Source organism: Lygodium microphyllum, chromosome 9, assembly GCF_053477565.2.
Source record: "Lygodium microphyllum isolate KBCC chromosome 9, Lygodium_microphyllum_v1.1.10, whole genome shotgun sequence".
NCBI classification, from domain to species: Eukaryota; Viridiplantae; Streptophyta; class Polypodiopsida; order Schizaeales; family Lygodiaceae; genus Lygodium; species Lygodium microphyllum.
Window position 1 is genome coordinate 115,643,551 of NC_141143.1, and position 144,179 is coordinate 115,787,729.

Consider the following 144,179-nt stretch of genomic DNA (forward strand, 5'->3'; position numbering starts at 1 on the left):
AGGACCTTTCAATTTTTGGAATGAGACAAAAGGGTTTGACCTTTCCTTTTCCTAGCAATATTTTATAGTGTGTCTCTTTTGGACTACACATTTTACATTGCTTCATATTTGAAATTTTACAAAGGGGTACGAAAGCAAAGTGTTAGTTTGCAAAGGATGTTTCCATGTTTAGCACATTTTGGTGCCTTTATTTGCACTGATTTGCCGGTCATCATTAGGTTCTAGAGGTTGCTCAATGTTCTTTCATTTAGAGATCCAATGCTATAGAGTTGTGATTGTAAGTAGAACTCCATCTACTGCAATATAATGAAGATAAGATTTTCCTCATTCTTAGTATCTTTTACAAATTCTAGGGTGTTGAGAAACATGGATCTTGAGCATGGTTTAGTTATGGAGGATATAATACATAGATATGAACCATGATGACATAGACAAGAGACAATGACTGTTACTCAAGTGAATTAAGTTTTGAGATTAAGTGCTTAGACTCATAAACACAATCTTGAGTAGGACATGACAAGGACATAGATTGGAAGTACAAAGTACAATAGCATTGCATTGAAATAAGAACCAAGTATATGCTTATATAGCCTTTGGGTTGTTGCACTCTCCTCACTGTGTGCTTATGGGATACAAAGCATCTCTTCCTAGAGCATACATCATTTGTTATATCTGTCAGCACCCCCCCTCAAATAATGAGTTCCTACACTTGTTGGCTTTTGCCTCCCCTACATGATGACATGGCCCAGGAGACTAACTCATAGCCAACCTAGTCAAGTTAAAGCTGTACATCTTTGGCAAGGGATTTTTTTACAAAGAAAATCCACTAAAGGAAACTAAATCCACTATGGGAAAACACAAGATCCACTATGGGAAAGATACATGAAAATTTCTTCAAAACAATCTATCAGAGTTGTTGTTGATAGTGAAAGCATCTTCATCATCATCTTCATTCATGAACTAATTTTGATGGTTAACATTCTACACTTGTTGTGCTCTTTTCCTATGGAAACATTCAATGGACATGTGCCTAGTCTTACCACAATAATGACATGTGACCCAATCCTTGTTGTTGGTGCTAAATTCTCATCCACGTCCTTTTGCTCCATGAGTTCCCTTGGTGTACAAGTGATTGTCCTTTGAGATAATTTCTTTTGCATCCTTGTTTTTAAGTTTACTTTCTCTATCCAGTAGAGAATGCTCAATGTCTTTAAGTGAGAGATTAGGAACATTACTTAGGGTAGACACAAGGTTCTCATATGGTTCTTGACTTACACTTTCTACTAGCACTGCTATGGCTTCATTCTCATCTATGTTCTTCTTTAAAGTTGCAAGTTGAGTTTTAGACTCTTAAACTTGTTAATGTGCATGGTCATAGAAGAACTATCCTTTACATTGAACTTATAGAACTGCATGAGTAATTCTACTTTTGAGTTTTTAGCTTGAGTTCCAAAGATCCTGTCAAGCTCATCCCATGCCTTTTTACAATTTTTTATGCTAGAGATACAGTGCAATACATCATCAGATAGTCCCCAAGCAATGATGCCTAAAGCCTTGTTGTTCATCTTTTTTTACTCTTTTGTCTTGAGCTAGACTTCTTCAATGAACACGTCTTCATCCTCTTCCTTATTGCCATCTGCATCTCTTGTATCAACCTCAAATAGATCCCAGAGGTCTTTCCTCATGAGATGGTACATTGTCTTTTCTTTCCAAGCGTGAAAGCCTTCATAATTGAATTTGGCTATTTGCTCAAGTTCAGACATTTTGAAGGAGGTCTTACCGTGAGTATACTCGGGCAGTGTTTATCCTTTTACAATGAGATTGAGGCTTACAAGGGATTTAATCAATTGGGCATTCCACATTAAAAATCTTCATGTTTGTCATTGCAAGAACCGAAGGAAAACCATCAAATGAATTGTTCTTGGATGTGTCAAGAAACTAAGCACTATATAAGTATCAAGAGATACTATCTTGATGTCAGTCTTGATGATGCTTGATCTTCGGGTAGGTTGCTTGGTCTTTAGGTGGGTCACTTAAAATCTTCTTCTTGAAATTTGCACTTGCTGGAACTGATCAGATTTGAATGACAGGAACTCTAGTTGACTGAGAATGATGAGAAATTGAGGTGGGAGAAGAGCTTGAGCTTGGTGGCTATAGATGCTTGATCTTCTCTTGAATCTTTTTCTTGCCAACTTGGAGGGCAAATCTTGCTAGGAACTTCAATGACTCATTGAATTAGAGTAGCATGGACTTCTTTGAGCTAAGAGAGGTGAGAAAGTGAACAAATTTTTGAGCTTGAAGCTCAAGGCTATGGTGGACTAGGGTTTTAGGAACAGGCAATTGGTTTTTCATCTGCTGTAGCTCGTATGATAGATCATTCAGTGAAATATTGGATGACAAGTGAGCTATAGGGTGGGCTTTAAAAGTCCTATGGTCACAGGTTGAATCATGCCTCATATTAGGATCTGGGGGCGTACGACTGCAAGGACAATGATGATCGATTTATGCAATCTTGGAGTTATAAATCACCAATGTTAGACTACAATGTGACATAGGGGAGCAACTTGAGGTGAGGAAAAAATCTCCAGAAGGAAGCTTGAAAAGATTTGGCTTATATGAAGAGATATGAGAGCTCCAAGCAGGATAGGTGCATGCTGGCTATGGCTACCATGAAGGAAAGAGTGGAGTTGGAGTGAGAAATGAGCTCATGAGTTGACAATGAGCTAACTAGAGATGAAGAGGAGCTGAAGGAAGAGTTTGATGAGCTTGGCCATGCTCACCATGGCTCTGATACCATGTTGAGAAACACAGAACTTAAGCATGGTTTAGCTATGGAGGATATGATACATAGACATGAACCATGATGACATAGACAAGAGACAATGACTATTACTCAAGTGAATTAGTTTCCAAGATCAAGTGATTGGACTCATAAACACAAACTTGAGTAGGACATGACAAGGACATAGATTGGAAGTACGAAGTACAATACCATTGCATTGAAATAAGAACCAAGTACATGCTTATACAGCCTTTGGGGGCGACTGACACTAGTCACCTATCATATCCCAACTAATAAATTGGAACTCCATAAAATCCTCGAGTATCTATCAAGTGAGCTAACTAGCAACCTGAATGCAAATCTAAAGCCCCTCAAGGATCTCATGGAGAGTAAGGACTGGTGATGGACTAAGATGCATGACTTAAACCTATTATACAATTGGGCTCTCATTATAAGTGAGAAAAAACTTGGGGAGAAGAACCATGAAAACAATACACAATCTGAGTATGAGGATTCTGATGATGAGTACAAAGATTATTATTCCATCAATGAGGAAAGTGAAGAGGAAGTGGAGGCCATAGAGTATGACATGGATGGAAATGTGATAGAGCAAATCAAAGCAGACTCTAAACCCCAAGAGGTCAATGCTTTTAGTGAACAAAGGAGTTGTCAAGGTAGATTGTAACCAAACTTGGCTAGAATACCTAGAGATAGTAGATTATGAGCAAACAAGATTAGTCCAGCATGGCACCACATCATTATTTGGAGTGGAGTTAGCCCCAGAGCTATGACCACTAGGGGAGATAGCCTCTTCCAGTGAGGATTGTGATTATAACTCCAAGTCGGAGGTAAGCTCTGATAGCGACCCCAAAATGCCTCGACCACCTAGGACCAATACATCAAGGGGGACCTCCTACTCCACCTAAGGCATAAGAGGCTAAAGGAAGACAAAATAAAATAGTCAAAGACTTTAGAAGCTAACCGATTGAAAAAACCCCAAGAATTACCCAAGTACTTCACGAAGTTTAAGAAGGGTGATCAAATAGTGGTGTTAGTAGGAGCCAAGTAGAAAGGGCGAACGAATGATCTCATTGAAGGACTAGCCAAAGTTAAGGAAGTCAACTTGGCAAGGGAAGGGAACAAGCATTGACCTGTGTACATAGTGAATGACCTAACTAAGGAGGAGGAGAATAATCTCATAAATCTCTTAAGGGAATTATCCAACATGTTTGCATGGTCCTTAAAAATGAGTTGAAAAGAATAGATCTAAGTATCTTGACGACTCATAATATTCCCATGACCCTCGATGTAGTACCAATTAAGCAAAGACCATACATAATGAATCCTAAGCATGCACATGTAATAAAGGAAGAGATTGATAAGTTTCTAAATGCAGGATTCATTTATGAGATAGAGCACATGGACCGGGTATCACCCATAGTAATAGTCATGAAAGAGAATGGAAATATTCAAGTATGCATGGACTATAAGAAAAGTCAACATAGCTACAAAGAGAGACAACTACCCATTACCATACACTATGCACATGCTAGAGAGAGTGGCAGGAAAGGAAGCCTATAGTTTCATGGATGGCTTCTTAGAGCTATAACCAAGTACAAGTCCATGAAGAGGCACAAGATGACATTCGCCATCGAATGGGAGGTGTTTGCCTACATAGTCATGCCATTTGGCATGACCAATGCCCCTGCTACCTTCCAACACCTCATGTGTGCCATCTTCAAGGACATGCTCAAAAAATGGTTGGAGGTATTTATTGAGGACTTTTGTGTCCACACCAACTGGGAAGAGCACTTAGAAAGCTACGAATAGTCTTTGAAAGGTGTAGCCAACACAATCTCTCATTGAACCCCTTAAAGTGCTAGTTTCGAGTGAAGCATGGTTGTATTTTAGGGTAGTTGTGTCGAGGAATGGAATAGACATAGATTTCTCAAAAGTCATGGTAATTGTAGAATTTCCTCCTCTGACCAACTTCAAGGGAGTTCAATGCTTCTTAGGCCACATAGGGTACTAGTACCGATAGTTTGTGTTGAACTATGCATTGATTGCTAGACCTTTGTATAAGCTATTGATAGTATTCGAGTGGACTGAAGAATATGGAGCCCAAAGAGGAACACCAAGGAAAAGGGGATTCTACCGCAAGAAAATCTATCTTGTAACATCAACAAGCTTTTATTTCATTCTTTTGATGACCAAAACAAAGAAAACAACAAATCTTCATGCAGCATCATAGTAGATATCTCCCACGGATTTGATAGAATCAACCATAATCTTCAACATCTTCATAGAATCCATCAATAGAACAAGGAACATAAAATAATATACCATTTTTCAATGGAATTCAATCACATAGTATTTATCTTCAATGTCTTCATAGTTTCCTCTCTTGATCTCTCATATACAGATACACTGTTTTGATAGAATTGGCTATCTCTAACTCTCTCTCTCTCTCTCTCAATAGTACATCATCTCCTCACTACAATACTCTATAATGACTCTCAATAATCTTTCTTAGATCGTGGATGCACCTCCCAAGAGGTATGTTTGATGTGAAGAGGCACCAGAGCCACTATAGTGTCTCTTCATTGCTCACTACTGTCATTGTCACTCTAGTCTTCTCTTAAGTCTTCAGCAGTTGCTTCTTCCATTTGTTTTAGCCCTTTTGAACTTAAAATCATCATTTTTAAAGGTTAGAAAACTTTTCCAAAGTCACACATACATTCTACAGAACACTTACAGAAAATCTACACGAGCTGTCAATCTCATTGAAGGATCTAGAGATTGTAAATATTGGTGAGAAACATGGAGATAATTCTAGTATGCTTGACTAGTAGTTGTCTAGTCGCTTGGAATTAATGGCCAATTAATCTGTGGCCCCGTGAGAGAATCAGTTGAGCTCCATCCTCTTCTTCTTGGAATCTGCTGATCAAATCCTTCGTATCCACTAACCAGCTGAGGGGGTTGAGAAATAGAAGTGGCAGGAGATGGAAGTGGAATAAGTAAAAGAGGATGAAGAGATGGATAGGAAAAATCATAAAAGGAGGAATAATTTAAAGAAGGAGTGGCTAAAAATTTAAGCGAATCAGTTAGGAAAGGTGTCAATTGATAAGCAAGAAAAGTAGAAGGTATATGGATAGATGGAGAAGGACATGGTGGAGAAGGGGAAAAAACTCGATCTTCAATGAAAGAACAATAGGTAAAGATTAGAATTTGAGGAAAACCCTGAGGTTGGAAAAGGAGAGGTAAGATAGCTGCTGAGTTGGATTGATAAAGGGAAAAATAAGTATCATAGCGATGGGCCATTTGTTGGTAGTACAATAGGCTAGGAACAGAGGGACCTAAAATAGATCGTCTATGGTAGGCATCAAAGAAAGATGAATCAAATGGATGGTTCTTGGAAAGATAAGCTAGGAGATCCACCCTCAGTTGGTTAGTGCTCTGCATATAAGTAGAAGCTGTATTCTGACGTTGGTTCAGGACCACAGAATCAATCATTGAATGCCATGAAGTGTCCGGGGACAAGTAGCCACTTTAGAAGAATAACACTGGAGCATGTCATCTATCCTCAACTCCAAATAGTTGACATATAAGGTAGCTTGCAAAACCACATCCCCCACATACCAAGCCAAATCTACATCATCTGAAATCAACAGATCACCTCGTAGATACATGTAAGACAACAACATGGTATCCGTCGTCATAGAATCTTCAAAGACCATACTGACAACTTCTGTCAACAAATTAGAAGACCAAGCCCCACTCTAACCATCCTTTGGCAGAGGGAGATCCATCTTTGAAAGCTTCATATAGAAGACCAACTTCTGTAACTGATAGTGGACAAAAAAGAAATGGTCCGGAGGAACATACTCCTGAAAGTGCTCAAATGTAGACCATAACAAGTCCATCTTGGACTGCAATCTTTCCACTTTATCTTGAAACAAGGGACATAATGTGGCCTGTCTCTGGAGAACTGCCAAGTCCTGCTGAGATATAGAAGGAATCATAGGAACATTGGGGCTTGGAGGAATGTCAGTTGGTCCTGCAACTGCTTAATCTGGGAAGCTTGTGATTCCAACGTATTATGAGCAGTCTGCAAAGCTGACAAGTTCGTATCTAAAAGAGTCTTAAACTCTTGAGCTTCTTTGGACATTTTCTCTTTCTCTTCCGAGACTCTAGGGACCTCTGACTGAGTTTTTGTTAACTGAATCTTCAAAGAAGATATTTCTTCTCTCTAGGTCTCAATCATTTGGGTCTACTGCTCCATCTGCTTAAATAGATCGGCAAGAGTGTCTTTAGAAGAGGCTAACTTTGAGGTTGCCTTATGCAGCTGGTCTTTGGATTGCATCAATTCTTCATAGAAAGAAGCATATAATTGTTGAACACAAGCTGTCACTGAGAGTTCAATAGAACTCTAGATGTCATTACAAAGGAATGGAATGGCATCTCCTAACACTACACTGTTCAACAAAGGAACTGATATTTCCAAAGAACCCTCTCGATGTGCCCTGAATAAATTGTTACATGTGAGGTAGGTAGGGAGGTCACTTCCAGAGGTAGCAAGAATTGTGACTGAAGGAATGACTGAGGGAGTTTTTTCTGCTACACGCTTCAGGTGCTTTCGTTGAATGACCAACGGAGGAGGGGAATCAAGATCCTCTATGTCAATAGGTTTTGAATCCTCTGAAGTAGAGGGGGAGGAACTGGATCAGATGGAGGAGGTGGTAGCACACCATTATTAAGGCCGGAATATGTCAAGAAAGTATATAAATATGAACCATAGGTGACATTTGTGGCATTCCCTCTGGTCACTTTGACAAAATGTTGGTCCATCTTTGTAAGCAGGTAAGTACTCCAATCAATGGCAACCCCTTTTAACACCATCCTGGAAGCTGTGAAGAGTTCCTTGGACAAATAGTGAGATGGTGTTTTGGCAGGCATAAACCTGTCTTGGAGAAATTAACAGACTAACTTCTAGAGAGGATCAGTGATCATGGAAAAAGACACTCCTGAAGTGTTAATCACCTTCTTGACATCCAGAACCTCTTTGGTCTGCTTCTGTAACAGCTTGAGAATCTCATCATTGGAGAATAATTGTCTGGCTGTAACAAAGGGATCTCCTTTGTAGGGAAGAGACAAAGCCTTCCCTAACCCTCTAGGTGTCAATACCATGGAAGTTCCACGGACCAAGCTCGATTTCTTACTATATGATACAAGAAACTCATCACACAGGGATGGATCGTTTGGAATCAAAGGGAGTGAAGCAGCCACGAAAGTTGCAAGTCCTGCTTTCGCTATAGGCTCAAAAGCTAGTAGGAAAGAATAATCCCTACTAATCAACGGAACATACTAGATAGGAGGAGGAGCGTGAGGCGCCATTCAGATGGAAAACACACACACCACAAACACAGACAATCACAAAGAATGCCTGCAAAACAACAAAATAGCTATAAAAAAGAAATCGATCAAAAGAAGTACACACACAGACGTAACTAACCAATTGACCACCCCAAACAACCCACATCCTAGAAAAAATTCGGCATGACCTCTACACATATGTGACCGAAAACTTCATGCGATGCAACAAACAGTCACCCAAGACCCCGTATCAGGCAAAAAAAAAGAAAAACTACAAACCGCACCTGTAATCGTATCACACAAGCAAACCATTATACCTTAAAAACATAATCAAGACCTAACCATAACTTTGACCAACAATGTCAACTTAAAGGACTTTACGTGCCCATCCCACGAAGCGTGTTTATTAAAAAGGGGAAAAAAAGTGCAATGAGGGGAATGGTTTTAATGAAGGGTTCATTTTAATAAATTATTAACAATGGTTGAAATTTTATTAGGTTATAAACCTTAATAAGAAAACGACAGTTCCTTCTTAAAATTTTAATTATAATTTATTAGGGTGACACGGTACTTAAACGAAACCCGGATTGCAATACCCAAACTGGGGTCTCTAAATGCAAATTCATTAATTAGAAATTAATGGTGATGTGGAGCGCTTATTTGCCAGTACGTGCTTTTTTATGACGGTTGGTTCGTTTTTATTAAAAATTAAAGTGCCTCTGAAGCGCACGTAGCGCGTGCAAAGTGAATGGCGGGTTGATTTTTAATTATTAGAAAAATGTGTGTTTAGCGCGAGCGCGCGTGGAAAAGTGGGTGAATATAGTTTATTTTAACAATTAATCGTGGTTAAGGGATGACCAAAATAAATAAAGCACAAAAAATAGATACCTAGTAGGGGTGTGTATGCAAGAGACTGAAGACGCACTGAGAGTAGTCCCAAAATGCAAGGAATCCAGTCAAAAAAGCAAAAACCACTGATTGGAAAAAATAGAGCACCTTAGTGTTATTTATTTATTTATTATTTTTAATTTTGGCAAATAAATATCAAAGCAAGATTAAGGGAATCACATGTGGTACAATTACTGTTGATTAGTGTTTGGGTGAAATTGTTATTTTATTTTTGTTTTATTTTATTTATTTTTAATTGTAATTTAGGTGTGTTTATATTTTGTACATTGTGTGTTTTTCTTCTTCGTTCTTTTTCTTCCTTTAAAAAAAAAGATTAAAACGGGATATAGGACACATGAATATGTTGTGAAGTGTAATGGTGGGATTTCAGCAATCAAACAAGTGTCAACAATGTATTTGAATTTATCCATGATTTTTCAGTTGATTTTTGAATTTAAAATGAATTTTTATGAGGTAAGGTATTAAAATTAGAGTTTTGGCTTCAAATAATACTTTGGCCATTTATGAAAGCAATTTCAATTGAGAAATTATTGGCAGAAGGGGAAAGGGGATTTGTGAAATTTTTTTGAAATTTTTCTGGAAGTATTTCTGAATTCTTACTAATGTTTAAAGAATTTTGCTCATTTTACATGTATTTTTGAAAGAATTTGAAAGTTTTAAATTTTTTGCGATTTATTTTCTTGAATTCCCACTTTAGAAAATATTGCAAATGATTTTAGCAATATTGGAAATTTTTTAAGTTTTTTTTGCAATTATTTGGATTTTAAATGAATTTTAATATATTTTTAAAGTTTTTTGGTGTTTTATGTTTGTTTTTATGTGTTTTTATATGTTTTTAGGGTTTTCGGGTTTTGAAATTAAAAGTGGGTACTCGAACTGCGTTTGAACAACTGAGGATGACTGCTTGTGAACGGCTGACCGCAACACATCACCGCACGGACAAGTTGGAGGCGCATCCTCGCGCGTAAACGCCTGCTAGTAGCTCACGCACTCATGCATGCGCGGCGTGTGAACAAGGGAGGTAGAGGGGAAAAGGGCAGGAACGGGGGCTAACAGAAAACAGGGGTTAGGGGAAGATAGGGGATGAAGGGATCGAAGTTAGGTTAGGTAAGGAACTGAGGTTAAGTAAGTTAATTAAGGTGATTAAGTAAATTAGGTTGATTAGGTGAATTAAGTTGATTAGGTTAATTAAGTTGATTAAGTTAGTTAAGTTGATTAAGGAAAATTAAGTTAATTAAGGAAATTAAGATGATTAAGGAAATTAATAAAGTAAATTAATTAAATGAATGTACTAGGACTAACCAGGGGATGGACGTTCGGCGGCGGCATGGGGGGGAGGAGTAGGAGAGGAGAGGAGGATGCTGGCGGGGCGGGCTGGCGAGAGGCGACGAGAGGGAAGGGAGGGCCTATGGAACAGAGGGCGAGGAGGAGCACGAGGCGTGGAGGAGGGAGGAGTGGGAAGGAGCGTGGAGGAAGGAGAGTGGAGGCGCCGCGGGCGGAGGACAAGGGAGGGAGTAGGAGGCACGAAGGCGGAGGACGAGGAAGGGAGTAAGAGGCACGAAGGCGCTGCGGAAGGTCATGGAGGAGGGAGGCTCGTGGAGGACCTGTGGAGAAGGAGGCACACGGAAGGAGAAACGGTCAGGTACGGTTTGTTTTTGGTTTTATATTTCTTTTTCTTTTTTCTTTTTTTTTTTCTTTTTTTCTTTTTCTTTTTGTTCGTTTTGTCTTTGTGTTTGCTTTTTTTGTTTTTGGTTGTTTTTTTGGTTTCTTTTTTGAAATGTTTTGTTTTTAAATGTTTTTGTTGTTCTTTTTTCTGTGTTTTCCTTTTCTTTTGTTTGTGGTTTGTTTTTGTTTGGTTTTTTGTTTGTTTTGTTTTTTTATTTTTTAAAAGAAATAGGATTGTGTTTTTTTTTGTGTTTTTTTTGTGTTGTTTTTTTTGTGTTTGTTTGTTTTTTTTTTTAATTTGATATGGTTGGTAAAAATGAGCGCACACCCGTCCCGCGCGCATACGCGGGCCGGGAGTAAAAAAAATTGCATTGGCAGGATCAGACGAGGCAGAGACGGCGACACGCGAGCCACAGACGCCACGGGCGCATGCCAATGCGCGTAAAACTAAAAACAGGCGTGTTTACGTGCGACACGAGAAACACAGCCACATGGCAAAAATGAAGAAAATTTAATAAAACTCAAACCGCACGTCGGATTGAAAACTATAAAAAGGAAAAATGTGCCGGGAGACGAGTGGAAGATGATAGAACAATGCGACACTGGTTCCGAGGCAAAATCAGGATGTTCACATGGGAAAAACACAAAAAACAGGCCCAAAAACACATACGTGTATTAATATCGAAAAATCCGCTCATCGGAATGAAGTACAAAAAGAAGAAAAAATGTGTGCAACAACCCTATCATAGCAAAACATAGTTCGGATCGAGATAGGATGCGTTCACATGGAAAAAACCCAAAATTCGTACCCGAAAATGAACTCGAAAATTAATACAGGAAGAACCAATTGTCGGAACGAAGTGTGATGAATAGGAAAAATGTCTTGGGGAAAGGGATTCATAGGGTTGGTGCATCAAACTTAGTTTGGGGGGAAATTAGGAGGGGTTCACATGGAAAAAACACAAAAAACACATCCGAAAATATTTGGAAAAATTAATAACTAAAAATATAGCAGTCAGAAGAGGGGGGAGGAAAAAGGAGGCTGGCAGGACATGGGTGTCAAATGAAACTGGAATTCCGATGAAAATAGGGCATGTTCACATGAAAAAATGTAAAAAATAGGCACGAAAAGGACCCGAAAACCCACAAAAATTAATAGCGGATGAACCGTGCATCGGAATGATAGGGAATAGAAAGGAAAAATGTCAAGAGGAATGGGTAGGGCAGGGCTGGCACATCAGATCAGTGTTTCGAGGTAATAAAGATGTGTTCACATGGAAAACCGTCCAATTTATGGGAATTGCTTAAAAAATTAATAACTTTAGAACCCTCTGTCGGAACAGGGGTTTGTAAAAATGAAAAATGGAAAGTTCAAAGGGACGAACATGGCTATAAGGTTGGATGTGAGTCTCAATGAACGTAAGGTGCATTCACATGGAAAAACCGCAAAACAAGGAATAAGGGCAAACAGTCAAGGAGCAGCTTCGAGGACAGAGTGAAATAGAACGGAGGAGTGGGGAAGGGACCCCATCAAGGTAAAATGAGTTCATGGCATAGATGCATGATCATAGCAAGGTATATGCATAGGGGTATGCAACTGAACAACAAGGACCTAGTACCACACATCAAACCAACCACGAACGTCCCCGCACTTAAGACATGACCGTCACTGAGAAACAGAAGGTGTAGGGTTAGAAAACTTGGCCCAATTATCGAGGAGTAATGTCAATTATCGAGGTTTCGTCTTGTATCGTTGTCGGCTGCAGGAGGTACCCAGATGTCTGTACAACACACGTTCTTCGTGGCAGGGACCACACGGCAACACCCAGGGAGGTAGCTGGTTGAAGGAATCGCAGGAAATTCGTCGATGACGAGGAATATTACACTCAACTCACGATCACTCAAATGGAATGAAAGAACAGTCACTCGCCCCATTACTAACATCACTCGAAGAAATAATGATGAAACCCAGAGCTCACACCCAGTTTAGGAATCGACAAGGGGGTGGTGTAGAGGGAGTATGCCAGGGTGCACAGTTAATGGTGCATCAGTGCATCCAACCCCTTTGGCATAGGTGCAAGCAGGAAGGCTAGGGAGCCTCATGGTGCAATGTACCGAATAGAGTGACGTGTCCTGTGTTGATGGCAGAGACCTAGCCCGTGGATGCATAGGGAAACAGAAACGTACCTTACTCCAATGGTCATAACGTCCCTCAATCCTCACCTCACGATAATTGATTGAAGACCAATCACACTCAGCCCACCCTCTATCTCACGCTCTGTTGAAAGATACAGAGGGCAGCCCATTCTTGAAACCCATTGATGTAATCCTCACTGTCACTTGTGCAGAGCTTGTATGCCTTGTGAGCAATTGATGGTGCAACTCTACATTCCGCCCTATGCCGGCATACAGTGCAAGAAGGAAGGCCGGGAGCCTTATGGTGCAGTGCATAGGAACAGATCGTGCCTTGTGCATTGAGAGGCCCATCTCGTACGTGCAATACTCCGTTCACACATCACACCTCTCATTTGATTTGAAGGGAAGGACTAATCACTCACCCCACTCTCTGTCTCACGCTCTGATAGGTACAGAGGGCAGCCCATACTCACGTCCCCATCATGTTAGGATGAAAGCTCACATCACTCAAGGGATTGGTAATGAAGATCGTGTCGGCTGTTGTTGTCATCAGGATCTTGAAGATGAGGTGTACCCAGGGAGGTAGCCAACAAGTCTCATACTTCAATGATTTGTAAGAAAGGTTGTTTGTTAGAAGGGCAGACGAATTGATATTGCAGAGACAGCATGCCAAGGGTGGTGGCTTCAAATTACTTGCTGAAAAGGTTCGCTGCTGGTGAGTCAGCTATCCTGAAAGAGGCCTGTTATGACATGAAATTTCTTCCTTTTCTCCCATAACAGTTTTGTCTGTTTTTTTTCTCTCTTTTTTCTATTTTCCTTTTTTTTTCCGTTAAGAAAGAGAATGATAGAAATACCATGTGTCAGGACCAACCTCGCCACCGTTGTTGGATCAAACAAGAAGAGAACAAGGTCGGGTTAAGATGTATCTGCGAGGAGTTAGCAGAACGAGACCGCCTCATGAGGAGAATGATAAGGGCTATCAGAAGCACGAAGAAAATGACGGTGTGACGCCCAAAAGGAGAAGGGTAGGTCAACTGTGATTGTCAAGTTCCCCAGAGAGGAAAGTACTTCTTTAGACGATAGCCATTGATCAGGAAAGGATCATCAGAGGCATCAACGGTCTATACCTAAACAGAGCCATTAGGATTGACAGCAAGTACCTTGTATGGGCCCATCCACCGTTGTTGAAGCTTTCCAGGAAACTTGCCAAATCTCGAATCATAGGCTAGGACAAGATCACCTTCTTTGAACTCCTTGTGCTTGATGAAACTGTCATGATAGGCTTTGCGTCGCACTTGAGTGGTTTCCATACACTATAGGGCCATTCGTCGTATCTCATCCAAGCATTCCAAGTGCAGGAGGTAGCGTTGCAGTGACTCATCATCTCCCAAGCATTCTTTAACTGCCACTTGCAAAGAGGGCAATTCCAGCTCAACAGGGAAGATGGAAAGGGGTCTGTCCTGTAGCTGCCTTATGGAAGGTTCTATATGCCGAGAGGGCCTCTGTAAGTCAATCGTCCCAGTCGCGACAATGTGCGGCAATCTTTCTTGTCAGGATCGAGCAAAGGATGTGATTGGTGACTTCACCTTGGCCATTGGCTCTAGGTAGTAGGGAGTGGACTTGCGATGGCGAATTTTATGCAGCTCTGTCAACTCCTCCATAATTTTGTTAAGGAAATGAGTACCTCTATCACTTACTAGCTCGAGGGGACTACCAAAACAGGTGATAATATTCTCGTACATGAACAAAGCTATGCTGTTACCATCATCCCGCTTCAGAGCTTTAGCTTCACACCACTTTGTGACATAATCCGTATATACTAAGATGTATATGTTCTACTTTCGTGTGGTGGGTGGATCAATGGGACCCAAAAAATCAATCCCCCACTTCTCGAACGGCTTTAGGGGAAGAATGGGTTGCAATGGCATGGCACTTGTTTTGGTGGGATTTTCCATTCGCTGACAAGCATCACATCTCTTACAGTAGTCATATGCATCCTTGTGGAGGGTCGGCCACCAGTATCCTGCTAACAGAGCCTTCTTGCCTGTCGCTTCTCCTGCGAAGTATCCACCACATGGTTTGTCATAGCATACTTTCAATACTATGCCGATTTCATCCCTTGCAACACATCTTCGCAACACTTCATCTTTGTCTCTCTTGTATAGTACACCGCCGCCTAGCAAAGTGTAGGGGGCTAATTCTAATAGAAGCTTTTTCTTCTCATGGCTTGAGATGCCAAGAGGATACTATTGAGTTGCCAAGAGGTTGGCTATGTCTGCATACCAGGGAGTAACTGTTTCAACTAGAAAAAGGAAGCATCAGGAAGGTCTAGATCATCCTGTTCCTCTTTTGCAGTTTGAGGGATCCGTGATAGATGATCAGCTAGGACATGCTAGGACATGGGAATGGCCAGGCTTAGTGATCACTTCGAAGTCAAACTTTTGGAATAGGAGTGTTAACCCCAAGTCGAGATGGCAGAAAAAGGGAGAAAAAAGCAGAAAAAACATGGAAAAAGAGCAAAGACACGCATGCGACCTCCAAAACTAAGCCGGGGCAAAAAAACACAATTATGAAAGGCACCTCGAAAAACTTGGAAAACTCTTGTAAAAGAGTGCCAGGCTCCCTCCTGTGCCAATTGTAAAATACTAGACGGGTGTAGGCTAGAGGCATAAGGCTAGGAGAGGGAAATGGAAAAAGGACCTTGCCACAATGGCCGGTCATGTAAAAAAGGGATGGGTGCCCATGGGATTTTAGGGTTTGTATATATAAAGTTCAAAAAGTGAATAAGAGCTCATTCTGGGGTGTGTGGCTAACAAGAGCTCTCTTCTTCTTCTCTTCCCCTCATCTTCTTTCTTGTGTATGCTATTGAGAGAGGGAGTGTGAGAGTGTGAGGGAGTGAGTGTGTGGGAGTGAGGGATCAAGAGGGTGAAGCTCTTCACCATCTCCTCTTCTCTTCTTCTCTTCTCTTCCCTTTTTTCGTGCATGCGGCTATGGAGGATGGAGCTTGGAGATGGAGGAGGCTTGAGGATGCTTGAGCTCGCATCTAGGATCGTGGAGCTACCAGAGTGTATGAGAGAGGAGGCAACTCGTATCGGCATCAAGGTAAGCTCGCTACACTCATAGGATCGATGGCGCGTCGGCTAGGTGAGAGATAGCCATTAGAGCTTTCTTAAAACGCTTGAAGCAATAAGCGGTCCGTGGGTCTTGCGGTTGAGCATGAGCTCCCACTACATTTTGGTTCCATTGCCGGGACCAACGGATTTAAGCTTGAGCACTTGCACACCTCATATCGAGTATCGAAGTAAGGGATTCATCCCCGAAACGGAGCTTGAGATAGGTAGGAATTTTGGGTGTTTTTAATCTTCACAACAAGTAAGTATTTTGGGATATTTTGTTTGTTTTATGATTGGGAAACATGGAGAAATTATTTCATTATTTTGCTTTCAATTTTTGTTGCATTTAGCGTGGGTTAGGATTAGGAAATCGCACGGAAGAAGGGTAGGGTTTACTGTTGCAAAACAGGGCAAAAATCGTGCAAAAAATGGTAAAAAGCTTGCTTGTGTTGCCTAAGATCGGCAAATGAGTGATTGGGGGCATCAACTCTATACCCGAAAAGGGATATAAGAGCCAAGAGGCCAAGGTAGAGCTCATTTTTGACCATTTCAGTGAGAGAGAGAGAGAGAGAGAGAGAGAGAGAGAGAGCCATCGCACGATTCGATCCGATCACATCATCAACGAGCCTACCGCTTTATTTAGGTATACGAATCCCTTCCCCTATTCCCCTAGATAGGACCTAGAGGTTTATGCTTGCTATGATTGATTGAATCGCAAGAATCGAGCGAAATCGAACCCTCGCTGTCGACGTCGCGCCACGATCGGCCCGTTCAAGAGGTCGCTTCTGGGCCGAGTCCCAGAATCGGCCCTTGGCCCACTCGGCCCAAACCTACTCGGCTCGTCCGAGTCGACCATTCGGACCAATGACTAATTCGGCCCTCGGCTCATCCGAGCCATAGGATTCGGCCCTCGGTCACGTGCCATATTCGGCCCTCGGTCCAAGTGCCTCGGCCCGTCCGAGTGACCTCGTCCGAATTGACCACTCGGCCCATCCGAGCCAACCTACCCAAGTCCCGAATTCAGCCCTCGGCCCATCCAAGTGACCCACTCAGACCCTGCAATTCCGGCCAGCTGGGCCGAGTGAAAAATTTTATCAAATTCTCAGAAATTTGACCTGACTCGGCTAGAGCTCAGCAGTGCAAATTGTTGAAAGCCCTTCTGACACTCAAAATTTGATTCTGGCTTACGGAATAGATGAAATCGTAGGGAGCATCCGCTTAGCAGCTTGAAGTAGGCAGCAGCGAGACCCAGAGACCTAGATGCAAAAGTGCACAGCAGTTAAAACCAGATTGGCAAAAAACAAACGAGGCAACATATTAGAAAAACCCTAAACCCTGTCAAGGCGGCCAGGAAATTGACCAACAAGCCTATCAGGCCCGAAACAAAGCAAGAATGCATAAGACGCTTCGAGATTGTTTGCTACACTCACCTTGAATTTTCGCACATGAATGCGCTTAAGGAAATTGAAAGCCCGATTGAGCACAAGTGCATGAGAAGCGACATGCACACTGAGTGACCATAAATTGAGGATTGTATTCAATAACTGAAGGAACTCACTCAGATAAACCACTCAAGGAACCCACCAGTAGGAGAGGACCCAAGACGTAGACAAACCATCAACGCGTGAAGAAGGACCAAGCAGGTGACGTCAATGACGTGGATTTGACAAATCTACTCAACCTAATCGACAGCTTGGCGGAGTACGACAACACGACTATGGCAGAAGAAGGCTTAGACCATAGGTCTAATGAGGAACTCGACATGAAAGTCCTCCCAGAGGCTATTCAGCAGCTACGATGCACACGCCCGGTATGAGCACCGCGGCAGGACGGCAGACGCTATCATCACAGACCTTGAGAAAGAGAGGAAACTAGCCCACAAGGCTTTGCAAAGCATAGTCAAATACAATAGGGACCAGCAGGCTAGGAGCCAAAGGCAAAGCACGGAGTTGCGTGAGGTACAGCGAGTGCTGAACTTAGCATGTAGAAATCGAACAAATCATGAGAGAGCCCTAGAAGGAAACTTGACGTTGAGCGAGCTTCTCATGAAGCGGCTGCTAGATAACACAGCAGCAGAGCAAAGTGTTGCAGCACTAGCGACATCGCTGCTCGCAGGATTAGGAGCGAACCAAGGCTCTTTGAGCCAGTCTAAAATCCCTATTGTTGCCAAGCAACTCGACAAATACCAACCCCACGACGATCCATACAGCTTTGTAGAGCAGTTCGAGCAAGTCTGTGAAGCCACGGCCTCAACAATCTGACTCAACACTCTCAAGCGTTTGGGCTCTGCTTAGGTGACAAGGGAAGGACTTGGTATACAAGCCTAGATGCCGCAGAACGAGCCAACTTCAGTGGCCTCAAGGATCTCTTCATTAAGAGATTTGCCGAGCCTGGATACTCCGACAATCTGCTAGTACACTTGATGAACGTCAAGCAGAAAGAGAAGGAGGATATTCGCGACTACATAATCGACTGAAAGAGCAGTTTCGACTGTATTCATCATCGGAATTCGAGACGAGTTATATAAGGCTTTGGTAGGCAATTCGAGCTTGCAGCAAGATGCGCTAGCTAGAGTGTTTGAGAAAGCCATCAGAGTCGATGATCAGCTAAAGGAGCGGAGCTCCAACAGCTCGAACCTAGAAGAGACCAACTCGCGAAGCTCAGAGAGAGCGTCGGCCTTTAGTGAGCAATCAGTCCCATCATCCCAAGATAAAGGAAAGGCCACCGAGATGAACCAAGACTTGGCTGATGTAAAGATGGAGTTAGCCAGGTTGCAAGACATATTGAGACGACCAACACGCCCACACGTCCAATGCGTGTACTGTGGCAGAAACCACTTGCCAGCTGAGTGTCAAGACCCTAGGTCAAGATTTTGTACTAACTGCGGTAGGTTCAGTCATGACATCACGCATTGTAGATTACCAAGAAGACTTCCATACTCGTAACCCTACGGCTAGCCTTACCTAACGAACAGGCCGCAGCCATTTGTTAGAAGGGGAGCCCCATTGGCCCTCCCTGCGCCTAACGACATTAAGCCAGCTGTTCCTAGGATGGACATAAACCCTAATGGCATACCCAGACCACCTGGTCCTTATGTGAACCATCCACCGAGCGATGCTCCAGTCCACTACGTGGAAGAACCAAATGAGGAAGAAACTTACATATGCCCTTACGTCTCGCATGACGATGAGGGCAATGCTGTCCTCATGGATTATCGCCCTGTGCCGGTGATGGCATTAGGAAGAGGACGAGGTAGAGGCCTAGGAGGGTAGATGCAAGATCCAATCACCTGTTGGACTTGTGGTCACCCAGGTCATGTCTCATCACGCTGCCCTGAAAGGAAGCAGCAAAACAGAGACAAGGCTGACCAAAGGTGTGTTGAGTGCGGAATCACTCATCTCTTCATCGATTGCCCAAAGCGAAAGCCGTCTTCTAGCTCAGCCAACGTACCATCTGTCCCATTGGGGTTGTTTGGTGTCGAGAACCTTGATGGGGAGGCGACACCTATCCCATTACGGGTCATGACCCGTGCCCAGACAAAGCAGGCCGGCATATCACTGTCAGGACCTAGCAACCTTGACGCAGCTTCGATAGGGAAGAAAAGTCGTAGGCGAAAGAAGAAGAGGTCGGAAGCTAAAATCGCACTAAAAACGGAGAGCGCTACAACTCTGCCTGTTGGAAAGAAGGTCCCTGACGCAAAGGTAGAGACTTCAGTCCCTAAGACAACCGAAGAGGGAAGTGCTAATGTAGGGGAATACTCGCATCCGAAGCGACAGTTAGAGGCCATATCAAAAGTGAAGGAATGGGTGAAGGAGGCTCAAGAGCATCTAAAAGACGTTGAGCCCATCATAGAGGACGAAATCGATGACCTCTCCAGCATAAGCACGCCAACCTCACCTCCTCAACCAAGATCGACCAAACCCGATGAGAATCCCAAAGTAGAAACACCATGTACCAATTTGTCCAGTCCAATTAAACCAAAGCCACCATTAGGCCTTAAGCCATTGTACTAATGACAATCTATTCTTGAATTGGCTTCCAACATGGCCATGGACATAGGAGATGACTTGCTATCATCCACCTGATGATTGGACTCAACTTCCACATTGTTTGCTAGAAGTTACAAATGCTTAGACCTATGCCTACTTGACGAATACATAGAAAATGAGGTATGTTCCTTGCCGTGTTCTTGGGAAGCATACAAAATCATCTTCGCAAATGTCTCCACCATTGCAAAAGAGTTGATTGCCAACAAAATTTCAAGAGAACATGCCTTAAGCCAATGCTTAGTCACATCCTTCAAGAAGAGAAAAATTTCCATGCCACCACACAGAAACTTGCTGAGCTCCAACGATTAGTTGAATCTGAGTCTGATTTCTTACACAAGTGGTATACTCTGTGCATTCAATGGGCACAAGAGGGTTATCAAATCATGAACAATGTAGAGACACTCCCTAGATCATCCACTAACTCCTTTGTGATGTATCAACATACTTGTTGAGATCCTCTCGCCCTCGTTCTCTATCGCCAAGGAAGAGGACTCATATGGAGCAACCTACAAAGTCCAACTTGCTATGATCTCTTATGTGTGTGTTATATCTAATGTGAAGCTCTACTTCTAGATCTCTTTCTAGGGATTTCTTATTTTTCTCTAAGTTTGCATCTTGAGTTGTCATGTTTAAAGAGTTAAGATCCTTTCCTATTTTTTCTAACAAAGAATTGGGTTTGAAAAGGAAAGGAAGGATGACCTCCACAACACCCAAGGAGTCAACTAAAGGAAAGGAAAGCCTTGTTCTTGATGTAATTTTAGAAACTTCTCCATGTTCCACATGAAGTGTAGGGATGTCAAGAGGACCCCTAGTAGAGGAAAATCTCCCTTGAGGACCTTATGCCTTGCCCAACTTACAAATATCACACTCTCTGAGAGGCTTCTAGATTTTCTTATCTCAGAGCAGTATTGAATTGTCAACATATTCAACTTTGAACTTTGGAACGAGGAATATGTAGAGTTTGAACATCTAGTAGGCCCAATTTTTCACACACCTATTGGAAATTCACCCGTAGAGAAAACATTATCACAAAAAAGTGTGGATATCATTCTTTGGACAAATTTTATGCATTAGATGTTGTACGCTCGCTTCACCCAACGAAATATTGGCTTATGTTGAAGTCTATTGCATTCATTCTGTATGCTCTTGTGAAGTATCCAATTAGATTTTATGAGCAATAGATGGAGGCAATGAAATCCTCCAACTATTTCTTGCTTAAGGAGATAGTGGATGATAAGGATATAGAGGACTAGGTTGACCCTTAAATGAAAGCATTTGTTGCAAAGAATTTGGACATTGCTCAACTTAAAGCCAAGACTATTATTGAAGAAAGAAATGTGGAGATCCATGAAGTATTTAACTCATCCTTGAGCTTGTACCTTCTCTATTGCCGACATTTCCAATCAAAGATGAGTACTTACTAATGTTTGATATCCAAAGGCTCTTCAATTTGAGAGAGGATTATTTTTTGGCAATTATTTCAGAGGCTTCTACATATGCTGATGACATAATGAACATAAGTCCAAAGATGAATTTCTCTTACTGGATACGTAAATGCAAGATAACAAGTTTATCAATGCACATGAGGCCTTATCTCTCTATGCATCAATATCAATAATTTTAGTAAATTTGTAAAGAAAAAAATATCATTTGATAAAAAATATACTAATTTTTTAAATATAAAACATTATTAATGTTACATCCTTCAACATCAACAATATTGCCTTGCTATTTGCTTTTCCCCTTTTTCCATGATCAAAGATTTTTTAGTTTATTCTAGGGCTTTAAAAAGTGAAATCTATTCCTCAAGGTTTTGTCAAATTGTTTGAAGGACACACACACACACACGATGTGTATGTGTAGGTAAAGAGACGATATGTCCTTTCAAATCATTATCCTTTGGTCTTAGAAATGATATATCAATGGGTGATGCTTTCACAACCCTATTTGATGGTTTGTGCTTGGAGTTCAATCAATCTCATTTGTTGCATGATCAATTCTCAGAGTATATGTAGCAATTGAGTGCTTTGTTTGGCAAACAAATCCTATCTAAGGGCACGGATGCGTGGGATCCAATATGCACTTGCCTTTAGAGCTGAATTAGTGTACCATTTTCAATCTTTGTTGGAGCATTCCATGATCTTGCAATAGGCTAGGGATAATTCTAATGAATGTTTCACTTATTTTGAGTGCTTAAAATGTAGAGTCCACTCTTCAAGATGAGAAATACACAAAATATAACCTATTGGTTTGATTGGATATGTTTGGAATTATATTTTCATGGTATTTTACCAAAATTAAATGTGAAAATAAGTTAATTTTGTTTTACTTGTTGTGGATTTTGTTTATTTGGTACATGATCCGTAACTTATCTTACAAGTTGCATGTGTAATACTAATCGCATTATGCCTGGCAGATAGACAAAATGATGCTAGTGTGTTTTGTGTTGTGGTGAGTAGATTATTAGATTGAATTATGTGAAATTATTATTTTTGGATGTGCATCTTAATGTGTGAAAATTATATACTTTATATCTTGGAAATATTATTGAAAAGTATTCACTACACAACATGGAAATATTATATTTTTATAGGTGCTCATAAGCGCAAGAACTTTGCATACACATATGTGCAATTGATTTATTTAGGATGCATTTATTAGAAGGATTAACATATTATTTTTGGATTTAAAGCTACTTAGAATAGGTTGTGTTAGATTTATTTTTTCAAAAGCAAGTTGTCTAAGAAAAGAAAAAGCAAGAATATAAAAATATGCCTTCAATGTATTTTGAGTACCAAAGTTTAATACAATTTCTAAATACATGCATAGGGGAGGTGCTCACTCAAACACGGGGGGATATTGTATCCAATCTAGTAACTTGCAAGCTTTGTGGATTTTCTCTTCTCTCTTGCAATTTGTCTATCTTCTATTTTCTTGCAAATTTTTCTCATTTTATGATGACAGCTAGCAACATTGGTATAAGAGTGTAGTGATTGGTGGATGTGTCAACATTGAAGAGAAGGCATACATCCATCTTGAAGGCTCCAACATCATCATGAATGCATGCTTTACTATCTACTAGTCGTAAGGTTTGCATAGAGGATTCTAAACAAAAGGGTATTCTTCAATATTAATTAGCTCTACTCTTCCAACTTTTGGGAGAAAAGTGCTTAACCAAATGTCATTTTCTTTCTTCTATTCAAGAAAACCACATGGACTCTTCTTTCAACCACCCTATATAGTGGTTTTTCTTAAGATGGTGGTTTTTTATTATAAGCGGATAAATTAGATTTGGCTTCGCTTAACTCAAACTTTCAAAGCCACCATCCATATATAATAATTCATCCATCTTCGCCACCCTTTTGATCAATGGGCACCTTGATCTATTGCACTTTGTTTTACTCTCTACCATTTGTCACAACTAGCTTCAAAAGATTTTAATTCTGAAAGCTTTATTATTAAAGCTTAATATTTTTCATTGGGTGGCACACCCAACTTTTTATTTTGGAGGAGGGTGGGGAGAAATTTCTAATAAACCCCTTTTTCCACTCTATTTACTTCTACGCCACTTCCTATTGTTGCAGCAATAGTTTTTGTACAAAGGAGTTAAGTTTTATACTTTGAATTCAAGAAGACAATGATAGCCCAGTTTCTACATAGGGTATTTATTGCTTATATTTCAACTCAAGACCTTATTCACATATAAGGAATTTATTTCTAGGGGATTTCCAAAGGGATGTTTCTATGTACTATATCTATTTTACCATGTCAGGGGACTATTGAAGACAAATGAAGAAAATATGGAAAATATGGATTGGTCTCTTCCTAAAATGACTTTGCACAACAACAGATCTTCTTCAACATAATTCAAACAAAGTTACAAAGGTTCTTCAAGAGCATGGTCGATAACGAAATTCTACTGTTCTAGATAAAGATGATCATATTGCTTGAATTTTGAAGGTTCAATTAGACACAACAATTAACCAAGGATAAGAAAATAAGCCATGAGTATTTTCAAATTTCTAAAATTAATGGAAAAAATGATGAAAATTTGGTTTTGTCTTAGTTGACCAATTTGATGATTATTTTGATAAATAAGTCTTTTTCGAGAAGGATAAAATCAAGTGCACAACCAATTATTTGATGGTTGGATAAGTATCACTTTGATGGAACGTTTTTTGCAATGGCACCAATCAATTGAAGACATGGTCCAAATTTTAAGAAAAGGTTAAAGAATCTTTTCTTTCACCTCAGTTTCATCTTCAAGCAAGGTGTAATTGGTCTAATCTATCATGGTAGGAAGGTGATAATGCGGCTATCCACATGGAAAGATTATAGCAAAGGCTATTACTATCGTCGTACATGCTTAAGGAAGCTTTTGAGAGAACTTGTAATGCAAATATGAAGATGGTCTTCAATCTGGCATCGAAGCTGAATTGAATTCTCTTAAACCCACTTTCATTTATGAAGCTATTTCTTATACCTATGATGTTGAAATAGAGTTTCGATCCATTGCTCAAATGCTTCACAGACAAAAATTTCATACACCCTATCCTTTCAACAACAACCATAATCAAAAGAAATCTTTTATGCCTTATCATCCTCATGCTTTTCCACCTAACACGTCTTCCAACTTCCAACCATGAAGTAGCAATGTGCAAAGGTATGCATATAACAATCTAGACAATAATGTAAAACCATAAACTACGAATCTTCATGTTGAAAATAAAAGGCCTAAATTTACTTATCATTGTAAAAACTTGGAAATTATCAAATTTTCAAGTTCAACTTCCACCCAATTACAATCAAAACACCATCCAATTGCACAACATCAAGGAGGTACTTGACTATACTCGTGATTGAACTATGGATACATTACAACAAGAAGCAAAGATTGAAGAAAAGCTAGGCATACTTATGTTTCAACATGCTTTATTGAAGATAAAAGGTTATGCTAATGTTTTGGATATTACTATTTTACATGATGATGGTAGTTCTCATGATTTTATTTTTGAAAATTTTGGCTAGGAGATTGCAACTAGAGGCTAGTCCTTCATTGTACAATGTTAAATTTACATTGCAAGGCATTAGATAAAATAGAACAAGGGAAATCAAAGGGTTAGAAATTCCTATGGGTACATACAAAGAGAAACATGACTTCCTAGTTACAATTCTTCAATCATTAGGCCTTATCCTTGGTATGACATTTAGACATCAATTTAATCCTACCATTGATTATCATACTCACACATTAATTTTTGAATTCCAAGGACAAACAATTTATTTGACTAATGACCTTGAGATTGACTTGTTTTCACTAATTAGTCACACGCAAGCTAAGAGAGCACTTAAAAAGCAACATAAATGTATATGATTTTTGTGATTGAACTAGACAATTCTAAATCTTATACATTGACATCTATTTAGAAAAAGTTTTTAGATTCATAGAAGCATTGGTTTGTGGATGATTACTTACTTGAATTGCCACTATCTCGAGGAGAATTAGATCAAAGAGTTGAACTTTTCCCTTAGGGTTTCTCCATCGCACAAAGCTCCATATAGACATAGTATTTTGCATTCAAAAGAAATCCAAAGACAAGTAATTGAATTGTTAAACAATAGTTTAATACATCCTAGTTCCCCTTTTAATATGCCTATCTTATTGGTTGAAAAGAAAAATATAACATATCGAATATGTATTGATTATAAAGCTTCAAACAAAGTGACTAACCAAAATTGGTACACTGTTCCAAGAGTTGACAACTTGTTTGATAAACTTAGGAGAGCGATAGATCTCAAATCAGGATATTATCAAATTTTCATGAATTCAAGTGATGTATTTAAGATCAAATTTAGGACACAATTTGGACATTATGAATTTATTGTCATGCCTTTTGGTCTCACTAATGTAGCACCTATATTTGCACATGATGAATATATTTTTTTTCCAAATTATCAAGGTTTTGTATTTGTTTTCTTTAACAATATACTTGTTTTTAGTAAAGCGAAAGATGAGTATAAGAAAAATCTTATTACTTTTTTAAATTTATTGCGCAAAAATAATTTGTATGTCAACCTTGGTAAGAGTTTTTTCTTTCAACACAAGATTGAATATTTGGGAAACATGGTTTCTACTAAAGGTATCATAGTTGACCTTAAGAAAATTCAAACCATAAAAGATTGTCCTAATCTTGAGAGTGTGCCATGAATTTTGATATTTTCTTAGATTAGTATGTTTTTATAGAAACTTTGTTTTAAATTTTTCATTGATTGCTTTACCTTTGACCATGCTGTTGCGTAAGAATATTGTTTTTCCTTGGGGCTCTAGTTAATAAAAATCCTTTGATACTTTGAAGTATCTTTTGACACATACCCCTATCCTTCGTCATTCATGCTAGTGCTCAATTTTTTGCAACCTTTCTTTCTCGTTGTTAATGATGCTAGTGATTTAGGTATAGACACAGTTTAATGCAAAACGATTATCTTATCATCTATAAGAGTTGTAAATTGAGACCAAAACTACATTACTTATGATTAAAAGTTATTGGTTGTAGTTCATGCTTTGAATATTTGAAAACACTACCTTATGGGATTTTAGATTCTCATGAAAATTGATTAACACGTCATAAAATATTACTTGAACTAATCTCTATTTTCTTACCAATAAATTAAATGGGCTTCTTTCATTCAAATTTTTTATCTAATGATTCAATATCAACCCGATCATATTAATGTAGTTGCATATGCATTGAGTCATATGCCAATGGAAAATATTACATCACATGGTTTGCTTGGTTTTGATGAACTTACAACTATGTATTTGAATCATATTTTCACCATTGAAGTTCAAACTTTTGGTGCAATGATTTCTACTTATGTTTTAGATCCTAAATTTTCCTTTATTTGGCAAGGATTTCAAAGAACTAATATAAAGAAAAACTATAATTACTCTTACATGAATGAATTTTTGTATTATAAAAATTGTGTGTTACTATATCCTTTAGAAATATTGCAATGACTCAAATTCATGCACTTTCTTATATGGGATATATATGTATTCAATCAATCATAGCTACATGCAAATAATATTTTTATTGGCTTGCAATAAAGCATGATATAGCAAATTTTGTGTCTAAATGCATTGTGTGTCAATGCATAAAACATTATCATGGAAAATCATATGGTATACTTATCTCCTAGTTGTACCTAATGGATCTTAGAAACAAATTTCTATGGATTTTATTATTGATCTACCCACAACATCCGCACACCATGACATGCTTTCAACAATTGTGGATAGATTCAATAAACATGCATATTCTATTCCTTGTAAAAAAGACTTTGTTTGTCCCAAAAGTTGCTAAATTTTTCATTAACACTATCTTTCCTCATCACAATTTCCTAAAGTCATACTTTCTGATTATGATGGTTGATTTTGTAATCATTTCTAGATAGCACTATTTAAAAACATAGGTTCTAAGATTTCCACTGTGCCTTCCACCTTTGGAGTGATGAACAAATTGAAGTAACTAATAGTACTATCCTTGACCTTCTTAGATCCTACACCATCAATAGACCTAATGATTGAGATCAACACTTATCTATCCTCCATTTTACTTATAGTAGCACCTCACATTTTGCTACCAATAGAGATCTTTTTGAAATTGTTTATGGAAAGAAGTTACCTATCCCTACGACCATAATAGTATCTAATGTTCTATAGTGCTGACACTTTGGCTAGTGACCATAGAAAAATTTAAGAGAATGTTACTAAAAAGATTAAGCAATCTCAATTGAGGTGTAAAGCTTGAGTGAACAAGAAGTCTAAGGCTATTAAATTTTAAGAAAATAATTTAGTGTGGTTGAGAATTAAAAAGACAAGGTTCAAATCCATCGAAAGGCATCCAAAAATTAAATTAGCATCACAACATTTTGGCTTGTTCTATATTGTTTATAAGATTAATGAAAATGCATTTGGATTGGACATTCCTTCTCATTGGAAGATACATAATTCTTTTCATATTAATTTGTTGAAACCATTTAAGGGAACTCCTCTAATTACTCATGTTGTAGATGACCCTCCTTTATTAGAAAAAGATACATAAATTTTAGTCCTTGAAGTAAGTCTCGACCATGACTAGAGAAGACCACCACTGGAATCGAATATCAATGTAATAGGTATCTAGTGAAGTACATAAATCATTATGTGGAAGAATCAATAACAACTCTAACCTATAATAGTGGATTCAAAATCAGCACTAACTTCAACCTATGACAATCAATGGATTCAAAAATCAATGCTAACTTTGACCTATAACAATCTAATAAATATCTACCACTCACAGTTACATTAAATATCCCATAAGCATAGATTCACCACATGAGGCATTGTCTCGTATAGAATCCATAAAACATTATTCCATTGGAAGATATAGATTCATGGCATGAGGCAATACTAGCATGAGGGTGGCCAACTTTGCAGTTTTCTTTATTTTATAAATTGGAGATCATTGCTTTTTAACCCCCAAAAAATGTTATGAAACTATATTTATCATGTTGTTTTTTTGAAAGTCAATATGGAAATAAGTTGATTTTATTTTATTTATTATAGATTTTATTTATTTGTTATATGATTAATGACTTGTCACACAAGATACACATGTGATACTAATTGCATTATACCTCATAGATAGATGAAAGGATACTAATATGTTTTGTATTGTGGTGGAATGTTCAAGTATAGGAATAGATGATGCCAAAGCCTTTGGTCGACAAAGTAGTTATGATTTAGCTGGATATTTAAAAAGCTTTTGATCATGTTAGTTCCTTTCTTCAATAGTTAATGCCTACTATGGGTTTTGGTCTTGAATGACTCCTTCTATTGATACAATCAGTTGTGACAAAGTGGCATGCATAGTACTTAATGGGGGGATAATTGAAGAGATCTCTCCCCATACATTTCATTCAACAATGCTATCTCCTTAGTGCTTTGTTTTTTTTCATTGGTGATTCATTCAATGCTCTCCTTGTTGGATAAGTTGGTCATTGATGGTGATATAATTGGTTTGACTCTTCCAAGTGAAGCTAAACTTATGGGGTAGTCTCTTGAAAATGACTCATTTATGTTTCTTGCAGCTCAGAAGTTTATTTTGGATAGAGCAATGACCATTTGAAGATTGTTTAGTCTAGCTTTCAGCTTATACATCAATGCATAGAAATTAACTCTAATCAATCTTACAAAGAGAAATTTTCATGCTATGGGTTGGTAGGGAGGGAGATCACTAGACACTTTGGTTATCCAAGCGAGTCGATGTGGCCTCTCATGCTTTGCTTGATTGGATGTCTTATTGTATTCATGATAAGTTTATGTATTGAAAACACCAAGATTGGATGTCTTATTGTATTCATGATAACTTTATTGTATTGAAAACACCAAGATTGGCCATTATATACATGAGAAAAGTTGCAAACATTGTGATAAGTTTGATTCCCTACTTCTTGCCTTTGCTTTCTTAGAGATAGAAATCATTGCAAAAGTTGGTGCATCCCACTCTTTTTATGATATGAAAAAAGAAAGAAAATTGCTTGAGTTAGGTATAAGTCTCTTGGCAACAAATGCCAAAATGTTTGGCTAGTTTTGCCTTGTTGAATACCAAACATTCATATGACAACCTTATGGTTGGCCCTATAATAGTTTTTATATGCACAACATCATCCTTTGATGAACAATACTATGGCTTCTATTAAGAAAATTGGCACCTCACATAGTTGCACTTGAATTTAGATCTCATGGTGGAATATTTTGAATTGCCACCCTCTTGACTCTAGAAAGGAGGTTGATTCCTTGCAAGCTAAGATTTTAACCACATCTAAATTACTTGATTGGTTTGATAAGCACATAACACATGATAAGTTTAATAAGATGGCACGATTGGGTTTTAGGACTTTACAAGTTGTCATTTCTAGTCAGTATTAAATTTATTCTTTCTACCTTGTTTATCCATACTATCAAGAGTCTTAATATTGGAAGTTGATTGGATCAAACTTGGAGGAACCACTTCCACGACACGGCCCTTTATCTACATTATAGCCTTTATCCCCATGGTTAAACTTAGCTTCTGTAAATCCATATGATTTATTGCAACATTTACCCTATAAGATTGAGAGATAGTAAAGTTATCGAAAATAGGCTCCTCAACTAGGCTCATAGGATTGCTTTCTTATTTGCTGGAAAATGAATATGTATTGGAACTATGAGAGTGGATATTATTTCACCCATGTGAGGACACTCGTGTAATCTTGGCAAAAGTAATGATGATGCCAACAAAGCAACTTGTATCAACCTATTTAAAAGGATTTTTCTCTTTGTATCATGACACACTGAATCTAATGAAGATCATTCTCTTTGATCAACACATCATTAGTACCTTGAGGTATCATCCTCCATAGCTAGGATTTGAGCTCATGAGTAGTGAATATCGTGTTTTTAACATAGTATCAGAGCTCGAGCTATCCTTAGGCAAGTCTTCTTCATTAATTTAAGTTTACATGTAGCTTGATTTATTCTTCCTTAAAATTCAACTCACTAAGATAGGATTTATGCATCTAAAAATGATCACTTACACACCCTACTAAGTCCACTTGCATTCTATATCAAGTCTAAGTTTAGTAGTTAGGTCAAAGTTACCACACTATCCTCATTTATAGTCTCTTCTCTTTCATCACTATTTTTGGTCTATATACCTACTCAACTCGGAGAGCCTATATCTCGAGATACAAATCGAATTAGCTAGAGATCTAAACTGAGGAAAAGTTCATAAGTTCTAGCCACAAGTTCTTCGTATATCAATCAACTAGATTGCGCTCTCTGTGACTCAACATTAAAGGCTTTTCTAGATCTAGTGTAAATTTCGTTGCTTCAAAAGAAAGACATTAATACTCTTTATAATGAGCTTTATTGATGATGCCTTCATAGGGCTTTTTAAAGTCTCATAGTAGGCTAACTCCACACAGGAGGACTTTGCAAAATTTTGTCTCTACAACTCATAGTGAGCAAAATACATAGAGAAGGTGTTGTGACAATCAACCAAAACTCTTCACATCTTACTATCATTTTTATTTCTCAATCTTTTCATACTTTCATTAAACTCTTCTTCTCAATTATTCAGTATGCCAAGCTCCATGGAGTCTACCAATATGGGATACATTCAACATAAGAAGATAAGAAGCACAATCAAAAGGTCCACAAGGGAGTTCACAAAAATTTTGAAAAAGTCCTAAACTTTGTAAGTCCTAAAAGTATTTTGATTTCTTAGTAATTCTAGGCTTCGAGTACTAAAAGTTACTATTTTTGCAATCTTAAGTAGCATTGCCAAATATTTCTGAAATGTAAGCCTAGACTTTATTAATTAAAAGTTTTAGATGTCTATCTTGTAATAATCCTAGATATTGTTCCAAATGTTCTATCTTATTTTGTAATCTTGGACATTATTCTAGATTTTTTCTTCTCTTTATCTAGGGAGTGAGTATCATCTCGTCAATCTTTTGCATCTTTCCTAGCTAATCTATCTTCATGATCTTTTGTGAAGCCAATTTTAAGACAAGGAGGATGCCAAAAATAGAATTTTCTGTTAGGTTCGTATGAATGCTTCCGTATTTGGTGAAGAGAAATGTATCGAATCCATGAAATATGATATTATTTCACCAATGTGACATTGGCATCATTGTGGTGATGTCAACAAAGTAACTTATATTGGCCTATATGAAAGGTTTCTAGTCTTTGCATCATTACAATATGAATCTAATGAAGATCATTCTCTTTTGCATCTAGCTTGTCTCCATATATATCTCTCTTTTCTCTCTATACTCATTTTCTCTATGATCCACAAATTATAAGTACTTGAGGTATCATCCTCCATAGTTAAGATTTGAGCTCATGAGTAGTAGACATCATGTTTTCTAACATAAATGGCATAATCGATTACTTCAATTAAGAAATTGTAAGCTTCCTTACCAAGATAGAGTTTTTTTTTTTTAACAATTCACTAATCAAGGATCTTTCCACAAGGGATATATTACATTATTGCAAGATCTCTAGTAGATGTATGTATTCTACCTTACGTAATGATATCACTATTAGTATTATAAAAATTGTTATGAAAGTAAGATTATTTGCTATTATTATTTTTATAGATTTTTTAATATCTTGCATGAAATATTATAAAAATTACAATGCAAATAAAATGATTTACATTTATTTTTTATGGATTATCTTTGTGATATATGTAAGAAAACATGTATGATATTAATCACAATATGTTTGATAGATAAATAACAAGAAACTATTATGTTTTTTGACTTCATGAAAAGTTTATTAAGAGTTATATGGATTACATATTTTGAGAGCATATTTAATGTGTAAAAATAATTTATGATTGAATACTTCATAACATGAAATCATTGTATTTTTGAATGCTCCTTACCAAAAAGATATTATATGCACATACGTATATTTTATTAATTTGATTTACCTATTGTACAAGGCCTAGAGGACTTGGTTATTATTTTCTAAAACCTTAGAATACATTTATTAAAATGAAAATTAGAAAGTATCCAAACAAAAGCAAGAATCCAAAAAGGAAATAGTTTTCATATGATAACTTTGAGTATGAAAGCTTAATACAGACCCATAAATACATACATGGAAGATGTACTCACCCATGCATAAGGAGAGATTATACCCAATCTTGTGTCATGCATACTTTTATAATCTCTCTTTTCTCTTGCAAACTATGCTACCTTTAATTTGGAGTTCATTTGTACAATTCTAGAATAAAAAACCTCAATATTTCACATATTTCTCTCTTTCCAAATCGTATAAAAATTTGGGATTTCATTTTTTGAAAATGAATAGCTACCTATCCTTAGGTTTTAGAAAACATACTATCCATGTTCACTTTACAATCACAACATCCCTATCATTTTCATTTATGCAATGAATTGGCCTTTTAACACATCTAATGACCTCACAATGCTTTTAATTTCTATTCAACATTAGGTATATGTGGTTATGCGAACTGTGCTTGAGAGTTGCTATAATGGCAACTTATTTCTATGGTTTCAATCAATATCAAACTTCAAGGCGTGCTTACTCCATGAATGGATATAATCTATACCACCCCTATTATACTCACTTCATGATTTCCACCTATCCTTACAATCTTTTGGCTTTATAAGTGCTTTTTGCATATATTGGATTGTACTTTGCTAGCCAAAAGGCTTGATGTATATATTCCAAATAAATCAAACTTGTCCGCCGTGTGTGTGTGTGTGTGTGTGTGTGTGTGTGTGTGTGTGAAAGAGTTTGTGTGTGTAAATATATAAACTCATCTTGATTATTTAGATCTTCAATGAAAACTAAGCACCATCAAGAACATGGGTCTTCTTGCCAAAGATGACCAACCTTTCTATGGTATGATCTCTTAAGTCACCCTGTCAAATGCTAGGTCTAGATGAAGATAGCATAAATGCGAACTATGACCAACCTTCCACCTCTTTTGTGAAATGTAAAATTGGAGTAAGTATACAAGGTAAGAGAATTTTTTCCTTAGTGCCAAGGCTCTTTCGAGGGGGTTGAAAGAGCATGGGTTTGGAGAAAAGAGAAATGTCTTAGTGACTTGGAGCATGCCACCTCAAGAGTAAGCCCCTTTTTTTAAATATCTTTGCCATTGCTCGTCTAAAACCAACCTAATATCCAAGAGTAATGTGACATACTCTCCAATTACACATACACACAGCTTTCATGGTCTATTACCATTTTGTGGTCCAATAATATTTTTTAGGAGGATAAAGGGGCCAATAGAATATAATCTAACAATCCTCCCTTATATAACTTTTTTTCCCGAGTGAGCTTTATAAATATTTTTAATAGTCAAACTATTTATATCATATAGAGCTCCAAGAAACTATTTATATCATCAAGTAGCCCTAGTTGGAAATGAAGGGTTCGTTAAAAAGTGATGACCAATAGAGTGATGATCAAGGTCTTAGCAACTTGGAGCATGCCCTCTTTTTTTGTATCTCTACTTGAACCCAACCTAATATCCAAGAGTAATGTGACATGCTCTCCAATTAATGCAATTACACACACACACACACACACACAGCTTTCATTGTTTTTTACCATTTTTTGGTCCAACAATATTTTTAGTAGGGTAAAGAAACCAATAATGTCATCTAATAATCCTCTTATAACCTTTTTTTCCTAAGTGAGTTTTCTAAATATTTTTTAATAGTCAAGCTATTTATATATAGAGCTCAAAGAAACAACACTGGGGCATTTTGATATTTTTATCCAATAGCCCTGGTTATAAATGAAAGATTCATAAAAGAGTGACGAGGAGCCAATAGAGTGACACTTTAGTATTACTCATGGATTGATTGCTTTAATGTTTTACAAGAAAAAATTTACATGGCTCAATTATTTGACTTACACTAAGCTCATCTATAGTTTTAAAAATTTTGTATCATAATATTAACTAGCTTAGAAAACCACAACTTTTTGCCAAAATTGTCACTCAATTGGGATGGCATGTGTTTCCTTTTAGGGGGGGGTGTCACTTTATTGGCCCCTTTACCCTAGTGGTGTCGCTCCTTACTAATTAGGTCATATGTTAAGTTAATAAAAACATATAACTTTGTGACACTATGCTAGAGGATTGTGTATATAACTATAAACTCCTTTAAGACTTAACAACTTCCCACTCAACCTATCCCCTTGTCCCCATACCTACCACTCTCTATCCATCTGTCCCTGGCCTGTACCCTGTCACAGTTATCCCAATTATCCCAGCCTGACCCCTGCCCACTCTTCATGCCCACTCTTCCCTAACCACTTGGATCCTCCTGCCATTGCTGCCTCTATCTACCTAAAAGTCCTTGTTTACAACAGCTATTGCTTTACGTAAAGGGGAAGGCATCTAGAAATCAAATGGAAAGCAAAGAAATACTTACACCACAATCCAAGAGAGCAAGGCACCTTCTGACCAACCAACATTTTGGTTACAAGAGCGTTTCGGTAACAGCAGAGTGCTTTTTATTTAACATAAACAGATCAAATCCTTTGAGTATCATTTCACATCTCTCTCTCTCTCTCTGCCCACCTAAAGAGTAATTATACTAATTACAGCAAAAGTACGAGGGTACAAGAGTCACAAAAAGCTCTCTCTCTCTCTCTCTCTCTCTCTCTCTCTCTCTCTCTCTCGCGCCCATACATTATCAGGGACACCCCTTCCACCAGCTCTCCCTTACTGTAGACAAGGGTTGATGCCCAAGAGGAGAATTCTTGGAAGATGGTACTTGTAATTGATTGACCAAAAAGCTGGCCATGTGGAGCGTACTATGTTGGCAATACAAAGCCTCCAGTTAACCTGACAGATTTTCAAAATCAGTACATTTGAGTCCAATTACCTCTGCACACTAAATAGTAATCTCATAAGAAAGCAAGACAGATTTACCTGACTATGTAACACTTTTGAGTCTCTGTATATGAGTCACACACTCTCATCCTCAACTAGGGCATACACAACTGCAGTTCTACATGGTGTATAGACCATGAAAGAATACGGCCTATCATCATACCAACCTTCCTGCAGAACACCACAAAAATAAATTACAGCACAGCAAACCTAATAAGTCTGTACAAATCCCAATATAACAATATAAGAATCACATAGCTGGATCAATCTGCTGATGATGAGAGTGGTGTAAAATTCAATATAGATCAGTGGACAACTCACACTAGCAATGTATGATGCACTTGGGTCAAGTCTGTCATATCCCCCAAACCTCTTTTCATCTGAGTTCAGAACAACCTGCAGATAATAATGCCATGAACATGACAAAATTATTAAGCTGCTGACATTCATCAACAATCAGCTCTGGACTCCAATCCGAGGAGAGGCACAAAAACAGATCTACACTCCTTTTGAATTTAGTCACATTGACAGACACAGTAACTATTTTCCACTACAGCTTTGAATTGTTATGCCTGCATACAGCATATTGGTACCTTTGAAAACATCCTCTTTCAATATCAAGGCATATCCCAAATTACAGCTCCTCTCCCTCCATGAAACATAGCACATTACAGGCATTTACTTTCAAGCTATCTTCCTCCCAAACAAATGTATTGTCCCCTTGAAAGATACAGTGGCAAATGGAGTTTCCCTAAAGCATTCCCAAACCGCAATCCCTGTTGATATACCTTGGTTGTATCTGTTTGAATGTTATCTCAACCATCATCAGCTTTTCTGTGCACATTCAGCTGCCTGGCTTGTGTCCTTGGCTTAACCATCCAAAAGAAAGAAGAAAAAGAAGTAGACTAGAGGAGAGAGGTCCCTCTGGAAGAATCAATTGTTTTAGAATAGAAAGCATGTTAGGAACAGGACTACTTGAAGCGCTCCCATAAATTTGAAAAGAAAATGAAATCTCTGTGACATGCCAACTTACAGTTTTGCAATGATGCTCCACCTTGACAAAGTATAGACTGCTTGCCATTCTTATGTCTCTCTTACCTGCTCTGAGCTACTTGCACACTCCCCACCCTCCTCTAATCCTCACCTAGGTAACCTGCTTTTCTCCTGCTTGCTATGGCTACTCTCTGCGGTCAGAAAGAAAGTCCAGTAATCTCTCTCCTTTTGCTTTGAAGGTTGCTGAATTAAAGAATAATCAGATGTAAAGAGGCTGTGTCACATCCTTGGAGATCCAGGATGGGGCACGAACAGCATATACATAGCAACCTTGGGTCAATGACTAGGTGTGAATGCACCCTTAGGCTAGGGTGGCTAAGGAGTCCAGACACTGGCTCAGTTGTGCCATGTTGAGTGTCATCACCACACTTTGACTCTAGGCCCAATGAACCTCAATCTGCTCATTGTGTGTGTGTGTATGTGTGTGTGTGTGTGTGTGTGTGTGTGTGAGAGAGAGAGAAAACGGCTCCTCTTTCTTCATATTCTATCATTGTGCTTATTATTCTGTTAAAATGTTGATTAAGTTGGCTAGTTTATTTACTTTCAGTGCTATTATTATGAGGTTTATGAACAGTGGCATAAGCATGAATAATCAAACAATCAGATGCTAATAATACCTTCCGTATTTCATTCAGATCGCTTTCAACAACAAGACACATTCTATTGTGAACAAAGGTCACCTCACCCATCCAGATTGTCGTGAAATGGTGGGTCATGTAAAGTATGTGTTATGTACAAGCTAACATTATTAGATAGCAGTTTGCTATGTGCTTCCAAGGGTTCATTACTGATTGTTGAAAAACACCCGTGGTAAAACACAAATAATATGTCTATCATACAGTTGCCAGAAGTTTCAGAAACAGAAACAAAATTTTCGTATGTTCGAAACAGCAAAACAGGAACCTGAATAATGCAAATATGGAATATGGATATGCATAAACAAATAAATATAAATGTGTGTGTGTGAGAGAGAGTGAGAGAAACTGTATAGTTGTACAGGTTGCAACTTTAGCCTTTACACTATAGATGCTTACACTGCCAAACATACAGATGACAATCCCTATCTAGTAGCTATAGAATTTGAAGGCTAGAAATGAAAACTGACTAAAACACATTACATGTTGGTCAAAAACAGAAAGACAGATTGGTTAAGTTCAAGGTCTACCCCCCTAACCAACACAATTATTTTTTGGGAAAGAAAATGGCGATGCTGCAACAAGTTCCAGAGTTCCCAAATCATTTCCATTTCAGGAGTTACGATAGCTGTTTCAGGAAATACACTACCATAAGACGGATTTATTCAGAAGTAGCATTTAACGCCATCTACACATGCCACCGTGCCCAACATGTTTCCAGATCCTACCAAGAATTTCCGCATACTTCCATGTTGCAAAATTTCAGTAATTTGAACTACAGAAACCACAGAGATTGCAGGAGTCACACAAGGCCAGTAAGACTTCTGATTCTCTAGGTCACTAGTCATACAGAGCACCACGACTATGGCAGTTACTGTCAAAGGATTCTAAAGTCACAGAAGACTGTCTTTGCTATCCAAGTCAGAAGAGAAATCTAATCATGCAGAAGTGAAGCTTGCCCTCCAACAGAGAAGTGACTAAATATCCATGTGACAGCAATGAGTTTTTCACATGCAGAAATGTACAACAGAAGTCTGCCAGCATGAGACAACACTGATGGGAAGAGGGCATGAGACTTGGCTCCTGTCTTTCCTGCAAAATCTGCTAGAACTAGGTACAGAGTATGTCTCCAGTGGTGAAAAGGCATTCACATAACAGGTTCTAGTTTCACAGAACCTGCCAAACAGCTTTTCCTTCACATGTATGTGTATTCACACATTCAAATTTTAAAGTGGGGAATGGCCTTGTGTTCCACTAAAACAGGAAAAGAATCTGTCATGTTTATGACACAACAAGCTATGTGGTCAAAAGACTACAAACAGAGTTATATGTTAAAAATCTAACCAATCAAGATCACCACTGCTTCTATCTAAATTTTATCATTACGTTCTGAATGCTTAAAATGAAATGCAAGCACTTCACATCAAAGAACACAGAAAACCTTGACATTTTAGGAGCCACAAAGATGATATACCTTGTACTTGCCAGGTTTTACGCAACCCACTCTATAATCTGGAAAACTCTTTTGCCAGTGAAAATTGAAAACAAACACCAAATTTCCTCTCTCAAAGACTATAACTTTATCTCCTTCATCTTTGCGTGACACATACTGATGCTCAGAGACCATAAACTGGAAGGAAATACAGAAAGTATAAAAGCTGTCATCAAACACTGATTTAAAAGAATTCGCAAGACTGACAGATTTTGAAAAGGACAACTCAGAAAAGGTTTCTTGAATACCCCATATGTTTCTTCCAACTGCTGCATTGCACAATCAAACTCCTGCAACCAATGATACCTCAAGTAATCTGCATCACCCTGTGACATATAATGCCAAGATTTTCACCACTCAGGACTCTGCTTAAAAGCCTGTTCCAAAACTTTATGACAAATCCTAAAGAAAGCACTCCAACTTAGTGAATAATATCTCTGATTCTTGTATGTCTGTATGTCTGTGACATTAAGTAGGCAAGGCCAACCAAGAAGAATAATTAACCCCTTCTGAGTTTCTATAAAGCCACACAAGATTGAGGTTCATAAAAGAAGTGATGACATTTTTCTCTCTGAAAACCAAGTTATTTGGTTAAAAACTTTTAAGTTACAGTGTACAAACAAAAAGCAATGTTGCTCTTAAAAAAGAGAGAACTACGCCCCTTGGGATGAAGACTCTAGGGGAAAGTCACAAAGTGCCATGTTTGGAAATCAGTTAGTTGACATTGGAATTAAAACGGATATTTCTTCTTACCAAGTCAAATCTTCGTCTACATTTGTCAAAACTATTGTTGTTCCCCGGTACAAATTTTCCATTGGGAAGATGTTGATCTCCCCTGGGAAAGTCAATCCATTCTGCAACATGAGAAAAACAAATAGTGAGTCTTTATTGAAAAGTGCAACATGCATGACCATGTATACAATTTCATCAACAACAAAGTATATCACACAAAGAAGAGGACGCTATCTATTCAGAAATTCTACCAACATACCAGGGTGACCAAATTCATTTCCCATAAAGTTTAGATAACCTTCTCCACCCAAGCTCATTGTAATCAATCGTATCATCTTATGCAGAGCAATACCACGATCAATGGTTGGTGTGGTCGGGCCATCAATGGCCATAAAATCATACATGTCCTATATCACCACAAACCAATTATTAGACTGAGAACACAGCAATCACTCAGACAAGCAAATGATGTTCTTTGTTCCTAATTGATAAACTTTTCTGTTACCATCGTCCATGGGATATTTACAATATTTTTGAGCTTAGCAAACAAAAGATTATCAGCACATAGGCACAATGCTTGCTACTGTAATAAGGTGACAATCTATTTTGTTTTATATTTAGTTTCTGGCAATAAAAAGAGTTGCTAATTCTTTTGGGGGAAAAAAGCGGCTAATTATGTTACTGCGAGGAAAATAACGAAGTTACAAAGGCTCAACAGCATCACTGAAGTAAAAACTCTCTCTCAAGAGGTGAGCTGGAGCCACACCGAGTCAGTGCAAGGCCCCTCAGTAGAGGAGTATTAATCCAATATGGGGTGCCATCTTGCAGTGTGAAGAACAGGCCATGTCTTTTCATTGAGAAATGGAAGAGATACTTGAGCTGCTTCCAGTGCTATGAACTACCCCGACACAGATCCAAAAATGTCCATTGAGATTGCGAATAATTTAACTACAAATCTCAGTCACGCTGGTGAACACTCAGATTTGAACTCTGCTGAAAATGAGTTGACATTGCATCTTCGACATGTCCCACACTGTGCTCCTGAGAATTTCCCCAACCATGGTGCATGACTCTCAATGATGTATCTTGCATACATCTCATACAGCAGGCGATGACCTGAGTGGAGAAGCTGAAAATAAAGATCCTCCCCCACGTGAAGTGCACCTTCACTTGGAAAAGAACCCTACAAGCACCTCACCACACCACGTGTGCCTGGTCACATGCCCAAAGGCAGTGCTTCTGGGTCTCAAAGCATTGCTTGATAAATTGGACAGAGACCCCTTCTTGTATTTGCGCTAACTTGCCCTCAACCAGAGTAAACCAGAAAGACATCAGTCTCAGCTGCAAAAAGACTCTCCAAAAAGCACGCTTGGACTTTGCAATATTGTGCTTAGCCGAATGCTTGCTAATGGCAGTGCTCATGCTAGATCTCTGATTTTGATCAACCTCCATCAAGTTATGCCTACCAGTGTTAGCTGTTTTTGAGAACAATCACACTCATGATTGAGAATGAGGACCGCTACTTGTGACTATCCTGATGGCTCCGACCATTCTGAAGGGATAGTCTTCTGTTCTACCACTGCCCTTGTGAGACTTGACATTGGAGGAATGTTTGAGCATTATTGATGGTAGTCTCGGAGTCAAGCCCTTTCTGGCAATGCTTGCAGTCAGAAGAGGTGCAGGAATGTGACCAAATTTGTTCCTTACACCCTCCTTGAGCACAAAGGTAGTGAGGTACTTAGTGTTCATTGATGGTAGTATCAGAGTCAAGTCCTCTCGGCCGAAGCTTGGAGTAAGAAGAGGCGCAGGGATCTTACTGAATTGGCTCCTTAACTCCTCCTTAAGCACAAAGGTCATGAGGTATGTAGTGTTCGGTTTGTGTTCAGTTCATTAGGTGTATTACTTGGTATGGTCCGAGATTTAAGAAATTTAAACAAGGTGCCACATGCAACTCATTGTCCTTGCTACACATCCAAAAAGTGTAGCAAGTCATGTGGGAGGTTGGGAGGGGTGGTTTATTTTGTTGTTGCTGTTGAGTGGGGGGGATTTTCTGGGTTTTTTGGTTTGGGGGTGGGTTTTGTAGTGGTGGAATAATACTACTTTGTATGGGGGACTTGAGTATTATGATGGGGTGCAAGAGAGTGGATTTCGAGAGATGCATTCCTTGTAGCCTTCTTTCATTATAACATCGGGCTAGGGAAGAGAATTCAGATAAGCAAGATCAGAGCAAAGCAAGCAGCCACTCACCGCTCACAAAATCACATCAACATGGTGCTGCGCTAAAAAATGCATTATAATCTGATTAGCTATGCTTATAGTCCCTTTTTTATTTCAATTTTGGGCCTAAGAGGGAGTGTTAAGCTAAAAAAGGAGCATTTTTTACTAAACCATAATTAGCTCATTAAAACAGCATGAAAACTCAAAATTACCAAAGTTTCTGTGTTCCATAAGTAAACACCCAACCTTTTGGAGGTTCCATATCTATAAATAGGAGGTCCTCAGACCTCAACGAATTGCTCTATCCCTTGTGTTGCAGATTATGCAAGTTCTTTCTAGCCTCCATCTATTAGGCACCTCATCCAGTTGCTGCCATGGTGTATCTGCAGCTGCACCCATCTGTCCGGTGACTCCACTGGCTTGCTTTTCACTCTTATTTTCTGCCCCCATCACCTCCAGTCCCTATAGTGGTCATCCACAGCTGTCACTTTCATACTAGTGACTTCTTTAGGTTGCCAATTTCTGTCCTTTCCATTGAGCCTGCTACCCTGGTCATCTTTAGTTGTCACACTTCAGCTTGGTGACTCCAATGGGCTGGGTTTTGCCCCAACTTGCTGATATCATCATCATCTATAAAGTAGGTCATTTGTTGCATTTTCAACACTTTTCTTCATCAGCCTTTACTTGGACTAGTGATTACTGCACTTAGGATTCGTCTCCAATGGATGACACATATGGACACCTCCGTTAACCTCCCATGTGAGCCACTTGTTGTACAACTCTGCCCTTGAGCATTTTGTAGATGTCTATTCATTATTCTATATATTTTCATTCAAAAATTCATTCATTACTCGGTTATCTTCTTTTTTTTTTTTTTGCATTTTTGCATGTTTGTTTTGCTTCTTTACATTAGTCTTTGAGTTCTTTATGTTTGAGTTGGGGTCGTATGCTCTATGTTTTCTTTTGCGAGGTGTAACCATGCCATAGTCTCTAGGACGTTTCCTTTGTAGAAGCTCTCTCAAGGATGTGGACAGAGATCATCCATACTTCTTGTGGGAGATGGGAAATGTTGTAGTGTGGCTTTGAGAGGATGAGGAAGAGGAGAGATGCCTTCTTGCAATCTCACGACTTTGGCAACTGCACACCTCTTTGGCTCTAGGACATGAACATGGCCGACGGTGTTTTCTATCTCTCCACATAAGCCATAGGAAAGATAGAGTGATTTTTTGGGTCTAAAGCTATCATTTAATATCCTCCTTAAATCTATCAAGAAGTAGAGATGGCATGTGTAAAGAAATACTCGTCTAGAGATAAAAGACACAATCATACGACAAAGTTAGGGTGGGTTAGGCTAACTTAGAGACAATGAACACTAAAGAAGGTAATGAATGAATGAATACTGAATATATACGGTGCTCAATGCAGCAAACACACTATGCAAAGGTGAAATACTGACCCAAGGATCGGGGTAGAAAGTGTGAGTTGGGGAGTGTGTCGTACCTTGATGGATCCCGAAACATAGCAGGCAGCCTTCATAAGTGTAGGGCAGCAGCAAATGTAGATTTGGAGAGTTTGGATCAGTGCTGAACAAGACTTGGCAGCTCAAAAAGTGGGCAGCAGGCTGTAAAATGTTTGGAACAGGTAGATGACAACTATCAACTGCAGAACAAAGCAGTATGCTGCCCCTATGGATGAGGAACTCAGCAGCAATGCAGCAAATGCAGGCAGGGAACCACCCGGCAACAGCAAATGCAAAGTGCAGCAGCTCCTTTGGCACGTGGCAATGGCTGGAAACTGCAACTAGCGGGCTGTAGACTGTCACCAGCTGCAAACACACCGTTTGGAGGCTGAGGACCGATTGCGAGGTGATGGAGAAGGCTGGTCAATGCCATGAACTAAGGTATCCGCCATGGAAGGGTGTAAACAGCAGTGGAGAAGTTAGCGTCAATAGATAGAGGACCTAAAAATATGAGATAAGGATAAGTAATGGGAAGCCTCTCTATTTATACTAGTGTGGATCCTCGCAAATTAGGGTTTGGCTTATGGGGCACAGACATACTCTAGGAACACACATTGTTTAGTGAAAATTCGAGTTTTGGGGCTGTAATAAAATTTACTCGGATGAGCAAAATTCCAACAAATTTGGCAAAATCCCCAATTTAACCAAGGTTAACATGCACAATGTCTGCAATTTCTGACACAAATGTCACTGTCAAGCATAAACAACATCAAATCTGGGAAAGCCTCGAATTTCCAGGCTCAAATTTGCACAAATCTAAAAACTGTGTTTCCGCACGCGGACCCCCATCAAAGAAGGAGCCTACTTGCATGATTTTTTTTTAAATGACGAAAAAAAGCCTAGAAAGTGATGAATTTGCTCCCGTTGACCAACCACCTACTGTCGTGACCTATCGCCTTGCAAAAAACTACTGCCTGATGCCACCGAGGGTACTCATCTGCTGCCCATTGGCCTATCAAGACCTACAAAGATGATGTTAAACCATTTTGAACTTTTTTTTTTAAATGGAGTAACTATGCCCATCAAGAAAATAAAGGGATAGTCAAATCCAAGTTTCCAACACCACTGAAAAAAAGATTATCCCAACCACCTATCAAGGGTGTCAATGATAAAATAAAGGGGTAAAGAGGTAGGGAGGGATGATGGTAACAGAACCTATAGCTCAAGATCCACTTAGAGGTGCTTTGCTCAATAAGATACATAGATGAATGCTACATGATGAGAATGCACATGCAAAAAGGTGCCACTTGGACAATGTCCCTCGTGGGAGAAATTGTTCACTTGCCCAAGCGACCTTTTAGAAAGATAATGAAGATCATGCAATGCAAAGGATAGGTACAATAGGAAAGGGAGACTGATGTTGAAGACAATACCAAAACATGTAAATACCAATGAAAGGTGGAAACCTCCTCTCCATGGATCCATGCCATAGGAGGAGAATCTAATGTTGGACTTTATGTGGTGCTAAAAACCAAGATGAAATGTAGTCTAATAATGAAGGTAGAGACCTGACACCCCTTAAACATAAGAGCCAAAGGAGAATCAACTAATTGGTACACAAAACATGCCTCTACTGGAGCTCAGGAGAGGGCTTCAATGCTAACCAAGCGGTGTCGTAGACAAGCTTGAATCTCAACCTTAGGAAATGGCTCCAATGCTAGTCAAGAATCGCCAATATAGTAGTCCACCATCCAAATGGACCTAGAGGATGGAGAAGGAAGACCAAGCACTTCCCAACAGGAAGAGTGAGGGAAGAGGCAGCTATGAATGCATTGGGGATGGGCCCATATTTGATCTCAAGATATGGTTCCAATTTTGACCAACTATCATAGGCACAACCACCAAAGTAGCAATCTACCTAACATGAAAAATAAATAAAATAATGGACAAATAAATGACATTAAATTATAAAAAACACCTCAACTTAGAGGAAAGAAAGAGCGAGGCCCAAGATAAGGAAAAATGATATTTGATCTCAAGAGAAAGGATACTATCTATATCTCCACGTTGATGGAGGTAATACTCCCCAAGGCAAGGGCTAAAACAATCAATCTTCAACCTAGTGAGAACCAATAAATACGTGCAATGTTAGTCCTAAACTGAAAAGAAAGATTACCAGATGAAGTGTCGTCCTCCAAATCAAGACCATAATGTTTGAATAGAGCCTCTATAGACAGAGTAGCTTGAGAAATCTAGGATCTCAAGATGAAGTGGTTTGAGCCATGGTGAATCAGCACACGACATATAGTGTAATCAAGAACAAACCAACCACTACCACGATAGCCTCTAGTAACTCTTTAGAAGAGCATCCGCTCTAATACCGTGTGGAGATACATTGAGGGTCTGCAAAAGAAAACACGAGTATACGACCACAACCAAAACACTCTGAACTCAAACACTAAGACAAAAATGCAAAGGGCACAAAAAAGCAAAGCGCAAAATGAATATAACTAAATAATGAATGAATAACTAAATGAACCAGTACAAAATGGAGAATGAATGTGTACAAAAAGGTTAGAGCTTCCAACAGCTAATGGTTCATATGGGAGTGGATTGACGAAGGTGTCAATCTATGTCATCCACCGCAGACAGATCCCAAGTCCAATAACTACTAGTTGGAGCAAAGCTAATGAAGAAAAGTATTGAAAATACAAAAACCACCTACTCCAAATAATGATGATGTCAACAGGCTCAAATAAAACACAACCTGCACAACTTGCCAAGCTAAAGGGCAATAGCTGGAGATGACCATGGCAACAAGCCGAATGGAGAGGACAGCAACTGCGGCAAAACGCACCCTAAAAAAGTCACCAAGATGAAATGATTAAACATGAAGAGTCTGTTACTAGAGCTTTGTAAGAAGTTATTGGAGAGATGAAGAAGTTTGATGGCAGAAAATTTCCAAGTTTCTTTGCTTCTACATAGAGAAGCAAGAGCTTACTAGTGTATCGATAGATGATAAGCTGAGATATTTTACTAGGGCTGTTTCTTATCACATTTGAAGTCACATAGAGTCCATCTAAACAAAATATGAAAATGCATGGGACAGTTTCAAGAGAGACCTAGAAGATAAGCATTTCATAGAGGATGCAAATAGAGTAACCAAGTAGACTTTCCTAGAGTGAGTTTAAAAACCTACAAATGTCCTTTTTGGTCAATACTTATTTCTATCAGATGTATTGCAATACTTGGAAATGAAGGAAGAAGAGTTGTTTTCTATCCTAGTCAGGGATTCAATGGAAGACCTAATCGATTATGATTACATGGATGTGCATCCAACAATGGCAGAGATTGGAAGATATGATGGCACAAGCTTAGATACTGTGAGTGCGATCATAGCAGCACAGGAGCATATTACCTCGGTTGAAGATGCCATTGTGACCTTGCCATACTCGAGCCATGTACCAACTACTAAGCTCGTGCCAGCCATAGAAAGAGGGATATCTTCCTAGGCTTGAAGCTGTCATCGAGCCTCCCCCAAAAGTATCTTTTGATCTCTCTTTCACAACGTGCCAGAAACCCCTTCCTAGTGATCTTCATGGATATGATTGCTTGTGAAGAAAGAGCCTAGACTGTTACTTCTAATTTTCAAATCATTAATCTATCCATTACATCAAGACACCCAGGCTGGAAATACTGCAGAAAAGTCCTTGTTCTTCTTCTCCAAATAAATCTATGATGCATGGCAGTTAACATTCACAACGTGCCAAAAACCCCTTCCTAGTGATCTTCATGGATATGATTGCTTGTGAAGAAAGAGCCTGGACTGTTACTTCTAATTTTCCAATCATTAATCTATCCATTACATCAAGAAGACGCCCAGGCTGGAAATACTGCAGAAAAGTCCTTGTTCTTCTTCTCCGAATAAATCTATGATGCATGACAGTTAACATATTCCACATGCACATGGAAAGAAAAGCATATACCCATCGTCAGCCACATTATAATTATATCTAGCAACCAATTCCAAAGATCATAAGCTTTGACAAGTTCCTAAACTTCCGAGGCTTTCCAACAACTACACTCTACAAGGGTGGTCTGCAAGTCCATTGAATGTGGGATAGCACCCTCTATAAGTTTTGTATCATTACAGTTGAACATGGGCAGCCAACAGTTTTACCTTCAAGGTACACAAATCCACTCTCCAATGATCTATTAGATGATTCCCATATGCATCCATACTCATATTGACACAGGCAGACAATATGATTGTCCGGGGTTGCTTTTACTCAAAGAAAACAACCAGTAAGGTGGCCTTCCTTGCCAACCCAAAATATAGCACAAAATAATTCATTTGAAACTCCGATATATCCCTTGAGCAATGTCAAAGCCTTTCGATTTGTTTAGTCTTCCATTAAAGCTCTGTTGCTCTGAATATAAATGCACAAAATGGCACAATTGATTGCCACAATTACAGAAGTCAAAGATCCCATATCAGGGGAGAGTTCTTAATGGAGGCCTCCCTACTGGTGATATGTGCAGCAATGCAAGATTCATGGTGGCCATTCTGTATTCTGCACTACATGTGTGGAAATTGCATCTCATCTTTTTGTTTCCTGCCCCATTGCTCGACAGGATTAGGGATTTTATTTCCAGGATCTGGACTTCCATGACACCCCAACGAACTACTAATCACACATGGATCTTGGGAAGATAAGACCAAATTGGCATGTTGCAGCCGCAACGTTCTCAATGGCACATATGGCATACTAAAAATACCTTTATCTTTGACTTTGTTTCTAAAATTCATGATCATATTGGTCACATTAGAGGCTTATTGTTGTGGCAAGTGCCTTCTACGATAAAAACAGGGGTTTCCATCTGCAATGTGGCTGTTCCATGATTAGAGAATGTTCACACAACTTCGATCACCACTCCTGTGTGATGGTGCAAGATATTCATTCAAGGGTTTCAACAAATTTCCTCTTTCCTAGTTTCACACTATTGACTTTTTCGAGTTTTGTTCTTCCCATTTGCAAATATGGCTTTCACATGCTGGCCAAATGGCCTCCTCTACATTTGATTATTCTTTAATGTCAGCAACCTCTACAAAAAAAAAGAGACAAACAGTATTGCACATAGGCCATCATAATCTATTGGACTATGCCAGGTCTAAGATTTATCAGTGTAAACAGACAGATAATCTTCATAGTTGCTTCTATCAACACTGAAAAGCCACTGTAAGTCTCATCTTCCCTTTGTTTAAACTTTTCGTGGGTAAAAATGTGTTTCAGTTTATGAAATGTTTCTTACATTTCCTACTTTAGGAAACCCATCTCTGTGTGGTTAGACCCTACAAAAAAAGTTGACATGAATGTGAGACATTGAGATATTGCATTTGAAACTTGCCCTCTAGCATGTCACATCTGGTACAGAGAGATGCTAGTCACATGGGCAGTGTTACTCAAATTCTTCTCCGTCCAGGGCAGCCTTAGCCTACAAAGATGATCTGAGCAGTGTGGCTAGCTTATCAAAGCCCAAATAGTCTATTACCTTTAAGCCCAACTCCAGATATATCAGAGAGTGGCAGATCAAGCCAGAGTGAAAGATGGGATATCATCAGCCGTATTGCTGCTTAAGCAGCAAAGGACAACTCCAATAAAGACTTCTTCATAGTAGGATTTCCTAGTCTTTCATATATTTATAAAGAAAGAACTTAGTGATGATTGTCACTGAGGGTTTTTAATGGAATACTATTTTCTTGGGGAAAACTCAAGGGAGCTTCAGGGCAGTTTTTTAAAGGATGTGGAGGTCTGAAGCCTTCATGTACATGATGCAACTATGGCTTCCCTCCCTCCAACCTCTTAGATGAACTACCCGTAAGGGTAACAACCTGGACAGACATCTTCCATTGCTAAAGTCATTGAGCATCAGTAGCAAATGATGTCATCTCAATCTCAGTAATTTTAACTCAGAAGGAGCGCAGTGCCTTGCTGAAGCTGCTGAAATGAATGTAGAAAGTACCTTGTCCATCAGCCAGAATGCAATTGTCTTATCTCCAACAAGAGCTTGATCGTGGCTTTCCGCATAGGCAACACAGTTCTCTTTCCACCGCCTGTTTGTAAGTGTATACACAATGTCACCCATTTGCCAGTCTTCATCCTTTTTCCTGAAATCAATGAAATAGTCTCTTAGTCTTAGTTTGGAAAGTCTGTAAATTTCAAGTTATGGCAAACAAAATTCCAATAACAGACTTTGATAGAAGTTCAATCCATTTATCTGGAACAGCCATATGGAGCCTGTAATCGAAACCTATGCCACCATCTGCAACTGGGATGGAAAAGACTGGCATTCCACTCACCTGAAAGCAGAATAAGGAACAAGTCAATTGAGCAATACAGTGTCTATTTGAGCTTTTAAAAGTAAAACAACAAAGAAAGAACGCTGAAACACGGGATTGTACATCTTCTCCAACTGTTATAGCATTAGGATAAAGGGCATGAATCATGTCATTGGCAAGCATCAAATAATTGACTGCATCCACATCAGTTGCTAGCCCAAAATACTCGTTGTAGTTACCACTGAAAGCAACCTGATATATGCAACAGAAACAACTTATAAGCAATTTGGGAAAAGCAAAAGAAGAGAACACTTTTCAAACACCTGCATAATTTGACAAAATACTCCTAGAATATTCTGAATTTTTAATTTGCAGAAAAGTACATAACTTTGCAAGTTAATCATTCACATGCTGCACCCCCCACGCCCCCCCCCCAATACAACTACATAGATGGGAGTGGATACATCATACATGAATGATCATATAAATAAGAGAAGTGTGCTTGAGAGAGAGAAGGTTGAGAGAGAGGGAGAGGCTAGAGAGAGAGAAGGTTGTGTGTGTGTGTGAGAGAGATGAGAGGCTTGAGAGAAACAGGGTGTGAGAAGCAAGAGAGAGAGAGAGAGAGAGAGAGAGAGAGAGAGAGGCTTGGGGGAGAGAGAAATAAGAAAGAAAGAAGAAAAGAAAAAGAAAGGAGGAAAAAGAAAGTTGTAGGCTTGAAGGAGAGTTGTACGCATATACACTACTGCTGAAGGGTCACCAAGAACTTTACATAACTGGCTTGGTACAGATGCAGTACTACTAAGGCATACTAGGCTTTCTACATCTTTCATCCTGTTACAATTTCAAAGATGGTCATCCAGTATTCCATTGCTAAACTATAATCCAACTGAAAGCCTGAATCTTGCCTGCAGTCCATGGTGGGTGTACATCATTGATGTTACACCATCATATCTGAAGCCATCAAACCTATATTCTTCAAGCCACCACCTTGCATTCGAGAGAAGAAATCGCAAAACCTGCAGATATGCCATAATAAAATTATGTTTTCAGATATTTGACATCAACAGTTTCTGTCAATGATCTCTGTTTTTCTTATAAAAGAATCCTACATCAGAAATTTAATAGAATAGGGAATTAATAGCGAGTAGCCAAAACCTTGACATTAACACTTGTATATTTTTGCCCGTTGGTTCCCCAAAACTTAAGCATTTTAGCGTTTTAGCCATTACCATAGCCTCAATCATTAACAAAGTGGAGGCTTGTAAACAAACACGTGCAAGCAGTCCAATTTGGCTAACAACAGTGTTGCAGATACTCAATGACATATGCCTATTTCAAATATCATTTTCTTAATCCATCTCTATTTCAGTGTTCTTCGGGCCATCTTACTGAAAAACTGTTGTTCCTAATACCTGGGGAATCAACAAAACTGAGGTGTATTGTAAAACAGTGTCATGTCTCTCCTGAACAAGAATTTAGCATGGCATCTATGAAGATTATGTTCTGGTGGTATCAGAAAATAAACTTGTTATCTTAGGTATCAAAGTGCATCACATTGTGGTATCGACAAGCTCGACTCACCTACATGACTATGGTCATGAATTCAAGGTGTTCCTTAACTAAGGTCTCGTAAATAGCAGTTGAACTAGGCATAGGTCCTCAAGTATCTGCAACCCAATTGCAAACAACTTCAGCCTCAGTCGTGGAAGCATACAACTTGTCCAGAAACAGTGATTTTCAAAATTCATTGTGTAAAATTACATACCTACTACTACTCCCTGCACTTAATACACAGATAACAGACTCATCAGACTCCCATTTCCATCCCCTTACACTACATTGGACCTGATTTGTATAGACGTTTTTGACAAGTTCTGCCAGAAATGAAGTAGGATGCACTCACTTTGTACACATAAAGACCTAACACCACTCAAAAGTTTGTAGATATAGTATCAATATACTTCAGATCCAGGTTGTAAATAGTAAACTAAATGCCTGCATGGAGTGTTATAATGTGTACTGACATAGCTTGAATGCTGTAGAGCAACACAGCAAATTGTCTTTTCAAACCTCTGCTCAATAAGATTTTAGGCAATCTTTCCATCGAAATATTCACTCTATGCTATTAGCACCAAGAAGTTCTTAAGGAGCTAAGACTTACGCTTGAAATCTAAATTCAACATTCTAATGCTTTGCAAATCTCTTAAAATGACTTATGCAAGTGGATCACAATGGAACAGGTCTTAAACTAACCTCCCATTCTCCATAATTAAAGAGCCTAGAGTCCCACATCCAATGATACCCACGAGCACCAGAATGGAAGTAGTGGGAATCTGTTCCATCAAACATGTTCAAACCATCCAATACATTGTTTGATGCATGGCTGCACAACCAAACATCCATAAGTTCGTGTTTACCTATCAAAATAAGGAAAACACGTCTAGAAGCATCCCACTAAGATATGCAACACTACCAACCTGATCATATTTGAAGACAGTATAGAAGTACCTGTGAACAATATCCATAAGGACCACAATTCCAAGCTCATGAGCCTTGTCAATAAGACTCTTTAAGTCATCTGGAGTTCCACACCGGCTACTTACAGCAAAAAAATTAGTGACATGGTACCTGATTCAGAGAAGAATGTGTATGTCAGGCTTAGACACCTAATAAAACCGGTAGCAAAAGCTAAAATACAACGAGTGCATTCATAAGGACATTGGAAAGAAAAGGATTGACCCACAACCAAGATGGTTCCAAGGTCCAAAAGACTAAACAAGAAAGATCACTGCCCTAGGCAAAATGTGTAGAAGACACAAAGATAGGGTGTGTCAAAAGACCCTGGTATTCCCAAAACGGGGTGTAATTCCTTATAGGTAATACGCGTGCAAGGCACAATTATAGGGTGCATCCAAACCCTGGGTACTCCTAAACCCTCTTGTCAATGCCAACCTTGAGTAGAGCTGCCTCAAGCCTCACTAGCACACGTACTGTCTACAGGTCCTCCCCCCTCCCTCTCCTTGCTTCCAATTCCTCCGACCGTGGCACCTACAAACTCTCATCTCAAGGTATTCCAGCTCTACATCTTGTCAATCTCAACCTTGAGTAGAGTTCCCTCAAGCCTCACTACCACTTGTTGTCTATAGGTCCTTTCCCTCCCTCTCCTTGTTTCCTCTTCCTCCAACTGTGGCACCTACAAATTCTCATTTGCAATGTGTGCCTCCTCCATGCAGCTTCTTCCTTTGGCACACTTCAGCATGCTGCCTATCCTTCTCCTGTGTGCCTATCCTTTCCCTCCCTCTCCTTGTTTCCTCTTACTCCAACTGTGGCACCTACAAACTCTCATTTGCAATGTGTGCCTCCTCCATGCAGCTTCTTCCTTTGGCACACTTCAGCATGCTGCCTAAACTTCTCCTGTGTGCTGCCTGTAAGACTTTGCAGGTTTTCCCTGAAAAGAAGCAAATGCTTTTACAATAAATAATCAACAATGCACAATGGAAATGAAAAGATCTGGATGATAGAGACAAAGAATAGCTCTAAGGTTGAAGATCCCCACCCCATCGGCAAGAGACAACTATCTCCCCATCAAATCTCAGCTGAAGAAGAGAAAAAAACATTAGATGAAGATGATCCTCCTATAGTCAGCTCAGTTTTTCAACAGAGATCAAGTCAGTGTTGCCTTCAAAACAAGATTTAGGAACCCCTAAAAATGTGTTTAGCAATCGTGTAAAATTTTGAGACCCCTAAAAATGTGTTTAGCAATCCTGTAAAATTTTGAGACGACCAAAAATTTCTACAGCAATCCCCAGGAGCACTGGCCACTACTTCATGGATTGTCACAATGTGTCTCTTCAACTTCCACTGTTCAATATATCGCCATAACCTATGACACCATCTAGGTAAAGCTTCGGACCATGGAACACACGTGTGTGTGGTGGTCATTCAAACAACCCCTCAATCAATATCAACATCTAACATGAGAAACTTGATGAGGACGTTTGGAAATGGGAAGGACATGCTGCTGAAGCTCTTGTCAATATCAAGACACCATCTAAAGCTTGCTCCAAGCAGCCTCTAAAGGAGTGAATGTTGGACAATTAGAGCTCCACTTAGGTAACACACAAATGGTGCTTCAGGGTCTCTAGGTGGTGTTGTGGCAATGCTTGGGAATGCCATCTTATCGCATCTAAGCAAACCAAGTACCAATTGCTAGAACCCCATGGACACTTGGCCATGGGAAGTAAGTGTCCGTGGGAAGTACAAGATCCTCCTCCACCACCAACCATCCCATAGGCATCTCCAGAAAGTATGTCTAAAGGAGTCTGTGATGTTTTGCTCTGCCCAATGTTTGCTACACCTACAAGCCCCAGTCCAGATCATCCTCCATTCAATTATGCTTGTCACTCCACGCTATTTACGTGAAGAAACTCATTGCCTTCTTAGTTCTATGAAACTAATGAGGCAAGCCAGCTTCACTCTTTGGTTTCAAGTCCACCTCATCCAAAGCTCAGCCCTCCCAGATTCCACAACTCCCACTCCTTATTTTTGTCCAGGAAAGGTACTAGTTAAGTTTTCATGACTTCTCTTGGAGTCCTATTACCCAAATCCTCCTTCAAGGAAGGTCAAGAAAGGTACCAGTTAAGTTTTCATGACTTCTCTTGGAGTCCTATCACCCAAATCCTCCTTCAAGGGAGGTCAAGAAAGGCTAAGTTTTGTTGTCCTTAATCTAGTGATAACTTGCCACCCTCTTGTATGGTGAACAATGTGTCTTGAGGGGTGTCATTACCCCTAGTTGCTACGTGCACATGGATGACAAAAGGCGAAATTGGGTTGCCCAATTGATGCCCACATGGGGCCGGCGGGGGGGGGGGGGGGGGGGGGGGGGCACATGCGGCCGGGGGGGCGGCTCTTGTTCAGCCTCCAGCCCTCTAGGACCTACTCCTACTCCTCACCACCTCTTGAAGGATGCCCAAGTCTATATCTGTATAGATATCTTTACAAATTGCTACAAAATGGGTAAGTTCAGCCTCCCAAACAGCCCATAGAATATGTGTCCACACTCCCCAAGCTGCAACCTACTATCTTCGATGTATGGGTTCGACACTTTTTGGCCGCCCTCCTTCGAGCCTACAGCTTTCTTTTTTTATTTATCCTTTCTTTTTTTTTCTTCTTCCTTTCTTATTTCTCTCTCCCCCAAGCATCTCTCTCTCTCTCTCTCTCTCTCTCTCTCTCTCTCTCTCTCTCTCTCTCTCTCTCTCTACACACACACACACACAAGCCCACACTTCTCTTATTTGTATGATCATTCTTGTATGATGTATCCATGCCCATCTATATAGTTGAAAGTTGTAGATAGCCTGACAACCTAAGGGCCTTTGCTCTAACACCTTCACAGGCATTGCCAAACTCGTAACAACCTTTGAAGAAAGGATAATCTCAAGAGGCTAGCCAACACCACGGTAAAGATCCACCCCAAAGCTCTCGAGTCTCTAATGAGATGGGGACAACACGCTTGGAAGTCCTACTAAAGGAGAATCTTTCAAGTCTATCCATCTATTGTGAGCCCTCTAGCCACCAACTTGCCTAGAAGAACCTAGCATTCGTATTCTAGATCAATAATCCCAAAGCCTTCCTTTCAACAATGTCTAATGACGGTCTACCAAGCCAATTTGGCACACGAATACCTAAATTGACCACAAAAAGTTCCAAACTATGCACTGTAACTAAGAAACGAAAAGGTTTAAAGAAGCACTAATGTGAACCTATGTACTAGGCATTGCTAGAAGGACCTCGTTGACTAATAGAGCTCTACTTGCTAAACAAAGAGGGGATGCCCTTTAGTAAGCCAACTTCTACCAGATGGAATCTTGGCACAAGTACAAATTCTGGCTTTTTGTGATACGAAGTCCCACCTAGAACCCAAAATATCTAACTATCTATCTCTTGCTTACCGATCTAAAGCCCGAATAGATTGCCCAATTGCTGCTGGATTCAAGATCAAATAGGAAAGCCAACTCACTTGCACCAATTCACTTTCACATCTACAGCCATGCAAAATCCCTCTAATGCCAATCTCACTCACTCTCCATCATCGCATCATCCTCAACACATAATGCTCTATTAATGAAAACCCCTAAAAAAGGGAGCAGTCCAAGAGAGTTTCAGTGGTCTCCCAAAAACCCTAATTTTTGGGGCACCCTTCTACATCTATAAATGGACAAGCTGCCCCCATTCAGCCTTATTCTGTATGTGCAGGTTTCACACTCTCCAGTGCAGATTTCAACCATCAGCCTCCTCCCACATGGTTGTCCAGCCCTCATGACTGCTGCCACTCCATCTGTTTTGCTCCTCTTGCTGGTGCCTTCATCCATGCTGACATCAACTAGGCTGGCGACATCATCATCTGCTACGATCTGATCATCCAGTCATCGCCAGCCACACCAAACACTGTTTCAGCCTGCGTTTGCACCTGTGCAGCCTAGGCATCAGCTGTCCATCATCCTGCGGCAGTTTCAGATCTGCATTTGCTGGCTGAGACAGCCGCCAATCATCACACACTGCTAATGTTTGCATTTGCTGATTAGCAGCTGCTGTCACTTGTGTTTACAACATCTACCTCCTCAGACACTCTGACTGGTGGTCACAAACTTGGAATCCATCTCCAGAAGTCGTCACACTCCAACATTGCTCTACCCTTGAGCACACTGTACACTCTTACATTCATTTACAGCATTCATTGACTTCAAAGTTGTGTTCTCTCTCTCCCTTCTTCTGTTTGTGTTTGAGTTTCTGTGTTTGAGTTTTGAGTTTTGCTCTTTGTGTTTGTGTTTGTCTCTTTGTGTTTTTGTCCTGGTTGTACACTCTATGTTTCCTCAGTGCAAACCCTAGCAGCATGGTATCAAACCTGGTGCTCTTGTAAAGAGTATCCAGTAGATATTGTGGAGAGCTAGTCTTTGTGCGAGGCACACAATACGACTCGTAACCGAATCACAATGTCCCAAACACCTTCTTCTCCAGTTCCTATGATGTCCTATCACGCTTCTCCATCACTGGAGGCCCTGAGATGACATTATGGACTCGATGAGGAGGACGACACTCCACTTTCACCTTCACCTTCTTTTTCTACTTCTATTCCAAATTTCACTAACATGGCAGAGGACTTTGAGGAGTACTATCGCAACAAGTACGGTGATGTTTACACCTCTCTTACAAGCTTTGCTACCACATTCGGACTGGTTGGTGAGGCTGGCCACCTCTCCGATCATGGAGGACATACAGCATTCGGAACGTCTAGCGATCCATCTTCATCATCTTAGCGAGGTCCCAAGTTGTCCACATCCAACAGACAGGTGAACTTGTCAGACCCGTCCAGTCCCGTCCACCAAGTCCGGTCCTGTCCAGACCCGTCCAGTCTGTTCCCCGCTGACGAGTCGTCGGATTGCGCCATGTCTCCCGACCTCGAACTCCTGACAGTCGACTGTTACACGGATAGTAGGTCCCATACGCCTGGGCCTTGTGGCCAACAAATGGTCACTTCTTTTACCATTTTCAAGCCTCGTAACCCGCTTTTTTCTTTTCTTTGTTTTCTTTCTTACCTTTTTTTTCTTCATTTCTTTCTTGAATCTTCTCTATTCTTCTTTTCTTTCTCTCTATTCTTTTCTTTCTTTCTTATCTTTCTTTTCTTTCTCTCTATCTTTTCTTTCTCTTACACAAAGACTCAAGAGAAAAGATTAAAGATTAAAGTTTTAAACTAACAAATTTAAAAACTCGCTCTCCTTTCCTCTCTCTCTCATACACACACAATGGATTATGGCACAATGCAGCCATCCTCTCCCATGGATGATGGGCCACCATTCAAATTTCAGAATTTGATCTCTCTCTCTCTCTCTCTCTCTCTCTCTCTCTCTCTCTCTCTCTCACCCTGACCCTAAACCCCAAAGCACTCTCCCTTTCTAAAAAAATCTCCCCTCCCCCACCATCTCATTCATCCTTTCAAGTTCTCCCTTTAAAATTATATGTATTTTTTCTTTCATCGAACGTAGGTCCAAGATTTATTAGTCCGATAAGTACTATACTAGCATTGGACTGTACTAATCAGACGCCATCAACCGTGACAACCTTGGCGAGGTCCAATGTCAAGTTTGTACAATCCTTTTGAGTTGCATGAATCAAAACCCTCGCCTGTTTCTTCTTTTGCGGTACAGGATCCGGATAACTTTGCGTATGTGAACTTCAATAGAGGGGGCTCACGAAGCAGATGAAATTCAAGTACATCTACAGCTTCTATTTCATTTGAGAATGTCACACACACTTCTCACTTCCCTCCCATCCAACCCTCTTCTATATCACACCTCTCATCATCTTTCCAAACCTTGGATTACACTCCACATCTACATCACACACCCTAGGGGTTGGATCTTCCATCTCCGCTTCTAGCACCGTTTTCTTCTCCACCCCATTCTCTACCTCTTTGCACCATGGTACTTCGTTAGGGGGAATGCCACCCTTTAACACAGTGCCTCTCACCTTTCAACACATGAGCACACCCATAACTCCTGGGACGACTATGATGGGCATCCCCCTCACTATCCCCAGCTTCACATCTCACATGACCACTCAAACGCAGGGGTTTCCATCCTCAGCTTATGGTGCATCTTCACACTCTCCTTGGGTTACACCTACGCAGGGATTCCCATCTTTTTCTCCCCATGTTCCCATCCCACCTCCTTGAGTTCCTCATGTGGCTACCATGCCCATGCCTAGTCAGCCCATCCCTATCTATGGATCCACCTTGCACACTACCCGCATGCTTGGTGGGCACTCTCGGGCCCATTCCCAAGTGTACTCCACTCCCCCATCCTACCCACACTACACTTTTTCACACTATCCATCTCCGAGCACTACCACTCCTGTTGCAACGGCCAGGAATGCCTTCACGGATAAGACATGTTTTAACGGGTCAAATTTCACCAATTGGTCGAATTTCATGCAACAAGTGCTTGAGTCTTAGGGTCTTTGGGACCTCGTCATTGGTCTAGAGCCTATGTTGAACCCTCGACTAGCTCACCCTAACTATATCCGTCAATGGAGAGCCCACAATGCCACAGCCAATGTTGTACTGATGCAGGGATTACTTCCTAAGTTTCACTCTCAGTTGCAGCACTTCCTACTCGCGTCAGAGTGTTGAAGTCAGCTCCTCAGCCGCTATGCGGCTCGAGATCGTACTCGGCACATCAATCTCGACTTTGAGCTTCAAGAGTTCTCTATTAAGGAAGGGGATGATCAAAAAGTCAAGTTGGCTGAATCTAGGTGGTTACTTGCCGAGTTCGCCACTATTGGCTCTCCAAAGTCAGATGATGATCAGGTTACATTCTTCTTAAATAAGTTGCCCGAAAAGTACTTCAATTTCATTCAACACATCATCTTCCAACCTCGATTGCCAACCTTCTACGAGTTGGAATGCCAGTTCTTGCGTTACGTAAGGTTGCATGATCAAGTCCACACGAAATCCTCATCACAGCCTTATTCATAGTAGAGGGGGTTGGTTGCCTCTTCTTCACGAGGTAAAACCACCAGTGGCTCTCGCAAGATGCGAAGGCAAGCCAATCAAAGGGTGACTCCTCTTCCTCAAATGGAACCAAAGAATCTAGACCTATTTGGTAGCAACTCCCTAAGAAAAACCGGTTTTGCACACACTGCCAACGAGGAAGCCATGTGGACGAGGAGTGTCACTCCAAGGCCCAAGGTCTTCCACCTAAAAAGCCTCAACAGACCGCTACAACTGCACAGTCCAGTGGGGCTACGTCTTCTGCTCCTGCTTCATCTGCTCCTTCAACACCCGTTGTTGCTGCTGGACATGTGACTCGAGTACAGCCTCAGCAGCCCATCTCTTTCACTATCCCTGAGGAACTGGCTGATTGGTCTGCAGGTTCCAATCTCGTTGCACTTCATGCATCCATCTCACCTTCCTCTCCACCTCGTCAAGTGTTCCGTTGGTAGAGCCTTGCTACTGCACGTACGTGATGGTGGCCACCTTCTTAGACTAGTATGTCTTTAGGTCCTTTCGGATATCCTAAGTCAGTCTAGCATTCCTTTTTCACACTCTTAGAGTCGGGCCCATAGGATTCATTGTCCTTAGCTTTTCCATTCTTTTGTCATCCGCTGCATTTACTCACACACATTTATTGCATTTATTTTGAGTTAGATTTTCTTTATGTTATGTTTTGCTTTGGAGCATCTTGCCACTGACCTCTGTGTCTGCAAATTCTCATCTCTTTTGCAAGGTTTTGTCTTTCAGTGTAGGGCTAACTTGCAGATTGCTTTGATCCTACCTAGGCTAGAGACATGGAGATGCGCACCGTTCCTTTCATGGTTTCATCATCCTAGGAGTGCTTGCTCTTCTTCAAGCATGGCGGTTTCCCCTCCCAAGGCGGACCGTGCAGCATCTCTCTCGATGCTATCGTGGCGGTGACTTTTACCTTGCTCTTCCAATGGGGTACTTCATCCACTTCTTATTTCATTCCTTATGGTTCTCGGCACCATATGAAGACTGGCACCAAGCTCCTCATCCTTCTTCGCCATCTACATCCAGGTTGAGAGGGGATTCCTACTCTTCTTGGTATTCTACAGGCTTCAACACTTTGTCTTTGACATCGATTTTTTTCCCCTGTTGTACCTTACCCTTTGCATTGCATGATTTCATCATCTTTGTACTAGGGCACTTGGGCAAGTAAACAATTTTTCCATGAGGGTAACTGTCCAAGTGGCACTTGCTACATGAGCATTCTTCAGCATGTAGTATACTTTGCATCTCATTGTGCAGAGCACCACTTGAGCGGATCCTAAGCTGTTTCCACCGGCGGTTGTTGTTACCACGCTACCATTCTCCTTCATCACATGGATACCTCATCACCTATTTTTCCTCGTCATTGACACCCTGAGTGGATGGGTAAGCTTGTTCTCTTTTGTGATGTGTTGGGTGTACTCTCCCTACTCCCGTCTTCTAGGTCACTATTACTCAATCGGCCGCATCCCATAAAATTTAACTCACTTATTCAAAAATAAAAAATAAAAAAATTAAATGTGGTTCCATCTGCCTTTGTAGGGCTTGGTAGGCGACTGGGCAGCCGACGTGCACCCTTTGTCCGATATTCTGTCCTCTCTGGGGTGACTACTTGGATTCCCTTGGTAAGATAACCATCGCCTCTGTAGTCTTGGTAGGCCACTGGGCCGCCGACGTACACCCTTTGTCCGGTGCCCTGGCTGCTTTGGGGTGGGACATCTTGGCGTAAGTCAATAACCATCACAGTGGCTGGCCTAACCTTTCGGCTCAGTTTTGGCCCTAAGAGGGGGTGTTGAGCTAAAACACGCTTTTCAGCTGATTAGCATTCTTGAACAGTCCCAAAACACACTTAATTAATGAAAAAACCCTTGCGGTCCGAGAGAGTTTCAATGATCTCCCAAAAACCCTAATTTTTGGGGGATACCCTTCTACATCTATAAATGGACAGGCTGCCCCCATTCAGTCTCATTTCGTCTGTGCAGGTTTCACACTCTCCAGTGCAGATTTCAGCCATCAGCCTCCTCCCACGTGGCTGTCCAACCCTCGTGATTGCTGCCACTCCATTTGCGTTTGCTCCTGCTGCTGGCGCCTTCATCCATGCTGACATAATCTGCTGTCGACATCATCATCTACTGTGATCTGATCATCCAGTCATCGCCAGCCACAACAGACATTGTTTCAGCGTGCGTTTGCACCTATGCAGCCTAGGTGTCAACTGTCCATCATCCTGTGGCAGTTTCAGATCTGCATTTGTTGTCTGGGACAGCCGCCAACCATCACACACACTGCTACTATTTGCGGTTGCTGATCAGCATCTGCTGTCACTTACGTTTACATCATCTACCTCCTCAAACACTCTGACTAGTGGTCACAGACTTGGGATCCGTCTCCGATGAACATCACACTCCGACATTGCTCTGCCCTTGAGCACACTGTATACTCTTACATTCATTTACAGCATTCATTCACTTCAGAGTTGTGTTCTCTCTCTCCCTTCTTTTGTTTGTGTTTGAGTTTTTGTGTTTGAGCTTTGCATTTAGGGTTTGAGTTTTGCTCTCTGTGTCTGTGTGTGTATTTGTCTCTTTGTGTTTCTGTCATGGTCCTACACTCCGTGTTTCCTCAGTGCAAACCCTAGCAATTTTCTTCACACTTCCCAACTCTATTCTCCTACAAAGGTTGGTTGTAGCACCTATAAAATAATCAACTCCCTAAGACCTTGTGCTCCACTAAAGTAGAGACTATTCACCTTCTAGAATGCTAGGTGTATGCTCCCCAAGAAACTCTAGGGTTTGCTCAACAAGAACACGAGGAAGAGGAGAAATTGGGTAACATACAATGACACTTGGCGGTTGGTTTAGAAAGCGATCTCCACTCCTCCATACTAACCCATAGGCATAGCAAGGGGGTGATGTTCTCCCCCTAGCTGGGGAGTGTGCCTCCATCATCCAAGCCATCAAGAAAGCCTATGCCAAAATGGTTTGGCCCATTTGATCTAAAGCGGCATTTTAATTCTATCATCCTAAGGTGAAACACCAATTGTCCAAAGAGTTCTCGGTCTTTTTTTTCACTCTTCTCCTCTTGTGTTTGCAACATGTCCTGCTCCTCGTACAAACCCACCTACCTACAGCACTCCTCTTTCTCCTCCTCGTCCACCTCCTTACTTCTTGCTTCTTCTTCCTTTCTTCTTCTTCTTCTTCTTCGACTTCGTTCCTTTTCCTCCTCTTTTTTGTTCTTCTTCTTTTCCCGCCCTTCCTTTTCCAAATTCCTCCTTCTTCTTATTCCTTCCGTTGTCTTCTTCGTCTTCTTCTTCTTCTTCTTCTTCTTCTTCTTCTTCTTGTAAGTCCTCACACCTTCTTCATGGCGTCAAACCCATTTTGAAGGCATACCACTCCACTCTTAGCATACCAAGTATTGAGTGTATCTAAGAAATGGCAATGCAACTTTTGTGGATTGGAGAAAACGTGCAAAATAGCATGTGATAACTTGTGGGAAAGACAATCTAGCACGCATGCCCAACAAGGATATCATAACTTGCACAAATGTGCTAGCACATGTGAAGGTAAACCTTGATCTTTAGCACTGAAAGCGAACAGGGCTTGGGCTATATGGGGAAGAATCCTCTCATCCTACTAGGGATGAAACCAATGGAGCTCAAGCTAGTTAAGCAAAGGTTAGCCAAATGCAGACATTTTAAAAAAATGTATCTGCAACAATGTTTGGTTCTAGAGCAAAAACCACTCTATTGCCATCTTCTAGTAAACAAAGGAACTCATTGCAAGGTACAAGTATCCATACAAAGCTTAAAAAGCAAGCTCTGGTAGATGCAACTAGAGAGCTTACACAATATTCATTCGATGTATCATTCCTTTAAATGCAGCTACCACATAACAGTAGAAAAGGACTCTAGGCCTTCTCTATGAGTACATACATAAGATTAGGAAGGCCTTATTTTGCAATAGCTATTTGCTGCAAGACAAGTGAGTTACCTCGTCTGTGTAACATAATTGATTTATGATTTATCTATTGTTTGACTTTTATCTGTCAATAATGGCTCATTAGTCTTTTATCTATCATCCATTATCACTCTCAAGGATTGATGAGATGTATGCAGTACGGAACATACGATGGAATTGGTTTCATAAACCAATCCATGTTATTGCATATTATTCAATCCTCTTTGGCACAATGATGGTAATAAGGAGTTTGAGAAGGGCTTCATGGAGTATATATAGCGTATCACAAGGGATAACTTCGATATAATTTGGAGGATAGAGAATGATTTGCTAGCATTTCACAATCATTCTCTTCATTTTTGTCAACTCAATCCAACTTCAATTGTCCAATTAAAGGTTGATTTTTGCCTAAACTTAGTCGCTTGCCTAGCCTTTGTCCAATTTAATTGTCCAAATAAAGGTTGATTTTTACCTAACTTCGGTCTCTTGAATTTGAACAAAAACATATCATCATTCGTATCCTCTCGTAAGATTGTAGTTCATGGCTTGCCAAGAGGAACCAAGCATATGGACTCTCTTCCATACAAAGAAGAGATACAAGCTCAAAACAACCCCATTGGAGCACCTCATCTTTTGTCATTGCAACCTTCCATTTCTTACCAAAAAAGCTGTCTCTCCTAAGCCTTCACACATAATGAATTGCAAATTGTTTAAACTTGGATTGTTTTGGTCTTTTGATCATAAGCTCTTCAAGTACTCTGAAGTGTGAGTCAAAGACTTACATCTTTATTTCACTTGTAACTTCTCTCATATCTTTGTCCCATTTGACTTTAAAGGTGGATGTGGACAAAATTAATATCCCAAAGATACCACAAGGAGAGTATCACATTTATTCTATGCTTTACAAAGAGCTATCAGCACCAGTACATAAGACTTGCGGATAGAAAAGGGCTAGAGCAAGGACTACACAAGCAATAAAGCCAAAGTGAGAGCCACACTCAAAATCAAAGCATGAGACAAAGGCAAAGGCAAAGGCTACTTCACCATCCTCTTAGTAAGGTAAAACTAACCAAAACTCTATTTTTGACCATTTCTATTTTCTCCATTTTGGAACCACCACCCATCCCCTCCCTCTTTGGTACTACAACAAGCAGCCACTCAATCATGTCTTAGAGGAGGTGTCACTATTACTCAATCATGTCCAAGGGAAGATATCATTGTTTGGAGGTATACGCAAAAGATAGCTGAGATAAGATAAACCTACTCTAAGTCTTTAATTAATGCCATCATGCACCTCAGTCGATGCTCTAAAAGTAAAACAAACCTAGCAACTCCCAACCACTAAGCCACATCATTTGTCACCAACTCATGGACGACCTTCACCACCTTCTCCTTAGACCATTCACTAGAGTGCACAGTCTATAAAAAGGAGCGGTATAGGCTTCCCAAGATTGGTGCATTGCAAAGATTTTTACCTCTGGTGGAAGAGAGAACTACCAATGACCCAAAGCTCTCATATACAACCAAGGCTCCATGGCAGTAGAACTCGTATAGAAGAAGTTAGCATGGCAAGGAAATGCATGCATTACCAAGGAGGACGGAAAACCTCCCCCCAAAAGAAAGGGGCCACTCTGCTATAGTGAAGAGAAAGTCATGGGGATGTGAAACTTGTGAAGGAAACTGCTAGGGTTTGCACTAAGTACACACACAGTGTACGACCATGACAGAAACACAAAGAGATAGACACAGACACAAAGAGCAAAACTCAAATCCTAAACGCAAAACTCAAAACTCAAACACAAACAGAAGAAGGGAGAGAGAGAACACAACTCTGAAGTAAATGAATGCTGTAAATGAATGCAAGAATGTACAATGTCCTCAAGGGCAGAGCAATGTCGGAGTGTGACGTCCACCGAAGATGGATCCCAAGTCTGTGACCACCAGTCGCAGCGTAGAAGTGCTAAATAGTGAATGGCAACAGGCTGGTCACCAAAACGCAACAGTCTGGAGGCTGGAAACTAGTAAACGCAGCAGTGTACCACCAATTGGAGGCTGGAAACTGCGCACAAACTGCTGTAAACAGCAGGCTGAAACAATGTCTGAGAGTGTCAAGGCCTGCAATGCTGAAAATGCAAGCTGGCTGACCCTAGAGATGATGGACAGCAGGCTGAACAGCAATCTGGGACAGTCTGGAGCAATCGCCAGCAACTGAGAGCTATCGCCTACAGCAATGGACAGGCTGAAGAAAATGTGGCTGCAGTCAATGATGGCTGGACAGCAGATGGAGGCGGGCTGCAGGCTGGAAACTGGGCGCCAACAACGGCAGAGGGTGTGTGGGCTGGTGTAACCTGCAAACAAGGATGATAGCTGAATGGGGGCAGCCTGTCTATTTATAGATGTGGAAGGGCACCCCAAAAATTAGGGTTTCCACTAAACTCTCTCGAACCGCTCCTCATTTTAGGGTTTCCACTGAACTCTCTCGAAATGCTCCCCGTTTTAGGGTTTTACTCTAAAAGAGCATTTTTAGTGTGTTTTGGGGTTGTTTAAGAGGCTAATCAGCAAGTAATGTATATTTTAGCTCAACAAAACTTGTCACATCCTTAAGGGAAAAGGCCAAGGGCAAGAACGATAGTTGGCAAAGGCAAGGGAAGGGGTAAAAGAAAATAATATAAATGCTCATGATGATGAGGGGCTTGCCGTTGTGAGGAGAAAATTTGACCAAATGTGGTTCTTGCCTGAAGTGCCTATTCTCAACTAGGGCTAGGACAATTGGGGAGTTTATTGGCCCCTACCACAATAATGTTGGACTATTGGTGAATCCATCATCATTCATAGCGAGGTGAGACTCCATTTGACAAGCTATCTTTTGTTGGCTGGGCTTTTCTAAGATCCAGGCCACAAAGTGCAACTCTTTAGTTATTTTCTTTCCATATGTGACTACCACCTATACCTTCAATACCTTGTTACTGAATTTGCAAAGGACACATGGAGCATGGTACCAAAGAGACATCTAAATTCTTCCACTAGCTGGTGATACTCTCTTGTAAGGCCTAGAATAGGAGAGTAACAATGTGCCAATGGACCTATGGTACAACCTAAAACTAGAAACCATGAAGTTGTTGCATCTAGAATCCATGTAAAAAATAAAGTAAAAAACCCCTTTGTGGTCTCCACAAGTGAGTTATTAGCTAGCTCTTTTGCTGCACCTACGGAGGTCAAGCTGAAATCTGATACCATGTTGCAAATAAGAAAACTCAGAAGAATACTCGGAAAACAGAGTCCATATACCAAACACGAGGCGATCACGTACAACAATGAGTCACTAGCTGCGAGGGCATTGGCACCGGCTCCCTCTCTTCAATAGAACCTCAAGTGATGAATGACTGACTGAGGAGGGAGCCCGGAATAGTAGGACAAAACAATGCCATAAATGGTAGTAGGTCGGCCAACATTTAATGCTGGTCGGCCAGCAATAAATGCTCAAATAAGTATCATCAAGGCCACAATAAAATGCCTAAATACCCTAGCAATATCTAGCATGACCTAGGCACACACATGAGCTGAATAGACTACTAAACAGATCCTCATTTCAAGTGCCGTTTTCTGCTGATTACAGGTCTGCGAACTGCTCCTGCTGATCATTTCCTACCAGTTTGTCCGTTCCTGCCAGCCTGGCAACAGCTGTTTGCTGCCAGTCACCCTGTTTTCAGCCTTTTGCAGGCTGCATTTATGATCCAGCTGTTTGTGTCCACATATATTGCTGTCATTTTGGGTGATTCACTGCATTTAATGCCTCTCTAATCTACCTTTTGCTGTCCAGCTCCTGCATTCACCGCATTCAGTGCTTTTACCATGCTGGGTGACATCTTCTAGCTACTCTTCTGCAGATTTTGCGATCAGCTTGCGTCTGTTTAGTGCAGTCTATGCTGTTAGTTTGACTATACTCTCTCTTTCCTCCTCTTCTTTCCTTTATTTTTATCTCTATCCTCTCCAAATGCCTCCCCCTTGTTGTTCCACTAATGACAAATTACACGGCCCTGATTAGCTAACTTGGAGTGCTGTTATGAAAGCATGGTTTGTGCAAAAGCAGATACGATACATTGTGTCTAGAGCTTGTGAGCATCCTACTCCTCTCCCAACTAATTTTGACAAGGTCAATTATGAAGAAGTTGTGCTCACATGGGATATTGATGATGGCCGTGCATATTCTATTCTTCTTCGCTACATCTCTAAAGAAGTCCTTCCAGCAGTCACCTCCTACATGACTTCTCCAGCAATCTCGACGAAGCTTCAAATGTTGTATGTGGCTCCTTTGCCTATGCACACTGTCACTGTTTATGGACAGCTCCAACACATGCAGTTCGAGCCAAAGGTTACTATTTAGTCTTTCTTACTTCCTGTCACACAGGTACAAGACCAGCTTTGACACATGCAGACCACCCTTCCAAAGGCCCATCTTGTGGGAACTTTACTCAACAAGCTCCCTCTAAAGTTTGATGGAGTAGCCAATGCTTTGAGGGCTCAAACATCATCGATACCCATCAATTTTCCATGAATGTCCTCAATGTTGCTTGAGCATGAGTCGTCTTTGAGGTTACATGGGAGGCTTCTATCATAGTTTGACGGCTCCAATGGGACCTTTACAACTTCAAAAAGTGGTGACAGAAAGAAGAAGTCAAAGGTCCAATGTTATCAAAGTGGTAAAAAGGGACATTTGCGTAAGGATTGCAAAGAGTTAGTAGCTTCAAGGAAGAAGAAGACGAAGTCGTAGTAGGATACAGACTCCTCCGCTCAATCATCCTCTTCCTTAGCCCCTGACTTGGATCCTCCAGCCAAGGCATGGACAAGGACATCTTCTTTGGATCACAGAAAGAGATTGGCAGCCCCTCCTTTTACTTCATAGTACAGGTGATCTGGTCATCCCTCACGACTCTCCAATGCCACAAAGGGAGTGTCAAAGGGTGGTGAGATGGGGCAACTTAGCCTCAGCTATACAAGTATGAAGATGCATAGGTTCTAGAGAGGGACATCCCTAAAGCATCAATCGAAGTAGCAGATTCAAATCCTCGAGCTGGGATTCACATCCAGGTTCATGATGGGCTATTCTTAGACAAAGAACAAGATTGGCTCCTAGTCAAAGCTCACATGAGGGAACACTTTGGCGGCCTCTGGCCAAAGGCAGGAAATCCATGGTCACATATGTTAAGAGGCATTTCTGACAGGATGATCTTGTATGCTACTGCGAGACATTGTTGAAAGACATGGAGATCTGATATGATTCTTCTCTGTTTTTCAGGTTCTCGCACAATCGACATTGACACTTAGATTCTCTCCAAGGCACCTTGGTGGTGGCTTGATCACTCACTACTTGGGTATCCATGGTCCTATACTAGTCTTTGTTATATGGACTATGGTGAGTCCTTATCATTGTATCATTGTATTGTATCAAATCACTCATGATCTGAGAGAGGGTGTCAATAGTCTTGCCAGCTCATGTGTGAGTTTGGGTCATGTTGGATATTACGCATTTTATTGTGGCCTTGATCATGCTTACTTGGGCATTTATTGCTGGATGACCAGCATTAAATGCTGGCTCGCCTGCTGCCATTTATGGCACTATTTTGTCCTATTTATTCCAAGCTCCCTTCTCAATCAGCCATTCATCCCTTGAGGTTATGTTGGAGAGAGGGAGCCGGAGCCAGTGGCCACGCAGCCAATGACTCGCTCTTGTACGCGATTGTCTCATGTTTGGTATATAGGTTCCCTTTCCCAAGCATTCTTCTATGTTCTCTTCTTTGCAGTGTTCTTCTATGTTTTTCTCTTTTGTCCTTGTGTTCGGCAGCTTATTACAGTATATGTTTACGCTTCCATTTTTGCATCCACTTCTAACAAGACAAACCATGAAGATACATGATGCACAAGGTGTAGATGCGAAGGTAGAGTGGAGACAATCATGGAGTTGTGCCCATGAAGATGGCCCATGCCCTGTCCAAAGACCACCATCTCCTCCAACTCCTCTGTGAAATGCGCCATTCAGAGTTGATCATTAGAAAGAACCACACACAAGGTGTTTTGCCTGAGGTTCAACCACAGGTTGTGCCAGCTTCAGACCAGAGATTTCCATCGCATGCAGTTCTCCAAGGACCTTCCAAGCAAGCTGCTGGCCAACTGAAAGAAGGTGGAGAGCTGCTACAGAGAGGAGAGAGAGAGAACAGCAATTACACCCAACTAACAGGGGTTAGAAGGGGTGGGAGAGTGCAAAAGGAGGGGTTGGACTGACCCACACGAGGTACTGAGCTGCAGCAGCCACCAGGAGGAAGGGGGTAAAGCAGGGGGGCCCGACTGGCAGGGTATGAGCTGGGGGCAGAGGTGGGTGGATTAAAGGTGGCCGTGCCAGGTGTGGACAGGACTCCAGAAAGAGAGGCAGTGATGCAGGAGAGGAGACGGGATGGGAAAGGGGAGAAGTGACAAGGACTAAGGTGGGGGGGGGGGGGGGGGGCAACAACAGCAAGGAGCTTTGTCCTTTCTCTTTCCTTTCCTTTTTTCCTCTCTTTCTTTTTTTTTTGGGGGGTTCTGTGTGTGTGTGTGTGTGTGTGTGCAGCACATGGGCTTGGGGGTTTTTGAAGAAGGCAGTGGCAGCAGGCTTCCTGGAGGGGTTCAACACAGCTCACAGACAGCTGGCTGTTACTCCTTCCAACCTCCTACCACACTCCCGATGCAATCCCTCCAAGTGGTCTGCCACATGGCACCCTGCATCAAAAATTGGAGTCTCTGCCATTAAATGAGTAGGATTGACCTGGCTATCGTACAGAATAAATTCATCACTTGAGCCACCTTCAGTCCGAAATACACACACTGGCCAGGCTCATAAACTTACAACCAGAACAACATAAGTTTGGCAAGAAGATACATCTGGCCAATGAAAGAGCATACACCATTTTGTCTCATAAAAAAGCTTTGCAAATAATAGGCATAGCACAAACCCAAAGCTCGCATAATATGCATGCTCTTGAATGGCCATAAGCTGGACTGCATTGTATCCTAGTTTCTTGATCCGTGGAAGAACATCATCTCTAAAGGATACATAGCTGTTAATCTTGGGTTCCTGCACAAGAAATAAGCATAATAGTTAATTATGGACCATAAAGCAAGCATGGTTAGACCTGTTTGCACTGGTGAAGACTTTTTACTAAAGAAGTGCATGCAATGATGTCAAATATCAAGTATGTATGGCATTGACTGGCATTTTCAATACAAACAACTCGAGAAGAAAAAACAAACATCCACTCAGGAAGACACATTCCTAGGTACATGAAACGGTTGTCCAAGTTGCTGAAAATACTCATGACTATTATATTCAGGAGCAAAGTTCAAAAGGTGTATTCGTTCAATGAAGAGAAATTGTCCTGAAATCTGAAAATCCATAAATGTGGGCTGTCCTGGGGCCTCATTAAAGGTTCCTTGGTTAGGGGCAGGGGGCAAAGTGGGAGAGAAGAAAAAGAGGTGGAAAAACAACTTGGCAAAGAAAACAGTGGAGCAGGGCTTCTAGGAAGGGCAGACCACAGATGACATCATGGACAAGGAACGACACTCTAGCAGAGCTCCCAAAATCAGCACAAAAGAAGTGCAAAAGAAACACCATTTTGTAGTGATTAAACTGACTGACCTTGCAAAGGAGATTGGGGTAACATACACCCCCCCCCCCCAACTTTGGCCAGCCAGAAAACCCTACTCCACACCACCACGCCATGGCACAACCCTCCCCTTTCCCATGCCCCTACACCAATGATGCCATGGTATCCCCTCACCCCACCCACCCGGACCATATCATGGCACACCCCTCCCCTACTCCCCACCCACAACCACACCCCTTCCCCCCCCCCCCACCAAAAAAAGACCCCACTCCACCTTTGTAGTTTTTTTGAAGGCACTTGTAGCATCCACGCGGACTGGCTAAATATGTGGCTTTAGAGATAACTTCAACAAAGTGGAACTTCTATCTCTAAGAAAAGAAATTCTAATCAAAATGCCTCGATGATAATCACCACCTAAGTACAACTATATACAAGTTCCTCTACATAAATAAGGTAAAAACATATAGAGAAATAGCATCATCATGGCTCTCTTCTCAGGGGTAGATGTCAACATACAGACGCAAACAACCACTCTAGCTATCTGTAATGCCACACCATATGGGGGAACCCCTAAGTAAAAGAAGGTGCCACTCCCCCAAGAATGTAAGAAGGCCTCTCTTCTCCTGCTCATGCAAATGAGTCGCCCTGCAGTCTCTCTCCCCGACCTGCCTCTGAGTATGAATGATCTCTGTCCATATACAGGCGAGGTGTGAAACAGAAATATGCTGCTGCTGTACGGCTTTTCTACATCTAGAAGATGTTGCCAAAACAAAACCAAACTTCTTAAATTATAAAATGTCCAAGAGTAGCAAGATTCTGAATCCCAAGCAAATCAATCATGAAAGAAGACCAGAAATTCTAGCAATCTGTATCAGCAAAATGTCACCAGCAATGTTGATGAAAATAAAGCTTCACGGATAAGAGACTGCGCAATAGCCTCACTGCCACTTGCAAGGTCTGGCATTACAGACCACCAGATTGGTTCTTCTATTAGCCTTGTATGGACACACCTCCGCCAGCAGATAGCCATGGACTGTAAGCTGTTCTTTTCATTTTTGTGTAGTGGTATTTTGTAATTTGTACATCTAGCTGACTGGTGATGATCACTGAGGTGCCATTCAACAGAATTTTCTCTACTTGAGACAAAAAACAAATATGACAAATAAATGAGCAAACATTGACTACAAGAAATGACAAAAACTGAAAAGAACTCACAAATTATCTTTATTTGCATCTTTATCTTTTATTTTCAGGGATCGGGGCTATGCAGGCGGGAGGCGTTCACTTGGAATCTACTAGAACGAAAAAGGTAGCTCCTAACTTTGGGGTAATGTTTGATATTGCCACATTGTTATAGATCAAACACCATGGCTTCTTTTCATATCATCAAAACTAGTGAAATTAACAAAAAGAAAACTCTTATCTACTCAAGCATTTTAGATCATCAAGTTTCTAGTGAAACACAAACTACTGGTCCCCATTCCAAAGAGGCATTTCCTTCTCAGGTGGTTTTCCAACCATCAAAACAAAGCTCAAAGGGAGGACGAAAAAAACTATGAAGCCTGACATAATGTCTTTTGAAATTTTATTACTAGCTATTGTTGAGTTAAAGTTATATCTGTAAACAGTTAGACAATTTAAAAGTAATTCAGCTGAAAGCTTACCGGGCTGCTCATACCAACATGAGCCTCATAGATTCTCAATGAGGAGGGCCTTTTTGGTCGTCGATGCTTGAATTCGTATTTTTCCTGGAATTTTTTTCAAAGGTATATATATATTCTTCAGCAAACTGAGTTGTTCACTTTAAATTAATGCAATGTTTTTCGCTTAAGACCTTGAGCAGCTACATGTAAGCAAGAAATTACTGAGCAACCTCTGGGGGAGGGTCATAAAAGATCCCATTATAGGGTATCTCTCCTGGTGCTTGTACTGCAAACTTTATCCAAGCAGGAATAGAATCTTTGAAACCAGATAGAGTGTCCATATGAATCTGCACAATCACAAAACTTATTTCGTTGACACAAGTATTTGAAGCATACACTTGAGGATTTAAAAACAGCATATAATTTCTGCAGTACAGCAGCAACTTACCACAAAACCCAATCCACATAAAAGTTTTCATTTTGATTTCCAAACCAATGCAACAAACACTTGTTAAAGTCCCTTATATCCAGCTATAATGGTGGAAGCGCTTTTCCACATTGCCAACTGTACATGACCCAAAAAAGATGCTATACATCCTAGACTATATTTGAACAGGGACGTTTTGCATATACTTCACGACTTGACAGATAAAATAAAGAATGTGCCAAATCTTAGGGAAAGAGAGAAGAACACGTTATCCTCTTTCTCCTCAAATACTTTACAGTAAGTTCAGCAAGGTACCAATGCTTACCCTCACAGATTCAAACAGAGATCATCCACATCTTCAAAGGTAGATGGGATAGACACGAAGCTAGATACAATCTCTGAAAGGCTTGTCACGGTAAAATATGTTTCATCAAGACTAAATGTTCACAAACGATGCAAACTCAAACATACATGTACATAAAAACTAGAGCAAAAGTTGTCGTTGCAAGCTGATGGGCTCAGCCAATTTTCTTATGTTGTATGATGAATCCAGTACTGTGACATGGGGCCTATACCTGAGATAAAGATGATCACAACCTTTCTTTGGGATGACGTGGAGTTTCCTGAAAAGGCACCATAGGTAGAAATCCTTAGGCAGATGCTACACCAGAGAGATGTGAAGGAGTGCCACAACCAGCCTAAATCTCATGCCAATTTCCTCTTTTGGGATGCAATACATCATTTGGTGTAAAACTTGATGTATTGAACTGCAACATCTCCCTTGCAATAAGGGTTCAATGATGGAAGATATGTTGGAGATAGCAAGGGATGCTTTCCCAACAATGGGTTGACCGACACATGCTGGATGCATACATCATGTAAGCACTAAACAGATGCAAGGCTAGAGCACCACATCTTCTCCTGCTCAACTGAAATTGGTTCTGGGCTTTCTCATGTGAAAGATGGGTAGCATCCTAGATGCCAAATGCAAAAGCTTGTACGTGGTATTGTTGAAAATATAATGGGGCAACTATATTTGCAACAGCTGGCCTAAGAAAGCAATTGAGGCAGAAAGAAAAAAACCTGTGTAATTCAGAGTCCTCATCACCCTATCTACATGTAGCTCAAAGACCAGTTCCAGTAAGTATGACTTCATCCTTTGCAAGGACAATTGCAAAGATTTTGCCTCAAGCAAAGTACATATTTATTCAAAGAATGTTGTCAGACTGGAAGCTTGAGACCATCAATTCAGACACAAAATTGAGGTACAAAGAATTCAAATAGATTGCTAGAAATAAAAGCATCTTGATTGTTACATATAAATGAAACTGGCATATTCTTTACACATGATGCAGTGCAACAACTAGCTAACAAAACATCTCAAATCCCAAAGCAGACAAGGCACAAGACAAGAACCAACAAATACATACCTTAACTCTAGAACCATGAGGAATAGCTGGAGAGCCATCGACATTATTTGGCAAGAAGATCTCCCAAACTCCAAACTCATTCTACAACCATTCAAAAATTGTAAGCATCTAGGAGACAGGCTAAACCTCTAGTCATCTCATTTGAAAAACTCAACTTCACAGTTCAATAGACCCACACATCACAATGCTAATTTTTCCCATTCTTCCATTACCCCCAACCATTTACAATCTTTCAACAAAGACCTCAAAATGATCCCAAAGAATAGTAGTTATCTTAAAGATATCTTATTTGTTTCATATAGCCATTATTAGAGGGACTTTCTAAGCATTATAGGAAATCTGATAATAGTTATGAATTGTTATGCACAGTGGAAAAATATCTAGAAGCCACTTAGCAGACACAAAAACTAAAGCTTGTTTATTTTGGCAAAGATAATTGGCTCCCATCATTGGGATTTGGACTAAGACATTATCTGAATAAGAAGGTAACATTTGCACAAATCCTATTGAGCTTTTAGTCAAACGTGCACATCTATTCTAGAGAATTAACCTTTTGCATACTTGAAACACATAGTAATAAACCCTTGAAAAAATATATTTTTCATTACCATAAAACTGGAACATCAATTGCGAAAAGGACCACACAAACACCATGCCTTGGCTTCCATGTGTCTCATAGACTTATATACTGCCATAAAACTTGAGACCTACAACAACTGTGCTCCTCTAGGTAATGACAAAAACAGCCTATAAAAGCATAACTGGGTAATTTCGATGAAACTGTCAGCAAGCTTTCACTGACTTCTTTCCTTTTGGTTAACATTAACTGCTTATCATCAAAAGTCATTAGCCAGTATGAAGACACACTTACAGAAACCATAATTAAAAGAAGGAATCACCATTCATGGTTTATAGGAGGGTGGTAGATTAGAACTGTACCCTCTTCATCACATCGGCATTTGGATTCCAGTTATTAAAATCGCCTATAAGAGAGGCAGCCTGCAAGGGAAAAATGTAATTTCAGCCACATGGAGCTGTGGGCATAAAGTAATCACATAGAAATCTGGCACGTTTTTGTTTAACTTGATTGCCATCAGATTTCTTCACTTTGTTTTGCTACATTACTGTGTTGGAGTTCTTGACATCATACCATATTGAAAGCAATTTGAAAAATTCATTATTTTAGCAGTGTTTGCTTTCTAAAGCAAAAACGTACCTTGGCTCCAGGTGCCCACTCTCTGTAAGTTATACCATCGGAGCTGAAATTTTCAAAGCCAACAAAATATAAGGCTCACCACAGAATTTCAATTTCTTTGAAAGAACATGTAGACAAAGGAAATAACTTGCAGGAAAATCTTGCTACCCCCTGCCCACTCCCGCCCCCCCAAACAAACCCCCAAAAACTAATAATAACAATAATAATTTAATATTCTATATGGAGGCATTCCTAGCTAGAACCCTTTTGTTTTCCATCTAGAGAGATGTTCTTACAAATAGAATGGCCAACACTCTTGGTCCTGTCGCAATTACCTATTATTCTTTCCTTTTGGTTATGTCCTTTCATCGCTAGAGCAAGTTCACTAGGCGGAGTTTTGCTAGAGCGGCTGGACAGGTTCTATGTGGGAGAGTGGGGGTGCTCTCACAGAAGCCAGGTAGGGCAGTTGTCCGGCACCACTTTGTCTGATCACTGCCCGGTTCTCCTAACACTCGATGCCCCAATTTCAGCCCTGGACACACGATCCTGTCAGATCCCTAACTCGATCTATAGGAGGTAGAAGGTAAGGAGGCAGATTGAGCACCTCTAGACTAGGGAGTGGGACTGGAGGGACCGGATCGCAGAGGAGGTTGCATAGGTCCTAGCCGAGTCGAGCAGGATCTGCCAGGAGGCAGCCCTACAGGCCAAGAAATAGAGTTGGGAGGAGAGAGCACTCTGGGGAGACCTAGCAGCCACACATAGACTACTCCAGGAAGCACCAAGGGACCCCACTCTCCACGCACAGGAGGTGCACACACGGGCAGCCCTCGCCGGCCTCAAGGACAAGCGCTCAGAGTTTTCCTTCCGTACCTCAGCAGCTTTTTGGGCGTAGAAGGGGACACAATGTGCAGGGAGTTTTTCCAGGTGCATCAGCCTCGCACCTCAAGAGATTAGATTCGCAGCCTCCCAGATCAGTATGGGAGGATTCGCTCTAGCCCAGATGAGGTGATGGAGATTGCCACTGACTACTACAGACACCTTTTCCAGCAAGAGGCAATCTCAACCAGAGGACAGTGCTATAGACAACAGGTCTAGGACCACATCCTGTCCCTCCTAGACCCCTTCATACAGAGGAGATGGGACGCTCCCTCCTAGACCCCTTCATAGAGAAGGAATTAGAGGAGGCTTTCCATGCACAAGACAGGCAGAAATGCCTAGGAGAGGACGGTCTTTCTAAGGCCTTAGCTACCTACTGGGAGGTGGTGAAGGACCCCCTACCGATGGCCTTTCAAGAGATTTTCAGCTCAGGATGGATGCCAGGGAGTCTATCAACAGGTCTTCTCAGTCTCCTCCCCAAAGGCGGAGACCGGTTGTGGAGCTATCCCAATGGAGACCGATCACCCTGTTGTCACTGGGCTATAAGGCATTGGCCAAGATGATCAGTAGGCAACTCCGCCCCATGCTTCCAAACATCATTCATGACACACAGACAAGCTTTGTCCAGGATAGGAGCATCCTAGACAATGTCCTCACCTTCTTCAAGGCAATTGAGTGGGCCCAACACAGTGATCAGGGATTGGCTGTACTTCTCCTGGACTTCGAGAAAGCCTATGACAGGGTTGACTGGGACTTCTTAGAGGGCACCATGTTGAGGCTGGGCTTCCCCCAATCATGGATCCGCAGGGTCTCTGTACTTTATAGATCAACTACCAACAAGGTTCTCATAGGTGGCAGGAGGGGAGAGGAGTTTCGGCTAGAGAGATCAGTCCGGCAAGGCTATCCTCTAGCCCCGTATCCATTCCTACTCTTTGCAGAGGCGATATCCTATTTCCTCCAGTGAAGGAGGAGACGGAGCTGTTAGATTTAGAGGATGCAAATGATAATGCACTTTATATAGAGGTCGATGAGCTGATGCTGGAGAGAGTGAGACTAACTATGGAGGTGTTTTGCACTGCAACAAGAGCGAAAATCAACTGGCAAAAGTCGGTTGGTTTTCTTATGGACCCGGAATCTAGCACGGAGTGGGGCGTCCACTTGGGATTTAGATGGGTGTGCAGAGGGCAGACCATCTGATACCTAGGGTTTCATGTGGACTCGACATCACTCCTGCCCAACAGTTTCTTCCAATTCTCGACTCTATCAAGCGGAAGCTGACCTACTGCAGTACTGCCCCCCTTTCCTTAGCGACGCCGATATCCAAGCCCTGGTGGTCAACCAGGTCCTCCTAGAGATGGCATGGTACATCGCCTCATGTTGGTGTTTTTCCTCGTCTTGTGTAGTGCAGCTTCGCCGCCTAGTGCGGAATTTTCTCTGGGTCGGTTCAGGCGATTCCAAGGATTCTCAGGCCAAGGTGACGTGGCCATCATCGGGCATCGGTCTAAGGGAGGGCTTGGGATCATAGACCCAGAGTTCCAAAGCCTAGCCCTTTTGGGCAAGCTAGTAGTCCCCAGACTCACGCTAGGAGGACAAACCTAGAAGGTCCTGCTACAGGAGGGTTTCCAAGAGTGAAGACCAAGGCTTGGTGGTGATTGGAGGCCATCCTTGAGATGGATCTTCATGGCAGCCCAGATCACGCCCCCCCCCCCCCAGATCCTCCTTCCTCCGCAGCCTACTTTGTGTATGGCAAGGCCTCTGTAAGGCCCTAATTCAAAGCCCCCCACGATGCGAGGAGGAGATAGACCGCCAACCGGTGGTCTAGAACCCCCAAGTTAGAGATAGGGACAGGATACAGATTGGTGATCGCCCCCACATCCAGTGGGCTGGCTGGGAGGCCGGCCCTACTCACACTATCAAGACATGGCGAGAGGTGTACAGGATGGTGGACCAAGAGGTGTTGCAGCAGGCATCATGTTGTCAGAGAGGAGCGGAGCTAAGAAGAAGGGAGATTGACGTAGCAATACCTCAGAAGTGGCTTGACCCCCGATCCAAGAGCCAATAGAGCCTTGCAAGGTATGAGCCGCTAGATTTTCACCAGCACGTATCCCCCTACATGTGACAAGCAAAGTGGGTGGTGCCCCCTACAAGATTTTCTTCACCATGCAAGAGGGGGGACGTTTGGTCCTTCACAAAGGGCAGCAAGATGAGATCATTATCCTTGGAGGAGGATTCGTGTGGTTGGTCTTCAAGGGAAGACCTAGTGTCTGGACCCTTATGTGTTTTGGGAGGAGTTTCGAGAGTGGCGCCTCTTGATATGGGAGAGCAGGCCACTTGATGAGCAAGAGTGGGACCCATGAGTGGCTATGGCCGGCCATTGCGGTCGCCAAGAAGCCACTGAGGTTCTTAGAGTACACAGTTAGGATTGGCAAACATGTACTGATGCAGGAGAACATGGACTGGGGGTGCCTTGGCATAGCAGATATTGAGCGGAGCACGGCATCACAGATGCCTTCCTTCGGCTTTCTGGCGCTGCCTATGGGGGGACAGTTGGAGGCCGAGGAGGGTATCGTATTTCCTATGGCCTTTGGCACATGGAGGTCTAGCGGTGGGGAGTTGGCTAGCCCAGATGCAGCAGGATGGAGGGTGTAAACGTTGGCCACATCAGCTTTTGGAAACTCCAAAGCACCGCCTTTGGTCGTGTGAGGCAACACAACTTGTGTGGACAAGAGCATGCCGCATTTTCCTCCGTCTGGCACCCAGCCTTGGATGTATCTCATGGGAGGCTTTCTGCCGCCAAGCAATCAGCCAGGGCGATCACCTTTTGTATGAGGCCGAGATGCAGGACACAATTTTCATCATTGAGGCTGGGTCTTGCGCAATGGTCGACTTGGAGGCTTTACCCAACCGCCAGGTATTGGAGCCCACAACTGACCGCTTTGAGGTATGGGAGATCGTAGGGAGTCTTACTAGATGGCACATCTGGAAGGTACGCTGTCAAAAGGTTTTTGGCAGGGAGAGCCTTTCAGTACAAGCAACTTTGGCAAAGCTCTGGACTTCCATCATCCACTCCCTCCACGGCTGGTGGGACCAAGTGCAGGGCGAGTCTCCAACTCATCAGGAGCTCCGTTTTCACTTCTTGCACACCTGGGGCGGCCAGGACCTGTTCTTCACTATGCAGGCATGCAGCCCTAGGTGGCGATACACCCCCCCTCCATGGCTTCTTGCCCCCACCCCCCTAGACCGCCTTGAGAGGCTTGTATACATGATGTATTTGTGACTTTGCATCAACTCCAACTAGTCTGTTGAGCATGAGCACTCCGTTGTATTCAGTTTTTCTAAGTAATATAATTAGCCACACTTTACTTCCAAAAAAAAGACACAAATCAAAAGGGGTCAGGTTGAGACTTTTTGTAACACCTATTAAAGGCAGTTGTTGACAACTAGAGAGAATCATGGTTATGAGCAAGGCATCCATGGATTGTGAAGCTGAATATGTGGTGGATCATGACTCTCCATGAGATTGTGAACAATAGGCCCAATTTTTTATTGAGGTCAAGCTAATTCTAGTCTTGCCACATGTGGGTGAAAGGGGTGGACAGTGCCTTTGCCATGGTGGAGAAGTTCAATGGCAAGCGAGACAAGAAGCTTGGCATTGGGTGAAAGAGGTGGACAACGCCCTTGCATTGGTCTAAAGTTCAATGGTAAGCGAGATAGGAGGCTTTTGTTTACTTGGGTGAAAGAGGTGGAGAATACCTTTGCTTTGGTGTGCAAAACCAAGAGATTTAAGATTATTCCTGTCCAAAAGAGTCTTCGCTACTCACAAGGTGACACAATGGTTGTGAGAGGAGAACACGTGTTTCAAGTGCAAGGAAAAGGATCATAGGCGTCACAAGTGTCCTCAAAGGAGACAATTGGATGGAGTTACATTCACTTGGCATTGTACACTAGTAGCAACCGGGATAGTACAAAAGAAAGTTTTAGATCCACACATTGAAGATCTACGGTTGTCATCGTTATGATTTAGGCCAAAACTAAGAGTTCCCACAATTCAAGAACAAAAACTAGGGTGTTCAGTCCAAGATAACTTTACATACAAACCCACAGACAAAGTATCAATGACATGGGATTGGAGGTGTTGTAGCATGGCACTTCTTCAACAAAGGTTGGTCTCGAGATGGATTTCTTAGGTAGAATCAGCTTGCTAATCAGCATTATGATGTTTGCAAGGTCATAGATGTAGAACCTGCATCTCTTGCAAGTAAGTGTTTGATAAAGCTATTTAGAGGGTATACTTAGCCTTGGTGGGGGAGATAATTAAGATTTGCTTGTGCTAGCAATGAATGAGTGTGAACACGAGGACCAAGTGTGTGCCTTGGAGGTGGGCTTTTCCACGTATGCAAATTGTTAAGAAACCACTTCTTCAGTTTACACACTTCAGTTAGGGTTTCGCACTGGCAGCCCCAAAAAGGGCTGGTATCCGCATTTTGGTCATTTTGTTAGTGGGCGCCCACTCAATGGGATGCCACCCTAAACAGCTCATGCCTATAAATAGGTTGTGTTAAGAAACCCTTCACATGCAGTTTGCGTTTTGCATTTTGCATTTAGGGTTTCGTATTCTACATTTTGCGTTTAGGGTTTCGCATTTTGCATTCAGGGTTTCACAGTGGACAGCCCCAAAAAGGGGTTGTGTACCCACAATGATGAACCACCCTAGACTGTTGATGCCCTCCCTTCGGGCGCCACCCTAGACAATCTCTTGCCTATTTATAGGCTGCCTCTGTCACTCATTCTTTACGGCTGATTCATTCAATCCTTCACCTCTTCTCTCCAGCCTCTCCATTGCCCTCACACCCCTTCAAGAGAACATTGCGGTACGTGGTTCATGGCTGTCTTCATCATCTTCCTTGTGCTACGACACCCTTGTTCGCTTGTATCACATTCACTCCATGATTTAGATCTTCATCATTCCATTCATCAAAGTTTCTTCTCTCTTCTCTTCTCTTCTCAATGTTTACTGAGTTCACTCCGTGTTCCTCCCCATAAACCCTATTGTCTCGCCGGTACGTCATCTTTTGACTAGTTGTCGCTTCATTCATTCTTCACTCACTTCAGCCATTCTTCACCTCTCTTCCTTCATCATTCAGACACCCTTCCCTTCTCTCTCTAGCCCTTCCACTGCCCTCACACCCCTTATGGCGGACATTGTGGTTCATGGTTAGTGGCTGCCTACTCCACCTTCACCCTCTTGCTATCACGCACCAACCTTCACCATCTTTTGGGCTGCGTTTTGGTGGCAATCACCCTCCTCTTCAACTCGCACATCTTCCCTATATTTGGCAATATTACTCCTACCTTGGCCTCAGTCCTCCATAGCTTGTGACCTCATCCACTTGCTTCAAGCTTCCCTAGATTTGTGTTTGGCTACCTGAAGACCCCCTCCACATTTTGGCATCACCTTCCCAACTTGGCATCAATATCTTCCTACTTGGCATCACCCCACATCTGGTGTCCGTTCCTGCAGCCCCAAGTACCTACGCTTTTGGGTTGACATGCCTTCACAGGTTGTCTTTAACCTCCTGGTGGCTATCCCTTCATCCAGTGTCATCATCCATCCCTTGGCATCACCATTTGAGCTGCTCTCCCTATGTTTGACAGCTCCTACACACTCAGATTTGCATTTGCTGCCCAAGCCATCTTCTTGGCATTAGGGGATTGCACTTCGCTCCTTCAACAACACCATTTACTCTTTGGGGATGGCTATCTTTGAGTAGTCATTTTTCCTATTGATACCTAGGATCTTCAGAGACCACCTAGATCAGGGCCTTGGAGGTTCATCTGCGACTTGGTGGCGAGGCCTTCATCTTCCTTCCAACATGGAGTTACAGAGCTGGTGGCTTCTCTCCCGAGGTGGAGTCAAGTTCTACAGTTCATCCCGTCTATTGTTCCTTACTATAGGGTACCTTTCAAGTGAAAATCTTGGATCTCCGAGATCCTCTAACTCTTCTTCGTATCTCTCTTCGCTCCCCTTTCTTCATCCCTTTTTGGGTCTGAGAGCGGTGTTCAAAAACCACTTCAATTTACACAAGGGTTGTCAAGTACGAAAGGTATGATACGATACGGTACAATAAGATACATTACTAATTGGTACCTTAAGATTTTAAAAGGTACGGTATGCTATTAGTACAAAATAAAAAATCGCCTTGGTTATTTTGGACTACAGATGATAGAGCACATGTTTAGAGCTAAGATAGCAATGTCACTTAAGTTAATGAGATGAATACACAAAGGTAACGAGGCGAAACTTGATGAGCAACATGCACAATGCACTACAGGTAGACAGATTGGAATGTATACATGATACATCATACATCATATGAAAAAGTAAAGTGTAGGGTGGATGGATAGAGAAGTTCTTCATTCTTTTGTGTGTGTGTGTGTGTGTGTGTGTGTGTGTGTGTGTGTGTGTGTGAGAGAGAGAGAGAGAGGCAGTTTGTGAGGGAAGAGGAAAGAAAGACAGATAGGGAGAGAGAGAGAGAGAGAGGCTTGGAATTGCGTATTCATCTTGGAAGTTGGGAGAGAGAGTGTGAAAGAGGCTTGAAATTACAATAATAAACATAAGGCTTGGAAGTTAGAAGATATTGTATGGTCCAGTCTTCATGGGCAAAAAGTAGTCTATTTTTTGATACGAATTGGTACGGATACATACCGTACAAACCAATCTATACATAGTATGAATGCAACTATGGTTTACACACTTCGGTTAGGGTTTCACACCGATAGCCCCAAAAAGAGCTGGTGTCCACATTTTGGTCATTTCATCAATGGGCGCACCACTTACCCCTCTTCCTCTATAAGCTCCTTCCACACAAGGCATTTGAAGAATGTCCTTGCTTGACGATGTGTCCAATTGCCTAGCTCCACTTCTCTCTGTAAGCTAGCCCGAGTAACTTTGCACTCATCATCATACCAACTATTTTGGGAGCGATGGAGAGTGTGGGTCTACATCGGGGCAAGGTGTGTGGAAATGCATACATGGCTGATCTATGTATGGCTTCTGCTAAGTCCCTTGTAGGGCCTCAATACATAGGCAAAGGTGCGCACCTAAACCTTTAACTCTCATTTAGCGCTACATGGTGTAAAAGATTTTCACACCTAAACATGCACTCTTATACACAATAGCGTGTGTTCACACATGGAGGTGAATAATGACTGAAAGTGATCTCACAATCCACATTGTCCACTTTCTATGAGCTTGAGTGCCAGTTGTTCCATTATGCACAACTGTTTGATCCAGTTTACGATCCATTCTACCATCTTCAAAGGGGGACTGTACTTTCCACTTCTCAAAAGTGGAAGCAAATGAAAGGCAATAACAAGAGCACGGATAAAGATCAAGACCACATACAAGTGAGTCACAAAGGAACACCCAATTGCCATTAAGACCAAGATGGTAGACTATACCCAAGAGAAACACGTACTGCCAACTCTATCAAAAGGCTAGCCATTATGACAATGAGCATTGCTCAAAGGCCAAGGGTACAAGATCCAAAACACCCCCACACCGACTCCAACCCCACCTGCCACGGGTAAGCCCCCTCACTAGAGGCAAGGTGGTGACCAACGAAATACACACGGTCACTGGAGATATCAGGGTCATACCACTACCAGTCAGCCATCACAGTCTACTCCTTTCTCAACACCACTGTGCATGTCAGACCAGTCCACAAGCTTCGATCCTCAGGCCCACCTCGTCATTCCAGTGACTAGTATCATCAAAGGCCAAAGGTACAAGACCCAAAACACCCCCCACACAAATCCCAACCACACCTGCAACTGGTAACCCCCTCACTCGAGGCAAGGTGGTGGCCAACCAAATACACATGGTCACTGGAGACCTCAGGGTCATACTGCTACCATCAACAATCATAATTTACTCCTTTCTCAACATTGGAGGGGATGTCAGACCAGTACATTGGACCATCGATGGACTTCGGCCCTAATGCCCACATTGCAACAGAGTGAGCATTTCATGTTACTGCAGCTTCTAAGTTCTGCCTTCAAAACTACAAGAACAGAACATGCTTGAGATGAAGTTTCAGCTGTAGGGAATCACATAACCATAGTCATTCAGTAAGATTAACTACCTCATTAGATCTTGGTATGATTGAAACACTATTGAAATCCCATGAAGCAAAACTCTGAAATATGCAAACTGTTCTGTTTGTTATTATGACAGACATAAGACAAATGACCTCGGACACTTGTCAGACTGCTCTTATGTATTCAGATATGCAGAACAAGCATTGTACAATTGCAGATCAGGAAGAGCCATTCAACCTTCTGTTAAAACCCATCTTTTCATATCCTCTTGAAAATGCTTCTAGACCACCCTCGTATTGATCAATCAATTCCCTCTTTTTCCGATATTGTTCATACCTGTCAATGACACAAAAGACCATCGTCATTGCATCATCCATTCAAAATTCATAAAGGAACAGAACAAACGAAGTCCTATTAGGTTGCAGCACTGCTAGTCCCACACTAAAAAGACCAGTTAGTATTGAGATGAACAAAACACACTTGGAATGACTATAACATGAGATGGTCACATAAAAAGATCAGATTAGACAAACAAAGCGAGGTAATCTCTTTAGATAGGCTTCCTGAGAGCACATTATATGAAACATGCATATGGCCTTAGATGACACCATGAATTTGTATGACTGAGAAAACTGTGACACTACACATGCTCCTTTTTACTAGGTCGCCCTCCTCAAATTTCATAGGCTAGAACCCCAGAATGGAAAATGTCCCTGACATTGATAATCTTCTGACCAAAACCAGGCATCTTATGTATTATAGTTGACCTTTCACATCCTAAAGCCTTCACTGTCCATACTTCATCCCCCCAACGACACTGCCTATTTCATATAAATTCTCTATGTGATGTATTCTGCAAGTCTCAAGTGATTATATGCAAAGCATCCTCAAGGAAGCTTCAAATGGTCAATAGCAAGCCAACACAACCCCTTCTTCATTCTGAGCAACATAGACATACATACATTCCCTTCTGGACCAAAGTCTACAAAGCAGACTTGTCTAGGGCTCAATCTTGGCATACTTGATGGAATTTGCAGAAAAACCAAGCAATGCAACGCAGCCTATTAGAAAAGAAAAAGACTAAAGTGTTCTGGAAAAAAGTACTACTTTCACCCAATGAACTGGGTAGCAACCAGGTTCAAATCCCTAGACATGACTTTGTTCTATCGGTCTTCCTCTTCTGCTCCAGATTTCTGGCTAACTTCTGCTCTCCGTTCCTTTAAAGCATATCTTTTTGCCCTCCATCTGTTAACCAGTACTCCAGTTCACAGTATCACAATTATGCCCCTCAACAGGAAGGCAGGCATCTTCAACACCCTCCCCACCTTCACCAGGATCATCAAGATGAGGAAATGCCGCCAATAGGAGCACATATATATCAAGACCTTTCCTTGGTCATTACATGCACAATGAATTGAACAAAACAAAGAAGATCGTACAAAAAAGGAAAGAGAAGAGATAACATACATATTTAACACTCACCAAAGAACTTGCTTCCGTGCAACTGTCATCATTCTTTATCCTTAATGCAAGCTAGATGGCCAATATTATATGACACAGCTGCTTCAGATTCCAATTTCCAAACCACATAGACATCCTTACATAGGGGCCAGGCTTTAAAACAATGGACTAATCCAACATCCCAATTAAAAAATCTTATGATGAAAAATCTATTTCTCCACTGAAGAGCTTATGATTCCCAAGTTCTTGAACTACTTTCTCAAGAGGTTGGTAACATTCCTCTACCGTTTCAGAGCAGACAACCAAAGAATGATCATGTAAACACTATCTGAAATCGTGTCCATCACTCTGTGGAAAGTGAATAGCTCACCAGTGAATCCAAAGGGGAATATCACAAACCCATATAACCCAAAATATTTTCAGGTCCATCTTGTGAATATAGTCAATAACAATCCTGATCACATTCTTTCCACTCCTCAAATGAATCCTACTAGAACTGGAGCTGCTTCCCATTGATCCAAAAAGTTATGTACAGTTGGCATTTGAAATTTGTACTTGTAGAAATTGTGTTTGAAGCTCTAATTCTGTGGCATCTCATCCAATCACTTTTAAAACTTCATGAACATTTGCCACAATTTCTTGTTCTCGACTTTTGTAACTGACATACAAATTGGCCCATTTGGAGGTGCACTCAGTGGTTGTCACATCTTATAGCAGAAAATTCTCATCAAAATGCATAAGCAAAAGAAGTCATCCTTCTCCAATATCACATGCTACAGTACTTCAATCTCTTTCTACAAGCACATGTACAAACAAAGAAATTTTTTCTTCAAGTGTCATGTTTCAAGCAGATTTTTCTCTTGAAGTGTCATGTATTAAGTAGCAATTGCGAGTCCAGAATTCATTTTAAGCCTATGTTGCCTAGGAGATAAAATGAACAAAAAGGTAGCCTTCACCACAAAAAGTGTTCGTTTACCAAAGAATTCATCTTCTAATAGGTGTAGGTAAAATTACATTCCCATATGTTGTTTTAAACAATGAGAACTTAAAAAGCTCTGGACCTATCTAGAGTGGCCACAATTGATAATCCATACATTGAAAATGCACTTGTTCCTCTATATAAATAGAAAGTTTGAAACTGAAATTGTTATTAGCATTAATGACTACAAAAGACCATAATCCATATAAGACCAAAATCTACTACTGACTTATCCTCATGGATTTGGCTAATAATTCTCAAATCTATACTTTTACGAAGATGGTTAGCATCAGTTGAGCTAATAAAAATGTTGATCATAACCAAAATTCTCAATACTGGTTAAGTTGCATCCAGCAGCGCCCCCCCCCCCCCCCCCCCCCCCCACCACCACAAGCGGCCCCAAAAAATGGCAGCAATAACAGAAGATCATATGAAAAGAAGCTAGAAAATAGCCATGAAAGAAGAATCTTTTCAATGTACAATACTTTCTCAATGTATGTAGGCAGTTTGTACCACTTAGTTTTAATCTGTTCCCTGATCTATGATCATGAATCGAGATAGACAATATAGTTCACATGTTTTTTGAAATATAGCAAGTTTTACCCTTCAGGACCTTAACCTTCCTTATGCAGGAAGTATGGGACTAATCATTAAACAAAGTATTGGACCAAGCTTGAAACCACTGAGATTTAGCTCCAATCTTTAAGTGCACTGATCCAAGTACATTTACATGCAGAGTAGAGGGAAATGGCAGAGAAATAGAGAGAGCTTAGGTGGCAACTTACCGGTATTGAAGGTGATCGCGATGTCCTTTCAAGGAAGGATCGATCTCATAAATGTGTTGGCCATCTCCTGGAGGTGGGAGAATTTTGGGAGCACTCTCATCCTGCAGGATATGAGACCTTAGTCTTTCATTTTCTTCTTTTAGAGTCTGCCCAAAAAGAAGACGGAAGAAGTTAGAATTATCACTTTTCACTATTAGAATAGAAAGTGTCTAAGGAGGCTAGCCCCTAACAAAATCTCTTCAAAAGACAACAATTATAACCAGCTGCATCTTTAGCCAAAAACAGGCCATTTTTATCATACAAGGCCCACACCCAACAGCATTTAACACCATCCATTTTGCAACATGTCAACACTTCACTGAGTAGCTGCAGCTTAAAGGACAAATATTACCGACAAATATTTTGAAAATTGTCTTACATAAACCTCAATCCATGGGCACGTGTGACCAAACGAAATATGCCAAAGAAGTCAGCAGTATAAATAATAGAAAGAAAAACAAGTAGAAGTGATGGACTCCCAAGAATTACTGGGCTATTTGTGTACATTTAGAAGCACTGAATGCTAACATGCCAGGAATAGCCCCCTTGAATATATGCAGGAGTTACAGGTGTTGGTTGCACATATTGTACAAGGGTCCACTATAGACAAGTGTCCGAACCTGTATCTTCTCAGCAATTTTTTCTGGTTCATTCTCAAGCTCATCGATACTTAGTCCAGAAATACTTTCAACAACACCAGGAACAAGGAATCCTTCGTCAGAATCTGGAACTGTTGCAGTAGACTGTTGAGGTGAATCTGAGGATGTTGCTTTTGCTTGAGTAAGCCTTCCTGATGGAAAAACTATGTGGTGTTTGACGTAAGAAATGCAAAACCAGAGAAGTAAGCCAGAGCAAACGGCAAGTATATATTTGAAGCTATTGTAAAAGAAGCAGCTCAAACCAGAAAGCCCGCAGACAATTAGCACACCTGGAATATCACCACCGGGATTCCTGGCTTGCCTAGTAGAGAAGCCTGAAACAGCTTCCAAGGAACGAACAAAGGTTGTGTGTGAAGGAAGATACTTTCTCTGAGCTGTTAGTCGATCATCAAAAATTGGAAAAACACAAGTAAATACAAGACAAAAGAATCTAGTATAAAAAACGTATTTTTTACATTTCCTCCAGTTATCCCCTAAGGACTTGGTAAGTTAACAAACACTCAGCTTCCCCCCCCCCCCCCCGCCCCGCACCCCTTCAAAAAGTTTACAGAATTAAAGAATAATTACATGTACAAAAGGCCATTTGGCCAGCATGCAAAAGCCATGTTCAACTTTCTGACCCGTTCACATTAGAGACCTCTTTTTGCAAAAAAATGCACATAAAACAATAATTTTTCCGTTTCTTTGCAATCCATTATTTTTGAAATGTACCAATTTCCAAAATAATAATATTGACCTTGTGAGCTTGTCTAATTAAAAGCATGTAGGACAAATAATTGATTGGATTTACTTAATTTGATTTTGTGTTGTGAGATCTTGTGCTTGAGATTTATCTTAGTGATGATTCCAAGTGCCTTTTAAAAGAATTTTCCCTTCTTTGCATTAAAAAAGGAAAAGAGGTATCAAACTTTTTCGTTTGTCTTTAGTCGGTGGTATATTGCTTACACATGTATAGAAGATAGGTTTCTGTATGCATATGGTATGACTACCAAATAAATGGCTGCAAACGACCTTCAAGGAAGAGACGACAGTAAAAGAAAATAGCCAACAGGAAGAAGTGACTAGCACAAATAAAAATACATTGGAATTTGATAGACCATAGAAGATAAAGAGCTGGAGAGGGAGAAAAGATGAGACAGACTTCACTTGTAGTCCTGCTGCAAACCACAATATTTTATACCACGAAAACTGCCAGGCTAATCTCAAACAGGTTGGCAGTCGGCTGCAAAAAACCCTCCGAGACACATCAGGGACCACATATTACACTTCCACGGGTGACAGGCTATAGGTGGGAGTCAGCTTGCAAGAAGGAGACATGCACAGACCACAGTAATCGCGGGTCGAGAGGAGTGGCAGTGTTATTCAGGGAGGAGCTACAACAGATGATCCAAGTAGTCCGTAGAGATGAGCAGGCCAGATACATGTGGGTGAGAATGCGTGGTGAGGAACGCACTTTGTATGTTGCCATATGCTATTTCCCCCTTATGGCATCCCGATACGCCCCACCCAAGGGGCAATCACCATATGTGGCTTTGGATGAGGATATTTGGGAGTTCTCGAAGGAGGGAGAGATTATCTTACTGGGAGACTTTAATGCCAGGACAATCTCCCATCAAGTGTCTTTCTTAAATGCATCTGAGAAGATGCTACAGGAGCAGGATGTGTCAGAGCTACAGCTGGAGAGAACATCTTAGGATATGGGGGAAGTCACTGAATATGGGAGATACCTTGTGGAGATGGGCACAGCACACAAGTTGGCCATTTTCAATGGCATGGCTAGATACCCCCTATCCGGCACCTTCACATGTTATCCTCACCGACACGGTGCCAGCACAGTAGACTATGTTCTTGCCCCACCGATGCTGATATCTCACATCCAAGACCTCTCAGTATCCCCATGCTTTCTCGGAGTTGTAGTGGATCATGCCTACCTATCATTCACCATTGACCTCCAATTCACTGATGCGCAAACCCATCATGCAGCTCACCGACACCCGAGATACCTCTTTGAAACCTCACTTAACATGTGGATTAATTTTTAATCGCATGGTTAAGTAAATGTTGCACATGTGAGGTGTAACTAGGGTTAGAGCAAATTTGCAAGCCCAGGACCCGAGGAAATCACGGGATGTCAAAGGCAAAAGTTGCTATAAGTTATGCCGCACAAGTACTTCGTAGTATCTGGTGCCAGTTGTTGGCCTAGATCATTCATTTGGCCATAAGTGTCAATTGGTGACACTAGAGAAGTGGCGTTTAATGGTATCTAACGCCAATCTAATGGTCAAAGATGATGCAGAGACACTAAGGGTTGAAAGTTGCCTAGCCAATTTAATCATTGGCCAGTCGGATTATTTTTTAGGGCAGCACTGAAATAATTATTAGATTAATTTTTTGTATTTAAAGACTGAAAATTAATATTTAATTATGGATAATGCTGAAAAACCATTTGGGAAGGCTGCCACTTGTCAAAAATTCCCATGCAAGACTAGAAAACGTCTTTTAGAGGTTGGAGAAAGGCATTTTTAGTGTATTCAGCCTGCAAAAGAGAGGGAGGAGATGTTGCTAGTCTAATTTGCAACCATTGGAGGACCTTCTGAGGCAACCAGAGGCAGGAGAAGACCAATCAACAGCAAGTGATCGCATCTACAAGCTGTTGAGACAGGGCAGCAACAGTAAATGACTGATTTTCTTCAATTCTTTGCATCTACAAGCTGTTGAGACAGGACAACAGCAATAATTGACAAATTTTCTTTAGTTCTCCGCAAAGAAAGTCTGAATTTTCTCTCTTCTCAGTATTCTCTCTCATTTCTTAGTCTTTCTGCAGCCTTGCTCCAAAGTTGTAGCATTGAGATCACCAGAGGCTGAGAAATTTCAAATTTCTTTGATGTAAACCCGAATGTGCCGCAAAAATTAGGATTTAGCAATAGCCTCGAGAAGCGTGCCAAAAATTGAAAGCTCCAAGACTTAGATTCAACAGGATTGAACCTGTTTTTAGCCTATTCAAGTGGAGGGACCAACAAATAATTGAATTTGGGGCATTTTCCATCTCAATCAAAGCGGGTGAAGGCCAATTTATTGCCCGAATCAAGGGGCAAATCAAATTAAGACTTGCTATTCATTTTGAACAGCAAGGGTAGTTGGAATACCGAAAGGGATTGGGAGAATCCCATTGTACATCGACTTCTTCTTCAATTAAGTTAAATAAATACCGAAAGGCGCGTCAGTTTTGGAGCCAAGAGGGTGTCCAATGTCCAAGATTATATGGTAAAGTGTACTTTTCAATTTTGTGAATTTGTTAATTGCTGTAAATAGTGCTTAATCAGGTTATTTACCACCCTATCCGAGAAAGAAGGCTGGTTACAGAGTCCCCAAACCTTATGAGATCCCACGAGCCAAGTACGATCTTATCCTTATGCATCAAGCTCGACAACTACTAAAAGGTAAACCTGTTTTATCCCCTTTAGAATCGGTGCACAAATCTACTAATTTTGCAGAATAAATGGACACTCCACGTGGGACTAGCCATTCCACTGCCAAAGAGCAAGTTGAGCTAGGCATCATCTGCCTAGCTGATAACCCCATCATCAATTCATGAACAAGGCATATTGGTGTGCACTACCACTTTACTAGAGAGCAGGTTGAGCTAGGCATCATCTGCCTAGAGCTTGTGCCTTTATCAAACAATTTTGCAAACATATTAACCAAGCCAGTCAATAGAGCGATCTTATAGTACCTTCAACCATGGATCACCTTCAGCCATGGATCAGCATATGTACTCCCTCCCCTTCTACTTCAGCTTGATGGGGAGAGGGAGTTCCTTCTAGCTTTGTTTCAAGAGCCAAAAAATATTATTGAAAGGCAATTTCAGGTGCGTAACACAATCCCCTATCTTGCTACCACCTATGTCCTACACCTAGGTTTCAATCATGAATACACACCAAACATGAGATACATCAATTCTCATTGGGATGGAAACTTGGATCCTTGGCACTCCCATGGTGGCTACATGATGGGACTGCCAACAAGGGCAATGGTACTTAGATTGTGGGTGTAAATTATCATACGAGCCTGATGAAGAAAATGGATCTTTCCTAGAAATGATGAGGATATATGGCCCCCATAGACAGCATCATAGAGAGCTAGCCTTGACAAAAGAAGCAACAGCAGTCTCCTGCTTCTTATTGGACCTGGGAATATCCTTCTGGCTCTTAAATCAGTCCTGAAAAGCAATTTTCATTTTTCACCCACACACAAACGAGTGCAGCAAATGACCACTATTGATGTAGAAATCTGATGAAGAGGGCTGAGGGCGGGAGCAGGCTGGATGTTGAAATCCAGTGGAGTCCGGGGCTGGGAAAACATTGAAATGCAGCAGTGTACTGCCTGGCAACAGAATCTAGAGGAGAAGACAGATGGACTGAAAATGCAGCCACTTGGATGAGCAGACGATGCAGGTGTGTAAACGCCCCAAACAACGTAGTATGCTTAACAATTATGATATTCGCTTGTTTTCGAGACTTAATATAAAAGAGAATGAACACTTAAAGCTGAAAGTGAAAATTACTCACAAAATTACAGCCATGAAAATGTAAAAGTAATGGAGACAAGATTGAGGGTTGAAGATGGGCAACCCCCCCCGAAGGAATGTATTTCTGCTCAACCCAAGTCCCTTAGGGAAGAGCTCAGTTACAATCAACTTGAGAGTGAGAAGAAGTAATTCTCACTCTCACAAGATCATGCAAAGATGTACAAACACACATGCATTATCTATTATGCAATGATAAGAACTGATTTCTTTACAATATGAGAGAAGAAAAAGGGAAATTCAGCCTTTCTCCATCGTTGATCAGCAGTACATGGATAGGGCTTACTTCTTGTAGCTAAAATGGAAGAAAGAGCTCGAGAAGGAGGTGATGTAATGAATTTACAGGCTTGTTGTCCTGTAAAACAACAGTGATAGAAGAGGGAATATGGAGGAATTTGATATTGGAGAAGTGGGGGATGATGATGGGGATGGATGGGGCCAGTTTCTGGCTATCTGTGGGTGCTGTACATGAGTTTAAAGCAAAGAAAAATGATGATGAATGAAGAAAAACGAGCTCTTATTTATAGGAGAGGGGAGAGCTAGTACAAAAGGGAAAAGTGGAGTAGCACAAGACAAGTGTCCAGCCACATGTCATGAGATGTGACAAGTGGTGGGACACTTGGAAACTTGTGTGACAAGTGTCTTGACACTTGTCTCTTCTCTATGGCCTTCCTTTTTGGGTTGAATACTGTCAAGAATAGAAACAACCAAATTTAGCAAGCACAGTCAGAGTACAGAACTTACTATTTTTAGAATGACATCCCTATTTTTTAGGACTAGCATTTTTAGGCTAATTCGAGGCTCCTAAATTTTAGGGACCTCCTAAAATTTAGGGACCCCCCCCCCAATATGGGTATCATATGAAAGCTTTTTCCGTGTACATCGCAAAAATGGTATCCGAATCTTCATGTGACTTTCCTATGCAAAGAAATGTGCATTTCAAGCTTTCAGCCCACACATGCACATTATACAAGCATTTCATGATTATGCCATCTTGTTGATTGTAACTGTCTATTCTAGTGGATCTAGCCCACACTTCAAGGCATCAATCCTTTCTGTGTGCGAGTCTAACCCTGATATGCGTGAGTTCTAGTCACAGGCGCCCAATCGGGTCATATAGGTGGAAGTGTGAACTATCTTTTCTCTAACCCACCGCGTGGGTCCACCATAACCTGTGACCACTCATCAGTGGCTAGCTCCAATGCACTTTTCTTTATATCTAATTAGTGCAAAGGAAATAAATTTAATAAATCATTATATAGACAAATTAATGAAAAAGGATACAAATTCTGTTTCTATAGAGTTGTGACAGCTCTCTGGCTTTTATTCAGCTGTCCTCAGCTGAAAAGCTTCTTGATATTGCTGTAGAATATTTGGGTAATCCTTCATGAATTTTTCATCTACCCACTGTGCATCTGTTGTGGGTAGATTTTTGAATTTTAGTAAGAATTTTCGTGTCACAAGGCCACTTCTCGTGGTTCGATCCTTGAGAAACAAAATCTTTTCAGGTTCCAAGAGTTGCTCTGTTTCTTCAACTTCTGGGGGATCTTCAGTAATGGGTTCCTTTGGTTCTGGTCCTATGTAAGGTTTTAGCAAACTTACATGAAAAGCATTGTGTATTTTCCAATGAGTAGGAAGCTCAAGTCGATAAGAAACTTCATTTATTTTCTCAATCACTTTGAAGGGTCCAAAGTATCTACTGGAGAGCTTTGGAAAAGATGAATTTTGACCAGAACCTTGTTTGAGCCTGCTTTTATCAAACTTTAGCAAGACATATTGGCATTTTTCAAAAGCCAAAGGTCTTCTTCGTTTATCTGCTTGCTTCTTTTGTCGCTCTTGGGCAACTTTGATAGTGGCTCGAACTTGATCCATTGCGGTTTTTAAATCTGAAGCTAACTCATCGGCAGCAAAAATCTTATCTTTAGTGCGAATAATTGGAGGAGGAATCACTTTACCCTGTACTATTTCATTTGGAGCTTTCCCTGTGGATGAGTGCACTGTATTATTGTAAGCAAACTCCAATAATGGAAGATATTTCTCCCATTGTGACTTATGTTCACTAACATAAGCTTTCAACATATCCAAAAGAGTGAGATTCATCACCTCTGTTTGGCCGTCAGTTTGAGGATGAAAAGCTGAGGAGAACTTTAAAGTGGTTCCCAAATTCTCAAATAAAGCACGCCAAAAGTTACTTGTGAATTTGGAGTCTCTATCTGAAATGATCTCAGAAGGCATACCATGTAATCTGAAGATATGTTGAATGAAAAGTCTTGCAGCTTGTGCGGATTTCAATGTTTTATGACATGGAATAAAATGTGATTGTTTGCTGAATCTATCAATTATGACCCAAATCATATCATGACCTTGAGGTGTTCTTGGAATACCTGAGATGAAATCCATTGTGATAGATTCCCATGGATCTTTGGGCATTGGAAGAGGTTGCAACAATCCTGGAATCTTCTGCCTATCATATTTGGATTTTTGGCATACCAGACAAGCCTCAATGAAGTTATGTGTATCTCTTCGTAACGTTGGCCAATAAAAGTAGCGCTCAATTGCACTTAGAGTGGCTGCCCTCCCTCTATGCCCTGCATAAGGGGGTTCATGACTTTCTTTAAGCACCTTTTGTCGAACAGGAAGAGTGACACAAAGGCGATTGTTCATGAGAAGGTAACCGTCTTTGATGGAATAATCTGGATGAGAATCTCCTTGTTGTAAATTTGACCAAATTGCTGCAAAATCAGTATCTTCATCATAAGTATTCTTCATCGTTTGAAAATCTTCATGATGAGCCACTGTAATAGTTGCAATGCGAGGCACTCTAGAAAGTGCATCAGCAACTACATTTTGTTTCCCTGGAGTGTACATAATTTGAAAATGAAACATAGACAAGAAATTTTCCCATCTTGCATGTTTCTCCTGCAAATGCTTTTGAGTCTTGAAATACTTCAAGCTTTGATGATCAGTTTTAATAAGGAATTCATTGCCTAAAAGATAATGTTTCCATATCTTTAAAGCATGAACCACTGCTAAGAGCTCCTTTTCATAAATGTCATACCTTTTCTCCACATCATTTAGACGGCGGCTTTCAAAGGCTACGGCATGGCCTTCTTGATTTAGCACTGCGCCAATACAATCACCGCAAGCATATGCTTCCACACAAATGGTTTTATCAGATCTGGAATGATAAGAACAGGTCCAGAAGTAAGAGCTGTTTTCAGCCTTGTGAAGGCTGCATTCTCTTTTTCCTTCCATTGGAAAGAGATCTTATTCTTTGTAAGGTCATGAAGTGGAGAAGCCATATGTGCAAAATGCTTGATGAAGCAGCGGTAATAAGAACATAAGCCAAGAAACGATCGCACCTCATGTACATCACGAAGATGAGGCCATTCTTGGATTATCCTGATCTTTTCAGGATCCATCTGAATCCCTTCAGAAGAGATGACATGCCCAAGGTAATTTATTTTATGCATGAAAAATTCACTCTTTTTACCATTTACCAAGAGTTGATTTTGTTGTAGTAATTGTAGAACAATTTCCAAGTGTTGATGATGCTCCTCTTCATTCTTGCTAAAGACAAGAATATCATCAAAGAAAGCACCGACATATTGTCGATGCTCTCTAAAGATGCGCTCCATCATTCGATTAAAGGTGGCTGGTGCATTGGTTAATCCTAATTTGATGATAACCACTCTTTAGATCAATGCGGCTGAAAACCTTTGAGCATCCTAGACGATCCAAAATGTCGTCAATTCTGGGAATAGGAAACCGATTCTTCACAGTGATTTTGTTGAGGGCTCGATAATCAATGCACATCCTGAATGTGCCATCTTTCTTTTGAACAAGAAGAACCGGTGAACAAAATGGTGAGCTACTTGGCCTAATTAGCCCACGGTTGAGTAGGTCTTCAACTTGCTTTCTGATTTCTTCTTGTTGAGGACGGCTCACACGGTATGGTGCTATATTAGGAGGAGAACATAGGTATGGTGTCTCCAGAAACTCCAGCTTGGATCTCGTACTTCTTGCCTTTTTTGGTGAGTTCTACCTTCTTTTTCTGAGAGAAGATGGTTGAATCTACTCTATGATTCCAGGGCATGCCAAGAATCACATCGCAACCATCAAGGTCTCCGATACAGAAGGTATCTTCGTCACTGTAGCCTTGAATTTGAAACTTGAGCTTGCCAATGTAGGGTATCACAGTCTTCACTGTGTCACCTTCATCAGCATTTAAAGCTTGGCGAACTTCTACCAGAGTGTCCATCTCTTCGTTCTTTAATCCAAGCTCTTTAGCTAATTGCAAGGAAATGATATTTTCATTCGCCCCAAGATCTATCAAAAATAGTGCTTGCTTACCTTGCAACTGTCCCCAAGCTTTTAATAATTTGTGCATCTCTGGAGTGTGAGTTGTGTTTGCAACTACATCACTGATAGCATTGATTTTCACTGGCGACTTAGGCTTGTTGTCAGAAACCTTGCTTTGTCCCTTGTTTGGACATTGCTTCGCTATGTGGCCTGTTTGTCTACATTTAAAGCACTTCCCTTCTTTCATGAAGCGTTGCTTTTCTTCTTCGGAAAGCTGCTTTGCTTGTGGGTATAGATTGGAGCGAAATTAAGGAGCATTAGGAGGTGCATAGGGCTTCATCTTCTTTTGATTTGATGGCTGCTTTTGCCACTGTTTTTGTCCTTCATTTGGGGCTGAATACTCCTCGTCATCAGCTACTCTCTTCTTATCATTCTTTTGGAATGATTTGTTGCGATTGTGCTCCATTTCCCATGTCTCAGCATGGTCAATGAGTTCCCTGAGACTAGAACAATGATAATGATTAAGAGCAGTACGAAGTTTAAAATGCAAACCTCCTTGAAACTTCCTAAGCTTTTCCGAACTGCTGATCTTCTTGAAATGTTGGACCTTCAAAAGTAGCTCCCAAAATCTCTTGGTATAGTCACCAAGTGACTCATTTTTTCTTTGCCAAAGCCGATCCCATTCCATTTTTACATCTCTTTTGAAATGAACAGGAAGAAATTGGCTTTGTATCAGGCGAACAAAGGACCGCCATGATTTTGGGGCAGCATGATCATATTCCAACCCCGTCCACCAAGTATGGGCTAAGTCGGTTAAATGTAAAGCTGCAAACTTAATCTTTTCTTTTTCTTTATACTTGTCACGACCATACAAAATTTGAAATTGACGAATAAACTTCAAAAGAAGATCAGGATTTCGGGAACCATCATACATACTGAACTTGATCTTCTTTTCAAGTTGAGATAGTGACTTAGTCTTCTTCTTCTTCTTATGCCTTCGTCCATGCTCGGATCTTGAGGTTGAAGATGATGAAGTGCTTGATGGGGATGGAGATGGAGACGAGGGTGAAGAATGTCGACGCCTTTGACGATGATGAGGTCTTCCACGAGAAGGGTGTGACTCTTCATTACTAGAAGAGGATCCATCAGAATAGGCGCCAGATGACTTTGAAGAAGAGGATGAGCTTCGACGCGATCTCTTTCTTTGTCTTGAAGTAGAATGGGACTGCCTCTTAGAAGTAGTTGGACTTCTTGATCGGCTCCTTTCATTGGTATGGCTTTGTCTTCTTGAAGTAGATGGGCTTCTTTCCTTGAATTCTTTGGGATTCTCAACTTTTTCTAGTTTGAGAAGTTGCTCACGAATTTGCTGATTCTCCTCTCTAAGACTTTGAATGGCTTGAAGGATAGCACTCGATTGATCCATTGAGACTAAAGAAAAAAAATATGCTCAAGCACTCAATGCAAGGGCTAAAACAAACAAACTTATAATTGTAAGCACTACCAGTGTTGGGGGTGAGGACCGAGCCAAAGCTCTGATACCACTGTAAACGCCCCAAACAACGTAGTATGCTTAACAATTATGATATTCGCTTGTTTTCGAGACTTAATATAAAAGAGAATGAACACTTAAAGCTGAAAGTGAAAATTACTCACAAAATTACAGCCATGAAAATGTAAAAGTAATGGAGACAAGATTGAGGGTTGAAGATGGGCAACCCCCCCCGAAGGAATGTATTTCTGCTCAACCCAAGTCCCTTAGGGAAGAGCTCAGTTACAATCAACCTGAGAGTGAGAAGAAGTAATTCTCACTCTCACAAGATCATGCAAAGATGTACAAACACACATGCATTATCTATTATGCAATGATAAGAACTGATTTCTTTACAATATGAGAGAAGAAAAAGGGAAATTCAGCCTTTCTCCATCGTTGATCAGCAGTACATGGATAGGGCTTACTTCTTGTAGCTAAAATGGAAGAAAGAGCTCGAGAAGGAGGTGATGTAATGAATTTACAGGCTTGTTGTCCTGTAAAACAACAGTGATAGAAGAGGGAATATGGAGGAATTTGATATTGGAGAAGTGGGGGATGATGATGGGGATGGATGGGGCCAGTTTCTGGCTATCTGTGGGTGCTGTACATGAGTTTAAAGCAAAGAAAAATGATGATGAATGAAGAAAAACGAGCTCTTATTTATAGGAGAGGGGAGAGCTAGTACAAAAGGGGAAAGTGGAGTAGCACAAGACAAGTGTCCAGCCACATGTCATGAGATGTGACAAGTGGTGGGACACTTGGAAACTTGTGTGACAAGTGTCTTGACACTTGTCTCTTCTCTATGGCCTTCCTTTTTGGGTTGAATACTGTCAAGAATAGAAACAACCAAATTTAGCAAGCACAGTCAGAGTACAGAACTTACTATTTTTAGAATGACATCCCTATTTTTTAGGACTAGCATTTTTAGGCTAATTCGAGGCTCCTAAATTTTAGGGACCTCCTAAAATTTAGGGACCCCCCCCCCAATATGGGTGTCATATGAAAGCTTTTTCCGTGTACATCGCAAAAATGGTATCCGAATCTTCATGTGACTTTCCTATGCAAAGAAATGTGCATTTCAAGCTTTCAGCCCACACATGCACATTATACAAGCATTTCATGATCATGCCATCTTGTTGATTGTAACTGTCTATTCTGGTGGATCTAGCCCACACTTCAAGGCATCAATCCTTTCTGTGTGCGAGTCTAACCCTGATATGCGTGAGTTCTAGTCACAGGCGCCCAATCGGGTCATATAGGTGGAAGTGTGAACTATCTTTTCTCTAACCCACCGCGTGGGTCCACCATAACCTGTGACCACTCATCAGTGGCTAGCTCCAATGCACTTTTCTTTATATCTAATTAGTGCAAAGGAAATAAATTTAATAAATCATTATATAGACAAATTAATGAAAAAGGATACAAATTCTGTTTCTATAGAGTTGTGACAAGGTGACAGCTCCAAAAGAGGTAGCAGCTGATTGGCAGCAGCCTGAACACCGAATTTCATGAAAGAGGCATGTGCCAATTCCAGATAGAACTCAAACCACATGCCCTACTGGCAAGCATGTGCAAGAGAATAGCATCTTCTTTGGCATTTCAGAGAGAGATTCACAGAACTAAAAGATGAATGAAGATAGAGTACATTGCCAATCTCAATACAGTTATTTTGTTCTTTTTCATATTTTGTAGAGCCAGCTAGGCTAGGTGGTATCTCCAAGACTAAGATCCTTTGTCAATATGATAATGACTTCTCTACGTGCATTCTTTAAAATATGATAACTTTCAAATGTTTTCTACAATATGCTTTCTATGATTAATAATAATTTAAAATGTCTCACTTGAGTAGTTTCTCAAGGGCATAAACCCCTGCACTTCTAATATAGCAAGCCAAAGTGAAAGAAGACATTTCGCAACAATACAAGTGTGATGTTTGGAAGTTGTCATTCCCATGTGAGAAACATTATTTGTTTTGACAAGCAGTGCCCCAATAAACACAATCAACCTAGCTACCAAGAATGAAGGATTTATGGAGTTGGGTCCTCCATGTGTGCAAGGTGTTAGCCCAATGGTGGGACTATCGACCTATTATAACCACTTTGCAAAAATAAGAGCTAGGACACACCTAAGTCATTGACTTGTGTGTGTGAGTTCTTGCAAATGTCATTTCGTGTGTGTGTTTTCTGGCTAAAGCCAATTCAACTTCCACATGCAAGTTAATGACTTGCATACCCCACTTTTGACCAAGGAGAGAGAATGCATGGAAAAGAGAATGTCTCGTACAAGAAAGATAAGTTGTACCAAGCCAAGAAAGAGAATTGATGACAATTCATGCGATGCCATCTATATAAACTTTAGCTAGTTAACAAAGTACCTCCATTTTTGAAGGTACTCGAATAACTCCTACCAATTATAACATTCACATCAACAAAGTCCAAAACACAAATCCACGTGGCTGATAACTTCATTATGCAAACTTCAGCAAATAGAATTCAATGGGGCGTGGCCTGAAGCTAAAGCATGTATCCAACTACTAGGAATCAAGGACTTGTAAAGTCCTAGGTCCATGTGGGCCAATTGTTAGTCTGTCGGTGGGACCATTGGCCTCTTAGTGCCATGCCCCACTTGACTTGAGTGGGGATGACAAGCATAGTGAGGCTTCACGGTCACACCACAGCTGTCTTCACGTCGTGTAATCGAGGACACTCAGGAGAGAGAATGAAAAGACGCATTGCCGAAGAAGAGAGAATTTGACCGATCATTGCCAAATCCAATCATTTGGAGTCGCGTACATCGATCGGGCAATGTCGCATGAAAGGAGTAGACTAGTAGGCCCAAAGACTTTGTGAAGTTCCCCGCATTCATTTTCCTGGCGCTTCATGGACTCGCCAATAACTAAAGCATGTATGATGTGACAGATGACAACCGCAGCATGTGACCAATGGCTGTGTCAGACATCGCCAAAGAGTAAGTCCAGATCATCGCCTCAAGGAATGATAACATGATGACAAGCCCTCAGGATTCAAACCCACGTTTAGTTGAACTACATTTGTTTAATTACTGGCCTCTGCGAGTGTTAAAGACATTGCTTTATTACTCAATCGAACCTGACCCAAAATGATCGATCGATCAATCAGTCAATACTTTCTACCGTTCATCTCTTTGCAATCGTCAATGACAAACCAGCAATAGGTTCATTAGAGCTCACTTATTTGTAATGACGCCGCGTCTCGATGTCAGGAGCCTCCTTTGCCTGCAAAAATGGTTTGCTTCTGTCCATGGAGAGAGAGACAGAGAGAGAGAGAGAGAGAGAGATGATGATGATTCCTCACCATTCTGGAAGAAGGTACTATGGACGCACACCAGGCCCTTCAGTCACAGCCAAACATCGTGCACATGGAATTCACCCACCCTGATCAATTTGCTAATCCGCTCCATAAATATTCTGCGTAAGGAGATAAACAACCTTTGGTACCTGCTAATAGCCTCTACGGACCCCTCCCGCCCGAGCTCCTGCCCATGGTCTATGACCTGCTAATAGCCTCTTTGCACCCCTTCCCAACCGAGCTCCCGCCCATAGTCTATGTTGATGCACCTGGTCAAGGATCGGTGCCTAGGGTCATCTTGATTCAGAATGTTCTACAAAAGGGAACTTATTGTGCATTCCCATACCCATTCCATTATCTCACCAGTGCCAGCTCTACATTATCATCATCATCATCATCATCTTTCCTCTCCATTGGCAGCCGCCTATCCAGCCAGCTGCTACCAATCTCTCATCAGGATGCTGCCCTGCTGAACACGCAGCTGCATGTGCTAAGTCTCATGGCTGAAGCGGTTCCAAGGAACACCTTGAACTAATTACTGTCGATATTGGATCATGGCTCTACCAAGATGAAAGAATTCTACGAGGGAATTTCATTTTGCCATTGATCCCAATCAACTATATCAACTACAGTAGCATTGCACAAACACTAGTATGTTACTTTGAGGCTTACATAGGCTCTCATCATCAGCAACCTTGAGGGTGTTTCTCTCCTTAGCTTGGCTTCCCTTAGTATCATTTTTGGGCCTCAGAAAGAGCGTTCACAAAGGCTAGATCAGGCCACAAATAATGATTCTCATTCAGGTGGGCCACCAGACTCCATAAAGGGGGAAGGGGCGAATCCAAAACATGGCCATCTACTGGGTGAAACACAGCCATCGCTGCTGTTCATGGTGCTGCTGAGACATTGAATCCCTCATCATCAGCACCCAATTGCAAATTTCTCCCTACAGTCAGGTACCACTACCTTGAGTGCTTGTTCATAGCTCACAATTGGAACCCATGTGATGTGATGATTCACTCCAACCCTGTTGTTTGTGGCATCATCTGACTCTACCTTGGACAGCACACAGCCTGGCCACCTCTTCAGGCATCCCTTACTGCTATGTGCCGTCTTGTTCAAGCCTTCACCCTTGTTCTGGTTTCTACAGTTGTCAGCTCCTTCACTACCACTCCGTGTACTACATTGTATTCTTGGGTAGTAAAGAGGCAATATATTCTTGGGCCGTGCTGTTTGGGCATATAGAATGCTGGTCACACGAGATGCTAGGAAGGATTAGATCCTTGGATAAAGATTATACCGATAGATATAAAATTATGATGATCCACATGTAAGGGACTAAGGATAAGCAGTTTGTTTATACTTGAGGCCATGCTGGTTGAGCATAGATTGCTGGCTAAGTAAACATGAGATGCTGGGGAGGATCAGATCCTCGGATAAAGATTATACTATCAGGTAACGAATTATGATGTTGCACAGGTAAGGCACTAAGGAAAAACAGTTTGTTTATACTTGAGGCCATGCTGCTTGGTCATAGATTGTTGGTTAAATAAAGAAGATCATTAAACGGTAATTAGAAGTGATGTTTGATGTTAGGCTGACATAGGCATATATTGCTGGTTAAATGAAGAATGAGATCACTGAACAGAAATTAGATGCTATGTTTGAGTTTACACTTACACATGGTATGATGATCGGGGGCAGCTGAGCGTAGAGGCTTATCCGACTTTCGAAAGGCGGCGGCTATAGGGCCCCCAACATGGGGAGAGGTACTGGAATTGTGTGTCAGAGACGAGGATGGGATGCAGACGGAAGAGGAGGCCTTCGGAAAAGCCCAAGCCATGGCCACCTGCTACCAAACCCACTCGTATCTTCAATGAAACCGGAACAGGGTATGGCGACCCACTTCAAATGCCGCCCCGGAATGACGCTCCACTTGGCGCCCACGTCGTCTTCTCCTGCAGGATTGCCAAAGGCTCTCTCTCAAGAAACCAGGCTATTCCCGCTATCGGAGGCAGAGCAGCCCATCAAAAGACGCGGCAGGAGGCAAGAGGGGCAAATGCAGCAATCAGGGTGAGGCGAGAGAGGGGGGGGGTGGGAAGGGAAAGAGAGGGAGCAGGGGAGTCCAAAATCTGTGTCTGTGAGATATTTTATGAGGGAGCGGTGACGACGATATACTAGAGAGAGACGCACAGAGAGAGAGAGAGAGGGGCTCATATGCACGAGTTGCCACTTGCCTCTCGCTCTCTCCCAAGGCTCACACGATCGCTGTGTGTGTGTGTCTTGGAGCCCACCAGCAGATAATCGAAGCTCTACCAGCCCTACACGTGGAACACTCGCAGCAAAAAGCAGCTTCACCCCTAACCAAAAGTACCACTGATTAAGGAGCTGTTCAGTGCGACGAATTGCCTTTTAAAAACGCAAATCAAATTTAAAGGCAGGAGATTTGAACCTTTGGAGTAAGGGAGGCAACAAGGGGGAAAACCCAATGGGTTGGGAGGCTTCTAGGACTTCAAAGGTTCAAATTCCACAATTGGGCGCCTCACCTTCGAGTCAAAAGATGCGTGTTACTACCCTACTTCCTCCCCACATGGGAAGTTATAGCATACCTTTATCTCTTTGGGGTTGAAGAATTTTCTCTAAGGTAATTATTTTTCCAACACCCTTGAGAAATAGCAAAATGTCTCGTGACATGTCTCAAACCCTCATGCATTACGTGACATGTCTCAAACCCTCATGCATTACATATCGATACATTTCCAATATTTTCTACATAAGCAACACATTATTGTTATTTTGGTATTTATTAACTGTCATACATTCTCTTCTAGAATTTTCAAAGCCTTCTATTTTTTATTATTTTAATATATGCATATATATGGGTTTAATAGAAAATAGAAGCATGCTCTTTTTGGGTAGGATCATGCATACTAGGCACTCCGCTCCTAGATTCCTTCGATACTTCATGCCAGTGTTCAAAGCATCAATGTCAATAAAATGATTAGGACACTTCACGTGTGAATACATTTCATGTACTTGTACCCCATCACCTACACAAAAAGGGGAGAGAGAGAGAGAGAGAGAGAGAGAGAGAGAGAGAGAGGCTCTCTCTATGCTTAGACCACCTATATGAGTGAGAAACGTGTAGCCTTATGCCAACTATCTCACGTGAAATGGCGCCACGGGAGGGGGGTAGTAATCTCTCATCCTTCCTATTCATCACACCACCTCCTTTATGTGTGCATGAGAGAGAGAGAGAGAGAGAGAGAGATTCTCACACGTGTAACCCACGGGAGGAAACAACACAAATGCTTCTAATCACAAGCTAAGAGAAATGAGGAGGAAGAAGATGAGAGAAGTTTGCCACATGGAAGGTATAAAAGATACATGTACGCTTGCTACATGGTAACTTCCTCAAAGCACCTAAGTTCTATCAGCACTTTGCATCATGTCAATAGCAATTAGGGTACTTCATGTCCTAGCTATTACTAACACCCCCAGTGCAAGTGAGGGGGTGCTTCTATAATACCAAGTGGCATACAACGAAGGCCCCCCACCTTCTCTCTCTCTCTCTCTCTCTCTCTCTCTCTCTCTCTCTCTCTCTCTCTCTCTCTCTCTCTCTCTCTCTCTCTCTCTCTCTCTCTCTCTCTCTCTCTCTCTCTCCATATTGATTTTTGGAACTTCTATAAGCATTCAAGGCTTGATTAGCCTTCACTTTTCACTTCTTCTTCCTCTTCTTCCAACACACACACACACACACATATACCCCCTTATAGTTCACACACACATACACATATGTATATGTAAGTAAAAGATAATATTATGAATGATTATACACTTGTAATATATTTATCACATATTAAATTATATTGTATGTTTAATTATATTATGTATGTTATATATTTCTTTAATTATATATAGCATATATATGATACATAATATATTGTATATATTTATGTATATATGTTATAAGATGTATACAATTACATTATATACGGATATATACATAGAATATATATGATATGTATGTGTGTGTCTATGTGTTATAACATATAGCGTTATTATATCATATTATATATATAACGTTGTGTGTGTGTAAAGAGAGAGAGAGAGAGAGAGAGAAATGCACTATTTTTCAAAGACTCGCCTTTTCCCCTTTCCACAATCGTATCCTATGTTCAATTTTGTGTGTGTGTGTGTGTGTGTGTGTGTGTGTGTGTGTGTGTGTGTGTGTGTGTGTGTGTGTGTGTGTGTGTGTGTGTGTGTGTGTGTGTGTGTGTGTGTGTGTGTGTGTGTGTGTGTGTGTGTGTGTGTGTGTGTGTGTGTGTGTGTAAATATAACCCCTACTCACCCTTCAAGAGAAAGCCCTCTTTATTTCTTGAATACCAAACTTCTCCTCCTCATGCCACATAGGCTTCAAAGCCTTCTAGTTGGTTCATGATCCCTAAAGCAAAGCTCTGAACAATATATAGATTAAATTCTTCTTCCAGACTTCTTCATTCTTCACCTTCTTTTACAATTGTATTTATTTCCCCTTCGAGTAAACTCCTTATTGACCTATTTATAGAGATTTTGTATTTGAGTTCTCTATAATTCTTTCACTAGCTATGGTGAATCTTTAAAGCATTTTGGACTTCAAGACACATTGAAATGTCTAGCAAGTCATATCATATGTGTCGGCGCATAATACATCCATCGAACTGTATTAAATGTTATGCTTCGATAATGTGTAACATGCTCTAGGATGGGTGCACAATCGTGCCTGAAGGAGATGAGGAGGGACTTATCAATAATAGATCATTGCTCTCTCTGAGTTTTAAAATTCCTACTATGATCAAGGATCATGTGATAGTGACTATAGCAATGATCTACAATGATAATCCAACATTTAACACTCACTTTCATTGCCTTTTTACAAAGGCCAAGTCCCTTTTCCTTATGTGTCCCTATCAACTCACAATGCTTTGTGCTTGGACTAGATACATAGGCAATCAAGCTCGATACCTTAAGTTATCAAAACACAAGTTATATATCATGATCGATCAAAATTGGGGATATTAATCTACTAATGAACTATTCACAGAATTGTAGAATCAAGTTCTATTGTTCATTTTTGCACACAATAACAATATAAGTAGGATGAACTAAAGATATATGTTTCCATATGATCAATGGCTAATGAGAAAAGGAAAATATTTCATGGCTACTACAAACAAGTTAGCTTAGGGCAAGAAACGTCCAATCAAACTAATGCTATTTTTATTTTTTGCAAGTAAGAGTATATAATAATCTTGTATCTAGATCAATGTTATATGCACTTGCTTTAGCAATATTCCAAGCATGTAAGGTGATGGCCTAGTTCCCAACATTGTGATGTGGAGTTCCAGTTAACATGCTTTGCTTCAAGTGGCAAATTGTACTTTGGAATTCATACAAAAAGGAGGTGCTTCTTAATGCAATGAAAGTGGAACAAGCAATAGACGTGCGAGACCGTACATGAAAAAAGTGGATATACTTACAATCTTCTTATCTTTCTCGAGCAGTTATGCTACATTCTTATGGCAACAATAGAGAAATTAACTTGCTCAAAGGGTCTTTTCCATGGCCATACTATTGAAATTTATACATCAAAATCATATGAAGCAAAAGCTTTGACAAGCAACCTATAAGATTTTGCATCTCTTTGTAAGACCTTTATTTCTATTCTTTTATTTTTGTAAGAAAGAGTATGTGGCAAAGGACATACCAAGGGTGATGACATTTTTTAGTTGAACTATGTATTGTCTTTGTATCTAAACATTCTTACAAAATTGGCAAGCATTATGATAATACTTATCACTTGTTTGCATAAATAAATATCATTGAAAGGTACAAATATCACATGTAAAAAAGTAAGGCTCAACAAAACAAAGGTGGACATGGTATTGTGACCACACATTGAATTGGTTTTCAAGGGTCTAGGCACTGCTTGACTATAAGTCTTCATGTAAAGCCTCAGTATTCAACCAACACAATATTATTTCACATCTAAAAAGTTTGTGTAGAGGGCTTTCATCTCCTATCATGCATAAGCTCGCACTTGAATTGTGACTATCGATTACACAATGAGTTTCACCACTTTTAGGCCCTTGCAAATGCACTTGTTTAGTCTAGTTTATCAACCTAGCCCAAAGGCAAAATATGCAAAGTGTTTGTGGCATCTATGTTAGTGTTGCATCTAGCAAAAGTTGAGGAAAAACAACATATGAACTCAATGCTAAAAGCAATGGGATTATAGCCCAATTGGTCTAAAGATGGGTTGAGTAATGCATTCACGTGAGTTCAAACTGTAGTTTGTGCTTCCCTAGGAACACAAATCTATTTGCATCCAAAACAAGGGCTCAATGCTACATGAGAAAATGGCTAGTGTGCATGCATGTAAGGCATAGCAACAAAAACTATTGAAATAAGAAAAAGGTGAATGCTATGTCCTTTGATGTTTATCTACCAGTGTGTATTACATACAAGAGGATGACTATTGAGATCTCTTTTCTATTTCCAATGACCCAACAAAAGTAGCTTTTTTTGTATAACCTTGAGACAAGTTGAAGATCATAATGGTCATGTCAACTTGTCTAAACTAAATCAAGCACACTAAGATAATGCATTTTATAACATGTCATGAAATAATAACAAAAGAAAACTTAGTGGTATAATGTAAACATGCCCATTTATAAAAGGAGCTCCATTATAACTTTTCATTAAAAAGTAGAAATTCCATATACCTTCCATGTGTATCCATCAACCACATATATTTAGTGGGAAACTTTGTATTAATAGAATATATATGGATTACTCTAAATGGGGTTATTATAGCCCTTAATGGTGTTAGAAAAGCTATTGCAACTTTTAGGATTTTTGCTAAGGCATTAGGTTCCATCCTAGAGTGAATCTAGGAATTTTGAAGTTTATCTAAGAATATCCAACCACATATTCCATATGAAAAGTAGAGCGTGTTGGTGTTCCAATCAAGTAGACATAATTCCAAACATAAGATCTAGGAAAGGATTGCAAATTATGAGATAAACTATTTGTGATCATTGGTTGATGTTGAATACGAAGGTGTTCATATGCTAGATAAATTTTATAGATTTTATACACCCAAAGAGTGTATATGTGAGCTTATTTTCCACTAAGTTGGTCATATTGTGCTAACAATAGAAGAGAGCACATACATATATGCATGCATACGTGTATGTATGTTACAAGAAAGTTGCCATAGCGCAAATTAGGAGCAACTAAAACGTTACTTTGCAAGATATAATGAGTTAATACATGGAACATGCTTAGTGTATTGCATTTTTTGTATTACATTGCAAAATGTTGAGCAATAATATAAAGTGTAGATATGAATAGCCATTAATCAAGCAAGGTACATAATAAGATAATAAATTGTGTGTGTGTGTGTGTACACCCACACATGCATGTATGTATTATGTAATGTGTCCATGTACAATATAATTGTTTGCCTCACATTTATATGTATGGAAGGTACAAACTTCCATGCTCACAATTTGTGCATGTCATCGGAATTCGAAACACTAATTTATGGAGTGATTTCCATGCATCTAGAAAATGTCATCCGAGTAAGGAGTTCTTATCTTCTTGAGCTTTTAGAGAAATGTTGCAAACTTCTTACTATGTTTATGAGAATGGCACTTGAGTAGTGTAATAGTTTTCAAACCTTAAGTTGATAACTTTTAGCATATTATATCTTCAATTTTATGAGTCTACTTTGAGAGAGACCTTTTTGGGCACATCTTTATGTTGTACATTGGATTCGTTCTAGTGATAGGGCTATGCAACACATGGTTGGTGCATATTGAATTTGATACGAATCTATCTAAAACCTTCCAAAAAAATCCATCACAATTAACATTTTGTTTAGAGGTGTTGCAGGTTGTGGAATTGACTTATATTGTATGTGAATGCATCAAGTTATACATGCAAGAGGGAGAGCAAGATAGAGGTTGAAGTTGAAATACCATACTCATTTTAGTAATATATTAAGTATGGATGAGTTATTATTTCATATGTCTAAGCAAACATCATGAACGTGTTATATGATAAGTAACAATGATGGGGCATCCTATTTTATATAGCAAACATCATGAAGGATGGACATTTGTTAGTATCATAAGTAATATATTCATAAGCTATCTTTAGCTCTTAGTACATTTTACCATTCAACCCAATAACAACAACAAATAAAAAATGTGAAATTTCATAAAGATACTTCTTGGGTTTAAAACAATAAATCTACTTGAAAAGAGTTGTAAGAAAGGTCATACACCAAAAACAAAACACAATGACATGCAATAACTAGCAAGAAAGCAAATAGTCTTCTAGATGAATAGACATGAAGAACCTATTGTTTCAAGCTAGCCACATCATTTTTAAACTGTATGAATTTTCCTAAAACAAAAGATGACACATTATATTCTTGTTAGAAACACTATAGCAATTGATGTTACGGTGCCTAATTTTTGGATTGTATGTATGCACAAATAGTAGACTCAAACTTGAAGATGCACAACATATAGATAATGATATTGCACTTAGAAACACTATAGCAATTGATGTTACGGTGCCTAATTTTTGGATTGTATGTATGCACAAATAGTAGACTCAGACTTGAAGATGCACAACATATAGATAATGATATTGCACATACACCATTCTAGCATGCACATACTTCATGAGAGCCTACTTTATATTATCAAGCCTAGATAGTTGCATTTAACAACAAATTTTAGCACTTAGTCATTTATAAGTGGGTAGGGAGCCTTCATACAAAAGCGCATGAATATAAGGTTATAAGACTTAGAAAGCTAGACTTGTCCATCATGTATACAAAAATATTGAATAAAACATGGAAACTCAACCTTTTTTCCTATCTATCATGTTGTGAAGAAGCTTGAGTGCTAATCATAACTTCAACAACAAATCAAGCTCAAGCATGGAAAACAACTCAACAATTATGGGAGCATTAAGTTTTCAAGCAGCCCATGACTCGATTTAGAGCTAAAGCTATCCAATAAAAGTATCAGCATGCTCATGAAGATCGAGATTACACACCATTAAGAATGCATTGAGCTTCATGCTAATCATAACACAAGACTTCAATTGTCATTGTTCCAACTGTTTACTTAGCCTATGTATCACCTCGTCTTAGATCATCCATCTCATCATTGAGCTTCCAAGTGTTGTAGCCTCTTGTTTGTTTATCCTTCATTTAAGCAAGCACTTACACGTCTTATTTGAGCCATCATTTTGTATACTGATCATTCTATGTTCAAAGATACTTTCTATCATCACCTCTTTCATATTTACCTATCTTGTTTTTACTAGGTGTTTTGCTTTTGCTTTGTTATTTACTTCCTTGTTTGTGGTCTTCTGCATTGTTATCAAAGGTTTGCTCTCTAATCTAGTTGGTTGATCTAAATTTGCAATTTGCAAGTTTGGTTGGTTTATGGTTTTCTTTATTTTGAGGTTCCATGTTGTAGCTACATGTGTAGTTGTTGGGTTGTTGGTGTTAAATTTGACTAAGGTTTGTGAAGTTATGCTCCAATTAAGGAAGGTTCAAGGTAGTTTACTACATGGCAAGAACCTCCAGGGAGAGTCTATCAAGATGGTGGGACTCGTGTAGTTTAGGGACAAACTAGTTGAAAAGATGGAGTGGATCTTAAAGGCATTCATGGTAGAATGTACTCTTCAAGAGTGAGACATAAATGCAAATGTTTTTTTTTGCATGTATACTTTTGAAGCCATGGAGATCATCTTTGATATTTTTGAGTGTGTCATGGTGGAGAAGGTGGTTACTTGGTTCAACAAGCTTGATGCAACCACAAAGTGCAATTGGGTGGCTATAAGGATGGTATTTTTGACCCTCTTAAACTTTAGAAAAGCCAAAAGAGTTATGGGCCCCTTGAAGTCACTCACTGAGTATTAACATAGCACTCAAAGGGCACTTACAAAGTGTTTGGGAGATCAATGGATACGAGCATTAACATCAACTAAGACGGTTTCATGAAAAAATCAAAATAAGTTAAGCTAAAAAATATGCAATGATTTGTTGATAAATCTTTAGATTTGCATGCACATGTGGTATGTTTAGGTAGTTTGCATTTATTTATTCCAATAAAGGATTGATCGAACCATTGCGGTGTCTTTTGCCTTGCGGTGTCTTCTGAAGAGTTCTTTTTTTCTTCAAATAAATTTTAGAATACATTTATTTATTCTAAGAAAGGATTGATCAAACAATTGCAGTGTCTTCAAATATAGTGCCTTGAGGGAAGAACTTTAGAAAGAGCTGCACAAAAAGAAGAAATCCTTATGGGATGAAATCCAAGAGACCAATAGAAAATATGCAACATTGATAAAAGAGCTACATAAGGATTTGGAAGGGAAGAAGACTGCCCTATGGGAAATGATCATTGAGCTTTAAGAAGTAAGGATAGACCTAAAGGAATGCAAAATGGACGATGATACATTGAGCAAACAAACAACTAAATTAAGCCACTTGTTGACACAAAACAACCTTGAGCTTTCTTAAGAGAAAGCTAAAGTGCAGCATAAGGAGAGAGAACACGAGCAACATCTACAAGAGAGAGAGCAATGGAAGATTACATTTGATACCTTGTTGCAAGCATTAATTGACCAACTGGTCTAAGCTATAAACTTTGTGGAAGGGAAAGCACAACAACTACACAAGGAGACGCTCTTGAAGCTATCCAACAATCTAGGCATTGCTTTGTATGGGGAATCCTAGTACAAGATTCAATTGGACACTTATAATAAGTACATCCTCACTAAGCAATAGAAAATCTGGAGAGAAAGCAGTCCTCAAAGTTTGCACACTCCAAATAGAAGACCCTAATGAGCTCAAGGCATAGCTCACTTGAAACCATGTATATAGCATCTTATACAGCATGGGACATACCAAAAAAGTTGAATTAATGATAGTTGAGCCAATCGAGCAAGACCTCATATGACACCTATAGCAAAAAGGGTATGAGATCGCAAATTAGAAATAATGGGGTTTTTAGAAGCTGACTCTTCTCCTCCTAGATCCCTTGTCACTTTGGAACCACCTACTTTCATGACGTCACCAATAGATCTTCTTGATTTACCACCTATTGGTGACTTCACCATAGTAGGACCTTGCTATAGAGTAGATTGCCAAAGAAAAAGAGACTTATGATGCTATGGTAGAAGACCTTAACACACAACCTCAAAAGGTATCAGATCACCCCCCTTCTGCCCGAGCTCATGGAGAATGAAGAGGAGGGCAATGCATAAGAGAAGCCAGAGGAGAAACTTAAAGGGTACAAGGCACGGGAAGAATCAAGTGAAGTAGTAAGTTTTTATTTTAAGATCGATGAGGTTGATAAGTTTAAGGAGCCCTTATCCCCACAAACAGTCCAAATACTTATCCAAGCAATTAGAAATGTAGCAAAGAAGTGGGCTTGCCAAGTGGATAATGATGCTTTCAGAGCATCCTATCAGATCAGGGGGTGCAAGCAAATATATCACCATGAATCCTCGAGAAGCCTGGCCAAGACAACCAAAATGGAAGTACCTACTCCTTGAGTAGAATAAAGCAACATGGAATGCATTTATTTACTCCAGTAAATGTCTTTTTGTCTTGTGGTGTCTTTTGAAATTCTTCTCTTAACATTGCTTCCTTCTTGTCAAGTTGCTTAGTGTTTCCTTGAAGTGCAATAATTTATGATGGTGTTCTTTGCCCCCATGCAGTTTAGTTTCAAGGTCATATCTCACTCATAGACCTTGTGGGCCTTAGCAAGAGAATTAGTTATGCATTCCAGCCATAATGCATTCAGGTCTTGATTTACAATATTCTCTATCATGTTGTCTTCCATGAATCACTTAGGAATGCTAAGTTGGTTGGCTGTGGGCTTGTTGTATGCGAAGAGGTGGTGGAACACCTATGCTATGACTTTCAACTCCTCATCCTATACACTAGGCAAGAGCATTGGTTTACAACTTGGTCCTTCCATTGATGGGGTATTGCTACCATCTTCTGTACCTTTAAATATTCCCTCAATTTTCTCTTTATACCCAAAGTTTTTCTACTATTTTTAGGGTAAGTTCAATGATGGTCTCATGAGTCTCCTAGCACTCTCCATTCTTGGTGTTAAATTTCAGCCCTAGGCTTGAAGTACACTATGGTTAACTATGCTCACACTAGATGCCATTTGGCTCCTTCCCAAAATGTATTGACCCCTAAAGCACTTAAGAATGGAGGTGCACTAATATCAGATTTTGGAATGTGGTGTGATTGACCAAGATTCATGCCTTCTACCCATACTTTTAATCCTTGCCAAATCATTGGAGTACCTTTAAGTAGGGTTTTGAGTAGAATGGTGACTTGGATTGATGCAAGTGCTACAATTGTGGAAGGTTTAATGCTCTCATAGATGTATTATGATCGGCTTGCATCAAGGATAAGAGAAACCTAGACATGCTAGGGATGCTGATCATCTCATCAACCTATTCTTTGTGCAACTTGTCTTGTGTTGCTCTCACCCATTTCTTGACTTTATCAATGGAAGCTAGTTGTTGTATTTTGTCAGGATGATAGGCACGGTCCTTGGTAATAGTCTCTTGTGCAATTTCCAATGCCATTGTGGCACTTTCTACACTAGAGACCAAAGCACTTTATGGAATTGAGGAGAGGCTTCTTACCAACAACCATTGATCCATTCATTATTGTAGGGCTTCTTTGTGTGTGAGTGATAGTGTGCATTAGAATGGGAATGCTATATTTGTCATTAATCTCTACTATAAATGGACTTAAGGGTATTAAAGGCATAAGGATCTTGCTACTACTTACCTTGCATTATGGACAAATAGATTATATGTATGTTCATATTGTGGGCAATGTTGATCGATTTCATTCCCTTAGCTTGCTCTTACTTTAGTGGGCATCTCGAGGAGACATATCTTGGCTACCCATAAGTCCAACAAGCAAAAGGGTCCTTAGTGGAAGGCACTCCTCGCCCATGGCCTCATCCTAATATCATGATCAAAATAGCCTTGTAATCCATAAGGATTGGGTCCGCTCCTTCTTCATAGTAGCAGATAAAACGGTTCGTGTATTCATCATCTTTAACTAGTTCCTAAATGAATTGGATAGGGGCATTGCTAGGCAGATGTGTGATGATGGGGGGATCTAGTATTCCTCAAGGATTGATTTTCACTCTTTGCGTCACCACTTGGTATTCTAGAGGGGCCAACAATGCCAACTATTGGCCAAGTGGGGGTTATCAAGGATAATTGGCACCTTCATTATAGTGTTGTGATAGGCAAAATTAGAACCACGAAGCCTTTGTAGGGCTTTGCAATATGTGGCTTCATGACCAAAATGTCTGTAATTTGTGCATATCCTTGATGATCTAGAGCACCGTGAAGGAAGTTGATCTCCACCACAATGTACACTTTGTATGTTTTGGTGATACGGTCGTGAGATTTTCACCAATTTGGCCATTTTGAGTAACTCTTGATGTTGCTTCTTTACATAAAAAATTAATCCTAGTGTCTCTTTACTCTTTGTCTATGTTTGTCGCATGATTTTCTAGATGGGATCCCATTATTTGTTTGTCCCTATGAAGATCATGAACATAGATAGCCTCATTGAGGACATCGTTGATGATGGAGTGATTTAGCTTGGAGTTTCTAGCTAAGGTCTCATAAATATTTTAATCATAGATGCCCTTAATGAAGGCTTTTGTGATTGCCTTGGGTGTGGGTCTCTCTACAATGGATATGTATTGACAACACCAATCATGGGGTCAGCCTTAAAGGTCACCCTACGGGGTATGAATTTAGACATAACCCCATTCTCTTGCCTAGTTATTTCTACTTCAACTAAATTTGTGGATGAGGTTGAGGGTTCATTAGAAACTTGCTTACCCTTGTCATTAGTTTTGTTATCCTCTCACTTAGGGCAATTCTCTTCGTGATGCTCTTCATCGCTACACCGCTACACCTTCACCGCTACACCGTGATGCCCTTTGCCGCTACACCTCCTACAAAGAGAAGTATAGCCTTGATTTTTATGCGCATTTGGACAATATGTAGCTATATGGCCTTCATGTTGGCATCAATAACAAATTACTAGTCCCCTAGGCCTTTGTTGCCCATTTTGCCCCATTGGATTACCAAAAGTACCATTGTTTCTCCTAAAAGGAGAATTTCTTCCTTGGTTTCCATCACTATTGTAATTGTTTCATGGCATTGGAGGTCTGCCTTGGGTAGGCAATCCACGGGGCCTATTTGACATGCTTATTTATTAAAGAGCTTGACATATATTTATTATTTTGTATGCGCATGGGTGCACGATTATATATTCATCATTGGTCATTGTATTTAGGCATAGCCTGACTCTTGGGGCACCCAACCGCTTTATTCTTTATTTGGACAAAATCAAACACAAAAGCTAAAGCATGCTAATTGTAAATTTGGGCTATTTTTGAGCTTGGAGATGAATAATATATTAAACACATGCTTTGTGGAGCACTCACACAAGGCATGGGGGGATATTGTACCTAATTGGTCTTCTTGCTTCATGTCGTGCAAGTCTTCTCTCTTGAAATTTGAGCAAAAAGTAGAGTTCTTTGTTCTTGGGGACCTTCCGGCGCTCGCTACATATGCATACAACATCCAATCTGCGCACCAATCCTGATTAGAATTGTTTATGCGATATGCATTCCGACTTGGAGCATATTTGATGGGTCAAACAATCTTCTTTGCACAAGATTAGAGAGGAAGTTTGTGACGAGCCCATTGCTCCTGTGTTGAAAAACATCCTACGGATGCTATCCATCTCTTCTTGCATGGTGGCAAGTTGCAACAAGTTTCAACTTGGTTTATTGAGATCAACTAAGTGGTTGAGGGCAATCGTTCCTTGTCATTTTAGCTCTATTAGCTTTTGTTCCAATGCTTCAAGAGTCATATTTGAAACATCGAAGCTCATAGATTGCTAGAAGCTATTGATTGTGACTTCGAAATCATCAGAACTACCTCTTGAGTTATCCGCGGTGTTGGTTATGGTCCTTGTGGTCTCTAAGCTAACTAGGTTGATGATGTGATTTATGAGGTCACACACGTGTGTTTTCTAGGTCAAGAGTGCAACTAGGGATTGGGTCCCTACTAATAGGCAGAGTATGAAACTCATGAACACTTCTTAAGCACATGCAACTCTTGTGTGGATCCTAGTCCATGGGTCAAACATGTGTAGTGGCTATCATTTTGATCGTATGTGTTGAATGTGTGAGTTCTCTTTTTGTTCATTGACTAGTTTTGTTTTTCTGTTTTTGTTTTATTTGTTGGTTTTGTGGTTATTTTATTTTATTTATTTATTTTTGGAAGAAATTAAAAGACAAAAAATCATTTTGCAAGATACATCCTAATTGTGACAAGCAATGTGTAAGAGTGTGTGTTGTGCAATGAGTGGTTGTCCCCACATCTCTTGCCATTGAACCATCCATGGAAGTTCCTATTTTCATGATGGTCCCTGACTCTACACCGCAACTAGTTCAAGGAAATCTAATCTTGAAAGATAAACTAGCATTAAGAAAAGTCCTAAGTCAATGGAGGCCATGTTTTTGTGATAGTCCTGACGAAAATCTAACAATCTTTGAGGAATTATTGATTAGCCCCACATGCTACCAATGGACAAATCTACATTGAGTGTTATTCAACTTCCATAGCAAACTCTTTGTCTTACTAATGCATAAGCAAGGCATAGAAACTAACAGGCTTATTGACTCTACGAGTGATCATGACACTGAGGATTCTGAGTCAGATTCAGTATACTATGACATTGAGTGCCATGCCATTGAATAAATCCAACTAGACCCCAAACCATCTCAACACCGAGCATTGCTCGTTAATGTTGGAATAGTAAAAATCGCCTTTGAATTAGAATGGTGACTACCTTAAAGCCATGGATCACGATCAAATTGGACCTCTAAATGATGCAACCTTGAGGTATTTCTCAAACAACACAACAAGCAAGGAGCCACAACATTTGGATATAGATAAAGACACATACTTTGACCTTGAAATAGTATAGCCACCCCAGTCCAAGAATGCTAATATCAAACTTCCAATCCATTTGAGGAAGAAGCACTTGAAGAGAGATGCATGTTATGATGAGTTAAACTCCCATAGTCAGAAAAAAGCCATAAGATCTACCACCCCAATTCACCAAGTTTAAGAAAAGTGATAGAGTCATCGTTTTGCTTGGAGCCAAGCATGAAGGCTCATCCAATGAATCTATTAAGGGACTAGCCAAGGTCAAGGAAGTGAATCTTGCTAAGGTTGGAGAACCCCCCAAACCTTATATTGTTGATGACCTTAATAGGGAGGATGAGACATGACTTGTGGAATTGCTCGAGTACATGGATGTATTTGCCTGGGACTACTCAGATTTGAATGGAGTTTCAAAATGGAGGTCCTAATTCACACAATTCCACTCAAGCCAGATGCTAAGTCTAACAAATAGTGACCTTATCCAATGAATCCATGCTATGCACATCATGTTAAGGAGGAAATTGAAAAAGTACAAAAGGTGAGATTCATCTATGAAATCAAACAGACAGACTCGATATCCCCTAATGTCATGGTACTCAAGAAAAATGGTAGAATTTGAGTGTGTATCAATTACAAGAAGATAAATGTAGCTATCGTGAGGATCACTATCCCTTGCCATACATTGACCATATGATAGAATGTGTAGCATGAAAGGAGGCATATAGCTTCCTAGATGGATTTTCAAGGTAAAATTGAGTCCAAGTGCACCCAAATGACCAACCTAAAATAGCTTTTGCAACAAAATGGGGAGTCTTTGCCTATATCATCATGCCATTTGGACTAACTAACATACTTGCAACATTCCATAGACTCATGTATACCATTTTCAAAGACATGCTTGGAAAATGGCTTGAGGTGTTTGTCAATGATTTATGCATCCACTCTAGTAGACAAGATCATCTTGAGAAACTCGGACTGGTCTTTGAAAGGTGTTAGTAGTATAACTTGCCTTTAAACCCTCTCAAATGTCAATTTTGGGTAAACATCATCCTAGGCCATGTCATATCCAAAAATGGCATTGCACTAGACATTGCTAAGGCGAGGGTTATCATCTATCTACCACACCCTCTAACATTAAGGGAGTGCAATGCTTTCTTAGACACACTAGATACTATCATTGTTTTGTGCTTAACTAGGACCGTTGTACAAACTACTAGTCACATGGGAATGGAACATGGAGTGTCAGGCCTCCTACAAAGCATTAAATAAGACTCTTGTTATTGCATGAATATTATGAGCCCCAGATTGGTTGATTACTTTTCACATACATATAGATGCCTTGCAATTGGGGTAGTATTGTGCTAGCCTAGTGAGCACAACATGGACTTCCTCATAAGCTTCACTAGCTAATAACTCAATGAAGCCAAAATAAAGTATTCTACCATTGAAGGATAAGGCTTAGCTATAGTATATGCTATCAAAAAGTTTTGCTATTATTCATTAGCTATGCCCTTTACTTTTTGTGTGGACCATCAAGCTTTGTTATACCTTATAAACAAACCCCGTGCTGCTGCACACATTGCTAGATGGCTTCTCTTGTTGCTAGAATTTGATTTTTCTATTGTCTACAAATGGGAAAACAACATTTTGTGCTTGATCAACTTTCATGAGTAACCATGGTGAGAAGGTCACATGAGTTGACGACCAACTCCTTGATGCTCACCTATTTCATGATAACCAAGAAGCTCAATTTTTCAAAGATGATCTCAAACCTAATTGGGCTGAAGACGTACAAATTATGTAGCATGGCCTTCTAGAATACTGAATTGAAAAAGTGTGTCTCACATGCCTTCTAATCAAAATTTGACCATATCAATTGGTCACTAGCTAATTGTACCACATAGGATATGATGGCCTCCTTAGAAGGTGTGTGTAAGCATGAGATAGAAGCCGCACTAGAAGAGGTGCATGGTTGCATTACAAGATGACACTTTGAGGCAACCTCTAGTGGCCTATGCTATTTAAGAATGCTAACCACTTTGTTAAACATTGTCACGAGTGCCAATGCACCAAATTGCCCACCCTAAAGGATAAAATGAAGCTCATACTAGTTATTGCTCGCCAACCTTTTGAAAAGTGGGGTATAGATTTTATGGGACCAATCAACCCAATTTCTCAATACTTGCAAGCTCAGTACATTATAATTGCAACTGACTACATGACTAAATGAGTAGAAGCAGTTAGATATGCTCAATGCCCTAGCCTTGTAAGGTGCCATCAATGATCCATGGTGCTCTAAGTTGTAAGGCCCCAATTCCGAGGAGAAGCCATATGTGAGCATAGACATTGGTTGAGTCTTGAGTTATATGTCAAGATGAGGTCTATGTGGTTGGATGGCAAAATGGGACCTTTGTGGATCTAGCCTTTGGGTTAGATAGAGTAATTATGATGGTAGCAACTCGAGGCACAATGCATTAAGTTGTGTGGTGTGGGAGTTATTAGGGGTCCTTATTTTGGGGTTCAAGGGCAATGCCCTCAACCTGAAGATAAAAGAAATAATTCTTAAAATATTCATTGGCCAAATAGGGAAGGCTCATAATATGGTTGGACATGCCAACCAAACTACCTTTCCACGCCATAAAAAGGAGACCCCTCTAAAGCCATCGTCAATCTATCTTTCACCTAGTAAGAGTTCTTCTAGTTATCCTTAAGCTCTTTGCCTATCATTTGTTTGGATCAACATCTAAGCTTCACAGTGGAAGTGCATGGGTGGACAAAGCCATCTTTGTATTAGTTCATTTGAAATAAAAGCAATTATGTTCTTCTCATATTTGCTATGTGTTCTTCACTCCTGCTCAAATTTTATCTATCATGTTGTGTAGTTTCTACATGGTATTAAAGCCCAGGGGGCTTTGTGGGAGCGAAGAGTATGCAAGAGACAAGGGGTTCAATAGCAAAGAGGAGAAATGTCATATGTTGCATCAAGCAATGGTGCTAGTTTGTCAGGTGGGTGGTGCTACTGTACTGACAATTCAAACACTAAGGATTTATCCACCAACCTTCAATGAAGGCAAGTTAGATGGTGTATAAACTACACTTTGTGGAAGTTTAAAATCACAACTATCCTTGATTCTTATGAGCTTTTGGAGAGGGTGCAAGGAACTGACCTAGAACCACAACTCATCCCCAACCCATTAAATTCGAGTATTATGATTTCTCCAAATGCAGATATTCTACAAGCTTGATTCAACATACAACCAGGCATCAGAGGCTTGGAAAGTACTGAGGAGTCAATACGAAACATGAAATCAAATAAGAATTCAGAACTTGGAGAATTAAACAGTAGTATAGAAGTGTGCTGAAGGAGAGACAGCTAAAGCATTCATAACTTGGATCAAGAATATGTACAATCAAATGGCTGGCATTGGGATACAAAAGACTAGTGAGGAGCTAGCTTAGAGTTGTCTTCAGATTTTTCCACCAAAGTTTGATGGATTGGTAACTACCCTAAATATTTAGGTGAGATCCTAAGCTTTGATGTTTGAGGATCTTTGTGTACTATTAATGGAGAAGGAGTTGTAGCTTAAAGCCTAAGAAGGTAGCAACAGTGGAGATGCTGCATTTCTGCCAATGCAAAGGCAAAGGTGGTTCCTCTACTGTAAAAACAAAAAATGTCAAGGAGAGTGCTTCTACTACAAGAAGAAAGGCCATGAAATTGCATATTGTTGTGTCAAGAAGATGGATGAAAAGAATGGTACTATGAAGATTAGAGGGAAGGAGATAGCCAATATAGTTGGAGTTATTTGTGTGGCGACCATTGAGGAAGTGTGTTCTTCAGCATAAGAAATATCTAACGAACTTGGATAATTAAATAGTAATAGAGAAGCGTGTTGAAGGAGAGACAACTAAAGCATTCATAACTTGGATCAAGAATCTGTGCGACCAAATGGCTGGCACTGGGCATACTGCATAGTTTGTAAAACTACCACTAGTCAAACCCTATTTCGATTGACGTATAGTATCGGTCCCCTCATACCTATGGAATTCTTGATCTTCACTTGTTTGAGTTGGAATGATTGCCCAAAATGCACTTGCTAGCCACTCATGCCACCCTACTTGCAGAAAAGGTGCAATGCAAAGCTTGGTTTGATAAGCATGTCAAACAACACTCATTTGATAAGGAGGACCTTGTCCTACTTTACTCAATCAAAGGACACTAATAGAAATACTATGAGGCCTCAGACCATCCCATGTTCACATGATTAATAGAATTGGCAATGTAGAACTAGAAACTCTAGACAGTCACCCCATTGACCACTTCAATGGCAGTAGAATTTGGAAGTATTACCCACTTGGACACTCTTTGCATGAATCCCCTATGGTAGCCACCATTAGTCTTGTGGTGCTATGCATGGAACAAACCTTCTATGAACAATGTGAGAAAAATCAACACATGACTTCCCTTGAGCCAAAAATCATGAATATAAAAGTTGTGACCGTTAGTAGTACTTCTGAGTCTGATCATGAACATGTCATCCCCACTATATATCTTCAAAGGTTGATCCATGATAGTTGACACACTCATTGATGAAGGATTCGATTATAACACCTTACCATACTACTATTGGAAGAATTAGGACAATCCTCCTTATACCCAGCCCATGTAAGGCTTAACCCCTATGGAGGCCAACCATACTCCTTGTTGGGTCACTGTAAGCTTGCAATCACAATTGAGATGGACACCATTCCTCTTCTCTTTTATGTATTCCCCAACATTGTGTGTGTCAACAACACTGTGAGGCTTCCAATTTACGAGCCATTATGGGAGGATTAAAGGTTAAAGAAGGTGATAAGGTTAAAGACCAAGAGAAAGAATGGCTTGATGGGAGAAGAGAACCATTGCTAATTATCATGAATTTGACTTAGCTAAATCTCTTTCTAAGGTAAAGCCTGATGTGAATCTCGTGCACCTGATCAAGTTATCTCCAAGAGTGCATAAAGAGTTTAAGAAGATCCTTCACACTGAGTATATCATAGAACCCTTCGAAATATCCTGTGTGGGAGATGACTGGTTTGAACAAGCTAAAAAGCATTGTCCAAGGATGGCATCATATATTGATGACATATTAGTCGATCATGCCATTGTGGATATGGGATAAACATTATGAGTTTAGAATTGATGGAAAGGATAGGGTTAGAAATCCAAAAGGATGCCTCCACAATTCTGTGGACGGTTGATGACAATTTAAGGCAACGAGAAGGTTGCATTACCAAAATTCACGCTGCTATTGCTAATGTGGAATGCATTTTGGACTTTAGGGTTATTAGATTTATAGGAAGGCCAAGCTATAAAGTATTATTAGGATGGCCATGGATCTTGCAATCAGGCTGTCAAGTTTGTATACCCGCTGATTGTTTGATTTTTGGTAGAGGTGCTAGACGCCTAATAGTGGATGCATATCCTGAATCTCCTCAAAGTGAGAGTATCCTTATCTTTGATAGAACTAGATGCATTAGAGGATCCTTCTCGTAGTGAGATTTTGTGAAGCGATGAATCAAGAGAGGGGTCCACTACAGAAGATATCTACTAGGTGACTTTGAATGAGTCAATAGAAGCTCAAGAGAGAATCAGAGATGCAGACATGATTAAGCTAGATCTCAGTACATTGAATGAGAAATGACTAATTAAATTAGGATCAATGCTTAGTCTAGAAGAGAGAAAGAACTACGTGTTCTTGATCTAAGAATTCTGTGATATTTTTGCATGGCGCTATGATGAGCTAAGGGGTATTCCTCCTAGTTTGGCTATGTATACTATTCCCTTGAAGGAGGGTAGCTATCTTGTTCAACAAAAAGTGAGAGGTATGCCTTTTGAGCTAAGGGATGGACTATTGGAGGAGCTACAAAAATTGCACAAGGCTAGCTTGATATTTCCTGTACAACACACGAAGTGGTGTTCACTGGTAGTTTAGTTATTAGAAAAAAGAAAAATAATCAAATATGGCTTTACATAGATTTTAGGGAGCTTAATAAACAAATGTTCAAAGATTACTATTTGCTGCCATTCATTGATTAGATTCTAGATCAATTAATAGGTAGGGATATCTATTCATTTATGGATAGCTTTGCTAGTTATAACCAAATGGCTATCGCAAAGAAAGATAAGTTGAAAATGACATTTATCACTGTATTTGGTACCTTTTCATATCATGTTATGGCTTTTGGATTATGCAATGTGCAAGGTCTTGGAAACGTATAGTTGATAAAACTTTCGGTGATATTTTATTAGAGGAGTTGAAGGTCCTCATCGATGACTTGGGGGCAACCACCACATGGGAGAGACAATTGATTATTTTGAGAAAATGTTTCAAGTAGTGCATGCAGTTCTACATTACTCTCAATCCAAGGAAATGTGTCTTTGGAGTGCCCTATGGATTGTTGTTGGACCATATGGTTAACTTGACTAGTATTACAACCAATCTTGAAAAGATAAAGGTTATTATCTCTATGAGTTTGGCATGTAGTCCTAAAGAAGTGCATAGCTTTGTATCATTAGTTAGATATTATAGACAATTTATTAATGCATTGGCTAAGAGCACATTACCATTCATGAATCTAGTGTCCTCTAACTGTCTGTTTGTTTTTGGAGTGATCCGTATTAAGTATCCTTTGAGGATGTAAAGCAAGAATTAGCAAAAGCACTGGTTGTAAAAGCACCTAAAAGGGGCGAGATATTTTATATATTCTTAGTGGCTCTACGATATATAGTATCAACTACTGCTTAGCCCAAAATTTGGAGAAGAAGTGGTACCATCTGATTGTGTTTGCCAGACATAAACAATTTTGGGGTGTTCGAGATTAATTATGCCTATATGGAAAAGTTGTGTCTTAGGATGGTCTTTGCAACAAAGAAATCTGGGCACCACATCTTGTATGAAAATGTAGTATTTTATATGAAGGCAGAGGGATTGAGGCTATTGTTGAATAAGTAGCAACCACCTTACCGCCTAACAAAATGGCTGATCACTTTACGGGAGTTTAACTATGAAACTAGGAGTAAGTCACTGAATTTGTAGGGCATTGTCGAATGTCTTGTGGATTTTGGGGAGCCAAAAGAAGTCTTGGCTGAAGGTAGTGATGTTGAGGGTCTATTCAAAATAAATACAGCTTCCATTCCATCTTAGTATGCTATCATAATGTACTATCTATCCATAGGAGAGGCAATCGCTTTGTCGAATGCTGAAAAGAGGAAAATTAGGCAGAAAGCCTTGAAATTTACCTTAATTGCAGGAGCACTATATTGGCAAGTGGTCGATGATGTTTGTTGCTAATGTGTCATGCCTGATGAGGTTCCATTTATCTTGGAAGAGTGTTATGACTTCCTTATTATGAAGGGCACTTTGTAGACAGTTGGCTACACAAAAAGCTTTGAGGAGCTAGATATTGGTTGCCGTTCATTTTCCAAGATGCATTTGTGTATGTCAAGAGATGTGATACATGTTAGAGACATGGCATTAGGAGAATAGGAAGTGCCCAGTGACTCCTGTCATGGCTATACTACCATTTGAGAAGTGGAGTATTGATGTCATTGGACCTGTATATCCTTTGTTATCTACATGAAAGCATTCTATCATTATGGCAATAGACTATTTCACAAAGTGGTCTAAGGCCCATGCTATGCTGAAGGATAATGCCAAGGAAACAACTAGTTTTATTTTGAAGTAGATTATTTTCCATTTTGATCTACCTAAGGAGCTTGTGTTTGACTTTGGGGCAGATTTTTTTAATAAAGTGATTGAGGCTTTAATGAAAGCTGTGAAGATTAAACATAATAAAACCACGTCTTATAACACCCGAGCTAATGGGCAAGTAGAGAGTACTAATAAGCAGCTTGTGAAGATTTTATCCAAGACTATATCCGAAGGTAAGCGTGATCATGATAAGAAGTTATATGTTGCTGTTTGGGCTTATAATATGACATTCAAAAGAGCTATAGGCTACACTTCTTTTAAACTAGTATATTGGGAAGAGTGTGTTTTACCTTTGGAGATTGAGCTGCCTATAGTAAGGTTTGCTCTAAACCGTTATTTGGGTGAAAAGAAAGCACTGCAAGAAAGGTTCACTTCCCTTGCACATCTTGACGAGATTAGATTACAAGCCTTGTTACATCAAGAAGTAAGAAAGAAGTGGATGAAAATGCTTCACAACCTTCAGGCCAAGAAGTATAAATTTACTAAGGGTCAATCTGTCCTATATTATGATGCCCATTGTAAGCTCTTCGTAGGCAATTTGGAACCTAGATGGGATGTTCTATATAAGATTTTTCATATAGGAAAGTATGGCTCTATAGCCCTTTTAGTAGATTTGCAAGGGGTAGAGTTCAAAACTAAAGTAAACTTCAATAAACTAAAGCCCTATTATGTGTAGGGGCTGATGTCAGACTTGATGCCTTTGCAAGTCCTTTAGGATCTAGCTTAAACTTGTAGAGGGTACCAAGAGTATTGGATGGGAAAAGTCATTCCCTATCTTGAGCATTTGTATTTAGAGCAGTGTTACACCAAGGGAAAGTGATCTAGTGGAGTAAGGATTATCACATTACTGAGTGGCAACATGGATATTTTACGTGAGGTCTATTGCCACCACTATCATCGAGTTCTTACTAGCATCCCTATTGGGTTCAATGAGGAAGGAGAGATTGAATCTGTCTTACACCCCCTCTCTCAAATAGACTTTGAGTATCATAAATACGAATAGATTGATTGCCATGGCAGGTTACATCAATGAAGCCATGGTTTATACATTATATTTTGATGGAGATTCTCAAGGATCCGCTAAGCATGAGAGTGTAGGGGTTGTCATAAAAGACCCTCTCATCGAGTGGTTTTAAAAATAGGAGTGTATTTAGACACTACTTTTACGAATAATATGCCAGAATACAAGGCTTTGCTTATGGGACTAAATCTAGCCAAATGTGGTGGTATTCATTGGTTATTGGTGAAAGGTGATTCATGGTTAGTGATTTGTTGGGGGTAAAGGCGCCTCTGCCTAGTCGCCCATGTATTACTACATTGATAGTACTTGCACCTGCACACTGCAGGCGGTGGGCACTCATCACTATCACTTCATTCTTTATTCTTTCAGTGACATTTGAATAAAGGGAAGGCCGGCCACACATTGTGACTGTTGGAGTTCCCACATTGTGTGTGTGTGTCTCTCTTGCTCTTGCTCCTTTCACCATAGCTCTTGCTCTTGCTCATTCTTCCACTTTAGGGCTCATCTCCCTTTAATTGGTATCAGAGCCTTCTTCTTCATGAGCTCAAGCTTGGTCTGGCACGCTCTCAACTTCCTTTCGAATACCTACAACAATCATCTCTTTGTTGGTAGCCATAGCCACTCTGTTTGTTCACTCTTTGAGTCTTCTCAAGAAAGTTGGAGCAGCCCCCCATATCCCTCACCTTGTTGGTGCACCATCATGTTGCATGGAACATGTCCTTTTTTAGTACTGACTCACATTTTTCATCTCCTACAACATATCTTCTTCATTGGACATTTATACAAGCACTTATACACTTGGGTTTGATGCTTGACATTGATCATTCCACTCTAGACATTTGATTTGAGCACTAAGCTTCAGTTTTGGACTATTATAATAGTCCATAGACTATCATAAAAGAGGGCAATACTTATCTTTGATGTTTATACTCATTGTCATTTGTTGGAGGATGCCTGGTTGTTGATGCTTATATATTCGGGGATGCTATGCCATTGCTTGGAGTTGATTTTGGATTGATTTAACCACTTCGTTTACTCTGTTTTGGCTAAGGTTTGTTAGCTGGAAATATAGGGCAGCACTCTATTTGATGCTTCTATGGTCAACTTTGTTGGTCTTATGATGCCCAGTTATGCTAGGGTGATGTCTACATGTATGGGAATGCTATGCTTGTGTTATGGGTTGGCTTTGGAGCTAATTTTGGTATTGAAATAGCTTGGTTTGACAATGTATTTGCTACTGTATACAACATGGTTGAACCTCTTTTAATAGGGATTTTATATGTCTATTGCTCTCGGCTATGATTCGAGTGTTCTATATGCGCTACTAATGTGTACTATCGATGCTAGTACATTGGTATATCATATGCCCATGATTTTAGGTGGCTTTGAGCTTGATTTGAGGACTAATTTATTAAGTTTTGACTGATCTCGTGCTCTAGATGCTCCATTGATATATAGCCTTGGCTCCATGATGCTTTATGTACTCACATGCTATATTTGAGATTGGTTGCTCAGTTGACATCAATCTTTCTGCTAGTGGGAGCTTCATGCTATCTGTGGATATTGCATAGCTTATGGTTTATATAGTTGAGCTTCTTGAGTAGATGAGACTAGGATCTCTTACATGTCTATGCTCTTGATAGATACTTATCTGCATTGGATGCTTTTGGGCCGATTTGATCCATCTTCTCTTTGAACATACACCGATCAGTTAGGCATACACCTAGCTTAGCTTACTCTCAGAGTTCTTTATGCCATGGCTTGTATCCTGTTATTGACATTGATTGCTCTGGCACATTTGGGTGTTTGGTCAGGTCCTTGGGAGCTACAATATTTGTTACATGTCTGCTTCATGTAGGATCTGACTTGGCATTCATAATTGACTTTGGATCATTGTTAGCTCATTGTTTGCTCTCTTTTTCTTGCTACTGTGATTTATTACAACAACCTATTTTATGTAGATTGTGATGAATTTGTTGAGCTTAATCATGTCATTTGATGTACTTTTGGTACTATTTGGTGGACACTGGTCATTTTAGCAGTTTCTCTTATTTTTAGCTTGTTTTGGCAATGGTTTTGACCTATTTATTGCTAATTATAGCAAGCTATTTTTTCAATGTCTTGGCACCAACTAAGGCTACTGGAAGTCTCAAATATGGCAAGTTTTGGTGCAAAAATTGTAGATTAAGCCACTAAGAACCAAAGGTATTAAACCCGAGAATATGGATGATGATGATTGGGATGATTAAGATGTACCATGCAAGTCCACTATCATTTTATCACTCTCTGAAGAGCAACCAATCCTGTTAGGAAAGAATTAGAAAAAGAACATCAATAGAATAGGTCAAGTGAAGACACGGTCGATGAGGAGGAACAAAGGCTGTTTGAGATGGTAGCTAGAATCTCCAAGTAAAAATTTGACAAACTAGAAGTTGACAGTGCATAACAAGAGAGGGAGGATCTCACTAAGGTTATGCAGGAATCACTAGAGACCTCCATTTAGGAGTAGGTCATGATTGTGATGGCCCTTAAAAAGGGAGAATCTAGCTCCAAGAAGGGCAAGGAGAGGACGGATGAAGAACCTATTTCCTCATCTCTCTTGCTTAACATGCAAAGAAATATGGACCAACTACAAGCACAAATCTCTGAACTAGCCAAAGCAAATACCCTATAGGAGGCCACCACAAACAATCAGGAAGAAAAGTAGCAATACGTAGAATCCTTGAGGAGTTCCCATAGTCATCTCCTAAATGACACAAGAAAGGAGGAATAGAAACCTTGGAAACGTCACAGAAAAGGAGGAATAGAAACCTTAAAAAGGATGTGCGAAGACCTTAAGAGGGCAAGGGCTAATGCACTTAAGGAAAAACAAGATCTACGAGAAGAGCTCGATGAGTTGCAAGAAAATTATAGGAGCTTCATGATAGAATAAGAGAAACAAACAGTAGAACTATAAGAATAGCTCGAGGAAAAGAAAGCACAACTTCAAGCAAAGACAGAATAGCTCGACAAGGCCAGAGCGATTTGAGTTAATGACATCTAAAGGGTGTTATAAGAAAAGAAGTAGTCCCTAAAAGCCAAATTCCAAAAAGTTTGCCTAAAGAAAGAAAACCTCTTAATCGAGCAATTTTAGAAGGAATTGAAGCAAAAGGAGAGTGCCTTATAGGTGAAAAACCAAAACACCAATCAAAGGGAAGCAGTACTTCAAAAAGAGCTCGAGTATAAAGAAGGAGCCCTCCAAAGCACCAAACAAAATCTTAATGAAATGCAAATGAACTAGAAAGCATACCAGACAGAGAATGGAAGACTCAAGGAAGAAAATCTATGACTGAGCCTCACACTCAATTGAAAGTAAGGTGGTGATTTTCCAGGAAAAGCCAAAGTACAATAGCAAGAAAGGGATCATCAAATGCATCTATAGGAGCTAGAACAATGGAAAACAACCTTCAATGCCCTACAATAGACCATTATTAGTTAGCTAGGGCAAGTAGTAGATTTTTTGAAAAAAGAAACATTGAGATTACAATAAAAAATGCTCCTCAAATTGTGCATTGATCTAGGCAATGCCTTGTATCAAGAAACCCATTATAAGATCTAGTTAGACACTTACAAGTGTATCCTTGTCAAACAACATGAAATCTACAAGGAGGTAGCCTCTAGAGCTTGCATACTACTCTCCAAAAATCCGAATGAACTTAAGGCACATTTGGGGATAGTGCAAAGCCTCTTGGAGGGGGTGGAGAAAATCAAGGAGCTATTCTTGTTAACCATTGAGCTAACAAGGCAAAAGATCAGAAGGAGCCTCTTGCAGAAGGGATATAATGAACAAGAGATAGAAAAGATGGGATTAATTGAAGAAGAATCTTCTCCTCCTAAGTCTCCACTAACATTGGAACCACTAATTGCTATGACCCCTCCCACAAATCTACCATGCCTTCCCAATTTTGACTTTTGGGAACTAGAACAACCAATGGATGAAACCCCAAGGCAAAAAGAAGCTTATGAAGCCATGATCAAAGAATTGAAGGCATAGCCACCACTAAAGGTCGTCAATTGCCCTCTCCCTCTAAAACTTCTAATTGATGCAAAGTAAGTGAATCTTGAGGAAGTTGTGTAAAAATACCAAGCATTTCAAGGTGGATGAGGGAAACAACTTCAAAGAGCCACTTCCCCTACGAACAATATGGGTGCTCATTAGGGTAGCTAAGAAAATAGTAGAAAAATGGGTGAGGTAACTTGATATAGAAGCTTTCAAGAAATATTGCCAAGTCACTGGTGGCAAAAGTAAGTACTTCACCATGAAGCCATGGGAAGTATGGCCAAGACAACTGGAATGGAGATACCCCATCCTAGAAAATGACAAAACAACTTGGCAAGCCTTTGTCTACTCAAGCACCATCATAAAAGGGAACCGTCTCCACTGCCCCTATCCTCGGTGACACAGTAAGGAATACATAGAAGGAGAGCATGGTAGGTATAGCTTTATAAATTCCCCAAAACCCCCAACATGAGAGCCATTGACAAGAAAAAGGTCCACCTTTTCTAGCCACTTGATTTTGTCCCATCATTTTCTCTCTTTGTGAGAAGATTTGCCAACTTCCTTGATCCTTCCTTTATTACCATCTGCAACTATCTCTGACTCCTCATTAGTCTACTCAAAGATCCAATCCCACCATATGCAAAGTGACTCTCACCCCCTGTTTTTTAATGTCAACACAAGAATTGATCGGATGGCGATGACATGGCTCCATATTCGAGCCATGATATTGCCTCCCTCTTGTATTGAGCTTGTTGAGGATATGGTGGATAGTTAGTTTTCCCTATGTACACATCTCTTCTACTATGCATCACCCATGCAATTACACAATTCATTGAAAGAATACATGGTTAGCATGGGATGCCTTTAGCATGCGCTCAGGCCAGTTCCTGAGTAGTGGGCCTACTTATCACTCACCCTTAAATATTTTCTTTAAAAAAAGAGGGGGGGGGGAAGAAGAAAAGAAAAGAAAGGATCATGTGCATAGCACCTAGGGGGCCACCTCCTAGCCCATTTTACCACATGAATGCTATAGAGCACATCAAGGGTAGGGCATTCAAAGTTTGCTTGGCAGACTTGTCTCCTTAGAGTCAACACAACACCTAACATATGCACGGTTTGGGTTCTCAAGTGCAAGACAACATTGTAGGCTTTGTTTGGAGTTCGACCTATCTCCCAAACCAACACAATATGTCTTGTGCACAAAAGGATTACTAGCACTTCTCCCAAGGAGAGACTACACAAAAGGTTTCTTTCATTTGTAGGAGTTAAAGATTCCAAATGCCATTAGCTTCTATTTCAAGTGATTTACATTAGAACCCACCAAGGGAAGCTCAAAAGAATCCCACCAACTTCAGCAACCACTCCAACAATAACTTATCTTATAACTAGAACCTTCCACACTTGAAGAACTCCTTCAACAACAAACACATGATGGTCTTGAGCACCCATGTCATTAGTGCAAGCTAAAGCATGCCATCTACAAGGGTGAGTGCCATGGGATTAGCACTCGTTTAGGAGGGGAATAATGTTAACCACATGGAGTACATGGCATGCAAGGTGCAAGCAGCACGAGAAGGAGCCTAAATTTTAAAAAATGGTCTTTGTATTGTTAATCATAATATAATGTGCATGAAACACATGGATATTCAAACTGCCAAATGGTTGTAACAATTGTATTGACTTATCATGTAAATTTGCAAGCTTGGCATAATCCCATGCAAGTTGTATTGATAGCATAGGCTCCCATGAGAAACCCACAAAGGTTCCATTTCATTCTCACCATAGGAAAAGCATATGATAAGAGATGATTGGTCTTGAGGCCCTAATGTGGGCTAGATGCCCATGGGAAAGGGGAAACCCTAACCCTAGAATTTATGTATAAAAGTGTTGAGCTTGAAAGGAAATGGTTATTCTTATGTGTGCAACCTTGCTCCTCTACTTTCTTATTCTAAATCTTACATGAGAGAGAGAGAGAGAGAGAGAGAGAGAGAGAGAGAGAGAGAGAGAGAGAGAGAGAGAGAGAGAGAGAGAGAGAGAGAGAGAGAGAGAGAGAGTGTGTGTGTGTGTGTGTGTGTGTGAGGGGTGAGAGACAACGAGAATGAAACCCCCAACCTTCTCTTTAGTACTCTCTCATGCCCACCATGCTTTCTCTTGTGTGATGTGGGCCATAGAGGGTTGAGTGGGCGATGGAGTGCTCACTTGGATCATGGAGCTAGGTCTCTGACCTTCTTGGTGGGGAGGGCATGACCCAATACTCAATACAATGGTTTGTTTTACCCACATGTGAGTGACTAGGTGAGAGCTAGTCAATGATGCATGCATTCAAACTCTTAAAAGAATAAGAGTGTGCCTAATGGCCCCAACATGTTGAGTGTGTTGCACAACAACAGATGCTCACAAGGATATATGAGCACACAATGTAACCACACATGTACATTGGTGCTCACTCATGAATGCACTTGAGTGCTCGTACATGCATTGGGTGCTAGTGAATTGCTCTCAATGTGCATAGCATAACCACACATGTACATTGGTGCTCGCTCATGCTTATAAATGCACCTGAGTGCTTGTACATGCATTGGGTGCTAGTGAATTGCTCTCAATGTGATTATGTGTGCTAAGCCTTCAGCACTACAAAGTGAGTGTATGATGTTAGTGGATACCTAATGAATATGCAAGTATACCTATGTGTGTATCATGATGCCTTTATGTGTAGAGTAAGAAACTCTAAGTGCTATGAGTCCTAGAGTGAGTATTGGCTGTATGAAATAGTATTCACAAGCACCCACAAGTACACACCGATGCACACTAGTGCACTCGGACACACATGTATAATTACTAGTGTTTTCTTATGTTCAAGGGTGTATTGTAGGTGTACATCAATGTGCAATGTGCCTATGTGCACTTATGTTACTAATGGGTATCATAGTGCATGCTTGAAGGCTAGAGGGTGCATCTTTATGTGTCAGAGATGGGTTCCAATTTTGATGCAATGTGGATGGTTTATGCATATGCATGCATGTTTTGTCGATGCACTAGCTATATGCACTAAGTGAATACACTATATGTGCAATTGGATGCACACACTATGTTAGTTGAAGAAAAGTGCAAGAGTGGTGTACAGGTGGATGCACAGTGTATGGTGTGTGGTGATGGATGCATAATGTGCTATATGTTGAGATGACAAGCTCAACACATGCGGACATTGATGATGGACCGCCTGGTTAGATGGGTCCACACATCTACACTTAGCACGTCGGTGGTCATTATGACTCTCACATGGCCACTGACTCATTACTTATTATATTCAAGTTGTTACACCTATTTATAGCTGGCATAGTTATAGCACCAGTCGACTAGTGTAGTCGGTTATACATTGTTTGACTTAGTAGGCCACTTTCCTTTATGTTGTATCTTATCTATACTTTGTGTACATTGTAAAGTGTGTGGAAGAAGAAGAAGAAATCAGCAATAAAACGTTTTGGCCTCCATCTCTCTTCTTGTCTCTTGAGTGAGCTTCTCCTTGTGTATTCTATGTGTGTTCGGCGCAGCATCTTGAGCAAGTCCCCCCACCACGCGATTCTTGACATGGTATCAGAGCTGCCCCACTGAGAGAGGCTGATTTCGAAGGCTAAAGTGAAGGAGAAGAAGCAAGGTTCGAGCAAGCAAGCCGTGGGTAAGAAGCTCTCCCATCCTTCCACTCTTTCTCTTGGATAGTGCCTGTGGAGGCACCGAAAGCAGGATAGAGCAAAAATCTCAGATTGCAGTGAGATTTGGTGTGTGTGAAGAGCACTGTGTATTTTGCAAATCAGCCCTTTAGGGCCTTCCCACAGTTATTTTGGGCATGTGAAGCTGTTTCAGGCCCCGTTTTAGAGCCGCAAGGTTGCAGATAGCAGTTTCAGGGTACACTGTGATTTCGGTTGTTTTGACCGAAAGTGGGTGCGCAGGTTACAGATTGTGAATCTGTAATTCTTGAGGTGTTTGTAGGAAGCAAACATAAGGTTTATCTGCAAACAAGTTGCAGATTGCATGTATTGTTGAGCAGACAGTGAAAAAGGCTATCTGGTGTATTGCTGTGCACTACAAGTCGAGGGTTGCAGAAGATTTGCTTGCTGTTTGGTATTAGTTTTGTGATAATGGCAGAGAACAGTGGAAGCCCCATCATTGAGAAGCTCGAAAATAACAACTATCCTTCATGGAAGTTCCATGTCACGAACTTCCTTATTAGAAAAGGCCTCTATGAGTTTGTTTCAGGTGAAGAAAAGGAGCTGGAGGTGAGTGATCCTGCAACTACAGAAGAGACAAAGGCACGGAAGGAATGGAATGCAAAAGACAAGAAGGTCATGTATTGGATGTCTGCAGTAATTGACAATAATATGTTGGGACATATTAGAAATGCAGAGAATTCACATGCAGCTTGGACTATACTTGAAAGTATGTTTTCCATAAATACAAAGGCACGAAAGATTCAACTCAAGCAAGAGTTGAATACATTGAAGAAAGGGAAGATGTCTATCAATAAGTATGCACTGAAGGTAAGGAGCATTGCAGATGCATTGGTAGCGATTGATGCAATGCCCGATGATGATGATTTGGTGCCGTCTATCTTGGGTGGACTTAACAATGAAAAGGCTTGGAAGTCTTTTGTAACTTTCGTATATGTCAGAAAGCCATTTCCAGATTTCGACGAGTTGGTCTCCCTTATGATCACTGAAGAGATCAACATATGCAGAGTGAGACATCTGAAAAAAGTGGTGAACAGGTCCAAGATTTCTACTCCAGTTCAGGAAGGGGACGTGGTAGGTTCTCTTCAAGAGGCTGTGGTATAGGACATGGTAGTGACAACCAGCAAAACAGATTGAATCAGTAATTTGGCGATATGCAGGTTTCAGGAGGTCGTGGTAACTTTAGAGGTAGGGGGAGCTTTAGAGGAAGAGGTGGATGGCAGAACAGAGGTTCTAACAACTCTGGTATTGTGTGTCACTACTATGGCAAAATAGGTCATATTGCAGCCCAATGTTATGCTAAGAAAGATGATATTCACAGTGGTAAGTTGCAGCAAGGAAACTATGCATCGTCTTCACGACAGAATGAAGACAAAAATGAACATTTGTTTGTTATGCAACATATACTAAATGCTGTTACAGGAAAGAGAACACATGATGATGTTTGGTATGTTGATTCAGGTGCATCCAATCCAGCCATGCAGAATGGTTTGGAGAGATGCAGGATTTGCAAAATGCAGGTTATGTGTAGATGGGTGATGATTCATGCCACCCAATTTCACACATTGGAAAAGTTTCCCTGTCCTTGCATGATGGTAAGACAAAGAGTCTTTCAGATGTATTACATGTGCCATCTATTACAAAGAACTTGGTGTCAGTCGGTCAAATGGTAGAGCAAGGGTTGCAAGTTAGATTTAATGCAAAGGGCTACTTTGTAGAAGACTTCAATGACAAGTGCAGGTTGGTAGCAAAGGGAAGTAGAGTTGGTCGTATGTTTACTCTAGATGCTGGAATTCCTACTATGAATGTTGCTATGTATGCTAAAGGAAAAGGTGTTGTTGTAGATATTGAAATTTGGCACAAACGCATTGGACATGCAAATGTACAAAGGCTGAAATTAATGCAGTCCAAAGGGTTGGTTACGGGTTTGCCTACATTTAGAGTTGCAGAATTTCATAAGGTATGCGAAGCATGTCAATTTGGTAAGTAGGCAAGACAACCCTTTTCACATGACAGAGATGCCAGCAGAAATATCCTTGATGTTGTGCATACAGACATTTGGGGGCCTACACAAAATGTATCTCTTGGAGGTAGTTCATACTTTGTCACATTCATTGATGATTGTTCTAGAAAGCTGTGGGTATATTTTATGAAGGAAAAGAGTGAAGCATTTGAGCACTTTAGAACTTTCAAGGCTGCAGTTGAAAGAGAAACAAGCTTGAAAGTAAAGTGCTTGAGGTCAGATGGAGGGGGAGAGTACCTCTCGAATGAGTTCAGTGATTTTCTGAGGTCTCATGGGATAAAGAGACAGTTCACATACAGATATATCCCACAGCAAAATGGGATTGCAGAAAGGAAAAACAGGCATATTGCAGAAGTTACACGCACCTTGATGGCTGAAAAGAATATGCCTAAGCTTTTTTGGTCTGAGGCTGTTCATACTGCTGTTTATATTATGAACAGAACTCCCACAGCTGCAGTTCATGGGATGACTCCTGAAGAATGCTTTACTAGAAAGAAGCCTGATATATCGCACTTGAAGGTATTTGGCTATGTTGCATACGTTCATGTGCCAGCCGAGCTACGGAAGAAGCTTGATCCAAAGGTAGAAAAATGTGTTTTTATTGGATACTCTTTAGAGCAAAAAGGGTATCGCTGTTATAACCCTGTCACATGTAAGTTCAGAGTGAGCAGGGATGTCATCTTTGATGAAATGAGCAGTTGGTATGCATCTAGTGGTGATGCATTGGATGATGATGATGATCATGACACTCATGTGCAGGCTGAAAAGCAAGAATCACAGACTCTTAGTGGACCAGAGACATCATCTGGTAGTCCTTGGTCTGGGAGACTAAGGAGTATCTCTACATCTTCAGGTGCATCTAGTAGCACTACAGGTAATGACAAAGGAAAGAATAAAGTGTCAGATGGCATTGATGCAGTTCTTGATGGAGACTCCAGTGGCTCAGAGAGCTTGGATGATGAGCTTGCTATTCCTTCTATCAGGACACTAGGTATACAGAGAGATCATAGTAATGTAAAGGCTCCATTGAGTGATCCGGTGGTACGCAGATCTAGCAGGGTCAGATACCCTGTTAAAAGATTTGGTTTTGAAGGTTATGCAGCTCACCATTATGCTTATATGGTGAAACTAGTTAAGGATGTTGAGCCCACATGTTTTGAGGAGGCTGTTGGTCATGCTCATTGGGATGCAGCAATGGATGAGGATTAGAGGCCAATAAGACTTGGGATCTAGTATCATTGCCGAAGGGCAAGAAAGCTATTGGATGTAAGTGGGTTTATAAGATTAAGCACAATGCAGATGATTCTATTAGTAGGTACAAAGCTAGGCTGGTTGCAAAAGGCTATGCCCAGATATATGGTATAGATTATGAAGAAACCTTCAGTCCAGTCGCTAGGATGGCAACTGTCAGATGTGTGATTGCTTTGGCATCAGCCAAAGGTTGGAGGTTGCAGCAAATGGATGTGAAGAATGCCTTCTTGCATGGTGATTTGCAGGAAGAAGTGTATATGGATCAACCAGCAGGTTATGAAGATTTAGAGCATCCCACGTATGTGTGCAGGTTGAAGAAGGCGCTCTATGGGCTCACCTAGAGCATGGTCTGACAAGATAAGAGAGTATCTTGTCAATATTGGCTTTTATGTTTCTGATGCTGATCACTCACTTTATGTGAGAAAGGGAGATGCAGGTTTGGTCATCATAGTCATCTATGTGGATGACTTGATTATTACAGATGATAGTGATAGTGGGATTGCTGAAGTCAAGGATTTTTTGAAGAAGAAGTATGAGATGAAGGATTTAGGTGAGCTAAGGTACTTCCTTGGCATTGAGGTGATCAGATGTGATGATGGTATATGGCTGTCCCAAAGACAGTATGGCTTGGATATGTTATCCAAGTATGGTATGACAGCATGCAAACCACTTTCAGTCCCGTTGGAGCAGAATGTAAAGTTGAGTGTTGATGTTGAGGACGAGATAGAAGACCCTACTATGTTCAGGAGGATAGTGGGGAGTTTGATCTACATGACCATTACAAGGCCAAACTTGAGCTACGTTGTTGGTCTTGTGAGTCAGTTTATGCAAGTACCTAGAAAGCCACATTTGGATGCAGTCAGACGCATATTGAGATATGTGAAGTCCACACTACATTATGGACTTTTCTATGAGGCATGTACAGATGTACAGGTGTTTGGATACACAGATGCAGATTGGGCTGATAGTATGTCTGATAGAAGATCTACCAGCGGATACATGTTCTCTCTTGGTAGTGCAACAGTTGCTTGGAGCAGCAAAAAGCAATCTACAGTTGCTTTGTCGAGTACAGAGGCTGAGTACAGAGGTGCTGCTGTTGCAGCATGTGAGGTAGTATGGCTACAAAAGTTAATGGCTGATTTGGATGCGCAGGTGGAAGGTCCAGTTGTCATTTATTGTGACAACATGAGCAGTATACAGTTGGCTAGGAACCCTGTGTTCCATGCCAGGACAAAACATATTAAGGTACACTACCACTTTGTGAGAGAGAATGTACTAGCAGGTGAGATTGACTTGGTGTATCTCAGCACACAGGATCAGATAGCTGACATCTTCACGAAGGCATTGGGTACAGAGAAGCTTCAAAAGTTTCGAAGCTTACTTGGAGTTGCAGAGATGCAGTTGAGCTTGAGGGGGAGTGTTGAGATGACAAGCTCAACACATGCGGACATTGATGATGGACCGCCTGGTTAGATGGGTCCACACGTCTACACTTAGCACGTCGGTGGTCATTATGACTCTCACATGGCCACTGACTCATTACTTATTATATTCAGGTTGTTACACCTATTTATAGCTGGCATAGTTATAGCACCAGTCGACTAGTGTAGTCAGTTATGCATTGTTTGACTTAGTAGGCCACTTTCCTTTATGTTGTATCTTATCTATACTTTGTGTACATTGTAAAGTGTGTGGAAGAAGAAGAAGAAATCAGCAAGAAAATGTTTTGACCTCCATCTCTCTTCTTGTCTCTTGAGTGAGCTTTTCCTTGTGCATTTTGTGTGTGTTCGGCGCAGCATCTTGAGCAAGTCCCCCCACCACGCGATTCTTGACACTATATGGATGTGTTGTGTGCTCTCGATTTGTCTATAGATGGAGGCATAGTGTAGGCATATGCATACAATGTAAGAGAGCATATGCACTGTAGATGTATGGGTACCTAATGAGTTTGTGGGTGCATGATAGGTTTATGGGTTCCTAAGGTACATCTAGATGGTCACAAACTATATAGTAGATGCACTATGGGGGTGCGTAAGAGTATATGCTCAGTATGGATGCACTATATAAATGTCTATCAGTGCACTAAGGTATTTTTGGTTGAATGCACAGTGCATTAATGGGTATGTGAAGTGTGGACATGTGTCACTATGTGGGCTACTAGGTATAGATGCATTGTGTTACTATGGGTACATTAAGCAATGATGGTGTATGCAAGGATGCATACAGATGCATGGTGTCACAACAATGTGTCACTAAGGTGCCCTACTCTTCTCTCACTACTTGTTATTCTCCCTTTTAGTAGGTTGGATCTCAATAGTGGAGAATGAGAAGAGGCTATTTATGTGCACTACTATGAGAGGTACCTATGTATGGTAATGTACTTGTGGGTGCAATCAATGTGTTGCTTAGGGTGTCTGTAGGTAGATACACAATGTAAGTGAGTGGGATGCACAATGTTGTGTATGTGTGCTACTATGTGGAGGTGAGTGCACAATGTGTGTAGTGGGATGCACTGTAGGTGTAGATGGATGCATGGTGCATTACGAGAGTGAGTGAGTGCACAATGTGTATATCTATGCAGGCATAGATGCACACACACAAGCGTATCTCCAAGGTTCTTATCTCCTCTCTCACTTCACTTTATCCTTTCTACCATTGGATTTGGATTGTAGAGAGGGGGATAAGACTCCTAGGTGTATACTTGTGTGTGATGTGTCTAGGTGTATCAATGTGCTTGTGTGTGTGTGATAGAGCAGATGCACACAATTAGTGAATGTATAATGTAGTGGATATGTGGGGTGTACCACATAGATCCCACACAAGGTACCCTCTTCCTACCTCACTCCCCTATGATCCTTTCTTCCAATAGGTTGGGTCTAGGTTTGTGGAGAAGGAGAAGGGTCTCCAAATACTCCTAGGTGTCGATGTGCTTTTATGTGTGTGATAGTGCATTGTGAAGAAAATGTGTGTGTGTGGTGAAATGTGTGTGACAATGGGGATCATTTGAAATATGCAAGGTGTATCATCACATGTAAGTTTATGCAACTAGTGTGCACAACATAGTTAGTGTGTTGTGTGACCATTGACATGGAGATTGAGACACACCAATGTGATGCATCTATGCCCACATATACCTACATGTGGCAATGGTGCATAAGAGCCTCATCCACTCTTACCACTCCTACCGATCCTTCCTCCCAATAGGTTGTATGACCGAGTGTGTGAGAAGGTGAGTTTTAAGCTCACACACCCACAATTGAGTGCATATGGATGCGCACAACAAGGGCTTCACAATAAACAAAAAAATCTTTTTCCAAGTATATAAAAAGATTAAAAGAAAGACAATTCCAACCCAAAGAATCGCATAAGCAATAACTGCATCACACAAGGGTTGATATATGCATATTAAATCCTTCCTTTTTATTTCATGCACCTAGATCCACATTACTAGATATACTACATTTAATAATCACTCATGTGCAATGCACAAGTTCTCAGGGGCCTCTCCTTCTTCCCACATTGTACTCCTTTTCCACTAGGATGGGAGAGAGTCATACATGTGTGGGTTGTTTGGGGGGGGGGGGGGGGGGGGGTTTCCTTCTTGCTACCTTGTGCACCCCTACTCAATATAATTAATGTCATATGAGGTGGTTCTAGGGCATGCCTATTGTTGTGTGGCGGCCATAGTGCTTATAATAGGGTGGCTCATCTCATTCTTGATGGTAGATCCTCCTTGTCTTTGACAGTTCTTCCTTATTTATTAGTGGCCTACAATAGTGTGTGGTGAATCCAACACAAGGATAAAGAGTGTATAATACTCTAATGGAGATGACAAAGATAGAGGATGAAGATAAGCTTGATGCTGATGATAAGACAAAGATAATGCAAGGATTAGACTACCCACAACTAGCAAAAAGCATGTGCGAATTGATGCCAGAGATGTTAATTATGATGTTGTCAACAATTTGCACCAAATGGAGAGATAGAAAGTGCAAAATGTGTAGGAGAAGATGTTGACTTTTCTACCCATGAAAATTAGCAACAATGTGTGCAATTTGTAGACGATCACGATAAACAATTTGCTATCCATGAATAGCAACATGCATTTGTCCAATGAGCAATATACGATGATGATTGATGTAAGAAATGAGGTTGATCACACTACACCTAAACAATAGTAGATGAAGGTGCAAAGTGCTAGAGATTATGATGATCATGCTTCCCAAGCTGCCCATAAAGAGCACCAACAACAAGTGCACTCTACTGGAGGAGATACTAACAATTATGCTCAGTGATGATGACTTTGCTATCCATAAGTTGTAAGAACAATAATAGGAGATGATTAGTGCAAATATTGATGAATTTTCTTCCCACACTTTGGTAATAGGACACATGAGGTTCAAACAAGAGGGGCATCAATATCATGAGCAGCAAGAGAAAATAATGATGATGATGATGATGAGGTTAAAGATAGAGAGAACTATGCTAAACTAGGACTAGGATTTCTAAAAGCAACTCATACTTTTTTTCCTCCACTAATTCTTTTCTCTCTTGCTTTTCTTTAATATTCTCTTTCTAAATGCAAAAACAATCTTGCAAAAGCAAGCAACCCAAGCTCTTTGATCTCTAATACGCATATTATGCCTTCCTCTCACTCCATGGTGATAATTTATGATTATGGCTACCATTTATGATTTTGAATCAAAAATTGATACTACCATCCCAATCATATCTCATGGACCTGACATTTTAATCATAAAACTTGAATGTACATCTAAACATGAGACATAGATCTAACTAGTTGGAGGTGTTTCAAAGTTGGCATGAGTGTCCTCTCCTATACTGCAACCATGAATTATGCAAGTGACTTCATGGTCAATGTGTCCTAGTACAAGCAACAATGGAATCAAAATGTTGGGCTACACACGATCAATGTGTCTAGGATGTTTGGACACACTCTTATTATTTCAAGAGCTTCAACTCCTTTGTTGGCAACTACCTCTCACGTACCCTCTCACACATGAACAAGAGATTCATTTGTAGTGAATGCACAAAGCATACCCTCAATGACGAAGGTCACTCATTGTACACTCCATGATCCAATATGTATCTCCTAGATTCTCTAATCCTCTACAACCTTTGTCATGCTAGAAGAGAGTATGGTAAGGCATAAGATAGCACGAGAAGAGATGGAGGCTTTACCCTCTTGGTCCCTCACCCTCATTCTTACTCTCTTGCTCTCAACTCACACGCCCTCTCTCTCTCTCTGTCTCTCTCTCTCAATGCAAAAGCAAGTAGGAAAGAACCAAAATTTGGCACATACATGAATAGCCTTTTCCATTATTTTTCAGCCCTTTTATAGAAAAAAGTAGGGTGAGGTCTCCCCAAGACTCTTGGGTATCCTTTCCTTCTTTTGGATCAAATGCCAGTATTTCCCACCTTGGATGCACTTAAATCCATATTCCTATGATGGATGCTACCAATTTTGATTACAACTTACATAGGAGGGAGCCGGGCTCTCATTTCCAACAAATGATTTCTTTTCTCACAGCATAATAATCTCCAAAAAATTTGAGGCTTCCATGTTCTTATCTTTCTTCATACCTTTGTGTCTTCAAATTAGTTAACATTGGTTATGTGAACCCACAAAGGCTAAGAGATTCCTACCAAAAGTTGTAGAATAGGTCATCTTGATCTAAGGAGCACACTGATACTTGCATTGAATATATATAAATCAGCCTTCTCCAAGCGCCCCTTGCTTTTGATGAGAGAACAATTGGTTCCTTTACTATCCTTTTATTGATTTTAGACCAAAATGAAGTCGTGTTTTTGTTAAGAGTGGGTGCATTTTGGTTAGTATGTCTAATCAAATGTGCAGTTCAATTCATTTAAGTATAAAAGAGGATAGGCTTGTTTATTGTCACAAAATCAATCATGGATCTTTCCTAGCACTTTAGACTATTGGTGCTCATCTTGGATGCATGTGTGTGAATGAGATTTCCTTTGAAGGGCTCAACTGTAAGGAGCTTTTTGGATGGAGAACCCATATGAGTTAGAAATTCTATTGTGGATCCCAAGCCATGTGCATGGAGCCATTATGGATCCCAAGTTAAAGGATTTCACATGCAATTTAGAGACTATTCCTAAACATGAGACTTTTTCATAGAAACCACATAAGATCATTTGTTCTTTTGTAAATAGTCTTTTGTCACATAGGGACACAATATCTATCCTATACATGGCTAGATCAACCAAATCCTACATAATATTTTCCAAATCTATATATTTAATGGTTGCTTTTCTCTTAGCATCTCTTGTATGAATGCACGTAGAAAACCAGTTCAATAATATAG

At 40.5% G+C, this 144,179-nt stretch overlaps 1 protein-coding gene and 1 pseudogene across 2 annotated transcripts; one reads left to right on the forward strand and one right to left on the reverse strand.

The window, feature by feature from the left end:
• Positions 1-35,057: 35,057 nt before the first annotated feature.
• On the reverse strand, positions 35,058-104,162 carry LOC148031457 (1,4-alpha-glucan-branching enzyme 2-2, chloroplastic/amyloplastic-like). Of its 2 annotated transcripts, none has more exons than XM_087684995.1 (24): positions 103,599-104,162; positions 88,444-88,548; positions 88,136-88,305; positions 87,477-87,622; positions 84,489-84,587; positions 75,297-75,339; positions 75,020-75,079; positions 74,081-74,161; positions 72,454-72,570; positions 72,245-72,328; positions 69,930-70,051; positions 51,940-52,059; positions 51,685-51,814; positions 50,337-50,447; positions 49,555-49,683; positions 49,346-49,452; positions 49,116-49,260; positions 39,675-39,822; positions 39,437-39,537; positions 38,932-39,009; positions 38,666-38,821; positions 35,825-35,899; positions 35,543-35,674; positions 35,058-35,455 (listed from the first exon to the last, which is right to left on the reverse strand). In XM_087684995.1, exons 1-23 carry the CDS (start codon positions 103,759-103,761, stop codon positions 35,579-35,581), a joined length of 2,586 nt encoding a protein of 861 aa, XP_087541121.1. In that variant the 5' UTR covers positions 103,762-104,162; the 3' UTR covers positions 35,058-35,455; positions 35,543-35,578. The 2 variants fall into 2 exon arrangements, with proteins under 2 accessions (XP_087541121.1, XP_087541120.1); XM_087684994.1 differs by having other exon boundaries at positions 35,059-35,455; positions 88,136-88,317.
• Positions 89,581-102,828, forward strand: LOC148031458 (uncharacterized; annotated as a pseudogene).
• Positions 104,163-144,179: the final 40,017 nt, after the last annotated feature.

What these genes read in the sequence shown, in the direction of transcription:
- LOC148031457 (XM_087684994.1), bottom strand. Translation starts at nt 103,761, where the DNA reads ATGGCTTGGGCTTTTCCGAAGGCCTCCTCTTCCGTCTGCATCCCATCC. An exon ending in CCCCGATCATCATACCATGT is followed by an intron (nt 88,549 to 103,598) that starts GTAAGTGTAAAC and finishes ATCGACTAACAG; the next exon opens with CTCAGAGAAAGTATCTTCCT. An exon ending in AAATTGCTGAGAAGATACAG is followed by an intron (nt 87,623 to 88,135) that starts GTTCGGACACTT and finishes CTTTTTGGGCAG; the next exon opens with ACTCTAAAAGAAGAAAATGA.